Source organism: Chamaea fasciata, unplaced genomic scaffold, assembly GCF_029207755.1.
Source record: "Chamaea fasciata isolate MVZ Bird 193981 ecotype frontalis unplaced genomic scaffold, bChaFas1.0.hap1 SCAF_2, whole genome shotgun sequence".
In the NCBI taxonomy this organism is placed as follows: Eukaryota; Metazoa; Chordata; class Aves; order Passeriformes; family Sylviidae; genus Chamaea; species Chamaea fasciata.
The window spans coordinates 46,193,709-46,337,887 of NW_027094087.1; the positions used below are offsets into that span (position 1 = coordinate 46,193,709).

General features: G+C 40.4%; 2 protein-coding genes across 7 annotated transcripts; one reads left to right on the forward strand and one right to left on the reverse strand.

The window, feature by feature from the left end:
- Positions 1-2,982: 2,982 nt before the first annotated feature.
- WASF3 (WASP family member 3) lies at positions 2,983-68,798 on the forward strand. Of its 6 annotated transcripts, none has more exons than XM_066175917.1 (13): positions 2,983-3,061; positions 21,964-22,054; positions 22,772-22,840; positions 36,534-36,623; positions 37,925-38,003; positions 45,466-45,608; positions 51,772-51,906; positions 55,266-55,419; positions 55,839-55,956; positions 60,468-60,643; positions 63,250-63,513; positions 65,111-65,466; positions 66,186-68,798. In XM_066175917.1, the coding sequence occupies exons 6-13, from the start codon at positions 45,476-45,478 to the stop codon at positions 66,341-66,343; spliced, it is 1,494 nt and encodes a 497-aa protein (XP_066032014.1). In that variant the 5' UTR covers positions 2,983-3,061; positions 21,964-22,054; positions 22,772-22,840; positions 36,534-36,623; positions 37,925-38,003; positions 45,466-45,475; the 3' UTR covers positions 66,344-68,798. The 6 variants fall into 6 exon arrangements, with proteins under 6 accessions (XP_066032014.1, XP_066032009.1, XP_066032012.1 ...); XM_066175912.1 differs by lacking the exon at positions 60,468-60,643 and adding an exon at positions 62,414-62,580; XM_066175914.1 differs by lacking the exons at positions 2,983-3,061; positions 60,468-60,643 and adding exons at positions 19,937-20,012; positions 62,414-62,580.
- A 27,642-nt stretch (positions 68,799-96,440) lies between these two features.
- Positions 96,441-101,241, reverse strand: GPR12 (G protein-coupled receptor 12). Its single transcript, XM_066175918.1, has 2 exons — positions 101,217-101,241; positions 96,441-100,636 (listed from the first exon to the last, which is right to left on the reverse strand). Exon 2 carries the CDS (start codon positions 100,622-100,624, stop codon positions 99,620-99,622), a length of 1,005 nt encoding a protein of 334 aa, XP_066032015.1. The 5' UTR covers positions 100,625-100,636; positions 101,217-101,241; the 3' UTR covers positions 96,441-99,619.
- Positions 101,242-144,179: the final 42,938 nt, after the last annotated feature.

The following is a 144,179-nucleotide window of genomic DNA, read 5'->3' on the forward strand; positions in this document are numbered from 1 at the left end:
GCAATTTATTTCAAAAGCTGATTCAGCAAGAAACTCTGCAGGGGCCTATCAATGTACCATTAATAATCAGAGATGTTGTAATGATTATTGGTGGCGTTGTAAATCATTTGCGCAACACTATTTATTTTAACATTATTCAGCAATTTTGTGTTTCCTGAAAGACAAAAATGTTTTCATATCATGAAACGTGCTCTCCAGCAGGAAGCAAAAAGCTGTATAACAGGCTTTCAAAATATTGTTTCTTCTTATGCTGTATCTTTTTTTTGTGTGTGTGTGAAATTAACTATTCAAGAAAAGGAGGTCCTTATAAATTTGATCTAAACAAGTGATATTATAAGCAGACATTAAGAAAATGTCCTGCTTACTTCCACTAACTCATCTTGGTGACAGTCTCCAATAACCATCCCTTTTCATTACCCTCTGAAGTCTGGTTCTTCCTTCAAGTGAAATTAATAGAAGATCAATCCTGGATATCTCTTGGTGTGCCAGTCTAAACCTCTATTTACTGCATTCAGAGGGCTTTTCTGAAGCATCATTTAACTTAAAAATAACATTGGTTCATACAAATGCTGATTCAATTATTCCTTTCATTTAATTTAACCACCTTTCTTTTTCTCTTAATGAAAACTCAATACCAATTCAACACAAATTGTTTGGCAGATTTGCCTTATTTGCAAATTCAAAGACAAGGTCAAAGCAGCAGTAATAAAGCTGTGCCTGAGTTCCTCTCTTACAAGATCTAGATGTTATTAAAAATGGCATTAAAAATGTCATGAATACAGGGGAGAAAAATGAAAGCCAAGAAGTAATCCAGGAGACTGGGAAGCAGCCGGAATGAAATAAATGTTAATTAATACCTTGCATCACACAGGCTACTTACTTGTATTGATGGAGCAGAAAAACTGGGAGACATCGGTCTGTTTCAAATTAATATTTTGAAAAACTCAAGATCCCATTTTCAGCATAAAAAAGGACCACTGAACAAGCATGAATGCAGCTGTATTTTAACAACAGCAAGTCATTTTCCCTCTGTTTTATTTTACAGTCTTTGAAGAGTTTCCACTTGCTGTGCATATGTGTTTTAGGAAAAATACTCTTTTTTTTTTGGATAGAGAACGGTTTTTTTCTGAAAACCTTGAGACTATTTTGCTCTTAGGATTTTTGTCCCACTAAGCCCTTATGCTGAGTAAAAAGCCTGCTGCTTCCTTCTTTTAGGGTTATGTTACTTAAAGACTTCTTTTCTGTTTACTTTGTTAGCGATCATAAAACTGTCACCATTAGCAGTTCAAAGCTGGCTTGGCTGCTTTTTGGTGTGTAATCTGGAGTGATTACAGCAGTGGTTCTCAGCTGTCGCTTCTTACCGTGACTGATACAAGTACCTCAAATACAAATAATTTTTCTGAAAATTATAGCAACCTTAATTATTTATTTATTTATTTATTTATTTATTTATTTAATTTTTTTTTTTGTGAAAAGGAGGTGCTTGTGAGCCTGCAACTTTGCTGTGAGGCAAGATGTGGGTAACTGAAGTGGTACAACTGCGTTTGAGTTCAGTAAGCTTTCGGTTGCCAATTGACTGGAGATGGTGTTTGAAAAACTCTCTGTTCAGCTGTGATTATTTTTATTGACTAAATAGTATTTATTCAATATGACTCCAGAGACACTGGCTGCCCCTTCAGCTATCCACAGCCTGAGACACCACAGCCTCACCGCTCCTCGGGGTCCAAGTGTCTGTAGCGGAGTAGTCTGAGCCTCCACGGATGAGGGGGCTGCGGAGCTGGTTAGATCTGCTGCCCATCACCCCGGTTGGTCCTGCCTGCTCCTCTTCTGGAGAGCATTATTCCGAGGCATCACCGCGGGGGTGCTCCTGACCTCTCTGTCCCATATGAAGGCCAAGCAGAGACTCTATCGATCTGGACAGCTTGCTGAACCGGGCAGAGCAGCTGGTCGTCGTCTTCATGAGCTTGCTGGTTTTGGGTGTCCTGTGTTAGTTGTCATTAGTTACTAAAATTCATTTAGCAGTTCTTCTAGCCACCCTGCCCCTCCAAAATCTGATTCACGTGATACATTCCCGCCTACTTTTTTCCTAAAGGCTTTGCGGCGTGCAACAAAAGCCCCCGCTGCAGGGATAACCACAGAGGACGGCAACTCAGGCAGAGCTGCAAGGGGCACATCGCTGGGGCCGGGTCGGCAGCTGCAGCCCTCGCCATGCACCTGCCCAGCGGGGAGAGAGCCTGTCTGGACAAACATGGATCTCTTGGGGGCCCGGATGCCCAGGAGCTGGATTCAGCAGGAATTGGGTCGCAAGGGCAAGGAAAGGGCAGCGGGGGTGGGTGTGCTTGTGGCAGTCGGGAATGAGGGCAGAAGCGCCGCAGAGGCCTCTTGCGGGCAGGGAAGGGGCCGGGGCGGTGGGTGGGTGACAGCACCGACCCCGCCAGCGGCGTGGGGGAGGCGCCAGATGGCCCCGGGGACTGCGAGGGATTGGGCACCGCTGTCCCGCAGCCGGGGCCGGGCGGGGAAGGGGCGGCTCGGGCACTGAGGGAAGAGGCGGCTGCTCCCGAGGGGCACGTGGGTCTCGGGGGCCGTCTGGCGGCCCCCGGGCAGCCGCCACACCCTGGGCTCTTGGGCGGCCTCACGGGGCCGGGCGGGACCCAGGCCGGGGCTGGCAGCAGTCGAAGGGGCGAGGAGGGGAAAGCCGGCCGGGACAGAGACGAAAAGATGAAGGGAGGGATGGATAAGGGATGGAGGAGGGACAAAATTGCCATCCCCAGCGCCTGGCCGCTCGTCAGCCTCAGGTAGGGGCCCCTGATTGACAGATGTCCCCGCCCCCCGGTGCTCTCATTGGTCGCTCCCCACGCCGATCAGCGCTCGACGCCGCAGGACCCTGCTTCCCATTGGTAGGCTCCGCCCCGCCCCTCGCGCACGAGCCATAAGGGCGGTGAGGGGGCGGAGCCCGCGGCTGAGGGGGCGGGGCGGCGGCGGCTTAGCCCGCGAAGGCGGCGGCGGCTGGAGCGCTGGAACGGCGGCGGCTGGAGCGGGATGGAACGGAACGCGGCGCCAGGTGGGTGCGGGGCTCTGCTCGAGCCCCCCGCAGCCACCGTGCAGCGAGGGCAAGGAGGGCGGGTGACGGCCCTCAGAGGCGCCTAGAGGGTCCTTTCCCCGCCTGTGAGGAGCGCGGAGGGGGAGCAGCCGGTTTTTAGCGGTCTCCAGCCCGCGGGGATAATCCCGGCGCTGCCCTGCGGGAACCCCCTTTCTCCTCCTGGCCGCGGCGGGGGCGCCGGTGGGTCGCTCCGGAGCTGCTGGCTGCGCTCCGCTGGCCCGGGCTGAGCTGCCCGTCCTCGGGCCCTCTCGCCTTAGCTTTGTTCCGAGTCCTCCCGCCGGCCTCGGCCCCTCGCCGGTCCCCGGAGCGGCGGGGCGCGTTCCCCTTCCCCCGCCGCTCTGGCGGGGAGGCTCCGGAGCCCTCCGTGCGTGGTGTCGGGCACGGGGCCCCGAACTGCTCCCCGGGGCGCTCCGGCCGGGCAGCGGGAACTCGGCGCCCGTGCCCGGGAGCCGCCCTCCCCGGGGCTCGTTCCCCGCTGGTGTTCGCCCCCCGAGAGCGGCCCCGCGGCGTGGCACCGGCCGGGCTTTCCGATGTCTCCCGCTCTTCAAGTACTTAGAAATAATCGTCTTTGGCTTTGAAGGGCGCTGGGAGTCCTTGACAGCTTGGGAACTTTTAGACCCTTCCCCGCCCCACGTTTTGGCTTTTTTTTTTTTTTTTGGTTTGTTTGTTTGGTTTTTTTTTCTTTGGTTTTGTGTGGTTTTTTTTTTTTTTAAATTGTTTTTTCCTACTTGGCTCTTGAGTAAATGTGTCGCTGGGAAGAAGTCTGGAGTCTGAGTGAGTGCAGGCATGTGAAGACAGGGATTTATCTCAACTGCTCAATGTCTAACACTGACCTAAAAGCAGTAAAGAAATGCTTTGTTTATTCTCTTCCTTTCTGATATAGTTCAGTAATCGCTGCAGATAACAGGAGAAGGGCTGATAGTTTTAGGTTGAGCAGTAGTCTGTGAAGTGGGGCCAGTACTTGAGAGTGATGGGTTATTGGATGCAGTTGTGAGATTCCTTGATACAAAACACTTCAAAGCACAGATGGAGTAGTGTGTATGCTGTTTGTGCAGTAGGAAGAAGCTGTAGTTCTTTGTGCCTCTTTTGTAAAATGCAGGGAATGAGGGGACAGTATTCCTTCCTGTAAGAGAAAGGTGGGGGCAAATTATGAAAGCAGTCAGGAACTTTGAGAAACTTTGAATCTAGGAATGAGGAGGTTGTTTTGTCTTGCTTGTCATGCAAGACTGGTCTTCTTTTTAAAACTTTGCATAGGGAATCAGAAAATATTACATTTAGAGGAGACAGACTGTTGTTTGGACTTTGGCTGATACAGTGTTTTCCATAAACTAATAGTGAGTGTACTTGAAGAGAGGGATGAAGTAATGGAACAAGACTGCAGTTCTTATCCTCCAGCATGCTGCCCCACACTACGGTGATCTGTAGTTCAGATCCAAAGTTGTGTGGTCTCTAATATATGGAGGCTGACATGATACAAAATCATTATGCTAGAGTAGTGCTCAGGCTGGAAATCTGTGAAATTTTCTGGTTAGAGTGCTGGCAAACTTGAAGGATTGAAGATGAAACCCTGTATTCGAGCTGTAGAACTGAGCTTTGTTAGTTGTTATGCTCCAGCTTTTTCCCTTTTAAGTTCTCATCAGAAGAAGATATGCTAAGATGGTAGGACAGTTATCTGCCCACAGGCCCCAAGTCATTCTTAGTAAGAATGAAGATGTTTTCTCTGCAGCTATTCATTTGAGACTAGGACCATAATATGTTTCCCTTAAATGATGTGGAAACTTGATTTGTTTCCAGCTGAATTCTGAGGATGAGTTGTGCAAAGCAAACTTTTTCTGTCCCTTGCTGGAAGATTACTTTTGTGTTTATATAGCTAGCGGCAGTATGAATGGAGTTTTTGGGCAGTGAACACAGAGGTTTTGTTGTACATGAAATAATGTATAATTGAGCCAGTCCTCTTCTCGTTTTCCATGGCTATTTTCCTCAAATAAAGAGAAAATAGAAAACATTTTTTTAATCAGATACTGAAACAATAGTCTTGATTATACTCAATAGTTACAGGAATTGAATAGTCTTTGTTAATCTTCCTATTTGTCCATGGAAGTATTAAAAATGACTTTACATGCCAGAAATAGAATTGCTTGTGCTTTAAAAAGGTATTTTCATAGCAGGAATAAGTTACTGTGGCTTTTTGTTTGATTTATATGGTATAACACGTGGCATTTCATGGTTAATAACAGCATAAACCTGTTTTGGTTTTCAGTATATGCCTTGTCTGTAAAACATGCTTCAAGGGATGATGATTTTAGGAGCAGCAATATAAACTCTTTGTACATCAGCTACTCTTTGGTGTGCCTACTTTAGCTCAGTGAGAAGGAACATGCCATTTACTTTTCTGAAACAAGAATAACATTGTCTGAGGGCAGTATTGCTGTATGGAGGAAAGAGAAAGAAAAGTCATCATCTGACACATGATAGAGTGTTTTGAAGTATCTTATACAGTGATGAGAAGGACAGGGTTTCTGAAAAGCTAACCAAACCAGAGCAGATACTTTAGTGAAGGATTCCAGAGGAGCTGATGGTGGCTGAGTGTTTCCATCACTGTATTGGTGTCGTCTGGACAGTTAATTAGCTTTCGTGCCTCTGCAAGTCTTTGTTTTTTGATTAAACTTCCCTACATGAGCAGTCACATCTTAGTGTACGCTTTTGTTCTTTTGAGCAGTCCCAGAGCACTGTCTTCCAGAATTCTCTTGACTGCTTTGCGTGAGGAAGGAGCAAAAAATACTGTTGGAGGTAATTTCAGTCTGCTCTTGCAGGCCTGTCTTTGGCTGATGCGTACTTAATGTTGTCTTGTAACTGCACTGGTATCTAATACAGGTTGGATAATACAACTCTTCTTGGACTTTTCAGTTCAGATGGGATGTGTTATTACTTCCTGGTTCATGTGTGGCTCCAGTTAAAATTATTAGACAAGTTGTGGTCATTACTTTTGACTTGTTTTTATTTTATTTTTGCTTGTTTAGGATCCTGAGCTACAGGCAGTGTGTCCCATGAATTGCACTACTTGTGTAAGTTACTGACCAGGCTGTGAGTGCTCAGTGGGTTATGATACTAAGTTTTGTTAATTATCTCAATAGCAGAAATAGATTAGTGTACAGTGCTGATTGGTTTTGTCAGGCTAATTTCTTAGTTCTCTAACCTTAAATGGCATTCAGTGCACGGAGATCATTGATAGGATCAGATTACAAATGTCTTCCAGTGTAGGATGTAACTGTGCTTTGCCTTTGGAAGCTTCCCTTAACAAGGAGTATGATGAGTTGCAGGCTGTCACTGCTTATTCTCTTAAAAGAAAAGGTGGAGGTAGAAGGTGACTATTAACTTCTCCATGTGGAAGTCTCACATACAGAATACCTGTAATCTAGGAAAAATCAGTGTCTCAACCAAGAATTAAATTAAAGCACCTCGAGCCTTAGCTCTGTAGCAGAACTGCCATAGCACTTACATTCTCTCCTGAGAACTTAGTCTGCCTTCAGAGGTGATAGTGACAATAACCTCGTTACACCAGACTTATTTGTTAAATTTTAACCAAATGTTTTCCTTCACATTTAACTATTGTTTATATCTAAGGCAACTTTTGATAAAAGCTGTTGAAATGCTGCATTGGGTTGTTTTCTTAACTGGTAAAGCACAGCTGGTTTTCACCCCTCTTTTGAAAATTGAAATGGTTGAAATATTTTTAACTACTGATGGATGTAATTTCTTCTGCCAAAAGAAGAACCAAAATGTTTGGGAAGAAGTTAAGAAATTTGTACAAGCAGCTGGAGATCAAAATGGCAGCCTTTGTGCTGATTTTAGCTGCAGACTTGGAGCTTATCTTTGATTTCTTTATTTTCAGCAGGTGAGGTAGCTGGAGAATTATTTTGAAGGTCTCTAAGTACGGTAAATATTTGTTGAATTTGCTGGTTTTTATTTATGTTAAGGATTTGCAGGTGTCTGGAATTTCAACATGTTGTGAATTAGTTTTTCCTTTCACATACGGAAATATTCTACCACTGAACTGATGGTGTTTTCTGGGTCTAGAAATGACCCAGAATATATGGGGATTTTTTTTTTTTGGTTGAACCTCTCAGTTCAGCAGAATTTTAGTAACTCTTTGAAGATTCTCGGAGTCCTTCCTATCTAACAAATAAACTCTTTATTCTAACAGAGATTTGGTAGCCAAATTCAGTGACAAGGGACAGCATATGTTTCTGTTGAATGTAAAGCTTCGTATGCCAGATCTTATTAAATATTTTGGTTTTGAGTATTCGTTATAGTCATACCACTTGCATGCTTGAACTGACTTACTCTTGCATTTTCAAGGATATGTTTTAGAAGCAGAAGAGTTGAGTGTTATTCAGTACTTCAGTGACGAATCCCAGGTTTCTTGGGCATATTCACAGTGGCAAACCATTTTGCTCGAAACAAATAATAGTTGAAGAGCTTGTGTGCGTAATGGGTGATGCATAATACATCAAAGCATGTTAATAGTATCCATTGAGTATTGGAATGGATTTCTTGATGTTGGTTTTGAAATCCCATAGTTGAAAAGGTGAGTATGAAGTGATGCTGAGGAAAACCATTCATCTGCTGTGGACTTGGTGTTGTCCTAACAGAGCAACAGGCAGCTGTGGGGACTAATGTGCCAGAAGACAAGGCCTGAAAAGCTTGTTTTATTTTGAAACTTCAAACAGCCTTTGGAAACTTCTTTGAGAAGTTCTTCTGCCTCATTACATGTGAATGGATAAATGAAGTTTGAGCTTGTGAATTAGAAGGGGGGGATTTAGTGACAATGTGGCTTTTTAGTTTGTTTTTTCTACAGCAGTTAGTCTTGCTGATGAGTTTTCTATAGAATGTTGAAATTCTCCTGAACTTATATCAGGACAGGTTTACTACAGAGGTATTTTCTGGGAAAGTAGTATTTTTCTTTTTAAAGCTTGGCTGCTGCTTTGAATGCTTGAACAGCTGCAAACATGGACAAGAACACATCACTTCAAATGAAGCCTTTGATTTCATGCTGACTTTGAAGACTCTGTTGTATCAATGTTTTCTGCACATGGAATATTGAAGTTTCTTTTCACCTCTGGATGCCAACTGGAGTGCTGGAGTGGAGCTGCAGTTAAATCTTAAGTCATATTTAAAGAGGATGTTTTGGTACCGTTACACAAGTGGTTTGGTTACAGTTTGAGGTTGTTTAACTGAGTAGTAGGAGAAAGGTATTTGCATTGCTAGACAAGCAGCTGTGCATGCTATGTGCTTTCTATCCACCCTTTTGGCAGAAGGAACCAGGAACTAGCGTTTCAGCAGCTTCTTTTTTTTTTCCCCTAGAGGGAAGAGATCCTGTCTCCTTCTGCTCAGCCAGCTTGCTTCTCTTGAAACTTTCCCTTCCAATTCTACAGGTTTTGTGCATGTTCACTGTAGCAATCACTGTATGTTTATAGCAAGTAAAGAAAGGGTTGCAAAGCTTGGGCATGGTGTGATATACCTGGAGGTTGAAAGGAAGAGCTACAGATGCCTTCCAGAGGAGTGCCTGAGAATGTACTGAGGTATAATCTTGGAGCCCTCACATGAAGTGTAGCTATGATAACATATGCATCTGTCATCAAGCACTGCTCATGCTCTTGCAGACTATGCTGAAATTTCAGGTATCTCTTGATTCAGGGTGGGTAGCTCCACACAAGCACACACTGAATATTAGGAGCTACACCTAGTTATATAGCTCAAGGTATTTATGCTATTCATAAAGACAGACCTTCATGTCTAGTTGCTGAATTTCTGAACTGGATTTGCACTGATAATGACAAGAGAAGCTTCCATGTTGGTGGACTAATAAGTGGTTAAGTTTTTAGCCTTAAGGATTTTTATTATCCTGAAATAACTGCATCTGAAACACTAGTGTAACATCACTGGGATTCTGATCATTTTTCTAGAATACTTGCCATCTTACTGGAGAAGGTGTGTACTTTGTGGAATGTTGTTCTGGTTGCTGTACTGACAGTTCTGAGGGCCTTGAAGCGTGCTTGGATCTGCAGCTTGGTGTCATGCTTGGTCACTCAGCTGGCTGAAGCATTGTCTGACTAGTTGGCTTGATGCTGGAGCAGGTTTAGCAGTCTTCAGTAGTTTTTGTATCTTGGAGGGTGGTGGGACGGTTCTGTTCAATGGGATTTAGAACTCTGCAAAAACTGGTGAGAGGCAGGTAAGACACCACAGCTGGGGAAAATTTCAGAAATTCTGTTGTCTTAGCTCCTTGGAATGGACTAAATATTTTACATTATTTAGTAAATTGGCCCAGTTAGTACTTCTGTGAGTTATTAATGAAGGACAGAGTCAAGTACTGTAGCAGACTGAACCCTCATCTTAAACCCTTGGCTTTCTGAAATGTACAGAAATAAACCTTATGTAGTATATAGTCCAATCTGCTCATTTCTGTTAGCCACTTTGTCTCTTAATCTGAAACTATTGAGAGAGCAGTGAAATAACTACCTTTACTGGGTGTGTAGTATTACTGCTGCCTGTGACAATGGCTGCTGAAACCCCAAATCCATTGCTTTCTCTCCCTGTTCCATGCTTTAAAATGAAGCTGTTAATGTTTTGTGTGCCACTTCCTCATTTGAATTTTCTGTTCCACTTCCTCTTGCTGCAGACTCTCGCTGATGCGTTTTTTTTCTGAAGTCTTTTACTTCCCTTCGAAACTCTCTTCTATATCCTAGTATTCCCCATAAAAAAAGATGAACATTATGATGAACTTCTGCGTTGTGTCATTTCTAGTAAAACCCACAGATGCCTTATTTTTAGAGAGTAAAGTACTTGGAGATGTAAAAAAACCAAACCGCAGCAAAAACCCTTCCCAGTTGCCACATGCATCCCCGAAGAAATTTAAAATGGAGGGAAGTAGATGCAAGACATGAAGTGTAAATCTTTGCCAAATGTAAATCCTTCTTCCCTTAGCTGAGTGAACTGCTTACTATCAAATTTCTTGAAGCCACAGAATGTTGTTTTTGGCAGGAACATCAGAAAGAGTTTTCTTTCTTTTAAACAGTTGTTGTTTGGAAAACAAGCATATGTTTGGCATCATCATAGATTTCTGAAAGAGGAAAAAGTGATTTTATTTTCAAAACATATAGTAGAACTGTATTTTCAGCAGAATCAAATGTTAAATGCTTCTGGAAGCTTAAATATAATAGTGTGTCCATGCAGTTGGTTGTCAAGGTCGGAGCAACAAGCAGAGTTAGCCCCAAAGCTGCTAAATGCTAATGCAAGCTTGGCAAGTGTTTTTCTCAGTGAAGTGAGCTGAGGAAGTTAGAGAAGCACATAGGCAGCCTGTAAACTTAAATGTTGAGGTTCAGGTTTAAAAAATGCAGCCTCATTTTATACTTTGGGTAATGGTGATGTTAAGTGTAAGACCTGTGTCTCTAAATGCATAGTTTGAGTATTCCCACTATTATTCATCTTGGTGGATTTATTGCAGTTAATGCTTTTGAATATGAAGCATTAGAAAGTACACTGAATTAGGTTTTGTGAACTTAAGGGATGACAGTCTAAATAGTGAACAGCTTTGATTTGTTGGTCAAAGATAACTTTCTTCATGCCTCATCACAGAACAATAAACTCAGCATAGAGCAGTCCGGGTTACTCAAAGCAGCTTGTCTGGGTTCATTCAGCTATAGGGATAGGCTAAGAAAGGAGAAGAATGACATGCTGTAGCACTGGCTGGGAAACATCAGGGAGATTGAACTGTGAAGGTCAGAAGTATGGGTGTTGAATCTAGAGGAATAAAACTACTGAATTTAATTGAGGGTTATTGAGAGTTGTTATATTCCCTTTAGGATGTTTAACCTGTTATTTGAGAGCTGAAATATGGAGGAAACCTTCAAACAAAAGCTTGTCTGAAATACGAAGCTTGAAGGACAAGCATTCTTTTGTTAGAAGTGTATTTTTGAGGCTTCTAAATCCACTTTGAACAAAATACTAAAATGTAACTGTAGGAAGATAAGATTGTAGAAATAATTGAATTCACTGTCGATTAGTTAATTTGCATAATATTAGTAGTGTTCCCTAAAATATGCCTTCCATGCTTTTTTTTGCTCATTTCTGCATAAAGAAGTGTTCTTCCTCTTTTATTGTTCACAGCATATAGGACTTAGTGATTTAAATCAGATGCTTATTGGGTGTTAAAAGAAGAACGAACTTGGCCAAAGTGGGAACCTTATGCAGTATGTTTTTTTGTAGGCTTGAAACAACTTTTGGTGATTCTGGTTATAAGAGAACATGACCTATGGAACAGCTGGCCCATAAGTAGTAGTTTTGTTGCAGAACAGTTTAATTTACATGTTAACTTGGTAATAGGCCACTCTTAAATAAATAACTGTCTTTCTGAAGGGCAAAATATCTCTGTACTGTTGTTATACTTGAAAATGAGGTAGTTGTGAAAACACAGGATCTTTGAAGTGTTGGGGGCAATCACCTCTTAAAAAAAAAGTGTGATTCCCATGGTAATCCATGGCAAGGTTTTCTAAAATAACAAAGCCAGCATGCATCTGCACGGAAGGGAACAGTGTATTGTTTGGGATCAGATGATAGTTTTAAGTGGTACTTCGTAAAGGAGGCTTTGAAAAAAACAACAAACCCCAAACATCAACAAAAACCTTCAAACAAACAAGGTTCCATGTCTTCTTGGGTGGTCTGTTAGTTCATTGTAGTTGTTGCAGAATTTGCTAGGGGTTTCATAAACCTGTAATTATGTGAATGTCCGGCTCAAATGACTGTGGTGCTTACACCTCCTCAGCACTTGTTGTTCATAGAGGTCATGTCTGAAGAGCTGCATGAGCATTTCAAACCGAGGTCAGGTGTGGTAGAAGAGTAAAGGCACCAAGTTCTCCATCTGGTGTGGCTTTACTTGCAACCTTCCACCCATCTGCAGTGCATGTGCTGGTGCTCTTTGAACAAAGTCTTAGTGCACTGCATATCAGTAGTTTTAATTGAGCTCCCCTTGTTTGGTTGCCTTTTTTTTCTCTGCTGCTCTCTTGCCAGCACCAAGCAGCTGTTAAAATGAAGAGGGAAAGAGGAAGGCATGTGTCACAGCTGTGCAGCTCTGGCCATGCTCTCTGGCAACTGGAGTTGTTACTCTTCAAAGCATTGTGTGGTTTCTGCTTTTTTATAGGGAGGTGGGTTTGAAGCTGGGCAAGGTTTCCTGCTGTCTTTTCTCTCTTCTCATCCCAGAATGAAGTGGTCAGTAATAACCAGAATATGTGGTTGCTTCCATTTCCAAATGTAAGCCATACATTGCTTTGGAGCTGTCAGCTGCTGCCTGGGCAGTCATGGCCTCGCCCTGGGACATGGCATGCCTTCCTTCCTGTGACACATCCTGTGCCTCCACTTCTGCCCACACAGAGTTAAACAGAATAGCTGCTCTTCAGATGAAAAAAAAAAAAAAATTTCTTGCATGTTTATTGGCAGCCCATGCCTTTCAGCAACCAGTTGCCACATTAAATGTTTATTTTTTCCCTAAAAGTCAAGATATTTTGCATCTTACATGATGTAAATCTGTATTTAATTATTGGAAATCTAAATTATTTATAGTTTTCAAAATGTTAATAGAGGAAGGCAAAATTGAAATGGGTATTTTCTGGTTGTTGGAAGACTGAGGAAGGGATGCAGACAAGAAACCAATCCACAATAGGATAATTTACCTGCAATCACATTATTATGGAGAAATCTCTTATTGGAAATTACTTTGTAAGATGCTCCATTTGTGGCAGCTGACTGCCTCTTCTTCCTCCCTCCCCAGTAGAAAATACTAAACGTGGCTGTGGATGTCACTGTGAAGTAATCTGAAGGATAGGATTTACTGAATTTATGGGAATATGTAGTGGGAACAGGTAAAACTAGTCTCTTTAGTTGGTATCAGCTGTGTGGTGTGGAATCTGATGGTAAGGCAGTAGATGACCTGGATGGTATATGTGATTAGGATAATGAGGTTGGTATGTTTCATTACCCATATTAAAAAACTATTTTAAAATTCCTTTTTATGAAATCAAGTCTTAATTAAAACCATAAAAATCTCATGGTAACAGCAGGCATGATGGTTTTAAGCTACTTCAGCCTTCTTTTCAAAAGAAAAGGTGGACTTTATTTCACATACTTCTAGATTTCTGGTGATTTGTTTGATCTTCCTAAACTGCTAAGCTCTTCTACATTGAGTGAGATTTGAGGTCACAGGTCCATGCAAAACTGCTTTAGTTTAACTAGCTTATAAATAAAAATGTTTATAAAGAAAGACCCAAAAGAAACAAACAAAACTGCCTGTTGCATCTGGCCCTTCAAAAACAAGGGGAGGGAGGGAAAAAAACCCTAGAGAAACTGGGATAGAACTGAACTGTGTAGCCAATGTTTAAGTATGCCAGTCTCTTTCAAGAACAGCTTTCCAGCTGGGATGTAAAATGGAATAATTCAATACATAGGTTTCACCTGTTAAAATGCTTTAATTTCTGTCCCTCTCTTCTCACCCATCTTATTTCTTTACATAATAATGTCCTTGACTGAACCCCATAGGTCAGCTGTAAGGAATCATTAACTGTTTAATTGCATTGAATTTTAATTTTATAAATGGTGGCTCTTTAGTGATTAATCTGTATGATACTTACGTCTGTTTGAAAACAAATTGTATGCTTTTTGAGACTTTAAAATTGGGGGAAAACCTCACACTTTTTACAAATATCTTCCTAGTGGTAAAACATACTGGTTTTATGTATGTAGAGAGATCTTTATCTGTAGATACACAAGGCTTTATAAATAGTGAGAACTACCTACATTATTAGCTGCATGCATACCTAAGTATGTGCATATGAGAGAGCTGTTGATGAGAGTATTTCAGCTGGAAGGCACTGACAGCCGTTGTCCTGTCCAACTGCCTGACTGCTTCAGGGCTGACCAAAAGTTAAAGCATGTCATTAAGGATATTGTTCAAATGCCTCTTAAACAATATCAAGGCTTGAGGCATCAACCACCTCTCTAGGAAGCCTGTTTTAGTGTTTGACCCCTCCCTTGGTGATGGACACTTCCTACTGTCCAGCCTGAAGCTCCCCTGGCATAGCTTTGAACCATTCCCAGGTATCCTGTCACTGGGTCCCAAGGAGCAGAGCTCAATAGTTCCCTTTTCACATCCCTTCCTCGGGAAGCTATGGAGAGCAGTAAGGTCACTGCTCAGCTTCTGTTTCTCCAAACAAGACAAACCCTAAGTCCTCAGCCACTTGTTACAGGACTTTTCCTCCCAGCCCCATCTCCAGCTTTGTTGAGCCCTTCTGGACACATTCAAGCACCTTCACAACTTTCATAAATTGAGCAGCCAGGAACAGCAGTCAGTCCTTGAGATGAGGCCACACCAACACTGAATGCACCAGGATAATCTCCCCTTTGGCCTGGCTGGTGATGCTGTTTGATGCATCCTGGGATGGGCTTTGCCCTCCTGTCTGCCAGGGCTCACTGCTGACTCAGACTGACCTTCTGCCCACCATGTACTCCAGATCCCTCTCCCAGTTCATACTTGTGTCTGGCATTACTTCATCCCTGGTGCAAAATTTGACATTTGGACTTGTTAAATTTCATGCTGTAAATCATAGCCCAGTGTTCCAATCTGCGTAGATCCCTCTGTAAACCTCCCTGCTCCTCACAAAAGCACCTCCCAGTTTGGTATCACCAGCAAACTCAGTAATGGTGCACTACACTCCTGCATCCAGATCGTTGGGAAGTACAGGAACAGGACTGGCCCTAGAACTGACCCCTGAGGAGCATTCCTGGGGCCTGGTCACCAGCTGGATGTAGCCCCCTTCACTTTACAACCCTCTGAGCTCTGCCCTTCAGCTAGTCCTTCACCCAACACAGCATGAACCTGCTCATCCTGCAGCTGGACAACTTGTCCAGAAGGATGCTGTGAGAGACAGTACCAAAAGCTTTCCTAAAAATCCAGAAAAACTGTATCTACTGTCTTCCTTTTGTCCACTAGATGTATGACTTCTTTTTTATCAGAAAAGGTTATGAAATTTATTAGTTAGGACTTTCCTTTTGTGGACCCATATTGACTGTGCCTGATAATTGCATTGTTCTTTAAATGCCTTTCAGTATTACCCAGTATAATCTTTTCCTCCATAATTTTTCCAAGAACTGAGGCTACATGAATAGAAAGGTAGTTTCTTGGGTCTTCCTTCTTACCCATCTTGTAAATTTGAGTAAAACTCGATCTGGATCATCAGGGACCTCACTCAACTCTGAAGACCTTTGGTAGATGATGGACAGGGCTGCTGCTGAAGCATCAGAACTCTGGGATGAATCTCATCATGTCCCATGCATTTGCAAATATTCAGCCAAGACTGCTGGTCCCGTAGAATTTCAGTGTCCACAAATGGAAGGTCACTGTTCTATACTCATGGTCTTCCAACTTGGGACTGGGCAGCCCCCAGGTCCATCAGTATTGTGACTGAGGCAACCGGAGCAGCAGGTTGAGGGAAGTGATTTTGCACTTCTGCTTTGCTCTTGTGAGATCCCACCTGCAGTGCTGAATCCAGCTCTGAGGCCCCCAGCCTAAGAAGGATGTGGACATGTTGGAGCAAGTCCAGAGGAAGGCCATGAAAATAATCAGAGGGCTGCACCACGCCTCCTGTGAAGACAGGCTCGGAGAGCTGGGGCTGTTCAGCCTGGGGAAGAGAAGGCTGCTTGACAAGAAAAGAGGTACCGGCTTTATCTACTCTCTTTGAAAGAAGGTAGATTGGACGAAGCTCTTTACTCAGAGTGTGGTGAGGCACTGGAGCAAGTTGCCCAGAGGTGTTGTGGATTCCCCATCCCTGGAAGTGTTCAAGGCTAGGTGGCTCTGAGCAACCTGAAATAATGGAAGGTGTCTCTGCCCATGGCAGGGGGGTTGGAACAAGATGATCATAAAAGTCACTTTTAACCTAAGCCATTCTGTAATTCTGTGGGAAAAAAAAAACAAACAACACTGAATCCCATTGTTTTTAATTTACCTAGCAGTCACTTAATCATCTCTCACAAGTCCAACAGTTTTTTTTTAGACCTCTTGCTATTTATATATTTTAAAAAGTCATTTAAGGGATCGTAAAGCAGTTCCCAATGGAAGCAAGCTTCATACTGAGTTGTGTTTTTTTAACAAAGAATGTGGCCTTTTAGGAGGACATAATAACAGGGAAGGTGAAAATTTTTCTATAGGCACAGCTCTATATCACAAAGCATCATTCTGTCTGCTAGGATGAAGGATGTGCCTTCTGTTCTCCAAACATTAAATTTGAGTGCTCTTACGTTTTTTCATTTCTCTTTTATCATCAAACTGTGGGGGAATTAGGCATGGAATGATGTGAGTGGTTGCTTTCAGCTAGATCTAGATGTGAAAAATAAGTCTTGGCCCTGAATGGGGTGTGCAAGAGAGAGCAGCTGCTTGTTTGATCCAGGCTGTGACCATCTGCATAATTCTGATTCCATGGAATTGAAGTTAGCTGTCAGCCATGGCAATGCTGAGTCGTTTAGTAGGAACTTGGTGCTGCCTCCTTTGCTGTTGCAGTTCCCTATTGGTGTGGTATTTTTCCCCGTTTTTAAAAACCACATCAGTTTTGTTTAATTTCCCTTTTTGTCCTGGACATTCTGAAGCCTACTAGATTTCATTTTTCGATCTTGAGGTGTCTCATTTGTGGTTTATGTGTGTGTATATATGGTATTTTTGACTAATGCTTTTCAGTGGGGTTCTGTGGCCTGTGCTGATTCATGCTTCCCTTGCTCTGCTACTCTTCTCTGACATGAAACTGTAGGGTACAACCTGCATGACCCTCTACTATTTCTGGAGAAGTATGAGTGAAGAAAATATTAAGTTTTGTCCAGCGGAAGGTGAAATCTGGTATTTGATTTGAATGTTGGCTGTTAATGACCTGACAATGTTTCTTGATTGATTTTGTCACCAACTTCAGGTGTTTTAATGAAGCATTTAACTTGAAAGTCACATCACCTAGCCTTGCACTAATCCCCTTAATGAACCAATAGGTTTTCTGTCTGGAGTACTTACACAAAGCATCCGTCTAGATGTTCATGCTTTTTAATAGTGTCTGCTAAGAACAAGAAGTGAGGTTGAATGCTCCAGAAAGTAGAATTCAAGGGACCTATTTTAAAAAAACATATTCTTAAATACTCGTAATTGAAAAACTGTGCTATGTAATGCTGGGTGGGTAACAACTGAAATTACAGAGATGCTTTCTGTCAAGGTGATCCATTTTTACTGTTGTTACATGAGAGTGGGGATTCACTTGAGTAAAGCCATCAGTAAAGCCTAATGCTTTTGTGAAGCATTAGGGAGACATGTCTACAGGCTAGGAGTGGAGCTAGGAGGGAGCTCTTTGCTTTTCTTTAAAGATCTGTACTCTGACCTTCTGGAGAAGGAGCAGACTGATGGTACAAAAGACCTGTACTGTGATATTATGATTGTTATCTGTGAAGAATTTAGGGATGGTGAATGCTGCCAGCAAAGCTTTTCAAGTGTTTGAAAACATTTTGATATTGATACCTCATCTGAAATCTCTTCCTTCTCAGAGGTATTGTCTTTCCTTTCGTCTTTCTTGGTAGTGGAAGAACCCTTTATCTTTGGATCAAAGATAAGAGCTACTTCCTGTCTCCTGTGGTTGGTACTAGTAATTTGTGGTATAATCTTTGTTTGGCTTCATTTGCAGTAAAGAGTCAGTGTTGACCATAAGAAGAGGGTGTACTGCAGGACAAGCCTCTTGTTGAGACACCAAAGAGGTGATAGATGTAGGGATGGTCATACTTCTCACCTGCAAAGAATGTCTGACAAACCACTGTGTTACTGGCTGGCTCCTGGGCTTGATGGGCTGGCTTTTGTAGATTGCAGAAATCTCTGAAGATCAAGTGTTTAACCTCAGATAAGTTCCACAGGATGTTTAGGGTTTTGCAAGCCTGCTGTTTAGATGGATTTCCTCTGTCCAGTACTGAAGGACTGCTATACGCAGTCAAGTAGTGAATACTTGTACAATAATCCAGCGAGTGAAATGGCATAAAGGAGACACGAGGTATTCCACACAGGTTGGATATTTTTAATTTATCTGCCTGTGCTCTGAAGAAAAACTTTAAGAGCTTGAACTTGTTCCTTCTTCGGAAGGAATTGGTGGCAAAGGACACCACTGGGTGCTGTGACAAAGTCTGACTGTCAGAGTGGTTCTCAGGAAGATGCAGAGGGACATTGTCCCTTGAGGGCTTGTCAAAGGGCAGCTTGCTCTCTGCACTCCAAGTACAGTGTTTATCCCAACTAATTTTGCATTTCTTGATGTTGTAGAGACTCAGTGTTTGGACTAGACAACAGCGAGTCAATCTTTAATTAAAGACCACCTGGAAAACATGAGCTGCCATGTCTTTATGCTGCTCCTGTTCTGTGCCCGAATTGAAGTCTGGGATATGGAACAAGTCTAGTTTAAAGATAAGAAACTTTTGAGTTGTCTTGATCAATTTCATAAATGCTGCTTAGGAGGCCCCTTACTTTTAAGTAATTGATTGTATGGCTCTTTTACAGAAAAGTCCCCATCTGACTGTAGAAGTACTTAAGATCAAGGGGGGCCTAGCCACCAACTGATGTTTGGTTCTACTCTTTGAAGACTTCAGAACCTGTCAGAGTTACAATAATTTGTAAGATTGAGTTTCATGCTTTTAAGATTGAATACATGCACAAATTTAACAAGGCAAACCAGTATTGAGGTTTTAAACCACTTCCTTTTTTGTGTGTATGCATTGGTAATGCAGTTACTTGAATTCAAACTATAGTGGGTAAGCTTTGGGTCTCCATATATGAGAACATTTTTTAAAAACCCTCCCCCCACCCCAGAAAGCAGACTTCAAAATAAAATCCTTTTTTCACCATTTTCATGATGACCTGCCATTTGGATACTTTTAATCCTCAATCTGTGTAAAAGTTATGTCTTGCATTAAATCCTTTAGTTTTTTTTTCCTGTGGATTTCTAAAGTAATCCTCTGTGTGCCATATAGCTTGTTTTTCAAATTGTTTGCCTATCATATCCTCATTTCTAGGAGTTTTGTTTAGAAAGCTTTAAAACATCAATTTTAAACAAAATTCAGCTGGATATAAATTTCATACTAGAATTCAGACACATTCTGTGTGTCTAAATTCGTATCCTGTAAAATCGTTTAGTACTTTCTGTAAGTCATTGAATGTCAGTCATTAGTAAATGAATGCATCGAATGGGGCACTTGGCAGAGGAGTCAGTGATGTACTTGATAATGAGTAAGAATCTTTTTATAATGGCTTTTGTTGTGGGTTCTTGTTTTTTTTTGTTTTTTTTGTTTTTTTTTTCCTTGGGGATTTCATGGGAAAGAAAGAAAGAATCCATTCAAAAGGGAACGTGTGTGTTTTTACATTTGGGCAGTAGATAGGTATTGCTGGACTGTTAGTGGTGTACCAAAACATATTTTCCTTTCTGTATCTTTTGTTTTCATTTCAGCTATGTATCTTAAATGCAGAACACAGAGAGAGTCCAACATTTTGTCTCTGGGTCTTTTTCAGTGTTCTACTTAAAAGAAACCATCAAAAATCTGATTACAGAAAAAAGATCTAAAACTGCCTGACATTAACCACATCTTGATGTTTTTATTTAACCAGGTCAGGATTTATATTAAAATATATGTCGAGATCGTTGATTTGATTTTATTTCACTGTGAAAGCTGAGGCTTGTCCTCATGGTGTGGTAATTCTCAGCTTTCTTTCCATCCCTGTATAGGTCCTATATTGTTGATCTGAGTGAAGAGTTCTTTCATCACAGGATGGATTCAGGGATCCTATTTATGTTGTGCAGCGCTGCAGATGGTGCGTAGATGTAAATGATGGAAGTGGTAAACTGCAGCATGTGGACAAAAACATGCAGCTCATGTGGGGAACTGAGCACTTCATAAGGTGCCTTTGCTGCTGAGGATAATGTAATGTGTAAATACATTCTTAGTCATCCTAGTAGTAGTAGAGGGTTTAAGATGTGTATAAAGTTCCAGTCACCTTGTACTGCATGTGCCCTATGATGTCTCTTCTGTAGTGTTTTTAATGTAGTGCTGTTTGCTCTAAAGCAGATTTACTGTTTTTTGAGCCACAGGCATACTTAAATCCCTGCTGGTTGAAGTCACTCACAGAATCACAGCATAGCCTGGGTTGGAAGGAATCTTAAAGACCATCTAGTTCCAGTGCATTGCTATGGGCAGAACACTTTCCACTAGGCCAGGCTGCTCAAAGCCCCATCCAAGCTGGCCTTGAACATTTCCTAACTTCTCTGGGCAAGCCATTCCAGTGTCTCACCACCCTCACAGTGAAGAATATCTTTCCAATATATAGCTTAATACACCCTTCTTCAGTTTAAAGCCATTCCCCGTTGTGTTTGTTACATGTCCTTGTGAAAACTCCATCTCCAGCTCTCATGTTGGTCCCCTCTTGGTACTGGAAGTTGCTGTATAGTCTCCCTGAAGCCTTCTCTTCTCCAGGATTCTGACTTCAAAGGACAAGTTGCTCTAGCCCCTCTAGTAATCATTGTGGCCTTCCTGGAATCTCCTCAGCAGGTCCATGTCCATCTTGTGTAGAGTTAGGCTAATAGGATCCTGCCTGACATAATTTAACTGGGATTGTGAAGCCGTGTTTGGAAGGCACTTTCTCCATATGGTACACCTGTCCTGGTAATGAGAATATGAATGAATTCTATGCATATGAGCCATTATAATGTGTCTCCTTAAGACGTTTTCTTCTCTAAGCACAGGAACACTTAAGTGAGGGCCAAGACCTTGACAAAGTGGTAGATTTTGTGAGCAAGTTAACTAGAGGACAATATTTTATTTGGAATAGGTGATTACTGCACCAGTGCTTAGTGGAATCAAGGTCTGGGCACTTTAAAGCTGTGATATTCTGAGGGAAGATGAAGGAAAGTAAGCAGGGCAGGTGGTGACAGTGAGGAAGCAGGACACTGCTGTCTTGCCTTTGAGAAATCTGTGTGGTGACTTTAACAGTGTCTTGCTCTTCTAGATGCTTTGTCTTTCTTAAAAATCACAGTTTATAACTGTATCCTTGAGATAAGGAAGTTTTTTTCCTCTTGTAAATTTTAATTGTCTAAAATATTTAGGCAAAAAAAAGCATAGTAGCACCCTTTAAAATATGGTAATAGTGTCAGCCACCTCTAAGCTAGTGGTCTCTTTTAGAGATCATTTTTATACAGTTCTTGCAGAACGGGCATTTATATCTTAACTGCAAAAAACCTGAGTTTATAAAAATTTAGTGTACGATTAAATGCTAATCTAAAAGTCACAATGTTCTCTTGATGCTAGGAACTGTAATATTTTCATGGAAACATCTCACTACTTAATTTTTGCAAGAGATTTTCATTGCTTTTTTTAGTCCGTTTTAGTGGATTTCTGTTCAGTAATATTTAATTTGCTGTGAAGAATCTCAGAGGGATTTAAGCCTGCTGTTTTATTGTGCATTACTGTAGGCCATTACATCATTTTTCCATCCCCACAGTCTTCAAGTGGGTAAATGTTGCTTTCTCTGCTCATATTTCTATTTAAAAATTGATTATAAAATAACACAAGCTATTTTGTTACCTTGGAAAAAAAATTAAGCTGTATCATGAAATATTTAGCACAAAACAGTTAAAACTGTCTGGATTCTACTCAAGCGTATTTTACTAAGTTTTTTTTTTTAGCTGATCACTGCACCGAACCCCATTTTTAATGCATATTTTTAATCTGTCTGTTACTGAAAGACTTAAATTTGTCTTTGTTTGCAGAAAAAACCACCTGAGTGTGCTAGGAAGTTAGAGAACAGCTGTCTTCTCAAACGCATAAACAGTACGGATATTCTGCACTCCTTTTTAAATGGTAAGTTGTTCAAGAGAGCTCTTACTGAACATTCCTTGTCACTTTGCATTTGTGCGAATCTGTTACAAATAGCTTTGAAGACTGTGATAAGTCCCTCAAACTGAAGACCAGTGATGAATTTTGGAAACTTGTCCCAAAGGTTTTGAGTTAGCCTTGGGACAGAGGTTTATATTTTTGTGACGTTGAAGATGTGCTGTATTAGGCCCTGAAACAAATGTCGAAGGCATTGTTCACCCAGGAGACTCTAATATTTAAATACTAATCTTATTGTGTAGAAAACCAAAATAAATTTACTTTATTTGTGGTTGTTCATGAGATACTGGATTTATAAATTTGCATCTGTTAATTACTTTTACTCTGTATAATCTGTACTTTGTTGATGTATTGTCTAAGAGATTTAAACTAAATCTGCCGAGGTTGAATGTTTGTTTGCATCAAAGTGCAACGGATAATAAAAGATTTGTATTTATTGATATTAAACTAGCTGTGTGGGGAAATAGTTCCCTGCTCCCAATCTATCTCTGCTGCCACACACAACACCAGGCACCTTTCGATGAGGACTGTCTGTTGCGTTGCTGGAAGAGTAGCGCTTCCCTCACTGTGTGACATAAGAGATGAGACACACCTGGGGGTGCTAGTGAAGGACTGCTGCCAAAATGCAGACAATTATGTTACAGTAAGTAAAGCTGATAAGTGTGTGCATATGTGTATTTACAGGGAGCTGCCGATTGGTGTCTGCAGTGGGAGAGAGAAAGCTTTTGAGCAGGGGAGGAAGCTGAAGAGCAGGTTTGTTGTTCTTTCTTCTGAGAGGGTGAGGTTAAAAGTGGTATTAGCTACTTGTAGGGAGAGACTGTTTTCTTCCTGCATTGCACACCACAGTGCTGCCTTTGGCAGAAATCACTGCCAGCCTTGCTGCAACGTCTCTGAGAAACACTAAAGTATGCAGCAGTGCTTTAGGAGACTGTTGTTTAGGATACTGTTCTCCTGTGTCCTAGAGCTGACTCTGTCTATAACCCTGGCTATGATCCTTTGCCACACTTTTTCTTTCCCTCATGCTTATGCTTATTTCAGTTTTGAGTTCTGAGGATTTGCTTGGTAATACTCTAGATGCTCTTCAGCATATATGTTCTGAAAGAGATTGCACTGTAAGTTAGGAAAAAGAATAATTCTGGAAAAATGTGTGCATTCACAATTTCAAGTAGGAAACTGTTTCAAGGAATGAAGGAATAAGGAAGCAATATGGTGCACACAGGAGTGGGAGAGTTATGGTAACAGATTTTGAAGGAGAAGGGTGAAAGAAAATGAACTCTTTCCCTCTTTACCATTTTTGCATTACCCATTAAATGTAAGGGTAAATCTGTGGTTATATACTGAAATCATTTGGAAAAAAGACCTCTTGCTGGAAGTGTCAAAAGTGGAGGAAGTGTGTCAGGGAAAGTCTGCAAAAAAACCCAAATGCACATATCCAACGCTGAAAATCACTACCAGATTATTTCAGTTGCATTTCATTCTGAATGGAAACATCATTGCTTTTATTTGTGGGAAGCTATCAAAATTAGTTACTAAGGAATAAGAACCTTGGTTTTGGAATATTTTACATAGGTTATATTTATTCATAAAACTTCAGAAATTATTTTGAGATACTTGCTGTTCATTGAGTGTAATTTTATCAAATATTTTCTGTTTCTTTGTGCAGTTTAAGTCCAACTTCCATGTAGAGTTTAATTGTAGTGTCTAGTGTTTAACTAGTCTGGAGTTTAATGTAACTCATAAGTGTGTAAAGACAATGCTGAGCATACTTGAAAATATCAACCTTTAAGGTTTTTTTTAAAAATATTGAAACCTAATTCTAGTAAACAAATTCTAATTTCTGGTTGAACATTGATTATTCCTGTATCACAGCCATTCTGATTGGACATAAAATTTGGAAACTACCTGATCAAAAAAAGAGAAACTTGGACTTAAAATAAAAGGCATTTGAATTTGAAATTAAGTCACTCATTTTGCCACTTGGATTACAGTTTTGCCTCATCTTGCTTCTCTGGATTTCCTTCTGTGTTTCGCTCGTATAAATTCCCCCAAAAGGTTGATAAAAACACTATTAAATATTTGAAAATTTTCTGATTGCTTAAAATGCCATCCTGTGTGAGTAGCATGCACTGGCTTTTCTAAACGTCCCTTATAAACCTACCACACTACAGTACAGAAGTGTCTTCCACAAAGAAAGTTAGAGAGCATGTAGTGAGGAATGGAATACCAGATGCGGGGCTTGAAAACAGCCTCTGATGCTTACCAGCCCCAGCTGTCAATTCAGTAGATTACCAGAAGAATTCTTTTGTCATCACACACAAGCAATTCTAAGAAACACACCTTTATACTTAGTTTGGCAGATAATAATACTGTGTACTTAGTTACATGTTTTGAAAAAAAAAAAGGTTAAAATTATGTTTGTGATTGCTGGGTGGATAATATTCTTCCAGTCTTTAGAAATACTTTCATTGGGAAAGTAACTTGGGTATTTTTAGTTGGAGTTAAACCAAATTTATGTGCCGAGACTTTTGCCTGTACTGTGGGGCTCTTCAGTCGTGTAACCTGTATCCTTTAACCTTCATGGCTGCTAAATTACAGAATTAATTAGTAACTTAAATGTTTGATTTAGAACAAACCATTAAGAATAGTCCCCTGAAAGAAAGAAACTTTTCATAATGGGGCAGACTGAGTGTGAAAAGTAGGCTGGGCAGGAGAGAAATAGTCTGTGGATTATAGTGGAAGGTTTTTGGACTACTTGACCAGCCTAAAGCTGCAGGACGCTAATTGCGCAGCAGTGAATGGGGGGAGTAGCAGGAAAATGTTTTCCCAATGGTCTCCCGGGGGTGGAAAACTTCTATGAGAGAGGTGAAAGTATTGCAGAATTCTTGCATTACAAGTGGTAAGGCCAGGATGAGGTGGAATTGATTTTGGGAGAGACTAACTTAAAACATAATAGAGAAGTGAGCACAGATTTCGATCTTGAGGTACATGCATTTTTGATGAGCTTTTTCTTGTTTTCTGTCTGATTTTGATGTTAGCAGAGGCTGAATATTTGGGCTTAGCTCTTGCCTGTCTGGGGTTAAAATCTCTTTTCAGTATGCATTTATTTACGTTTTGGACTTGACTGCATGGAGTTGAATTAAATTGCAGCCTGGCAAAATGGGTTTGATGTTAGCAAATTTCTTGTCTTTATGTATTGAAATGGTGTCTGCCTTAGCATGTTCATTACATACAGAAATATTCTTCGTTATCACTGTCTGAGACTGGGAAATTTTCATTTCTGCAAATAAATGCAGTCATTGGCCTCTTCTCTGAACTTTTCTGTGATTGGCATCATAATAACTTCCCTCTGAATTATGCAGCTAGTGCACAGGGATCTGCTTGAAGATGAGGTTTAAATCTTGGTTGCCTGTGCTATGATTAAATAAATCAGCTTCTAAATTTAACTGATGTAGTTAAATTACTTCTTGAACTGTGTGTAGATTAGTCTCTAATGGCTTGATTTTTTCCATATGTGCTTGTAGTCTATGTAGATTACATTGATTATTTTAAAGTGTAGTTAAGAGCAATGTAAGTATTGATAGGTTTGTTACATAATTTGGTGGCGTGTATGGAAGATCCATGTAATCATAGATCACTTTAAATTATAGTCTTTGAGAGTTGGAGTCAATGTGTTTGTGCCTACAGTCACCCTGTCAGTCCATAAAAAACAAGCTGGTCTCCAGTCACAATGGGTTTTTGCTCGGTTTGATGTGATTTTCAACCTCAGGAAGGGTGCCAACAACCACATCATTGCCCACTGGAGCCTCATCACAGAGATGGCAGTAGCAGTCCTTTTTCTGTTTAGCAGCCAGCTGGTCGCAGCTGTAGTTAAGAAATCTATTCCTCTTGGATTGGGGGATCTCATCAGCTCAGTGGGTTTTAAACTAATAATTGCATTTCACAGGAGAAGATTTTATCACCAGTGTAACAGCAGCAGCACTGCTGTGAGGGAGGCAAGTTTAGAATAGGTTCAGTTCAGAATTCAGCATCTTTCTTTGTTTCTGTTTTTGTTAAAGAGGAACAAAAGCATCCTAAACATTAACATTCCAGGATTTAATCCCCCCCACCCCCCATTGTTTTCACTTCAACGTGTTTAGGTTCAGAATCTACTTATTAGTGTTAAGAATGAACATCTAGGAAATCTTTCTGTTCAAAGCAATTTAATTATAGGAAATATTGAAAGTGTTTTGGTCCAGTACGCAAAGTACTTTGAAGCAAACTCCTGACAAAGTTCACTGCTAACCATTGTGGAATTGGAGGGGTGAAAATAATCAGTTGAGTTTTTCTTTAGAAATAGGTGCCCTAATTGATTTCAAACAGCTTTCTTTAAGTTTACAAGAGACTGCCATGATCATCAGCATCTAGATGTCTGCCCTTTCTTTTCTAAATTCAGGAATAAAATTAAAGTATACTTCATCCATACTCATTGCAGGGTTATACTTTTCCTTGTAAATAAAACATTAACATTTAAAGCTTCCTCATGTATTATTCGGTTTGTGTATTCCATGGAATGGATAAAGCTGGAAGGGACAACAGTTGGGGCATCTGATCCAACCTCCCTGCTCAAGCAGGGTCATCCTAGAGCACATGGCACAGGATTGTATCCAGATGGTTCTTGAATATCTCCAGTGAGGGAGACTCCACACCCTCTCTGAGCAGCCTGTTCCAGTGTGTGGTCACTGCACACTGAAGAAGTTATTCCTTATGTTCAGGTGGAACTTCCTGTGCATCTGTTTCTGCCCATTGCCTCTTGTCTTCTTGTTTGGCACTGCTGAGAAGAGCCTTCAAGGAAAAAGAGGCTGCCCTTAAATTACCTGGTTGCAGCTACAAGGTAGCCTCAGCTATGCATTAAAACGTATTTAATTTAAAATGAGGCATTAATGGCTCCTTAAAAAATAGAGCACTGAGTCTTTGTAGGTAGCTACCTGGTCTGTAAACTGTCAGCATTTCATAAGCTAGGTGCATTTTCCTTATTTTTTTGGGGAGAAGCAGTGTTTACTTCTGTGGAAAGAGTTGACTGTGCTGTGGGCTGTGTTGGAAGAGTTTTCATATTCAGATAAGAACACAGCCTTTGAATAGGATGTTTTACACTGACATTGGAGGGGAGTTTGGAATGTTTCTGGGGAGTGGATAGAAAAGGGAAGGAGCAACTACCCTGTCCCATTCTTTTGGTTACTAGACTCTTTCTTCTGAGAGTAAGAAACAGTCTTTAAAATCTTTGAATAGTAAAGAGGTTCAGTTATTAAAAAAAGAAAGATAAATGTTTTGTGCCAAATAGGGCTTGTTGGGGAACACTGGATTGTACAACTGCAGGGGTGAAAGGGTAGTTGAAAGGATTAGTTTATATCTCTCCTCTTAGTTACCAATGCCTCCAACTCTTGTTGGGCCAGCTGGCAACTTCCAAAGACAGGGTGAGACATGGCATTGCAGAAGTGAGGTGTGGAGAGCAGAGTCCAGGTTAGTAAAGTGGCTGTAGGGCATGCGAAGGACGCAAATCTTGGTTGCTGTGCTGGCAGCTGGACTGGTGAATATGCATGGAGCAGTGGTGCTGGATGTGAGGGAGGAGATAAAGCACTAGCAGCAGGACTCCAGTAAAGGAGGAGAAGGTTGGACTGTGGCTCTAAAATATGACCAGGGCGTCTTATCAGTATGAAACTGAGTGGCTTTAGGTGTTTGGCTGTGGAATGCTGATAGATGCAGTTGCGGAATATGAATCTGATCAGTTCAATGTGCAGTCTTCTTGTTTACCTTTTATGACTGGTGGTTAAGGGTAACAGGTAAAGAAATGTTCTGTTCTCTATGAATTACAAGATCAATTTGGATTAAATTTAGATTTTAGATTGAAAATATAGAGAGAATGGTTCCTTAATTTTTTTAATGGTTTGCCCTTGATTCTGTGTTAGTCTTTTGGAAAAGAAAAAAGGATCTTCACAATTTACCAGGAGCTAAGGAAAAGTGCTTTTCTTGAGATGTGATGGTTTCTTTCATAAGATAAGTGACTTCCTGTTCCTGAGAAGGGGATACTAATTTTTGTTGCTATTCATGCTTCTGTTTCAGAGTACTGTGTATTTATTAGAAAAAGTACATGTTTAATATTTCATTCTTTAAAAATAAATTTGGTCTTAAATATTTATGAGTATATGCTGCTTGTTTCTTTTTGTAAACAAACCACAGAAATCAATGGATACCCGGTTAGCATTCACTAAAAGCATGTTTTTCACAAAGAGATGGAAAGGATACAGACATAAACCACTTATGTGGGTAAAAAGATAAGCAGAATTTGTAATGCACACATGGGGATATCTATTTTCTTCTGTTCAGTAATTTTTTTGTTGACGTACTCAGAGTTTGCTGGGATGCCTGTGTGATTTTGAGAAATGTGTCAGCAGAAAGTTCCCAAAAATTTTAAGAGTTGTGAGCTCTTTAGTGTCATTGATTTGTGTTCCTACCAGTGGGGTCGACTGGGACTAGAGGGAATGACTTCTGAGGAGCAGCTGAAGGTCCTACGTGTGATTATGGGGAAGAGAGTACCATATTGCTGTCTACAACTTCAAGTGAGGGGCTGGACAGGGAGGTGCTGATCGAGCCTGTGTCAGGTGTCCAGTGACAAGACACAAGGGAATGACATAAAGCTGCATCAGGGAAGTTTAGGTTGGATGTAAGGGAAAAGTTGTTCACTGAGAGTTGTGGTCAGGCACTGGAACAGGCTCTGCAAGAAAGTGGTCATGACCCCAAACCTGTCAGAGTTTTAGAAGTGTTCGGACAACACCCTTAAGTACCTGGATTAACTTCTGGGCTGCCCTGTGTGGCCAGGAGCTGGACTGGACTACGCTCACAGGTTCTTTCCAACTCAGCATATTCTGTGACTCAAGTAAAATCCTATTAATATGACAATATTGGTGCCATTTCTTGTAGGAAGCAGCTGCTAGTCTTTTAGGTCTTGTTATCTCGTTGCTTGTGCTTAGCTTGCTGTTCACCTACACAGCTAAACACTGTAACTGGGTATGAAATGGGAGTTCATCTTGAATTGCTTTGTTTTTTGGTTTTTGTTTTCTTTTGTCCTGAAGCAGATTTGAATGCTTTCACTCTCACTTCCATGCTCTCAGATATAAGAGTAATTCCATAAACTGCTTTGATTTCTTTCTCCTGGATTAGATTTTTGCTGACTTCCAATCTGATTCCAGCGTGAGAAGCAGCTTAGCCAGGAGCATCAGCTATAATAGCACAAATATTGAAACAGGAATGGGAAAAGGAATCCATTTAATTAAATCAAGGAATGGTTGGTTTACAACTGTCTTAAAAAGCACAGCTTTAAGTGGAGCAGATCTTAAGGCAATGTCTGGGTTTTTCTTCTGAGAAGGAAACATAACTCATCTTGTGGTTGAAACATTTGTTGCTAAGTATTGATGTGATCCAGGTCCAATTTCTGATCTTTCTACAGGCCTTGATGATGCTGACCAGCACACAAGTGGCTCTTGTGCCTCTCAGCAGTGTAATTGAGATGCTGCTTCTTGCCTTTCTCATGTTTGGAGAGTAAATTTAATGTCAGGTGTACAGATGTTGTAGGAATGCAGGTATTGGGTAACCTTACTGTAAAAGGCTTGGTGATGCTCCTTGGCAGTTGCAGCCTTGCTAGGTTTAGGTAGTCTGTTCCTTTTTCAGTGGATTTTAGTTGGCTCTGTTGCCAGGATTTTGCTGTGTGTCTGACTGCCAGTTGGTAAGGAAGACGAGATCCTTCCCAAAGGATTGGGAGGCCAAATGCATTATAGGGAGTGAGGAAACTCTGACTCCTGTACATTTTTTTTTAATTCCTTCCTTTTCCATGGAACCTTCATTTGTAAGTATTGGAGGGAAACATAATTAAAAAATACTGTGACATATTTTCAGCTTAAGATGATTCTTTTTCTTTTTACCTGCATATTTACCTTTCTTCTTTCATGTTGTCCTGACAAAATTAAAACAAAATACAACTGCTCTTTTTCAACCTTTATATAGCACATTAAAGCATGCTGAAACAACATTGTAGGATGTATTATGCTGTAGGTTTGGCTTGGATCTGGGATTATATTTATGATGCAAATTCCCCACATGTAAAGTATATGAACTCCTCCAGATAAGTGTAAAACCGAAGCATTGTTTGTAGGGTGATATGTGACAGTGTCACCATCTGATGGTCCATAGACTGGAAGAGCACTAGCTTGGGACAAATATTTCTGTTTCCATACAAAAAAGAGTGTATGCAAGATGGACTCAGGATCATCACTAGCAGCTATTCTGCTCTGAAGGTGCTTATGCTCCTATTGTACCACACAACTTGCTAAGGCAGTCTCTGAAGTCTTTAAACACCCCCAGAGGCTCACAGGTGAAAAACCTGATGGCTCATGCAGTTCTTTATTGTGGACTCCATGCATTTTGATGGTTTGTGCTTTTAATATTCCACGTAAGACTATTTTCCTCCCAGCTCACACTTAGCATTCACCCACACTCAGCATTGACTAAAAGAGAATTACAGACATAGCTATAAATCAGTGCGATGCTTTCAAATACTCACTATTAGGTTCTGAAATTTCATAGTGCCTTATAAAGCTAAGTTTACATTTTCAAGATGTATTTATTTATATATATATATATATATATATATATATATATATATATATATATATATATATGTCTTGAAGAAAGACAGACAGTAGGTTCCACAAGGGGTATTTTAATGCACTGATTTGAAATACAGGAATAAAGCAGATTTAAAAAATTTAGTGTTATCATTGATAACCTCTACATCCCTAGTAATCTTAGCTGTGATTTGATGTGTTTTAGCTAGGAGGAAAAGTTGCTTAAGCCTCTTCTTAGTGATTATTTGTACATGGTAGGAATGCTTTTTTTGCTTGAAGCTGGTTTCTGGAGCACTTCTATCCTTCCAGCTCCATGGAGATGTGTTGATACAATGCCAGATTTCATGGAACACAAGTTTCTTTCCAGCCTTCAAGTGTTGAAAGGGGATTTTTACAGAAGACTAACTGCTGAATTCTGTCTGAGACTCACTATGGTTTTATAGTAGCTTATTTGTCTCACAATGGGAGTTACTGTATGTGTAATGAGGAAATCTCTTTAATGCTGAAAATGAGGTTTTGTATGCCAGCGTTCCTGTATCAAAGCATGTTACTTGTAGTACTGCCTGACACTGATTTTAACTTTAACACCCCCCCCAAGAAAACTCCTAACAACAACAAAAAAATAAACCCAAAACAAAAAAAAAACAAAACAAAACCAAACAAAACCCCCACGGAACTTCAACCCAAAATGCTACTAAAACCTCAAAACAGCATAAAAAAAAAATCTGAGACCAACATTATATGTTGAATTATTAAGAAGGTAATGGTGGACAGGACTTTGACATCTGACTTTGTGATCCTAGCAAGAGAGAGGATCGGTCACAGAAGAGCCAGAAACACCAAGAGAGGATGTAATGTTTTATATCTGGAGAGATGTAGCTGCTTACAGTCTTAGTGTGCCTTACATATCAATAACAAATATATCAAGTGTGTTTAGACTTCACTTTTTTTTACTGCCATTTCATTTCTCTTTGTATTCTGTTTCTGATGAGAGGTACAAATGGATATCTGCCCATGTTAATTAGTTTTGAAAAGACACCTTCAGTATTGATAAGGGCAGAAAAAGGAGGTGGATCCATCTTGATTTCTGCTGGACCCCATGTTACTGGCTTGTGAGTCAGTTGTTGGGATACAGGGAGCTCCTGTACTTCTAGTAACTGGATGTTCTGCTGTCATCTGTAACTGTTACTATTTCATATTATGAACTAAAAAATTACACATTGCTGATTTCTCATGTGTCAGACAGGAATGGTTTCTGTGATTACCTTGAAGATCATAACTGTGTTGGAAGAGAGTGAGGAAGATGAGCTTTATGAGGGAAATAGCATCCTTAGTGCTCAGGTTACTGTGTACAGACAGATAACGTGTAGGAAAGACATAAAATCATGGCATCCCCACCAGGGAAAGTACCTGGCCAGAGCTCAGCCTTCCTTAAGCACCAGAGTTAAATAACCACAACACAAAAAGCTGTATTAACAGGGGGCCTTGATAAGCCTCCTTGTCTTTGCGGTGATTTTTTTGTGTGGTGGTTGTTTTTGTTTTGTTTTGTTTTGTTTTGTTTTTAACACAACTGTCTTGAGTATTGCTTTCTGTCACTCATAGTATCTTTCTTGATTTATACACCAGTCCTTGATTGCTGTAGTACGGTAGCTACCAGGAGATGGACTTCATGGGAACAGATGGCACACTTGGCTTCAGGATAAAAATAGTTGGGAATTTTCAGTTCACTTAGACTCAGCTGTTGGATCCAGACACAAAATATTTAGTTCAGTTTTTCCATGAAAGCACCCAAAATAAATCTGGTTTTCCCCCCCACACAGACTAGTTGCCATTTCCAGGTTTTTGATATATAGGTGAAGTCAGGTGTTGGTAGGAGTGTCAAAATCAGGAAAATTTGTGGTGTGGATATAAAGCTTCACCTTGAGGAACTCCAGGGATGTTGCTTTATTTTTGTCATAGTTGAAATCTTCATGGGCTGTCTTGTGTTTCCAGGAAGTTTCTGCTGCTGTTGTGTGGCTGTTCAGATGGATATTGAAGTTGCTTTGACTTCAATTTTAAGGATTGTGATATATAGTGTGGTAGCCTGAAAAAAAGTCATTGCAATTGTTTCCTACTGATAGTGTCTTTCCTGCCTGGTGAGAACTGGGAGTGGAGGAGGTTTGTGGGGAGTAGAGGTGGAGAATGTATCATGGCAATTCAACATTAATCTGAAGTGCTGTTTCGTTTGCTGTTTGACCTACATTATTGGTCTCTTCCATCATCTCTGTGTGTCATATGTATAATAAATGTGTATATATAGAGCATAAATGTACATGAAGTGCACTTGTGTGTGTATTCATATATGACATCCAGAGGGTTTCTTTTATGGAAAAGAACTGTAAGAAAACTTGACACTTCCCTGTGACATTTTAAATTTGGATTAACTGAATTATGTGAAAATGTAACACTTCCATGTGACATTTTAGATCAACTGCTGGGGGTAAAAGAGTTTAAGAACAGAATTTTTTTTTCCCCCCAGAAAAATCCTGTTTTAAAAGATTTTTCATGGTGAATATTAGATATGGGAAACAGGGAACACTGTGTATTGCCATAAAATGGATATTATTTGACAAAAAATGGAATCCTTGATCCATTTTTTACTTTCGCTTCCCATTTAAGGTTAATTGGAGTTTTGAGAAACAAATTACTGAATTTGCTTTTGGTTTAGCTTGAGGTCATTGGAGGATATGAATGGCATGTTGTCCCTGCAGGAGGGCTCCCAAGGCCTCACCAGGTGGCCTTTATCACGTGGACTATGACCCAGACAGTTATTTCGAGCACTTTAAATCCAGTAAGGCTCTGTTAAATGGGATCAGTGTAAGTCAGCAAGCCTAGCTGCAACTTAGGTTTTCTTTATATAATGAAGGCATTTGCTTCTGATAAACCCTTGCTGTTTGTGAAGGAGGAAGGCTGGGACAAATGTACTTTAAATGGTCTGCGGGAGTTATTTGTACATTATCGTAGTCTAAAACACTAAGAAAAAGCTTGTTTACAGTTGCAATCTTTCAATATTCTATTGCGAGTTATTCCAGCATCAAATTGTCTGAAGTAGTGTAAAGAAATTATATGATAATGGTTCTTGTCACAGAATTTTTCCGTTTCTGTAGTGTAGATAGAATGCTACTGTATGTAACTCTAAACTCTCCAAAGAATGCGCATCAGATAACCAAAACAGGCTTAAAGTAAGCACTGCAAGGTGTTTAATGCCATCATTCAAGAGACTATTGAAAGAATCGTACTTACAGTAGTTTCTCAGTGGTGTATCATAAATTGGGACATGAAAAGCCAGTCTTTGTCTTATTATTTTAATTGTCAGATAGCTGAAGAAGGAGTTTGTTTGTAATGATGCTTTTTGGACTGCAGTAGGTGAGTAGGGAGCAAAGACATTTTCGTCAGGTGGGGAATATCCTGGTATGGTTAATTTTTAATTAAGTACCAGTGTTTATTAAATAGCACTTCTCCTGGTTTTGTCATATTTAAATTTTTTTTAATTATTATTTGTTGCTTTGTGGTATTACTATGCTTGAAAAATTAACAGGTACTAAACAGGTGGGAATCACTAGTGTTGCAGCACACAGCAAATTACTTGAACCGTGATTTACTTCTAAGGCTTAATTCATCCTAGCCAATTCTTGGGAATACTTCTGGGGCTTGAGACAGTGGCCTGTAGACATTTTCTCAACTGTCTGGGCTGCTGAGTTTTGCTGTGGAAAGTGAGAACTGCGTGGCTCTGTCTGCATAACAAACTGTGCTTGCATCTGATTAAGATCTAAGCCTGTTTCCAGATGACATCTGGAAACATTTCGACCTGCTAGTGGAGGGCTGTTCCTGACCTAATTAGCTTGGTGTTACAGCTAGCCCTCCTGCTTTGTGATTCTGTTCCTTTTGACTTCATCTGGTTTATACTTCTCACTGAATGTTACCATGTAGGGTACTAAAGGTCAAAACAAAATTAGATTTTACAATCTGCTGCTCTTCCAGGCAGTGTTTCAGTACTTCTAAATTTTCTTACATGAAATCATTGGGTATTCCAAGTACAAAGAGCTGAATAATTCAGCAGCCGTATGGCTCACACATGTCAAGATGATACAAAAGAGGGGGGGATGATCAATCTAAGTCTTCTTTCCTGTGCTGTAGGACAAAGCACTGCTTCTTTCTCTTTCTGTTCTGAGTTTCTCCTAGTTCTGGCTGGGTGCTTCTTTTCAAGAAAGAGGTGGTATTTTTAAAGGGTAAATGTCATTTGAGAGTTGGACAGTATAGTCTTGTAAGGTATTTATTCAACTCTGCTTAAAAAACAAAAGGCTACCACTAGTTCTTTATGTGCACAAGCAAAGTATTTTTTAGCTGCTGTGCCAAACTGGACAAATGAAATTTAAACAAGCTCCAGCAAACGTAAAGACAAATAATAAAACCAAAGGGAAACAAATGGTGACTCAGTTCAATTCTGTTTGCTTGAATAGGAGAAGGGATGATAATAAGTTCTTGGGGTATTATACAGAAAGGTGATATGAAAGAAAACCATGTTTTCAGTGCAGCTTAAGTACCTCGTGATTGAAACAAGTCCGTTCTTAAAAAACAAAACAAATGCTCTTACATGATTTGAAAAGACATTTTTTCCTTTCTCATGTGCATGCAAAACATTTACACTGTATTTGGTGTTAGTCTAGCAATATTAGGTTGAAACAGTAAAAATTGATAGTGGCAGTAAGGTTTTTTTTGTTTGTTTGTTTTTTTGTTTTTTTTTTTTTTTTTTTAAATGTATGAATGCAGTGGAACAGATGTTCAGAACAGCATGGAATATTCCTTGTTCCCCATCCCACCATCCCTTTCACATGGAGCCATCTGGAAGGGACTAGGAGCAGGATGAGCAGCCATCACGCTAAGAACAAGATTAACGTGTCGGCATCTTTTGTTGATACTTTAAGCTGGTCACTGTTTGTTCAGCGGAAGGAAACAATGCGAGGTCTCGTGACTCCCTGTGTGCCAAGATCATTCATGTGGCTACAGAGAGAAAGCAGAAGAGAAAATGTGATTTATATAGAAGAATTAATATATTTAATGGTAGTCAGGCTGGACTTCGACCCATACAGGCAGAAACCAACTTTTTCCCCATTCAGCTGTATTGATGTGACTGGCCACCTTTTACCGTTAAGCACAGTGTCAGGTAATAGCATTCTGTTAAAACAGATTCAAATTTACTTACTTGTGAAAAAACTTCTGAACATGTTTTCCAGGATTTTTCAGTTCATGCTCTTCATGGACTTTTGTTTTGTTGCTCTGAATTTTTTCTTTTTTACAGCAACAAGTATACCATGTATGTTCAGTTTACTTGGTTGGATTTCTTTAGTACCCTTTAGCCTTACATCTTCTGAGATAAAGTGTAATTAGTGTTTTGGCTTAATGGATTGTTTAGAGAAAGGACAGCTTGTGGTCTAGAAGCGAGAGACTCTAGTCATGTGTGAAGGTGCCCTGGATCATCTGTATTCTGATACAGAATGAGTAGAAAAGGGTGGGTGGATCCGATGCTGGCAGAGTGATTGGATTCAGTACAGCAAGCTATTGTATTGTGCACTCTGTGAACTTCTGTTAGATTTCAGGTAAGCAAGTCTGTTTCTGAATAGATTCCTGAATAACACCGGGCATCAGGGAAGACTAAAATGTGTTAGTGAAGGAGAAATTGGATTTCAAAGCTTAACACACAGGTTCAACGGTACCACAGTGTATTTCTTGCATCGTTTTGTGTTTCTTTCAAGAGAATTTGAAGGAATGGAAATCTGAAATCGGACTCAGGAAGGCTATTTGAATATGAGATGTTTAAAATCTGAAGCTACATCTCTAGTGCGGTAAGCTGTTCTAAGGGAGCGGGTAATCAGAAGAAAGTGACACAATCCAAGATAACAGCTTTCAGATCACAGTTTTCAGAGTAAAGATAAACATGTGAAAAATAAGAGAGGGTAAAACTAGGTAAGGGGTATGCATAGATGCTTTGGGGAAAGCTTATTCTATGAAGAAATGGGGTGATGGAATTAAGTAAATATTAGTGTTTAAAAAATGTACTTCAGCATGAAAAATAGATTGTCTATATGCTTTTCCTGCATTTTTATGAAAATGATAAGCCATGTTTAAAAAGTATAAAGATTTAAGTGACAAGGGTAAAAAAAATTCAATGTAATTTACTGGCAAAGATTTTTGCATATTGGGCAGTGGAAAAAATGCTGTGAGTATTAATGGCAAAGTCCATTAATTTGAACAGGGAGAACTTAATACAGGAAATACATTCCATATTCCATAGGTATGTTGGAGTTGGGCCTGAAAAGTTGCATACTTGGAAATTGAAATAAACTGCTGTTAACCTTCAGTTAAGTGGCTTCATAAGCAGAGAGTGAGAAATACCTTTATTTCCTCCTTGAACAATGCTGAAGCCATTTAATTGGGTGACATGTATGTGATCCCTTATTTTGGAGCAGGAGATGAAACTTCATCATAATCTATCTGTAGTTCCTGATGATAAGCTTTTTATTTCCTTAGAAACTGCTGTGAAAAGTATTGTGAATGGGAAAAATTATTCTTGGGATTGTGGCAGTTCTGTTGAGAGGAAAATGTTAATGTAATAACTTTGAAGTTGTCCCCCAGTATTATTTTCTTCACTGGGGGACTCTTACATGGCAGTGAACTGTAGACACGAGTATTTAAGCAGAAGTTGACGAGTCCTTTGACACTATTAAAGAACGGCAGGTGCCCAAAGATCATCTTGAGCTACAGTAGACAGGTAATGCAAACATGGGGTTGTAGAACAAAGGGGGAAAGTACCCAAAATACTCATCCTGGAAGCTGTAGAGAAAATAAGTGAATTGACTTCATAGTTGTTCATAATATTCTAAAGCCTTTTATATTACAGTCTATAGTGTAAAAGAAAGAATAACTACTTAATTTTATGTTAAATCATCCTCAGGGCCTCTTTTCCTGCATTTGTGGGTGTTAACTTTTCTATGCATGTTTATAATTAATCTGAAATACTGAGAGCTAAATTTAAAAGTACCTGTAAATGTTCACTGCTGTGATCATCTGTTCACTTTTTTCTCTCCCAACATTTTAATTAGCGGAAATTCCTAAAATAATGGTTCTGTAAACTTTTGTGTTGCAGGCCCACTGTGTTAACAGAGGTAGCTATTGTTCTGCTTCATACACATTTTTTGGAGCTAGGAAGGATTGAGTAGGAAAAGGTACGTCCATAAAATTTTAGATTGCAGATAAGCAAAACTATTTCCCATCCCTTCCTTTGTTGTCCTTTCTCTTGTCATTGCTTAATGTCTTGATTTCCTTCATAATATCACTGGACCATAAAATCTGCCCTGAAGATCTCAGCACAGACAAAAACTCTGCCAAATAAAGAAAAGAAAACAAAACAACCGTCCAAGTTGGTGAACCTTCAGAAACAGCTCATTGCAACAGACATTAAAGAGCTCTATTAAAGAAACAAAATAGCTTTAGGAATTTCTGTGCCCTTTTCATCATTGTTAATGCTTAGATTGGTATGATGCGAGAGGAAGATCAGAAGTGGTGGTGTGATACTGAGAGGAAAAAACCTGCTTTTATTCCAGCCTTGATTGTTATTCCTTTCACACAGACCTGGCAATCAGGAGGAAGATCTGTGAAAATGAAGGTGATACAATTGGCTATATATTAAATTGTAGTGAGAAGGACATTTTCTAGGCATTTCACTTTACATGTATTGTTGAAAGATGTGGTTTCTTGTGGATAAGAAATGTTCTTGATTTTTAGTTATCCTTAGCAAATAGAATTCTATTAGACTTTGTGCATATTTGTATCAAAAGCCTGCCCTTGCACCACCAAACTCCTATCAAAATCAAGAGAATTGCATTAAAAATTATGTAAAACATGAAAAAAACCCTGTATATTAACTAGAAAATGCAATGTCCCTTAGATTGGGATAGCTCTAATAAAAGTAAAGTTCTTGGTACTTAAAGCATGATTGTGGTTTAGTAAAACAATATTTTGTTTTGATATTCATTACATAGTAATGTGGATGAGAGAGGAATTGCATACTTGATAGAACTCAAATAACTAGAAGAGACTATTAAGAAGTAGTCTTGTTTGGATGCCTTTTGATAAAAAATAATTCTGGGGCATTAGAGAGCACTGTGAGACAATAACTGATGACAATATATTCTATATTGTTTTGGAGTATGCAAAATGTGGATTCAGATTCTTACTAGAATTAAGCCAGTTAAAAAACTAAAAACAGCCACAAAACTTTTAAAAGTACAGATGAATGACATTAGATGAATCTTGAATTCAATAATTCCCGGAATAGATGCTAGTTACAGTTTATTTGTTTTTAATTTGTCATTACTGGTCAGGTAGTAAATGACATTCAGAGATGACAAGTAGGAAAGATTCACAAACATCAGGTTCTCAGTCATTTAGGATAAGGAAAAACCAGAAAGGAGCATGCATTAAAGGCATATTTATTCTTTTCCTTCCATTAGGATAGGAGGGATAGCATTGTTTACTCTCCACGTAGCCCTTTTCTTTCATCTTGTGAAGAATGAAGAGCCTTTGGAGGACATGGGAGATCTGTGATAATGGCACCTCCATGAGGGAAAAAATTGGGGATGGGAGAGCATCTTCAAAGCTGGTGCTTGGGGTCTTTCACCTTTCTGCTTTCCCTTTTAATCCAATTTAGGACATACATGAATCTTGAAGGTGGCTGATGGCAGGCTATCTAGAATTACAAACTTGAACAGGGAAATGGGCAGTATTATCAAATTGTGTGCAATTCAGAGATGGAAATTGTGTTTTGAATTGGCTGTTAGAACATTAGGTATGGGAAAACTCAACTGTCTGTAAAGGTTTTTAAGTGTTGAAATGCCCTAGACATGGAGGCTGTGATTAGGAGGTAGTGTGACTTGATTGTGTGGCTTGATGTGAGCAAACCAGTGGTACTTCTCTGGTTTTGATGAGGTAAAATGCAGTTCTAGATTCACACACTGAAATTTAGGTGAATGCCTGCCAGAGCTTACACATGAGGTATTTGAACTCACTGTGTCATTCTTGTATCTATCAAGAGATGCAGAGATTTGGTTGCTCTCTGGGCTTCTGCTGAGCTCATATATATGTAGTGATACAAATTTAGGTGCTTAATCCTGAATGGAATCCCATCTGGTACATTACTCATGGCAAGCTGTGTGTTCAGTCTGTCTCTTCTTCTCCATAGAAGGAGAATTATGATATGTTCTCTTTTTGTAGAGATCTGGGAGATTCATCAATGGAAATCTCTAAAGCTCTCTGAAAAGAATAGACTATATTCAGGGAGAATTTAGAATTGATGTACAGTAAGCTCTTTTTCATGGTAAAATGTTCAGCTTTGTCATATTTTACTAGATGATACAAGAAGAAATCTCTGAAGAGCTTAAAAAAGGGATTGAATGGTGTCTTTGAGAAAATGTAATAAGTAAACATTCACAAGTAGAGAGACTGTTTAACGAATTGGAATTTGTTTTGCGGTATTAGTGAATATGTAAAGAACTTAAAATAAAGAACCATGAAGTTCGGGCACCTATTTTTAGCACTTGTGTAAATTGCAGTGCTGTTTTGGGGATGTGAAAGGACAAAAGGCAGGTTTGGGAAAGGACAAAAGGAAGGTTTGGGGAACAGCTGGTACTTCAACTTTTTGCCAGTAGTTCAAATACTTGAAAAACCCAGCTTGTCTCTTGTAATAGCTGTGCTCTGCTGTTGTTTGGGAAGATTGCACATGGTGTTTGTCATTTTCCAAGTTTGTTACTGTACATCTGCTCTCTACATGATTTTTTAAGAATCTGCCTTGCCAAGGCAGTGTCAGACTTTTTGTATGCAGTTTAACAGCTGCTGTCCAGGGGAAGGCGGTCTGAGTTGACCTGCAGTGATACTTCTGTGGCTGCGGGGGAAGCAGGCAAAGAAAAGCAAAAATGCTTTGATTGAGTCTTTCTGTACCACACATGCCTCTACAGCAGTGACTACTGGGATAAGTGCCTTCTAATTTTAAGACAAAAGGCAAGTTGTTATGGAGTTGTTATGCAAGTTTTTATGGGAGAGGGAGAGAGAAAGAAGAGAAAGGGAGGTGAGAACACTGAGGAAGCGTGCAAAATCTGAATATCAATGGATTGGTCTAAGCTAATTCAAGCTTTTGATGTCCTGTCCTTTCAAAATGTGTGTGGAAATTGAGTTTGCTGAGGCTTTGAGGGTTTGGAGAGCAGTGTCCATTTGTACTCCGGTCAGAGTTCAGTCTAGCGAGATGTCAAATCTGATCCGTGTCCAGTGAGGCACACATGGGTTTAGTGAGATGTTAAGCAACATCTCACCCTCTTAGTTTTTCTTCTCTCCCCTTTTGACTCCTCTGATTTTTCTGGTCTGACACTAATGTCTCATACATTTCCACTTCAGCCAGTTGTATATGTGCAATATAGCATCTTTCTAGATTCTTCATCTCTTGTACTAGATGCAGCTGATGGTTTAAAGGCAGCTGTCAAGCATAGGTAGCCTCACAGTGGAGATGAGCCCCTTTATCCAAATTATAAGTCTTTGGTTTCATTATGTACTTAGCTGGGGTAAAATGAGTAAAAAAATTACCAACTTAAGATTGGGACCAATCTATTGCACTGACATAATTTTTGAAAATAATAATTTATTTTCATATATAATTTTCATCTTTTCATATATAATTTATTTTCAAAAAGATTTTTCAATTTTTTGTGGGTGGAAGGTGTTGGGGTAGAGTTATTTTTTTTTCACAGGGGCTAGTAGGGAGCAGGGCTGATAAATTAGAGAGGTTATTGCTGAGCAGGGCTTGCACAGAACCATAGCCTTTTCTGCTTATTGTACTTTGACACTGTTAAGGAGAATACTGGGGGTGCTTGGGAGATTTGGGAGGAGACAGCTGGGACAGGCAACCCAAAATAACCAGGGGGGTATTCCAGACCGTGTGACATCATGCTCAGTGTATAAAGTGAGGAGAAGGAGGAAGAAGGGGGGATGTTTAGGGTGGTGGTGCAATGCTTTTGGTTTCCCAAGTCACCGTTATGTGTGATGGAGCCCTGCTCTTCTGGAGATGGCTGAACACCTGCCTGCCCGTGGGAAGCGGTGAATTAATTCCTTGGTGTGCTTTTCTTGCGTGGGCAGCTTTTGCTTTCCCTATCAAACTGTCTTCATCTCAACCCATGAGTTTTCTATCTTTTACTCTTTTGATTCTCTCCCTGATCCAGCTGTTGGGGGACAGAGAGAGAAACTGCGTGGGGCTTGGCTTGGTGGCTGGGGTTAAACCATGGCAGAAGGGAAGTTATTAAATATCTATATTGCAAAATTGAATATGATTTCTAAATGCCAGTGTATTTAATCTATTGACATCACAGTGAATATCTTGTCTAGGAAGAAGCTGGGACTGAGCGTGACTCAAAACAGGTGGAAGATGAATGTGGAAGGCAGTGGAATTGCCATTGCAACTTCTGGTTTTCTGCTCCTAGTTACATACTCCCTTCAGTCTGGTTGTGTCTCATGAAGACCTTGTAATTCAGAGACCTGTTTTGTCTTTATTTCTTGTCTAACTTCTTGCTACATGAATTTTGAAATAAAATTAGCCTCACTTCTCATGCATTTTCTTTAGAAAGGATTAAGTGCATCTGAGTTGTGTGTGGTGAAGAAAAAGGTGGCTGTGCTTTAGTAGTAAGAACACAAGCTTTTTACTTCGTAATGGGTTAATACCTGAATAGGTTTGTAAGTGTTTAATTCAGTTAGGTAAAGGTTTTAAATTAGAAGAAACTTACTGCAGTTGCAGAGTTATTTTTTTCTTTTTCTCTGATAAGGAGCAGGTAGTGGATGGCTTAATTTGTTGCATGTATTTACTCATCTGTGTGCAGTTTACCTTTTGGAATTAAACTTCAAACTGAAATGAGGTTGCTACATAATAATCTAAATCATGCATTCAATATGAAAGTTGTTTATTTTCCCCTACCCTCAGCCCTGGTGTGTGCTTAGCCTGCTCTTTAGAGAAATGGGATTTCTTGTGTTGGTTTGTCACTACCCCCGGTAGGTCTTGAACACACTGGACGATTTAATCAGAAAGTGACAAAAAAACGAAAAGCTCAAACCGCAGTAGTATGTGTTCTTCCAATTAGCTTTTACAGGCAAAAAAGAACGTTATGTGGAGAAGGGACTTAAGTAAGAGCTCCTGGTGGAAGGCATTCTGGTTGCACTCAGTGTGGTAGGTGTTTTGAGAGGTAGCAGACAATTAGCTGGGCAGTGCGCAGCCAGCTCCCGACTGGGCCCAGTGTGTTGTGTGGGCTAGTGAGGAAGTTGGATAAACTGCTAAAGGTAATGGTAGGGGGCAGCTCTGAGAATGCTAGATAGAAAGCCATGGGAAAAAACAGCTTTATTCCGGTGGCCTTGTCATATAAAAGTTTGGTTTAGCACTAATTTGTGTTTAATAATTTTTAATTTATTTCTTACAAGTTATGTTTATGTGAAATGCATTTTCACTGTAACATTTACATTACAGTGAAAGAATTCCTCATAATGACTCCTATTTTGTAACTCCAATGCGCTAGTCTGTCTGCAGAGTATTGGTGTTAGATGTTGCTCTTCAGTAATAGTGAATTTCTAGTTTTGACTTATTTTTGATCAAGTTCAGAAAAGTGTCTGCAATGGATATGAAGTAGTATTTTGAAATATATATGTTTGTAGAGGAATACAAAAACACAGAACCGAAACAGGAAGGTTTTTTTATCAAATACAGAAATTGCTCCTCTGTTACCTCTGATGTGTTGGGTAAAATTTAGCAAACTCAGCTGACCTTAAACTGTGACACACTCAAATAGTCTCGTATTAAGAAAGATGTACAATGCAATTCAAGACTACTGCGTAGGAGTCATGAGCTTATTCCTTCCTGACCTGTTATGAAATCATCTTACCGTTAAATAGTTTGTTTTTTGTTCATTAAGGTTGTTAAGTTTTTAGAAATGTTCTTGAGAATAAAATATTTTAAATCTTCAGGCGGAAGTCATTACATAAATTACTGTGCAACATTTGAAAGACAAAAGCATTTTTAATTTACAAATGTGATTTTAATTAGAGAAATTGAAAGGCGACTTTAATTGCTTTAGTACAGTAAAAAAGAAATTTTCAGCTAAGTCTTTCCCAAATTAACTATGTCCTTGGTAATAATGTATCTTCTAGTTCCAGAAAATTTCCATGCCATATGGTTTTAAACAGAATAATATTCATGAGTAGTACATGGGCATTGAATTGTTGGTGCTAAAAATGTAATCAAGTTGACTATTGTGTTAATGCCATTTGAAAGAAAACTGCTTTAAATGTTTTTGTTTTGTATTGCTTCCCTATTGGGGGAATTCTGTCTCACTTGGACATCCTTGCTCTCTGCAGGACAGTGTTTTCTATGCCATTGTGCCCTTTTGTGATGCTTTGAGATCTCTTTTTGTACTTGTTTTCCCCATCTGTCGTGATTTAGGAATGGTACTTCACAATTTAGTTCTCCCCCCAAGACTTTCCAAACCATGCTGTCACTCACTTGCTCCCCTTCTCCCCCTCCTCTGCCCCCTGCCACCCCAGGGGGCCAGAGAGGAGAACTGGATGCACAAAAGCAAACATCACAGCTTGAGATAAGAACACTTTACTGGAAACACCAATGAGATAAGAAAAAAAAAGTTGCAGCAACAGCATTAATAAGAAAAGTATATAAAAAGAGAGAATGATTCATGTGCAAAAATGCTCATTGCAGAGTCTGACTTGACAAAAGCCAAGTTGTTCCTGACTGTAGAGGCATTCCTCTGCCTCTTGGAAATGAGTGAGGAATCCCTTTTCGCTGCCCCTGACAATGATGTGAGATGGTATCAAATAACACGATGTCTTGGCCCCTCCCCTTGGTCTGGGCTGGAACCAAGACACCATCCTCATTTATTTCATTTTTCCAAGAAAACCAGTTCTGACAACCTTGGTTTTCTCAGCTAAATGTCTTCCTGCGTCTTGCGTGTTCCCAAAAGCTGTTCAATGCATGCAGTTACCCCATTCAGAATGCCATACTGCACCACCTGTGGAAAACTATCTTCTTCCTCATACAGCCTAATTCTGAGAGGCACTTGCCCTTATGCGTCAGATGAGTTTGTCATTTTCACTGAAAACTGTCCAAGCTGGGGTAGGTTGGTATCTGTTGCAATCAGGGGCTGTAGTGCTTGGTCAGTCTGTTGGTGCCCGGCTTGCCAAGGCTGGATGCCAGCCTGCTCCAGACAGTGACCTTTCCTGCCACTCCTGTGGGGACTGCCAGTTTTTTATAAATGCAAATGTGCACTGAAGTCCGCTGATTCTGGAACTGCAGCACAAGTCTGTGCATACAGTAAATCTTACATCAAATCCAAGGCAAAAAGCCTGCATTAGATATATTGCCTGTATTCTCTGCTGCTCTGCAGTGCTCTTTTCATATTCTGGCATGAATGCACAACTCCAGTGCCCTGGTAGGAATTGTACAGAATCTTACAGTGGGAAGGCTGAAGCAAGGCTATAAAAGAAGAAAGGTGAAGTACTTTTTTGGAGAAATAAAGCCTGAATGTGTTCTACTCTGATTCAGAGCTCTTAATTTCATTTTTGTAACTGTCATTCGTGTTTGTTTGTAAATTACAGATTGTGAGCCATGCCTTTGGTGAAAAGGAACATTGAACCACGGCATCTCTGCCGAGGAGCTCTGCCAGAGGGAATTACAAGTGAACTGGAATGTGTAACCAATAGCACCCTTGCTGCTATCATACGCCAGCTAAGCAGCTTAAGTAAGTATCTGCAACTTCCTGCGCGTATTTGATTCATGGTGAAAAACTGAAGAGATGAAAAGCTTTAAGATGGATCATTTCTCCATGTTTTAAATGGATTGTTTTAAATGGCAGAAGTATGGTATGGGACATTACCACTTACGTATTGTAATAATTTGCTATTTCATTGGCTTTTATGCTCTTTTTTTGAAGTTTATTAAAAGCCCAACCCCTCTGCCACCCCAAACCCCACTTCAAAAAACAAATTAACAAACAAAAAGCAGCAGAAAAAAACCCCCCACCACCAAGAAAAGCCCCAACCAAAAAACCAGAGCATAGAAAACCAGAAAATTTTCTAAGGTGAGAGAAATTAGGCAAGCAACAAGACCAGCATTTGAGTTCTTGCCTTTCAGTTCTACAGGACTGAGCCAGAAAACTCTTCTGCCTCTTGGCGTCAAATGACACATTTGACTGAAATTCTAGTTTTTTGTAGTGTGCTAGTATTTCTTAAGTCTTGTCTTTTATATATATGTGTGCTGAATTCATATGAATGAAATTAAGCACACTGAAAAGATGCCATTTGCTGAGCAAGCCTGCAGGCTACTGTTGAGACAGGCTAACATCAGCTCTGTACAGAGCAGCCTACACCCCACACCTGTCAGGTGACACTGCCACTAGCAATTCTAGAAGCATGACTGGAGTGTTTGCAAGATGAGCAATATTTTTGATGAAAGGGATAAGAGATGTTTTTCAGACAGTCTTTAACAATCAGCAGCTGTTGTTTGTGCTGATAACGCTGGTCCTAGAAAAGAAATTACTGCTTCATCAGTTGCTTCACTTTGTAAATGGACGTGGATTTAAAACTGAGAGTTTGTGTGGAGCTCAGACTATGGGGCCCACTGGTGTACAGTTCATGGTAATAGGAAAAAGCCTCTGCTTAGGGAAAAGAGGACAAGGAGCTCAGCATTTACCCTTTGCAGTAGTCAGTGATTTAGGGATTTTTCTGAACTGGAGGTCTTTCTGGAATCATCCTGTGTAATGAGCATTTGTAAAACTATCATCTGCGGTATTATGTAGCTCTGTTGAAATAGAGATTACACCTTTTTCTTGACCAATGACCTGTGACAGAAGGTCCCACGAGGGAAGTTGACCTGTTTCTTCCTTTTGATACTTTCTCATTCTGGTATGATGAAAAATAATGAAAGGTGCTTTCATCTTGTGCATGTCCATAATAATTTTTGATTTTATTAAGTCTTTATCCTGTTCTCTTGGTAATATCTTTTCCAGCTTGAAGCATCCTGATCTGTAAGTGATCTTTTTTGAATAGAAATGGTTTTGAATTTCTTTTCACTGTTATTTCTGCTTTGGATGTGCAAGTTAGGGTATGTTGTGGGTTTTTTAAGGTGAAGTGTTGAGGAGTTCAGATGATACTCAAAACAGACTTCTTTTTTATCATTATTGCCCTAAGAATTTGTGGAATTTTGGTTGTTGCTAAGCATTGAATTATTATTTTCAGAGAAGCTTGCAAGTGATCCTCTGATCTTTCTTGAACAGCAGCTGACGATCTAGTGCCTAATGTTATTTAGAGTTAATGTGTGTTTGCATTGTCACTGAGTTTCATTTACTGTTTTCTTAGATGGCTGCTTAGTAGTGACATCTTTAAGTTTCAGAAAAATGAGAAGAATGGCTGTTTGAATTTACTGAAGGAGACGTGATAAGATCTCATTTTGGTATTGTGCAATGATTGTCCAAGTGTGGACAATACGCTTTTTACTTGTCTGACTTGCTAGGAATGTGTACAGCTTTCATTTATCCAGATTTGGTCTTGGAGCTAATCTGTTATACTGTGTATTTAGATCCTCTTATGATTGTTGCTGAGGAACTGAGTACTTATATTCATATCCTGCAGTTTTCCCTTAGCGGATTTCTATGGTCGTCTGAAGTCTTTGTAGACAGCCCCTCAAGTTCTGTTAGTGTCAAGTTAAAGATCTGTGCAAATAAATGATGCGTCCTTAGTCTTAACAGATGAATACGTGGTATTTAACAAGTGAAATGTATTACCATTCTCATCCACAGTCTGAAGTATGTCATGTTTGCAGAGGGTTTTTTCTGCAGGCAGCATTTGCTTTGCCTGTCTTTTGAGCCAACTGGGAGCAAGGAAACGATCACAGAAAAATGCTGTGCTGGAGCTGAAGTAGTGGGTCCTGCTGGCAGCATCAGAGCTGGTTGGTGTTCCCACAGCTTGAGGCAGAGTGAGCAAGTTCAGGTCTATCTTGCAGTCACGCTGGTTTTTTAGTGTTGCACTGTGAGTTCAGTGGGGATTTTAAAAACTGGCATTTCTGTACTGTTGCGTACAAATTTGGCTTGCTTCTGCCTCTACTCTTTTTGGGAGATGTGAACAAGTTCCTATCGAAAGGGAATGTGCTCTCAGGAGAGCTTTTTCTGTTTTATGTTTTCAGATTTGGGTTCATTTCGAGCCAGCTGGCTCAGAGCACAGGCAGAGTGAGCAGCATTCTGTATGTAACTGTGCACTTTTCATGTAAGGCAGAATCTTGTTTTGGGGATTCGCCTCCACTTGGGAGGAGAGAATCTACTGGATGGGAAGGACAGGGAGCGTTTGCAGCCTGTACCTGTAAGTAGCATGAAGGAAGTGTGATCTGTGGAGAACTGGAAGACTTTTTTTTTCATGCAGAGAACAACATCCACCAACTTGCCTCCTAGTATTTTCTTAGGTAGATTGGCCATTGGCTCAGTTTCACTAGTTTCTGTGCAGGCCTGAGCACACTGCATCCATCTGCATCACTCTCATCTGTAGTACTTCTGAAGCAGGCTGGGTTGGAAAGGTTGGGTTTTGCCATTAAGTATCTTGCTGACAGAGAAAGGAGAACAGAATCAAGACCTAGTCAGTAACAGCCTACCACTTTTGCATCTTTAAAAAAAGAGGAGGGGTAAAGCATGATTCTAATGTTTCTAGTTAATCCAGTTACAAATGGGTGGGTGGAATCGCTGTCTTCTGCAACTGGAGGGAACCTTAGAAGGAAAGACTGCATAATTTCTTTGATGGGTTTTTAAATTAATGTATAGGTTGCCCACATGTTGGGCAGCACCTGTTGTTTTTAAATTATTGTGTTGCAGTACCAAAATCTTAAATTTGGTAAATTTACCAGTACTTAAATTGAAAGACACGTGCTTGTTTCAGTTTTGTTGAAGATCTGATTTAAACAAAGGCAACATAGAGAACACTTGAAATATCGTTTTAGAAATAAAAATTGCAGCATCATGTTAATCACAACAGCATGTCCAATACTGCTTTACTGTGTCACTGTTTCCACAGACAGGAGATTGACAGTCTGCCTTTCATGTGTTCTGGGCTAGCAAGTGTTGAAAAAAAATCAAATATTAAAAGAAGTATGCTCCCACTTTGCCTTCTGAAAGATACCTGACAAACATCCATCTCCTTGACTTCTCTAGGGGTGATGTGTTTAATCCTAGGATGTGGCAGTCCTCTCTCAGCAGGCTGATTTCAATATATTAACATAAACTAACATCTATTGAAATTGATTGAGCTCTGACTACTGGTAGCTGAAGAATGTAATAACTGCTTTATTTAGCTGAAGAGTTGAAATGCCTGTTTTTTCCATAGCTTGGAATAACATCTTCATTTGGAGCAACTAAATCAACTGGGAATTATAAGTGAATTTCAACTAATTGCTTGGGAGCACTTAGAGAACACTCTTAGTGTGAAGGTAGTTGAACACTGGCATGGGTAGCCCAGAGGAATTGTGGAGCCTTCATCCTTGCAAGTGTTTAAAACCCAGCTGGTCACAGAGTACTGGGCAATCTGCTCTGTCTCATTATGCTTGGAGCAGGGAATTGGTCCGGGTGATTTTGAACTTCAGCTGTTCTGTGGTTGTGTGTGACCTTTGTTTTGGAGGGGGAGGAGATTAGGAGCAGGTAGATAAACATACCTTACTTATCCACCTTCCACATATATATATGAAACAGAGCTTGCATGCACTGACATATCTTCAACATTTTGAGTTAGTTATTGGCTCATCCAGCATGTAGTAATGAAAGCTATTATTGGTAAAGTCCTTTATTCAACAGCAACCACTTCTTTTTTTCTTGTGATTCGCAAGCAGTGTTTTCTGATAATATTTTAGCCTGGTTGTTTTCTTCCCTTCCCAGGTAAATGACCAAGAAAAGGCCAGGTTGTCCTGTTGACCTCCTAAGTATAGCCATTTTTTTACATTGAATTATTATCTCCAGATGTTCACAGGATGGGATCTTAACTGAAATTTTCATTGTATTTTTACTCTTTTTTTGGTGAAATATTAAGGCTGGTTATTGCACCCAACTTAGAACATCAATAATGGCTGCTTTGGAAGTCATTTAGGTGGTTAATGCATGTTCCATATTCTTCCAACAATTAGATAGTTTTACTTCCCCCCCATTCTTTCCATTTCTGTTCTTCAGACTCTTCTTGATACAGGTCTTAACAAGATGAGCTTAATTCAGAAGCAGGATTTTAAAATTTGTTTTTGTTTAAAAAGCATTTAAAAAGCATGGTTAAGTGCAGGAGGCAGGACTTTTCTTTCTGCAAGGGTTTCTTGAGGGGGTTTAGCTGCAGAAATTGTGGAGGGAGACTTCTTGAACGAAGTAGCAGTATCTGGGTAGGAGGGACCATCAGTTCAGTGAGTGGCAGCAATGAGTTTGGGTGGAATCTGAAATGTGTAGGGAAAGTTCTGGGGCAGTCGAACTATTAAACTGGGGATCTGAAACCACTGATCTGGAGTGGATGAGAGTTGTGAACTGGGGCATGAAGAGAGTCAAACTGTGGATCAGTATGCCTAGTTCTGTTGGAGGGCTGGAAAAGGAATGTTCATACACAATGATCAGTGCATCAAGGAGGGATTTGGTTTATCATGTAGCACCTTCTGTCCATGGTAGCCCTTTCAGGAAGGGCCTGAGGCTGCAAATCTGTACTAGGCACTGGTGGGGCCACACTTTGAGTACTGTGTCCAGTTCTTGGCCCCTCAGTTCAGGAAAGACATTGAGGTGCTGGAGTGGATTCAGAGAAGGGCAGCAAAGCCAGTTAAAAGTCTGGAGCACGTGTCTGAGGAGCAGCTGAAGGAGCTTGGGGGTGTTTTGCCTGGCTCGGGGGACCTTCTTGCTCTCTGTGAGTGCCTGAAAGGAGGGTGTAGGCAGGTGGGGGTCAGTCTCTTCTCCCAGGCAAAAAGTGGGAGGACAAAGTCCTAAACTGCTTCAGGAGAGATTTAGGTTGGACATGAGGAGGAATTTCTTCACAGAAAGTGTAATTAGACATTAGAATGGGCTGCCCAGGAGATTGTGAAGATTTAACATCATCCCTTGGAGGTGTCAAAGGAAAGACTGGATGTTGCACTTGATGTCATGGTCTAGTTGTTGTGATAATTTAGAACATAGGTTGGACTCAGTGATCTCAGAGGTCTTTTCCAACCTAATTGATTCAGTGATTTGGTGATCTGGACTGCACTGTCCACTCCACAGTGATTGAGAACATACAGCAGTGAAAGGGATGCTGAAAAGGTTGTGCACCAAGTCCTGTGTGTCCGTGGGTACATGTGGTCAGTGGCCTCTGACCCTCTCTCAAATGGCTCCAGGGACACCAACATGTGCAGTCGGCATTTGTAGAGGTAAGCGGGCTGCTTTGCAGGAGAGCCCTGGTTTTTATCTGTTTTTATCTGTTTCATGCTGCTTTAATTTTGGTGTTGGCCTGTGCTTATGCTTAAAATTAAATCTTAGTCACTATGGATTGCAAGATTTTAATTTCAAAATGTACTTCAGAAGCTTTTATGGACTGCAGTAACTTTAGGCCTTTTCATCACAGAGGCAGGTTTTGATGTTCAGTTGTCTGTCAGTTGGCACTAGTTCAGCTACATAAAGATTAGAATTTGTAAGTCTCTCTGTGTTTATAAGAAGACTGCTAACCAGGATGTCCAGAAGAATAGACTTCAGACAGAATATATGGTATATTTTGACATTTTTGTACAAATCTGTTGCCCCTAATTTTGCTGGAGGACAAACTGCGCTGTTCTGATCCTACAGCTACTGTGTTTTATTATACTGCATGATATTGAAGCCACTTGTCTTGTGTTTCGTAAGCCACTAGCAAAGGGATTTCCTTGTCTATTTTCTTACACAGGCAAACATGCTGAAGACATATTTGGTGAATTGTTTAATGAGGCCAACAGCTTCTACATCAGAGCAAATTCCCTCCAAGACAGAATTGATCGTCTTGCTGTCAAAGTCACCCAGCTGGATTCAACAGTGGAAGAGGGTAGGTAATTGCATGAAAGCACTGAGCCAGAAGTGATATTGACAAGACCACAGTGTTTAATTGCACAATAACCTCTGTCTTTTCAAAGTAATCCTGTGCTGATATTTCATCTTGTCGTCTCAGTAAGGCAAGCTGGGAATAATCATTTTAGCAGAACAAGTAAAAGAATTCTTGAGTCAAGAATACTTGTAGTAATGTAGTAATGGAGCTATTTAGCTGACTTTTTCAAGAGGAAAACTTTGTGAGTGTAGTAAATCATAAATTAATAAATACAGACTTTACTGGAAGTAAGTCAGAATATTGGAAAAAGTTTCAGACACTGGGTGTCCCTATTAATTCCAGGGTAGGGTATCCACAAACTACATTAGTATGTTGCTCTGTTCTGTGGTCATCAAAGATGGTATAATACTCTGTATCTAAACAAGGCACTGTGTTTGGATCAACTAGGTGAAATTTTTTAGGGGTTCTACTCACTAGAAACTGTATTTCCTTTAAAAATATTTCCTGCTTACGAACATGGTCATTCACTTCATAAATACACAGTAAAAACACAGGATTTCAGTAAAATAATTATATTGTTTGAAAGCACTTACTTGGGTAGGCAAAACATTTCTGTGTCTAGCTTTAAAAGCTGCTAACCTGCATCTTGGCCTCCATGCTACATGTCTGAGCCAGCCAATGCCTATACTTCCTGTTTTGATGATTCCTGACATTTACTAAAATGTAAAAGCTTTTTATATCAGTACAGTAGTGTAATATCGACTCATAGTAGTTAATGCTACTTGTGATAGATTTAATAGTGCTATTTATATGGGTTGTATATTTTACTTGCCATTCAGATTTCTGTAGTTTATTTATAGTGCCAATAATTAGTGCCAATATAAATTTTACTGTTGATATTTAATAGTGTAATGGTGTAATATTTAGCCTTCCTTTTTTAGCTCGTTACTGTCTGGATATTGTTACATGTCATTGTTTTATGGTTTTGGAACATATTAACTGTTAGGCTATCACACTTGCCCAGAGAAGCTGTGGATGCCCTGTCTCTGAAGAAACCTACTTAAATGAAAGTTGTCTTTGTCCATGGTAGGGGGATTGGAATGAGATAATATTTAAGGTCCCCTCCAAACCAAACCGCTCTGATTTTTTGGTACAAGCACCTGCATTTTGCTGTCTTAGGAGTCAAGAGCTATATGGGAACATAAACTAAGCTCCTGTGGGATCACTGTTCTGCTGAGTTTTTGAGGCATATTGTGTTGGTAGTATGGGCAAACTAGATGATATTAGTACACTGTACTTTTGGAAATGCAGTTGGTTTTGCTGCTGGGTTTTGGTGGTGTGTGTTTTTTTTTTTTTTTTTTTTTTTTTTTTTTTTTTTTTTTAATGCCTCATTAAAGTCTCATTAGTGTTATGCAGTACCACCCATCTAGTTTTCAGAGTTTGGAGAATAATTAAAAGCAATTTTTAGGAAACTAGTGTATGGACTGAGAATTTAATCAGTGTTTATTTTAAATTGACAGCAGTTGTTACTCTTGCATTGCTAATCATGCTTCATATTAATAAGCTATATATACAAACTGCTGTCACCTTAGTGTCAGTAGTAAATTTTATTAGCTATTTCCCTGTAGAAGTTGAAGTCTTTATAATAATTCATTGTACTGTCAGAAATAGCATGTTTCTGGATAGCTTTGGCATTTCAGCAAAATGTCAAAATTGCATGGTTGTTTTAAAAAGCCCTTCAGATTTGATTGCATCAGTGATTTCTTGTATTTCTAGCTATAACTAATACAGTGTGTATAAAAAACTATAGTTGAAAAAAAATTAAATAATTGAGGTAAGTTTTCAAAAATATATAAATAACTTATTCTAAAAATCTCCAGATTTTTTTTTTATTCTTTTGAATCTCCTCAAAATGTCATCAAAGAAGAATGAAACATTTTGTTTGAGATATATATGTCTAAAAAATCTGCCTGAAATACCTTATACTTACAGACAGGTTTAAATAGCAAGTACTTTGAAAAATGATATTTTGATACTTCAGATGATGTGAATGGGGGAACACCTATTAGACATTAAATATTCTATTTTTAGTTTCTGCTATTGTAAAAGTTACAGAAGAAGTGAAGTAGTTCTTGGAGTGAGAAGCAAGACCTCAGCAGCACAAGATAACAAAACTAGTTGGGCAGAGACGTCTGAGTGTCCATCATGACAAACAGTAGCAGTGTAAAATTTCATCCCTTTTTCTTTTTTCAGGTCATCAGTGTACTACATTTTTGGCCATTACTCTTCATTTACCTTAGGGAGTTTCTCACAGTTTGTCCTTGAGACCAAATAAATTAGATGAATGGGTGAGAAGTGTTAGATGAAATGCCAATGGGAATAAAAAGAGACTAAGCCAGTGCATTTTGTTTGCACAAGTCCTACAGTTTACACTCGTAAAAAACACTTGGATCGAATCCAGAAGTGGTCAGTGTCATTGTAGGCAACCCAGTGAAGACTTCAACATCCTCTTCAGCTGCAGTCTAAAAACCTGTATTTCAGGGTGCTTAGGGGTAGAAGATATCAAGAGCTTACTGCCACTTTTAAATTGTGATTGGCCTTTAACTGGATCTTCTTTAACAGTGATTGCTGCAACTTGTGAAAACTTGTCTTAAGAGGGAAATAAACTCTTGGTAAAAAAGTGACAGGAACAATTAAAACCAACTTAAATCTTCCATTTGAAAGGAAAGAATGAAAAGCTTGGTGTCATTTCCCCCAGAGCTGTGTATGTGAAAAGATAAAATGAAAGTACGAGAGTGCAAGTATTTCTCTCTGTAGAGACATGAGCAGAACTTAGGAGGAAGTAGTGTTCAATTATATGGGAAGGCTTAGGAGTTGAAACAGAGGAAAATAAGTGGAACTGTCACAGGAGGTTGTTGCAGCTGTAATTTAATTATACTTTGAATGGGGTGGAATGTGTAGGGATACCATGTGTAATTATAAAACACACTGTGTCAGAGGAATACCAGACCTTGTCTTTCAGTCTTGAAGCCAGTCTTTCTGCTGTTAGAACTCTAGGATAAACCTTATAAAACGGGGAAATGGTTGGACATCTGCATGTGACAGCATTCTTGCATCATCTTCCAAGATACAGTCGATGGTCACATTATTTTAAGTGAGGTTCTGGACCAAGTGAGACTTAAATCTGTTTTTGTATGGTAATTCTTACATGCCTTTGTGCTTAAATATCAGGATTGTCCACTAAGGAACGTGTCTTTCTGTTAACTTGCTGAAAATATTTCAAATAATTAGCGGAAAATGGATGTTGTGTATCCACTTTCATTTGAGACCTATGGTAAATGTATTTCTATTTCTAACAGTATCCTTACAGGATATCAACATGAAAAAAGCATTCAAGAGCTCAACAGTTCAAGACCAGCAGGTAGTTTCAAAGAACAGCATTCCAAACCCGGTGGCTGATATTTATAATCAAAGTGACAAACCACCGCCTCTGAATATTCTATCACCTTATAGGTAAAGAAATATTGATTGTTTACCTTTTTGTACTTTTCCCTTTATTTCCAAATTGTATGCAGAGATTAATTAGAGCAGAAGGGAAAAGCTATATCGATTATTGAGATTTGATTTTTTAAGATGGAGAAAACTCAATCTGCAATAAACAATTTGTTTCTTTTTTAAGAATGGTATAGCACAGCATTTGCTGTGTATTTGATTTTTAAGAATTTTTAATTGAAAGGTAAATGTGTAGGATTTATGACCAAAGGATGTGTTTTTCTGCTGCTACAGGCAATGGTGGTATTTGTTTATGGACATCCATAAGTAAGGGTTGTTACTGATCAGCTTAAGGCTTGGATGATCATCAAAAGTAAGTTTTCTGGATTTAAGGCATACTAGTTCATGTGTTTTTAGCTTTTCTTCTGCTGTTTTTCCAGGGATGATAAGAAAGACGGATTGAAGTTTTATACCGATCCTTCCTATTTTTTTGATCTTTGGAAAGAAAAAATGTTACAAGATACTGAAGATAAGCGAAAAGAAAAGAGGAGACAAAAGGTAAAAGCAGAAACGTAATAGTACATTTGTGCATTACAATTTTATGTGCAGTTGTCCAGGCATAAAAATTGCCAGGTCATTCTTAGTTTGTGTGCATGGAAGGATTGTTCCTCTTTGTATGGCTGTAGATTCAGTGCATTCCATTTTTATAGCTTATCCTTTCTACATTAAGAAGGCAGCAAATTGAATTTTAGGAGTGCTGTTGTTACCTTCCAAGGTGCTTACTTAAATCCTTTGCCAGTATCTGCTTATTGGTACCCAGAAAAATGGCCCTGCTGTGCTCCAGAAAAAGACACTGTAATGGGAGAGGAAAGGAATTGGAATTAGAAGTTTTTCCATTCCAGTTCCCCATTCTGATTTTAAAGGAAAAAATACAGATGCTTTTATAAGAAGTTATAAAATCAGTTGAACATTTCTTTATTCCTTTTGAACGATTTCTACAAAACTACTTTATATATATAAAGTTACTTTTAGACTTTAACTTAGGCAACACATCCCACTTATTTCTCTCCATGGTATATTTTTTGTAGATTTTACTTGTCTTATTACAGTCTACAAATGCAAATATGCTCAATTCCAATCAGGTGGGATTATAGCCATACATCACAGAAGTAGCCCTTGATAAATTTTGGCTGAAGTGCTATTTGATTTGATTAAATATGTGCCAAGTCCAACTAAGAAGAAAGCAGCATAGACTTGAGTTTGGGTGGATAAAGTTCCCTTTGTGAGGGAAAGAAATTTCAGGTTTAAGTTTCCAGAAGATGGTTTTCAAATGTTGCATGTTCTGGGTCCTTTAGAGAGCAGGATGGTTTAGGTGAGATATCTGCCAGGCACACTTTGTTCTACAGATTGCTGAACCAATTGGTCTTTTTCTTTTATTTTTGTCCTTATGGTAGCAGTAACCAGGAATGAATCCAGAGCATTTATTAACAATTTGATAGCTGAACTTAGATTTTCAGTCTATTAAATGAGAATTCTTTACTCAATTTGTACTCTACAGAAGCCCAAAACTTCCATCATTGTTGAGAAACTGTGCGGGTGAAATAATTGTGCATTGTTTAGCAAAGTACAAGCTAGACATCCAAATGCCATCCTACTCAGCTGACCAAATAAAGCTAGTTTTTAGCCTCATTTTTTCAGGTGCTTAGTAAAATCTAAGAGTAGTCCCCGCACCAGAGAATCAGTTTTCCAGCATTATTTTGGTAATTTGCCCTAAGTGTTTGAGCTGTTGCAGCAGGAGGTTTGTGAGAAGTTTAATTGCCTTGCCCCAAATATAATGTTTTTTGTTTCTGGATACAGTTTAGTTGAAAATATCTAACAGGCTTCCTCTGATTTGGCTCTTTCAGGTGAACATTTTTCTGAAGAAAACTGTAATTTTAATTCTTTATGTTTAAAATCTGTGTAGTCTATTTTTTTTTATTTCCCGTAGATCAGGGTCTGAGAATTCAGTGTAGTTTTGTCTTGGTATATATCAGTAGTACTCTAAATTGAATGACTGTAGATAGGGCAGTTCTGATTACACAAAGGAAGGTTGTTCAGATTTGCTCTTTATTGTTCTGGCTTTTTATCTGAGAAGAATTAGCTATTCAAGCAAGTAAAATTTTTGAGATTTGGGAAGCTTGTATTTCAGAAACCATTCTTGATGTCTTGTGTTTTGGTAGGATTTTGTAAATTTGTGGTCAGGAAAATACTCTAGGCTCAAAGTGCTTCCAGTTTTTTGAAAGTACTGCAAATACTTGCTGAACTACTTTTTATTACTAGCTCTTAATTCTTTATTAAGATGCTTGAAATATCATTTGCTAATTCTTGGTGCAAATACCAAACTTACAATTAACTCAATCCTGTTTGAAGGCTCTAATACATTTTGTGTTTGCTGAAATAATTTCCTGCCAACATGAATTATGTACCTGTTTTCTGGCTTAATCTACAGCACCCACTTGTCTGCCACAGCTTCTATTACAGTTAGTTAAAAAAGAATAAGTAACTCCTCTTAATATTACTTTAATTTTCTGAGAACTGTTTTCCAGCTGTAATTATCTGGAAAGGCTTCAGCTCCCCTACAGCTCTGTCATCTTTGCCTTGGGTAGTAAAGCTAGGGCTGTCACCATTGTCAAAGGAATGAAACTGCTACTGGAACAATTAAAACTACTCTTAGAGCTATATGTAGCTTTGTCAGCTGCTAGTAATAGGGCTGCCCCACTGTTTTGGAAGACATTTGATGTTTTAGAGATGTATTGATATAATATTTAATCAAAATATCACTACCAGTAGGGTTTAGTACTGCTTGAGTAAAAAGGATTCAAGTGTATTTATTCATTAGCATGCTTACAGAGGCTGGTCTGGAACCACCTGTCCAGCTGAAATCTGATCCAATTAAAGCCAGCTAAGCTTTGTGTTTATTTTTTGTTGTTTATGCATCCATATGTATTTACCTTTTCATTAAAAAAAACCTCTTTAAAACTAAACTTCTAAATAGTAAGCAGTAACTGTAAGCAGTCATGTAAGCACTCATGATTGTACAGGAATTGTAGCAAAATTATTGTCTTCCCACCAGTGTCATATATTGGTCAAAAGGTGGATATTTATTTTATGTAGAATCTTTCAAGAATTATATTATTGTGACCCCTAGATGACAAAATTTTTGTTCTGAGAGAAGACAAAACTGTTTTCAGTGATAAGGCTCACTTGAGCTTTCTTCTGAAATATAATACGACTCCGGTAACAAAATCCTAAAAAATTAATCGGGATAAAAGTCAAAAATTAACCCAAAACATCTGCAGCAAATAATTGCAAAAGGCAGATGAAAAGCTTTTAACAAGCATATTTTCAACCATGGCAATTCCCAAAACTCTATATATTTAAAATAAAGCATGACTGAATCTGTGTCCCCTTCTCCTCCAAATCCTGTGTTGGCAGAATTTGATGTGAAAAAGTGGTTATCAGACATAAAAAGAGGGTGATTCTAAAAAGTTTGTGGAGGAAAAATATTTTGGGGGAACTGATTAAGAACCAAGATGATCATTGTTATTTAACATAATTCAGACCAAAGATTTGTTTACTGTAGAAATGAGCAAGAGTTGTCAAAACATTGGGGTGTGGAACTTCAGAAAGTCTTTTCTGTCATTCTGAATGTTAGTAGGGTCAGCAGGTCCCTCACGCAAACATGCATGAATGAGCAAGAGATCTGAAACAAGGGCAAGTTAGCTATTTGGTAGTTTTTTGTTAGTTACGTTATGCCAAACACATTATTTCAGAATTATTTACTCAGTGCTCTTTGACAGTTGGAGTAAAAAACCTGTCTTCATCTGTGATGAACTTTTTGTTGAGCTGACTTTCCAACTATTATCTCTTATTTTGTGGGTCTGGATTCCTCAGTAAAAGGCTTGCCTGCCAGAATTTGACCAAGCTCTTCTCTCAGTACAATTCATTGACTGCATTCTCAGAATAACAATATAATTCTTTCATGAGAAACTATTTCTCTAACAGCCAAAAGCCTAATACCAACCTACAAATAGATAAAACATGTATTCTAAGGTGTGGTATCTAGAGCTGATTGCAACAAAACCCCTATGCTCTCAAGAATACTGAGAAAAGGAGTAGCAGACCCTTCTCAGTCTGAATTGAGCATTCTTGTTTATTTTTTGTGCTGAAGCACCACTATGATTTTTACATTCATACTGAGTAGTCAGAAGTAGGTGAGTACAACATTTCCACGGTGTGAATGAAAGCATTGGGTCCCAATATTAGGAGATCTTGCTATCAGTGAGGTAATTAGGTATGATAAACACTGACATTGGTTGAGCCTGATGATATAGTGAAAGATAAAAGCAGCCAAGTTTGTCATGAACCTCTCAAGCTGTAATATACTGCTGGCCTGGGTATTACTGTCTCACTGCAGAGAGAATTAGTGTAATTCATTTTTATATCGGATAATGGGAGACGATAATGAGGAGAAACTAGGAGGAATAACGGTAGTTAATTAGATCTAAGAAGGGAGAGGAAGTTAAAACAAACAAAAATAATTTCACATAGACTATGGAATAGGAAAGTGTGTCCAATTTCTCCATACTTCCCCAGGCCCTGTTGATTGTGACCATAATGAATAATCAGAATAGCCCTGAGCTTATTTAACATTCTCAGAAGTTTGATTTTCAGGAGATGAAAATTACAAGTGCTTCAGGGTGGTCTGAATAAAAGACATGATGTCAGAAGAAGTTCAATTTTGTGACTTTTAAAATTGGTCACATTTCTGTTTTAGGAAAACCAGGAGATTGGCATCACAGTAGCACATGCATCCTACAGAACAAAGGCAAATCAAAAGTCCTGCTGCTAGTGAGGTTCACAGTGTAAGGAGGTCTACTTATTTTCAGTGCAGAGAAATTTGATGAAGACCTGACTTCATCTGTAAATCTGGTCTTATTTTCATGCACTCTAACTGCATTTTAACCAGCTTTCTTCCTTTCCTTTTTTCTCTCTCTTTGCATGCTTTATTTCTTTTGTTTGGACATTAGGAGCAAAAGCGTATAGATGGCACCACCCGTGAGGTGAAAAAGGTTAGAAAAGCCAGGAACAGACGCCAGGAGTGGAATATGATGGCATATGACAAAGAGCTTAGACCTGACAACAGGTTGTCTCAAAGTGTGTACCATGGAGCATCTTCCGAGGGATCACTGTCCCCAGATACTAGGTCTGTTTACAGCAAAGCTGTTTCTTATACCACACTTGTATGTTCAGCAATCCTGAGTAGAATTAGGTGTTTTTACAGGATGGGAATAGTTAGACAAAACGTACAGTGCATGTTTAAAACACTCTTTTCAAATTTATTTTAAAGCATAAATGGCATAATGGATTCTGTAATGATTTTTTTCTTCCTCAGCTTTGCATGAGCATTTTGACATCATAATGTTGTGTATTGCAGAGAAAGAAGTGTTTGCTGCATGCTTTATATTTGATCTTCAGTAGCTGTAGTTACAAAACATTTAAGCCTCTGCTAGATAATGTCAGTAGCTCTTCCTTAGTGTCTAGTTTGTTGTTTGGTGCTCTGCTGGTAGCTTAATAAATATTTTTCTGTGATCTACTCAGTCAAGAATACATTTGCCTGTAAAGATTGCTTCGGTGGGAGAAGAGTTTAGCTTTTTGATGTTACATTAGCCTAAAAAACAAGCTACACAATCAGATGAGATGTTACTGCTTGAAATAACAAAAATCTCTGCTTAGAGGTATGCAGCAGAATTCATCTTCATTGACTGAGATTCTCTTTGAGCTCTGTGGGAGTCACCTGATGTGCATTGAAGTCTTCATTTTTACACTATTCTGGCCTCACCAGAGAATTTTCCCACTCATTTTATTTCCTGTGTCTGTTGTGATTAACTGCTAGCAATAAACATAGAAATAAATAGAGTCCACTGCGAAAAGTGGTTAAATTGTTGAATGGCTAGGTTGAGGAGGCAGCTACCACTGCAGGAGTGTGGACTGATACCTTTAGTACACTGTCCAGTGGAGATCGATTTAAAAGAAAAAAAATCTGCTCAGAACTTTGTAATGTTGTGGTCTTTGTGAAAAGTAATGAACTTGTAATTAAAACGTAGTATTCGATCTTCCTATTGGTCTTTCAGTAATGTATTCAGACTCCCTCCCTGTCTAAAAACCTTTGGTTGGTTGGTTTTATTTTACAGTTTCTAATGGAAAACTTTGTCTCCTGTTAGTCTTAATGAAACACTGCAGACTGACCAAGCTTTACATAGGTTGATCAGTAAAAGGTGTGGGTTTTTTCATCAGGAGTTCTGTTTCACACTTCTTATTTTTTTTTTTTTTCAGATTTAACAGCTTGCTTCCAGGATTCCTTAGTTTAAATTGTCATATTGAAATAATTTGTTTTTATCTCCCAGGAGTGTCAACATGTATTTAGCTGTTTCCAGATATCTGTGGTATTTGCAGTCTGTGGGATTTTTTTTTTAAGCAGAAATTGTAGGATGTGACTGTGTTGGATTTTGATGTTGTTTGTGTGACAGATATCTTGTACTTACGTGAGCCTTTTATACTTTATAAATTATGGAGTACTTTATATTTCAGTGAATCAAGTATCTGAGATTGAATCCTGAAATCTGTTTTACATCCATGAAGGGTTAATTCTGAGAATGGTATTGAAATGGAGGGAGAGCTTTCTATTTTTTACCTTGGAGTAGTCTTCAGCTATGAAAAGCCTGTACATACAGTATGTACTGGTTTGAGAGAGATTTTCATGCTGCCAGCTACTGCATGAGCAGTATTTTGTAAGTCAGGTCCCAAAGCAGTGTATTTGATTATACTGTGGGGTTTTTTTCTACTGCTAAAGTTAAAAAAAACAGTCATATTTCTTCTGGTTTGCTAATTGTAAGACTAAAACATTAAATGTTGACATGCCGGTGTTTGGACTGTGGCAATTTACAATGTATTTGTTATACTTATTGTACTTTAGAGAGAGAAACACAAGCTGAATCCAAACAGAAACCAGCAAATTAATGTGAGAAAAGTAAGAACAAGAAAAGAAGAGTGGGAGAGAAGGAAAATGGGCATTGAGTTCATGAGTGACGCAAAGAAAATGGAACAGGCAGGAAGCATGAAAGAGGACAAAATGCCCAAAGGGTTTGTTGTTTTGTTTTGCTCAAAGCCCTGGCTTTTGTTGCTTACCTTGCTTCCAGTCTCACAGATAAGTGCATCGGTTCACTGTGTTTACTAAAAGCCAGGCTGCACCACTGTTCATTACTAAAACAAGTCTTCACAGTAATGGGATGAAAAGATCCTTTTGCTCCCTCTCTTGGGCTTATTTGACAGAGCATCCTAAACTTTGTATCTTTATGAACTCTCTGCTCAACTAATGCTTACATTTCCCAGTTTCTTTAAGCCTTTCCAACAAAATTAATTGTACAAACAAAATAAAAAGCATTTTCTAACTTTGAAATTGGTTTTCTCCGCATTGGTAAAGTATGTTCTTCTGCATAATTGCAAGCGCTTGTAGTATTGCTTTTCTTTTTCTGCTGCCATTGTTAACTTGTGGCAGGCTGGTAAGTATTATCATTTCAAACAGTGGACTGTCGAAATCATTGGCAAAAACCATGAGCTTCCTTATGGCTACTAAAATTCTTGTGCTTTCTATGGACTTAAAAGGGAGTGGTGCTTGATAAATTGGGGAATCCTCTTGCAAGAAAAGTAATGCTGATTGTATTCTTTTCAGCGTATTTTGTCAGTTGTTTAGATAATGCCCTGTTACACTTACACAATCTGTCCTTCTGTATCAATTTACTTTAATTTTAGGTCCCATGCATCTGATGTTACAGATTATTCTTATCCTGCTACTCCGAACCATTCCCTCCATCAGCAGATAGCAATGCCTTCCTATGGAGCAGGAGATGGTCCACAGTACATGGCAGCACCCCAAAGCCATGAACATGAATACAGACCACCCTCCACCACTGTACGACACGCCACTCTAAACAGACCTCAGCAACCACCTCCACCTCCACCCCAGCCTTCAGATGGCCAGCACAGCTCAGTACCTGTGGTACCAGCAGAATATGGGTAAATCTGATTTATTCTAGTGGATTCTTGGCAAAACCAGAGGAATGCATGTTTTTCATAACGATCATAATGTGTAATACATCAAAGAAAAAGACCCCAAATACATTAGTTACCTCCTTGGGGAGGACAGAAGAAAATTGGTATAATTTCTATGTATGAACTGAATTTAAGTAAAGAAATAGTGAAAGCAGAAATAATCAAGTTTGTATTGAATGAAGTGTGTATTGGTGACATCACTATGATTGTAAAATATTAAGGGTGCCTAATACAATTTAGAAGAAGGGATAATTTTCCTTTAAAGTGGAAAGTAGTTACAGGGTAATTTGGATAATATTTTAAACTTCAGGAAATGTGCAGAAAGAGTATTGTTGATTGTGATTAATCTGGCAGTCTTTGTTGCATCCCTGAAATGCCTTTTTAGAGAAGCTTGTGACAGAATTGGAAGGGGTGTCCTCAGACACACATTCTGTACTGGCACAGGAGGAATGCCACTTTTTAATTCAAGACAGAGATTTATCAAATGCCTGTGTAGATATTTTGCCTGAATGCATTCAAGCCTGGATGCTCACTCCGGAGTTCTGGTTCTCCTGTAGCAAGAAGACATCTGTTTTGTAATGAGTCTATCTGTTCTTTTGTGTAAAAAGCTTAAACTTTGAAGTTGTAACCCCAGGAAAGTTATAGTCATTCTTCCCTGTGTTGTTTTTCACTATGCAAGCCAAGGTTTGTCACCCTTGCTTGATGCATCCTAGGATAGCATTTGCCTGATTCATGGCTGTCAGTGGTGCAGATGACTCAGTTAGGACTGCTCCAGCCTGCCCTTTCTCTGTTGTTCCCAGTGTATAAGACATTACTGTGCTTAGTCTCAGGTCCATGGCCGTTGTCAGGGGGTTGCAGTTGTCATACACTGACATGTGCCACTCAGTGTCATCGGTTACTTTGCTTCAACTCCTGTCTCCTGTATCTAGTTCTTTACCCATTTCATAACTCTTACCAATTCTGATTTTCTGATTAAGATTTCTTTCAATGACATTTTAACCAAGAAATGAGCTCTTCCCTGTGCCTCCTATTTAAGGAATCAGCCAAATGTATCAATTTAATTAAATGGTATTTAAACTGATGAATTTGACCAAAGAAGCATGTGAGATACTTTGGGTAAATCTTTCCTTTCATCCTTTCCATTGTTCTCCATGTCTGTGTCCTCTATTACCTCTTGACCTTCTATGGAATTGAAGGGTGTAGTCTGCAGTTTTCTTGGTCCCTCGTTCATCGAAGACTTTGTACTCAACAGTCCCACAGAGTAGATGTTTAATAAGAAATGCAGCTTTATACTTAACTAGGCAGGAGAGTTAAGATAAAAAGCTCACTTTGTAGTGTGCTGAAAGGACATAGCTTTTAACTTCAACATTTGTCTTAAATCTTAATATATCAGCAATATTTGACAATTCTTACATGTACAATCACTTGCATATTTAAGTCATCAGTTTAAATTGCTTTTGATTTTTGTTTTACCTGAGGTTGGATAAGTGCAGTTTAGGGGCGATAATTTTGTAAGTCCTAACTTTGAATGCATTAAATGTTTTGGTTCTGTTTTATATAGGATGCTCCCAGCTCAGATGGTGGATTATTACAATCCTACAGGTCCTCCTCCTCCTCCTCCCCCACCCATGATTCCTTCAGCACAAACGGCATTTGTTAGTCCCCTTCAGCTTCCTGTGCCACCTTCCCATTCTGGACTGGTGACTGGCTCTACATATGCAGCTACTCATCCTCCTCCTTCTGGTGGGCTTGTTGTCACTGCTCCTCCTCCTCCTGGCCCACCTCCTCCCCCTCCAGGCCCTCCTGCTGCGGGTGCATCCCTCTCTTCCTCCCCCATGCATGCTCCTCCAGCATCGGAGGCAAAGCAGGCACCGATGAGCGATGCACGGAGCGATCTTCTGGCTGCCATCAGGATGGGTAAGTGCACACTGAGTTGTAGGTATTCGTTTTTTCCAGTGAGAGCACAGTGTTTTCCACTGAAATGAGTTTATGGCTGCTTTTCCCAGTTGGGAGATTTCATTAAGCACGGGTACCACACACCTGTTCTGACATTAGTCAACCAGAGGTTGGATCTTTTTCTAACACCTGAAGATGCACAGCTTTGTCAAGCATGTTCTAGAGTTTGTGTGGACATAATCTAAAGAACACAGCACTTGTGTTCATTATGTAAAGTGCCAGTAGATGTGCATGGATTTTTGCTTCTTTTCAGAAGAACTGAATTACCCAACACCAGGCTTCAGCCCACTGATTTTTTTGACCAGTGACTTACAGCTCTTCCTGACCTTGCTTACAATATGGAGCTGTAGGTCTAATACTATTTCCCAATGCAGCTTTGAAAACTTTCATCTTCAGATGAAAATGGCCTGTACAGTCTTGAATATTTAGCTTCAACACTTGTTGACAGTTTTAGAAGTCCAAAAGGATTCAGTCTCTGAGAATTATTTCCCATCTGCCTTTTTTGTCTTTCGCTCTTCCTTGCTCAAGGAGGCTCTCTTATCTCAATGCATGCTTTCTGTTTTCCCCCTCCTTCTTCCTGAGTATTTTGTTAGGATACAACAAACTGACCAATAACAGGGTCAAACACGAACTCTCTTGCCTGGACAGCTTTGTCTGAGAGTAACTAACTGTGTGTGCAGGAATTCAGCTGAAGAAGGTGCAGGAGCAGCGTGAGCAGGAGGCGAAGCGTGAGCCGGTGGGCAATGACGTGGCCACCATCCTGTCGAGGCGCATTGCCGTGGAGTACAGCGACTCTGACGACGACTCTGAGTTCGACGAGAACGACTGGTCAGATTGACCGCGGCCCAGGCCCGCTGGCAGCTGCATTAAATACTTGGCTTCAGTGATTGCTTTGTTAGCGAGATGTAAAGCAGGACGTTGACATGTATTAAGGCTAGTGAGGGAAGTGCTAAAATTGAATTGGTATTATTCAGAATGCTGTAGCTTAGCAACTCTGGTAAAAATGATGTGATTATGCTTATGCAGATCAGAAACTTGTCTTACTTTCAGTATTTACTGCATAATACTTAAGTGCCACTAAATGTAGCAACTCTTGTGCTGCGTGCAAAATATGCTGCAGTTGTTGCACTGTTACAGAACCAGCATTTTGTTTTACTTTCCTGTTCTTGAAGGGATAAAATATATTTTTTTGACGTTACATCTTATTCTTTAATTATGTAAGCGACTTAGATACTTGTGAATTGGTCTGCTTGTTGGTCTTCGAGGGCAGCTAACTATGGCTGAGTGAAGTGTTGAGTTACATAAATGTAACTTTTAGCTTTTTTTATTAGGTACTAATTATGCCCACCTTAGTCTATTTTTAACCACTTCTGGGCTTAAGTTTTTATGCATACAGAGTTGATTTTATACTATCTTCCTTTTTATCTTAAAAATGTAGCAGATGATGAAATACATACTTTGAAGAATGAACCCACATTATCCAAAAAGAACATTTGGTGAGCAGACAGGATATGTCTGTAACAGTACCAGCTCTAAGTTGCTGGCTGCTTGTTGAGAAGAGTGTTGGGAGTCTATGCTGGGTAGCAGATGCGTGTCCATGTTATAGATGAAAATGAAAACACCTGTAGAGCTTTTCAGTCTTAAGATGAGATCAACTGGATGCAGGATAGACCTGGTGGAAACCCTGTGGCTATTGGCAGTGCAGAAATGCTACTGCTGTTACTAAAGATTGGAACAGTTTGGATCTAGCAATCAGATACATTTCACAAGTATTAAACTTGGTCTTTATGCCTGTAGGTATAAATGTGTGTAAATAAGTTCTGTTGTTGTTGATTTGTACATGTGTAGTCATGTAGCACATTGACTCTGAACTCTCATTTTGAATGTATTTCTTTCCCAGTACATCCCATGGATAAAACATGGGCAGTTAAAGCAGTTTTGATGGCTGTTGACGTACTATGCCGTGTATATATATATATATATATACATATACATATATACACACACACTCATTTTCTTGGTCCTTTCCTAGGCGTAGTTGCAGCCATAAAGTCTGCTTTGAGGTCTCTGTTTTCCTTGTTTTCCTTTTTTTAAAATCAGCAGTACAGTATTAAAATGGTTTGTTTTATTTTGTTTTTCTTTGCTGGACCAAGAGTCAGGCTGCTGCTTTGCCTAATGAGGCTTCTAAATTTTATTCATAGCAGGGGAAGAGTTCTTTCTTTACCAGATTACAGTTTTAATCTTTGTAACAGAAGTCTGTGTAATTCCAACTCTAGCATTTGATAAACCTCCTTTGTTCTGTGAGCCCGCCCCCCATCTGTTCTTAAAAGAAGTATGTAAAATAAGAAGAGAAATGAAAGGTGATTATCTAACCTGTGTTTACACCATTAACAGTTTTAGTCCTGAGAATGTAACAGTCTAACACGATGTTTGCATGCAAACTGTTGGCTACTGCATTGCTCTTTAATCTGCATATGATTATTCAATCCGTGCTGGCTGCCTTTATGGTAGAGGGATAACATGCTGCCTCAGGGCTGGTGTTAAAATTTATCACACAAGGTATGACCAATCTCTGCATAGTGGTGAGCAACCACAGCTCTTGGTAACCAGGGGCAGCTGAAGGTACTTGCTGATCTCTGTCCCAGTTGGAGCTGGTTTTGTCTTTGGCTTAAAAAGCAGAGCTGAAGCATGCTTTATTTTGTGTCCTGGAGTCTGAGGTCTGTGTGTCCACCAGGGAGGACAGAATTTAGGCTGTAGTATGATGGTGGCTTTCATCACCATGTGGGAGATGGCTTGTCCTTGGCATCATGGTGTGTTTGCACAGTGGCCTCCAAAATGATTCTTCAGAGAAGGAGCTGAAGGTGCAACTGGGACCTCAGTGTTACTTCACTGCATAGGTGGTGAGAGCACTCTCGATGTTCTTTTGATACATGCTGAAATGAAATGTTTCAGCAGAAATATCTTTCCAGTCTACTAAAATTTGATATGACAGAAGATATATTTTATGAGCACAGAAGTTGGGTGTGTCTGAAATTTTGTAATTTGTGCTTATTTTAAATAATAAGCATTAAACAAGCAATCAGTTGTCACCAGTGAAGATAGTGTAAATTTTTCAGTCATAGTAGCCAACCTGTTTTACTGAACCTGCAATGTTGTCATTTTCCTTTTGTTATTTTATGGAGGAAATGTGAATTGAATTTAGTGATGTAAACACTATTCTAGGCTGTTTTTATTGGTTTTATCATACTTCGGGTTGTGCATAATAACAAATATGAATAAAATCTCACTTTTGAGCCTGTGTTTCTTTCCTTAGATTAGTAAGATTTTGCTGTTCATCTTTATTTTAACTTACCAATAACACAAGTGAAAATGTAAGGCTTCCAAGTGCTAGCTCTGATCCAAAGGCATGATGTTCTTGGGATGAAGGATGGAGTCTACAAAAACCAGATTTCCTTGAAGTACTGCTGCTCCTGCTAACATCCCTACTCGCTTCTTTTGCAGCCTTTATTGAAGCTCCAAGTTCGTGGCTGGTCTAAGCAGGTATCAATTTCCCTACAGGTAACTTTAGGGATTTTTTTTCCAGTGAAATGCATTAAATGCCAGCTTTGCTTCCAGAAAGAACAAGGCAGAAAATACAAGTTACATGAGCAGGTCTTCATGCCCACTTTTTTAATAGTAAGTTGTCTTTGTAGATTAGTGACACCCAGCACAATACTGTGAAGTACAAACCCATGTAGGCCCAGTAGAAAAATACTTTAATCTTTTAATTATAATCAGATTAAAACCAGGAAAAGCTTTTCATTCTACTGGGAAGAACTTATATAAACCAATTGTGTAATATAGCTGCTTAATTGTAAATTAAACAATTTGTTTATGCATCTTAGACTCAGTTATTCCTTGGGAAAATAAATAAATCTTTATTCTGTTCAACTGAAAACCCCAGTCCCTCTGGCACTCAGTTCTTGTCTCAAATTTCCCACTTTTTGATTTGAACTCTTAATTCAAATAATTTAGAGCACAATTCTTAGACACCATTTCTACATAGAAACTGAATATGCAAGCTTGCAATTTTTTGGTTCAAAGGTTCTCTTAGTAAAGCATTTATAACTGCTTGTTGTAGCTCGGTTGGAATTAGGACTAATGGTCACTCAGCATGCTGCTTCTACAGCTTTTGTGGTTGTCCTCTGAATTTTGAAGAATTTTCATGGAACTAAACTGAACTGGATTTTTGGATATTTGAGGTTTCTCTTTACCAAGATAAATGGAGAAGAAAAACACCTTTATTGTAAGAGGGGGGATACATGGTGTTGAGAACAAGCTCTAAATTGAGCTCGTTTGTAGTATGCAGATGCAGTTGGGAGGAAGGGAAGTGTCTCCTTGGGAAATTCGTTCTTGATGTGTATTTCAGCTATGTTCTCTCTCCTGTACTGGGCACTGTTTTAATAATGAAGAGATGTTCTTTTCCCCTTGAAACAACATACCTAAGGGTATAGCAAAGATGTAATTTCTAAAAATGTTTGAAATCTCACTGTAAACTGAACTGAGTGTAAACCTGATAATAATGAAGACTTCATTAGAATCTTATGGCTGGCAGCTGAGGCTGTACAAATTAAATTTTGAGCTGAGATTTTAGTTCCTAGCCAAGAAGTAAAATAAGTATTAGAACAGCTTATCCAGAGATAGTTTTTTTTACACTGAATTTTCTTAAAGGTGATATTACACATTTTTTCCTTCTGAAAAAACCAAACAGAAATTCAGTCTGCTGAATTCTGCTTTGGGAAAAAGTGCTTGCCCTGTGAGGGTGTGGATTTTTACTTCTGAGTCTGAAGCATTCGTGGTAATAGTGAGTCCATACATACATGAACTCAAGTCCAAGGATTTTTAGCATATTGAGGCAGATCTTCATTCAGGTATTAAAACAGTGAGGGTGATATATAGGGAATAAAGATAAATTATGACACCTGCTGGAATCCCTCAGGCCCTGGTGTCTGCTGCAGAATGGTCATGAGAGACTTGAGTTTATCACTGAACACCCTTCCCAGTTTCCTTGGACTTTAAAAGGAAGTGTGGCTACTCCAGAAGGACTGCAGGCTCCCAATCGACGATCTTTCATTAAAAATAAGAGAACAAGAACACTGAGAAAAAAATAAGTCCTTTAGGTACAAATAGGGAAAAGGAATTTCCTATCCTGCTTTCTTTACTAACAGGCAAAGAATCTCTTCATGTGATGTCAAGTCTCTAGGTTTCTCTGGAGAAATGTGTTCTCATCTGTGGGTGACACAAATGTGCACACCTACAAGTGGAAAGCACTTCCAGGTTTGTGCTGGCCTGGGCTTTTCAGCTACATAAGAAGACAAGTTGCCCCTAAGATTCTTAGCTAAATATAGTAGTCTCTTGGAGATTACTCTTACTGCTGCAGATAAATAGAGGACTTCTTATCTGATTAGCCAGAGCAGGGTGGAGTTCTGTGCTTTTCTCTTGTCAGGAGGTTATGTGCAGAGTGATTTGGAGATTAGAGCTGAGGGCAACTGTTCGGAGATATCTCTGCAGCTTGTCTTAAAGGTGTTCTCTTTCTGAGTCACTCGGCATTTTCCGTCGCTCTGTGCTGTCGTGCCACGTGAAAACTGCTTTGTTCAGCAGTCACTCCTTGCCAGTCAAGTGTAGTGTAGAGGAGGGAAGAGAGGCCTGGCAATCTGCCTGGGTTACCGTAATGCCAGTTAATACTGGACAGCCTGTCCTCTCTGTCTGGGGCGGCAACTCTAAACAGAAGCCCTCCCAACTACACTGAAGGAGATGGCAGAACGCATCTCTTTCCTCTGTTCCTGGAAATCAGGTGCTCTCTTAGTATTTGCCAGTGCTGATGAATTTTTTAGTCAAGTTTTCCTGAGTCATCCTGCTGTTAATGTTTGATTTCACTAGTGAGTTTAGCTTTATAGTCCCTTACCAGTCACCTTCTGTACTTCCTGAATGGCCCATGCCCACTGCCTTTCACCCTTCACAAACTGGATGCCATCACCAGCCATGGTGGCAGTGCCCTTGCTCTCCTGAACTCCACTCCTGCTGTCACCTGCAGCCTGTCCCTCTGCCTCCTCCTCTCATGAGTCTCATCGTTCTGGTTTTCAGTGGATGGTTTGCACGTTACCAGCCTGGGATATTTCCCTTCCCTGTTCCAGTAGGACCTGTGGTTTGGTAGGATAACCGTGGTGTCTCCCTTGGGTAGATCCTTGTTCTGTGAGTGTGCTGGTACCAGTGGGTGTTAAAAGGGGTGCTGCTTCAGGGCACAGGGCTTTTCCTCTCCGTGGAGGAGGATGATGGTAGTAGGATTGTTTATCATAGAGTCACGCTTCATCACTAAGCTAAGCCTTTCTAAAGTTGCTGCTTATCCCAACCGTGTGAGGCCTCACCTTAGCCTCACTTGAGATACTCTTTCACATTTGTTTGTGTTTTCTCTAGTCTGGTTTTGGGGTGTTTTCAGCTATACCTGCAGTGGTTTGTTTTTCTGTTTTGTTTGTGTTTCCTTCCAAATTTAGTATGCTTGTAAAACTCTTGCTAGGTTGCCTTCACACAGCTGGATACACTGCTTATGGTTGCCATTGTGTTGTAATCATTATTTGTGTCTTTGAGGAAGAAGGATTTTTGTTTGCTTCGTATGCTCAGAATGACAATCAAAGTAACGCTTTCAAGGATGGCCGTTAAAGTTTCCCCATAAATTTATTTCTAGATAATTTGTATTTATGTCTCATTTTGCTGTAAAAAAGGTTTAGAAGTTTTGCTTACAGCAGATGGTAAAGTTTTTGTGTTGCAGTGAAGAACTTTTGTATAGGTTCATCAGAATACTTAATCTGACTGTGTTGAGGCTGTTAAGATGTCTAATGTGTGCAGTGCCATGTTCGATGTGATCTTGATTAGTTACAAACATCTGCAGCTCCTTGGGGCATTTGGGGTTTACCTTAAAATACCTGGATCCTACTGGCTCACTGCTCCTCCCAGTACCAGCCACTGATTTGCCATAGGTGATGCAAAGCACCACTGTGACATTTCACAAATGTTTTAGGAAAGATAAACAAGATTGCTGCCTTGTACCCAACCAACTGCCATCAGCCAAAGTGCTTACCTGAAAGAGTATCCCATTTTTGACCATCCCCTGTACTCTCTTCAAAGCCCCCAGTGACTATCATGACAACCCGTTTTTTAAGAGCCGTCTTTATTCTATAAGTTGACATGGTCTGCTTAGAAAACTGAATGTAGGTCTACCACAGGCTTTTAAGTAAAGGATGCTCCATCCCTCTCCTGTGGTGCCCCTCCTGCCCTATATTATTTGCCATGTTTCTAGAATTTATGTGAATAATTTATATGGCTTGATAGATTTACTTTGTGCTTTGCTGAAAGAGATAGTAAATCCTTACTTTAGGGATTTTCAAACCTAGTTAAAATGTACCAAATGGTGAGGCAGCTGCCAACAGCTAGAATTATTTGAGAGGAGATGTGGGAGTTGTCTATAAAATTGCTGCTTATTTACTGTTTTAGCCAAGTAAAAGTATTTAAGCATGGATGCCTCACTTACATGGGGAGAATAACAGCACAGATCTGTGACATTCTTCTGTCTCTTAAATGGGAGGTAGAAAATAAAGATTTTTACAACAGAGATGGGGAAGAATAGAATGGTCTGGATTTTTTTTTCTGTTCTAAACAATAGGAGAAAGTGCTTTGGTGAAATCGATGATACTTCTCTTTGTATGTGTTTTATTCTCCATACAGAAGCCTCCAAATGGTGAGGCTATGTTTTAACCTTTTCCCTGAAGATCACCTTCCCTATTTTATTTTCTTCACCTTATCAGCTGCAGTATGCAATGACCTTTCTCTTTGATTCAGCCATCTGCCTGCTTCAGCTTTTATTTCCTTCACTGATCAGATGAGACATGAGGGTACAAATGGCACTGGCAGCACTGCTGGCCTCGATACCTGATTAGGATAAATAGACTTAAGCTGACATTTTAAATAGTAAATAGGTCTTTTTTAAAATTCATGAATACAAAAATTGCTGAAGGAGTCTAGTGAACTGGTAATATGTTCTGCTCAGAAAGCAAAACATAGTATACTCAGGGTGGTAGGATATATAAAAAGAATGTGTGGATAAAGAACACCTCTAAAGTGCTGCTCTGTTTTAAGACCTCCAGATGTGAGCTTTGCACAATTGCTGCAATTATGAGCCTGCTGCAGGTATTGCTTCTCTCTGGGTTTCGGCTGCAACCGTTTATTTTCACCCAACTGCTTGAAGGCTAACAGGGGTATTAGTGCTATAAGAAAGGATGCAGAAAAATTTGTTGCCTCAGGAGGCATTTATGGAATGAAATGGAGAGGTATTGGGATGGAAAGAACAAAATTTATCTCTGACAACATCAGTGATCTTGGCAGGACAGAACTGAAGACACAGGAGGCACCATTAGTTTCTTAGCATGGTGGTTAAAGAAAATAAAGTAGAACTTGAAAATGCAAGGTCTTGAGATCCCCAGCATGGGGACTGTCTCATCTCATCAGTCTTAATGCCTGAAACTGCAGCCTCGAGAGCCGTGATGTCAGCTGGCCGGTGAGATCATGTCCAAGCTCAAAGGGAGCCAGTCTGTAGATCAGGGCACGGCGGGTGCTGGGCTTCAGTTCTGCTTCATGCAAAATAAACACCTGGAGCTGTAGCGAGAGCAGGTCTTGTGCCTCTCTGCATCTGGCAGGAATCAAATTCATGTGCTGCTCCATGATGGGAATTACAGCATGGAGAGATGGAGTGAGCAGATTTGCTTCCGAAGTGCTTCTGATCCAAACTAAAGTACTGGTATGGACTCCAGTGCCTGTGCTCTGTGTGTGACTGCCAAACAGCCCCCTTGTCATGGCTGTTCACCCTTCCTTGCCACACTCCCTCGCTCCTGGTTGCTGCTGTTGCCATCCTTCAGCATCATCTGTTGCTCAGGCTGGGAGAGGCAAACACCCGTAGCTTTGTGCTGAGTGTCTGGCAAAGTGTTGGCAGTAGCTGAGGAAGCCTTGCTAATGAGCGGGTGTTGCTGAAAGCAGCGTGGTGCAGCACCTCTCCTACGCAGCCTGAGCAGCAGCCGAAACAGCCGCCTTCTCTGGAGTTCATCCTGGCACACGAGCCAAGTAGGATTAACTAGAGAGTAAAAATCTTTTGACTTCTAATTACACTTTAGTATTTTATTTACATACAAAGCCAGATAATGCAGGAAGCGTGAAAATGTTTCAAAATGCTCGTTCGTCAGTTACAAGTTCCCTGCCCAACGAAGTGCTTTTTTACCCAAGAGAGGACTCTGGCACTTGGCTGCTGCAACGCTGCAGTGGTGGCAGGAGAGCTGCAGGAGGGCACATGCAGCTTTTGGATCGAACCTACTCAATGGCTGGGAAAACACTCCATTTGAGCTTCCTGCAATTCTTTGTGTCACTTTGACTGGAAAAGGACATGCCAGGAGCAACCTTCTATTATGGACTGCTCCGGGCTTCTGTCCTCGTCTTGTACCCGAAGCCTTAAAATCCTGTGACGGGTAAATGAGGTGCTGCTGTAAGATTTCTGTCCCCTGCAGACCCACCAGGTAAGAGGGATAGTCTCTGTAGCAAGAGACTGACCTCCAGTGGACAAACGGGGCAGTCATAAGAGCTTGTTCTAATTAAAATTCAGCTGTATGAGGACAGAGAGGAGATGAAGAAGTTTGAGTTAGAGGTTTCTCTCTCAGTTATCGAGTGGTAGTGTAGTAAAAGTGGATGTACAGCAAAATCTCTGTGCATGTGCAACTGTGCTGACTGCTGGAGGCTCAGAGTCTCGGTCCTTGACAACTTGGAACTAAGTGAAATGTAAAACTGCCATGGAGCTAAAAGCACTGGAGCAACAAGGTCTGACAGCTGAGGAACTTACTGCACCTTGGCTGAGCTCCCACCTGTAAATGTCCTCACAAGTCCCCTGAGCCTGCCCTGGTTGTGAGGTGATGTGTCTTTGCACAAATGAAGAGGAAGCCTCCAAGGAAGTTGGGAGAGGGATATGAATTGCAGCAGCCTAATGTTGGATGTTTTAAACTTTTCATTCCCAGAATCACAGGGGGCTTGAGGTGAGAAGGAATCTCTGGAGGTCATGTGATTCAGCCCCCTGCTTAAGGCAGGATGACCTAGAGCTGTTTGCCCAGGACCATGTCCAGATGGCTTTTGTTTCTCTGAGGAGTGAGACTCCACAGCATCTCTGGGTAACCTGTGCAAGTGTCCAGTCAGGGTCATAGCGAAAGAGCATTTCCTGATGTTCAGAGGGAAGGAACTTCTTGTGTGTCATTTTGTGCCCATTGCTTTCAGTTGTGTGCTTGAGCTCTACAGATGCTGCCCATCAATGCTTAATAACTCTGTTGCTGTAAATGCAATGCTTGAGTTAAAACTCTTGAGTCTCCCTTTTTACAGGGAAGGTGATGTATGACTAGAAGTGGATGCGCTGTTCAACTTCTGAGGGACATGGTAATAAAAATCACTAAAGAAAGAAGTTAGTTGCACAGCAAGTTTCATCATCAGACTTCCAATGGCTGGAGCTGAGCCTAATAACAAACTAGAAAACCTTGATTGTTCTTCTCCAGCCTTGCTTCGGTGATGTGCTTTGAATTTCATCCCCCAGCGAGGTTTTCTAAAGCCTATCAGCAGCCTAATGAGAAATAATCTGAGGGTCTTGTTGGTTTTGGTAAGGCTGTTTTTCAAGGAGCTGAGAGGTTTGTGGCTGCCTTTTGGAAAAGGACTGGAGAGGTCAGAATGGGGTTTTGGCAGACTTAAGTTTTCCCACATTCTGTTGTGTGCAAGCACAGGTTTGGATGAGGAGGTGGTTTGAAACCCATCTCCTGGTCAGGAAGAAGGGAACTATGTTCAGCAACAAGAGCTAATGCTGTTTCCTTAGACTCCATTGCTGCTCCTTTGTGTGGTGGAAGCCAGTCTTAGTAGAAAGCCTTTCCACAGCTCTTTCATAGGATCACAGGGCAGTCAGGCAGGAGGATGCCTCAGGAGTTCTCTTGTCCAGCATCCTGCTCACAGCAGGGTCAAACTAAGCTGCTCCAGGCTTGATGTGGCCCCAGATCCTTACAGTAACATTTGTTTTTTTTCTCCAGAGTGTGTGACAAGGACATTCATGGTGGGGTTAAGCTTTCCCCTGTCAAATATTTAAGACCACTCTCTTCATTGCTCTGAGGAGGAGATAAATGCTTCCTGGTCACTAAGGGAAGAGGACCATAGGAAACACCTCACTGCAATATGGGGAGAGCTGTTGGCAGTGCCCACATTCCCTGCTCCCCACATGTGTGTTAAGGGAGAAGCTGGCGGGGGTGCTGTGTGGGAGACCTTTCCATGTTGATGGTGCTGCTTTACTTTTCCTCTTCTGGAAGTTCTCCAAATATTTGAAGGATTTGAGTAGTTGGTAGGTGAAAGATATTGCTGTCTTCTGCTGTCCTCCTCAGGTGAATAGAAAGGGGGTAATTATTCCCCTGGGACAATGACGGTGAGTGATGCTTTTTGCAGCCCTGCTGCATACACCACTCCTCACAAGAAATACATCCCAAATTTTCCTTAAGGTGGTGGATGATGTGCTTGTAGATGGGACTGTTAATGGGCAAAGGCCTAACCAGATTTCACAAGGTGTGTTACTGCCTGGAACTTGCCTGTTGGTATGAGAATAGATCAACGCTTGAATGACAACTAATCTATATTGTGAAATATATTATACAATCTTTAATTTACATAGAGATGAAGTCTGCTTATAGGGAGTGGAAATCAATAATGGCTTTTATATCATCCTCTGGGTAGAATATTAAGTCTGAAGTTCCATAATATCTGAACTGCATCAAGAGATTACAAGTCAATAGTACTAATAGCATAAAAAGGATCATTTTATCCTCTCTTAATAAATTTGATATATCTGCAGTTTCTAGTTGTTTTTTTGTTTTTTTTTCTTTCAAAATGAGAAATGTGTTGCAGTGCAGGCTTTGTCATTTTATTACTATTTGAGGGTATGGCCAGAAGCTTGCAATGCAGGTGGTGTACAAACACAGAAAGAAAAGGTGGTCTGCAGTCTAATCTGAATTTGAGGGGTAGTTGGTGGGCAGCCACATTACCTGAACAGGAACCTCGACTTTTTCCTGATTCAAAGCCCACCCATGAGCAGAGAGATTTGCTAGGGACCAAACTGTACTCAATTTAATGCTGTACTGATACCAAGCAGGGAGTGGATTCAGATTAAACCCAGCCTTCTCCGTGCATTCCTACAGGCAACGGTGTGATTCCCAGTCCAGCATCCATCTCTGCTCTGTCTTGGAAAGGTATTGCTGCCACTTGATATTTTTTTGTTCTTTCCTTTGAGCTAACTGGAGCCATATGACAATCTGCTTCGCCCATTCTGAAGGCTCTATTTTTCTATAATTTGCTCTGACTCTGAATAGATGGGAAAAGTGAGAGTGAAAGAAAACATTTCAGTCAGAACAAAAAGGCATGTCACAACAGGAAATACAATTAAAATTGACTGAATGCCCATGGTTGGTACATAAAACCTTGTGCTGTGATTCACAGTAGCAGAGCACAGTGAACATGATGTGCTGGAGTATTGACACTCCCCACTGTTTCTCTATACTTTCTCCAAATTGTGCTGTTTTCTTTCACCCCCTTCAGCCCCCCCACAAATACTCTCTCTTCTTCTGTGTTATGAATACAGCCATTAATCCAAGATTAACTTTATTCAGGTTCTTTACATCACCTCTTCTCCTCTGGTTTTAATCAGCTTTGCACAACCAAGTTAGGTCTGTCTTAAATTTTCTGTGCTTACAAAGGTGCAAGCAGGTTGCAAGAGGACTGAAGGGGGGGGGGGGGGGAAGGAGGATGACAAAATTGTGGGAGTGGGAGGAAAATAGATGGCTTTTTGGATGGGCTGTTTTAATAGCTTGAAAAATTGCCTTTTTCAGAGAACACATAATGACTTCCAAGTAATTTACTCAAAACTGTGACTTCTTTAGAATAAGGTTTTCTCAGAATTTCTTGGGGATTAGAAATTAAAGCGCTGAGAGCCTATTTGATTAATAACCTTCTGTAATGCAGCTGCATCTCTACTGCAGCACTTAAAGCTTCTATCTACCATGCATTCCTTATTTCCCATGCTGTCATGAGGAATTAATTTGATTTCCTTGGTTGTGCCCTATCTAGGCAAGAAAAAAAAAAAAGGGAAGAAAACTTTAGATACTGCAAATTTTATTAAACATATTGATGTTTTCTAGGAAAGAAAGCAGATTCTGAATTATTTCTTTCAAGGTAATTAACTTGGCTTATATAGAATTCTATTGAAATGCCTAGAGTTTGTGAATTGTACAATTATCATATTTTCCTATCTCTGTAGATCTCTAGCTAAAACAAATTCCAGGGCTGGCATTTTGATTTGTGTTTGCATTTCAGCTCTGCCAGATGACTGTGGTTTCTTTAAGTGAACCAGACTAAAAAAGCCTCATGTGAACAGGTGGCAAGAAATAGAGCAGACAGGATTCTTTTCATCATTCTGTTCCTAGATTGCCTTCTCAGCAATGAATCTCTTTTAGGATTTGATGTAGCAACAGACATATTTTTCCTGGCCCACTAGTATTTTTAATAATTCCAAGTTAGTTTAAGAGTGGACCTGACTCAAAGCTTATGCACGTCCAAAGTTTCAAATTTCACTTGTAAGTATTGAAGGCTGGAAGTTTCAGACATGGAAGCACAGCTTAAAGATAGGTATGGACAAAAGAAAAATCAAGAGCAATCTGAAATGGTTCAATGTAGTCTGTACTATTATAGCAGAGATCTGAAAAGCTTTTAGCACTCAGCATCCACTGAGAAGGTGACTGTTCCTCAAAGATCAGATTTATTTCATACATTATGGAAGTGTTTGTGATTATCTTCATCTGGGCACCCGTGACAGTTGCTGTATTACTGACCTATGGTATGGGGTATGGTGTTGCTGAAGTGTCTGGTCTCTGAAAGCAGATGGTTTGTTATGATACTGCTGATGCAAATTATGCAATGAAGCCAAAAAGGTGACTCAGCATTGGATCTGGTATGACTTACTGCTCTTGGTAACAACACTGGCACAGCCTGACGATGAAGGGACCTGGAAACTGAACTGCTGCCTCACTGTGGCACCATTCAGAGAGGAGAGGGGAATCCCAGAACTATATTTGCTGTCAGGATATTCCAGGCACATGCAAAGGGGGTAGATCATACAACTGCTATGAATTTCTTCTCACGCTGTGTTAGAGAGGTGCTTAGGGCTTGATTTGTTCTCAGTGTGCCACCTAGTTGTGATGCTCTCTGTGTCTGCACTGACCTTAGACAGCCCAGGCCTACTGCATGTTCAGCATTTTCCCCTATTCATTAATTTTTAACCAGTCCTGTAGACTTCCCAGGTGTTCTTTCAGCTGTCGACTCTGACTGTGTCACAGCTGCTGCTGCTAAGCCACTCAGTGTGACCCTCTGTGCTGCTCACTTCAGGCAGAGGAAGAACAAGACTCAAGAATTTGCATTTTTGAAATGCAAATTACTCTGCCAGGTAGGAGAGCAAAAGCAAAGCAAATGAGGGTGTCTTCTAATTAAATGTAATGACAAGGAGGCCAAAGAGCATCCCCTGTTAATTCCTGAACTACTTTGGCAGGAGGCAGAGAGGAAGCAGAAAGGGAGAAGAGAATACCTGCTGGAATAGGCAGGGGAAAAAAAACAACCAAAACAAAACAGGACAAAAAGAGGAGGCACTGCAGCTTGTCCTGCATGTCCCCCTGTCCTCTGCTGCTCACACCAGGGCTGCCTTGCAGCAGCTTCGGGATCCTTCAGCTGCTGGTGCTTGGCTTCTCGAGAGAGCATTACACAAGTAGTCTCTCATTGGTAGGCAAATCTTTCGGATGAGATAGCACTGTTACTAGCTGCTCTGGTTTTAATCTGTTCCTAATACTTTCAAAATATGCATGGTCCTAAGGTAATTTTAGTAATGTGGTTTCTGTAATTCCTTTTTATTGGTAATATAGAGCTGAGGGAAAGCCCTGCTGTCCTGGGAGTTGTACTCATAAAAACAAAACTTCCTTTGTTTATTTCAGTTTCTTTGTCTTTCAAGTGAGAATGTACTCTGGTGCACCTCAGATCAGCCTCTTGGCAGGACTCACACACGATTTTGTGCTGTAGCAGAGGTGGGTGGCAGGAACCCTGCACAGCTGGTGTGCAGCTCTGCTGGGCTCTGTAAGCTCTACTTCATTTTGTTGCTCAGACTCCCCTTGGGAAAACACCAGAGCCAAGCAGGTTCCCCCAGGCACTCTCCTCAGCTGCTCCTCCTGTCAGGGAGCAGAGTGGTGATGGACAGGCTTTACCTTACGGATGGGTGTAAATGTGTATGTGATACTAATGGTTTTGGTACACCTGGAACTTCATGATTTCAGTGTTGTTGGTCTCCATTGTGGAATACGCTCCATGTGGAAGGGATTCTCCACACACCTTCCTTTCCACAAGTGTTCAGGGAATGATGTGAGCATGTGTTCCCCAAGTTTCTCACTTTCTACTCCTGAGAACTTCCCTCCTACCCAAAGCAAAGAGCTTTGTTGGCCTTTGGTGGTCAGTAGAGTAACCCAGGTTAGAGAGCCCAAGTTTCAAGAGAGACATTTTTTTTGACCCCCCTGTTCTCTGTGGGTGTTTTTTCCCCCCCTTACATGAAAAGTTAGGAAATAATGTTTTTCTTTTAAGGTGAAACCTGGCACAGTTTGTAACCTACATTCTCCTAAAGACAGGCTTTCCCCCAGGCTTGTCTTCTCCTCCCTCATCTCCAGGCTAAGTGATGACTCTCCCAGGCAGCCTCACACCCTCCAAGGCTGAGTTGCTGAGGATTTGTAGGGCACCTTCTGCTCTGTTGTTCAGGGTGGGCTCCCTGAATGTCACTCAGGAGTTAGTACTTGGGGTTTTTAGTGACCAGCTACAGATGAACTGGGGATGTGTTTCTCTCTCTGGCTGATGGAGATGGAAGCTGCCAGGTGAGCAGGTTTTGGCTGGGCAGGATGGTGGTGGGCCCATTGTAATTGGTCCAGATTGCTGATACAGAGACTTCCATCAGTTATTTTTGAGTGTGAACGTTTCTTAAACATGCAGGCAATATAAGTCAGAAAAAAGTTCCTGTTGCAGATTCAAGACTTTCAATGAATCTTTTCAACAGGACAAAAGCCTAAAAGCAGTTTGACCAGGATTCCTAGCAAGGAATTTTTACAAGTGGCTGGGACACTGACAAATGAATTGTTACTTCACTTACTCAGGTGGTCTGGTCCATTGTAAAGACAGAGCAGGGAACAGGAATTTCTATAAACTGTGGACGTGTAGTATTTTATTCTGTTATAGCAGCAAAATTGTATTATTTTATTATCATTACTAGAGAGATAATGCCAGACATTGTAATATGGAAAATAGCATTAAGGAATATATATTAGTTTAGCAATGCACAAGCTGCCACAGAAAATGTTCATGTCATAACCATTAGTACTTGATTAGTAATGCTGGCAGGGGCAGGACGTTTTTCCTCCCTTTTTTTCTCTCCTGTGACTTCAGCATTGGTAGTCCTGGTGACTGGAAGACTTACTCCCTCCAGAAATTGTGCAAGCTTTTCCTTGTAGCTCAGTCCTATGGAGGACAGGGCATCTTTAAATTACTTTTGTGCTCTTGCTTCTTCTCCAGTCTGTGAATAAAAGTTAAACAACAAAGGAATAATTGATCAGTCACCACCAACTTGACTGATACCCTCAAATTATTTCAAGTAGATAAGTAAATCATGGTGAACTCACAACTGTGATTGATAGTTGTATTTTTGTATTTGTATTAAATACAGATTATCTATGATTCTAAGGTATGTTGTGCCAGGTACCCTGCAGACACAAGGTTCTGCTTTAACTCTTCCAGGTGGTATGGCCCTGCAGACTTGAAATCAGCCTACAACTTGGACTGGAGTTGAATGACTGTGAGCTGTTCAGTTTGACAAAGACATGCTTTTAATGGTATTAGGAATTTTTTCCCACTCAGAATCCCAATGGTAATGCTGCCTCATGCTGTAACTCTGATTTTTTTGCTGCTCTGGTTTATCTGTTGAGTAGACTGGCACATAAGTGTTAACTTTTTCTTATAAATACTGCCTCTGGTATGACATAAACCCACTGGACCAATGAAGACCTTGGTAGAATTTTAATTAAATTTATTTCCAATGCTCATGCCCCAAGGCAGATATCTTTATAATATCTGAAATTTTAAAATGTGTTACCTTCTGTGAGTACCCAATGTTATGAATAATAGGAAAAATCCTTAAAATTATGAAGGGCATAGTGTAAAAAGTAGAAAAAATGCCTGGGGGCACATTCTTCCTGTGCCCTTCCCCTCTGGTAGGCACCAGAGTCGTTTGTTACTGTTCAAGGCAGCAGATACCAAGAGGTATAGGAGGAAGATCCAATATGTAACTTGTGGAGGCTGTGTCAATGCCTTTGCTGTGACCGCGGTCATTGGTTACTATTGTTTAATACCAGAAATGTCCACTAGATCTTTGAGCCAGACCACCAGTATTTTATAGGCTCTTTTAATTTGTCAGTCATTTTTTCTTCATTTATTCTGGATTACTAAATCCAGTATCTTGTGCTTGGCTCAAGCCATTCCAGCAGATGATCTACATGTCAGGAGATGGGGATATCCCCCATTTCCTAGGGAACATCTTCCAAGGCTTGATCTCTATCTATCTTCTTGTTGTGAACTAAAAATGAGGAGTAATAGGTACAAATTGAAAGATGGGAAATTTAGGTTAGATACTAGGGAGAAATTTTTCACTGTCAGGGTGGTGAGACACTGGCATAGCTTGCCCAGAGAAGCTGTGAATGTCCGAATCCTGGCAGTGTTCAAGGCAAGGCTGAATAAGCAGCTTGGTCTGGTGGGAGGTGTTCCTGCCCATGGCAGGGGCACCGAGACTGGATCATCCTAAAGGTCTCTTCCAACCCTTCCGTTCTATGATTCTATGATAATGCTCTGTCAAGGTCTAAGCCTTCCAGATCATGGTATGGATGCCCACAGGTGTGTCTCACTGTCCATGAGAAACACAGGATAGTTCAGATTGGCAGGGACCTCAGGAGGTCTCTGGTCCAACCTCTGTCTCAAAGCAGGGTCAGACCAGGTTGCTCAAGGTTTTATCCAGTGGAGTCTTGAAAACCTCCAAGAGAGATTGCACAACCTCCCTGGCCAGCCTGTGCCACTGCCTGGCTGTCCTGATGGGGAAATAGTTTCTCCCTATATCCAGCCTCCTCCTCACTGTTTCACTTGGGCCTGTAGGCTCTCAGCATGCACCATGTGAAGATCCTGGATCTGTTGTCTTGATAACACCCCCACAAGCTTTGTTGGGTCCTTGTGAAGCTAGATCTTCTCCAGGTTGAACAAACCAAGCTCCCCCAGCATCTCCTCACAGGCTGTTGTGCAACCTTTGACTTACCTGTAGGGGTGTATATTTATAAAATAAACCCCTTAACACCCAAATGCAGCACAAGATTATGTCAATTTGTTGAGCAGTCTGACCTCTGTTATCTTGAAGACAATTTAGGTATTATAAAGCCTTTGTAGGTTAAAAGACAGATGTCTGTATGTTTTACATAAATGTCAGAGCTTCCCATCAGATCCTCTCTAGTAATTTCATCTGCTAAATTTGATTTTATATCAAAACTCAGGCATCAGCATTAAAATCCTTTCCTCCAGGCTGGTCTGTTGGAACCCAACTGAGTCCCTCTGAGCTGCCCTGCTGGCTTCCAAGCCTTTTTTGTCTCACAGTGTTCTGAAATACCATCTCTATACCTCCCCAGCTACCCAGACCTCTCTTTCTCCTGATGCTGAAACAGAGGGAAAGCAGAGCTAGCAAACAGTTTCCGCATTGCTTCTTGAATTCTTTTACAATGCTCACTACAGATAAGATGAGCTCTCGTGTAACACAGGCACCAGCTCATTACCCCACTTATTTCTGGAACACTGTATCCCAGCCGTGATGCTGTGCACTCAAAAGCAGCATCCTGCTCTTGCACTTACACATTTGGTCTGCTTTTACCATCAGTAACAAACCCGTAATCTCTCCTGGGCAGGATTTTGTTTCGAGTTCTGGTTCTCACAGTCAGCTGCTACAACACAGGGGCAATTACAGTGCTTGACAACTGTTGCCAGGTGGTTTTTAGAGGGAGTTTTAAGGATTGCTTTTGACTCGGAAAGCTGCAAATGGCCTGTGACCTTTCTGCAGGAAATTGCACCTCTGCTGCAGTTGAACCAATGGATGCTCGTTGCAAAATACCTCTTGGGCTCCAGCTTCACCAGGAAAGAAAAGCATGTTAAAACCCTCTTGGAAGCGAAGCTTTAAGGAACTTTTAATGGGTCAAATAAACCTTAGGCCTCATAGGTTTTAACCTGATACACTGCCCGGAAACTCTCAGTTGCTGTCTCTCCCCTTGGGTTTTCCCTGGCAAAGACCGGAGACATGTCTGCAGGGTGCAAGGGGAGGCACAGTGCCCAAAGCTCTACAGAATCTGTGGGGTGAAGTACCCCTATCTCTACCTGCCCCATTTCGGGAAGCCTTTCAAATTGCCATCTCTTTTTTTACACTTTTATTTGCTTCTGTACCAGCAGAAGGCTGATGCCAGCCTGTTTTACACTCTAAGCCTGAAACAAGGCAATATTATGTTAAGCTTTACAACTGCTATGTGGTGGTGCACTCTTCCAGATGATACAAGGTACTAAGAGGTAGACATACGGATGATGTAATGTCATGTAGCCTAGTTCAGGAGTGGAAATTGTTCAGAACTTTTAAGTAAATGTTAAATTCACTGTAATAATTTTAGACATTAGTCCCACAAATGCAGTGACAGAGAGAGCCCATGACCTTATCTACCACATTCTCACAGCAAACACTTAGGGAAGCAAGAAGGAAGAGCAGCAGATATTTTTGCCACATGCTTGATATGACCTCTTTGTGCTCAAGCAGCCATCTGTTGTGACGCACTTTACGGGTGTTTGTCAAGCTTTCTGTATCTTTCAAAACAATATTGCTACTTTATCATAAAAGGTCTGAATTATTCTATACATGGCCCCACCTTTCCAGGAACACTGTCATCTTTACAGGGACTTAGCTGCTGCTCAGGATTTTTGCTGCTGATTTCCACGGTGGGGGCTGGAGCCCTGTTGACTTTTGTCTCTGAACAGCTTTCCAACAGGAAGTGCTCTCCACAGCGATATAATACCATGCAAGCTATTCACAGGGGAAACTTCACCTGCGGCTGCAACGCAGCTGCGTCTGATGTTAAATATGGAATCCACTGGTATTTTGACACAAGGGGAAGACCTGTGCTCAGGGAAGTCCTTTTATCATATCATTAAGCTGTCATTTAAATGGTGTAAAAAAAAAAGAAAAAACCAAAACAACAAACAAACCTTCTAAGCAGAGAGAAAAGGAACAGATTTTTGCAAATGACTGCTGAAGGTGAGGTGATTGAAAGGGACAGAGAGCAGCATTTTTTTCTGTTTTTAACTTGTATTTAATGAAACACTGTATCGTTTTGTGAAGCAGCGGAAATTATGGAGACTGTGCTGTTTAGATCTCTGGAGACAGACGCGTGTGATCAACGACTGCTCACTAAAACAGCCTCTAATAGAATCAATGAGAAGCAGAAAAAACACTGAAGAGAATAAGGGAGACTACCGAGCTCCGAGGAAAGCTTTATCTCATCTCTGAAGAAGAATACAACATTCCTTGGTAAGGCAAGGAAAGACACTGAATTGACTCGAGCTGGAAGCCAACAAGCTGTGTGTCTGCAGTGCACACATTCCTACAGCCAGCCTCGCTGCATGTCCACAGGGCCGGGCTGGTGTCTAGCAGCACCCAGGCAGCCAGGTGAATCTTAGAGGGAAGATGCACCACGGATGGCTGAGCAGCAAACATATCCTGGACAGGTACATGTCCATTCCTACACCTGCTCGCAACCTGGGATCACAAGGGAAGGAAATCAGCCTCCCTGAACACTGCCTGTTGCTGCCTGTCCCTCGCACCAGGAGTGTGGTGACCACAGCAGGAGCAAACAGCACACCAAGGAACGCTCTCTTGGCTGCCCCTTCTGCCAGCAGAAACACCCGATTTCAACAAAGGCAGGTCGCTGCTGCTGCTCCTGGGGAAGGGGGCGGCTTCTGAGCGCGATTCCACAGCTGACACGCAGCTGCTGAATGGGAGCCAGCCTGAACCACCCTGTGATGGCAGACACGGGTTTGCAGATCCAACACCAGACACATCTATTGGCAAGGCTGACTGTGTTTTTGTAAAGGATGTGCACAAGCTGTAGCTGGGTGGAAGGTAGACAAACACTTCCCAGAAAAAGTGTGATGAATGAAATGGACTGAACATTAAGAAACCACACCATTTTTCTGTGACATCTTCCTAGGAGAGGGTAAAAACCCAAACCAAAACCAACCTCAGCACAGAGAGTTCCAGGGACACTAATATAGGCTAGTTAATTAAACAACGAAAACCAGATCTGGTGTGTCTGGGTTTGGTTGGTTGGTTGGTTTTCTTAATATTTTTATTAGTTCTCACAAAAAGCTGTGGAGGGATTGGGAATCCAGCATTGACAATACATCTTGGGGCCCATCTGAGCAAGGGACAAGGCTGCAGAAGGATCCAGAGCATCAAGGGAGAGATGAGCTGCTGCTGTGTGGCCCTAGCTCAGTCTAACATATACTATTTTGCCAGGCAGGGAACTCAACCCTATCTGCAGAGCAACAGAGCCAAGGGAGTGTCTGCAGGCTGGGCAGGGACCAGCCCCTCCACTCCAACAGTCTCTAGGCCAGGGCCAGCGGACGGGGAGCTTGCCCTTGCTTCCCTCTGAAAGCAGTGAGGCTATCCGACCTGCTTGGACGTCAGGGAGTGTTTTTTTGGTTGGGTTAAACTGGCAAATAGCGGATGCTTCCTTCTCCAGCCTGATGCCCTTGAAGATTCATGGTTTGCCACGTTAACAGTAAGTTCCATATATGTCCTTGCACTGCACCACCAGTGGCACCACTGAGGAATTCTGGCTCTTGGAAAAAACAAAAATGGAGCTGGGGGCTGCAGCAACTGATACCATGGGGAGGGGAACAAGAACCAGCCCCCTCTTTGTCACCCTTCATGCAAAGGTGAAAGAGTAGGAATAGCCAGGGGAGTAAAGGAAATCCTGAGGTTAGTTTGAGATTTTGGAATCTTCTGTCCCCATTTAGACCTATCGAATGCCCGAAACTGAAGTTGTGAGGGCTCTCTCTCACTGTAGTTTGCCATATCCTCTTGTAAGCTGAATGATTTGGAATGTGTTGATCCTTGTTCTGGAAATTGTGTAGTTTTGAGCTTGACAGCTCAAAATGATGATGATGACAAACTAAATGTATCTTAGAAAATGTGTTTATATAGGCTTTCTGTCAAGCACCATTTAAATGCCATACATCATGATAAAAATGAAGGTGAAAGCAACTCTGCTAGGCCACTGGTGGAAAGGCAGTGTCCTGGTTACATTAAAATATCTTTTGCTGTCAGATAAAAAATGCCTGCATTGAAAGGCAAGATACAGGGATGAAAGGCTTTTGCAGATATGAAAGAAAATCCCAATAAAATTCACAAGCAGAATATGCTCAGGTAAGAGCTGATCTGCATGAAGTAACCAAGTGTTGGTTGTAATGTGCTGTACAGCAGTGGGGTTACTCAGCTCACATCCACATTAGAGGAATGCAAAGTAGTACCAACCCCCAACCCCACCCATGCAGCATTTTTGTTATGAGGATGACATTTCAATTAAAAAAAAAAAAAAACAACAACAAACTAAAAAGGGAAATTAGCTGCTAATTTTAAAAGCAATTTTAGAGAAAAAAATACCTGGATGTGCATGATTATAGATAATTTCAAAATAACTTTCAAATGGAGGATTTTTTAAATATCTGAAAATGAAGTTGTCTTTGTCATAACTTCCAGATTGATGATTTATTTTTCCTATAACATTTTCAGCAATGAATGAAAAATCTCCATTACCTGCACAGGCCTCACACTTTGAATGGACGTGAAAGATTCATGGTATAGGACAGTGGTGAGGTAGTAGACACTCTCTGACATCCTGCTACAACTAAGACAATTCATAAGAATTTAGTAAGAAGGTAAGATGCTGCACCGTGTCCAAAAGTCCATCCAACTCAGCAGCTCATCTCTGACGTGACTTACAGACACTTAAATGAACCTGAGAACAGGCATGCACACTTGGAATGATGCAGTCAAGCATCCTTGAACTACAGAACACTGAAACTACAGTTTTTAATTTCCACTTGTGGGTCTCATACAACAAAACTTTGTTTTGCTTACTGTAGCATGGAAATTATTTCATGTCCTGACAGCTTTCAACTGTTTTATCCTTCTCAGTACAGTGGCCATTTGTTATTGGCCACATAAGTGTTCTGTTGCTTACCCATTATTCATAATTCTGTTACCTTTATCAAATACATCCTGGTCACCACTGTGCTGCAGTTTAACCTCAAAGAAACAAAGACCAACTGGGTCTCTACTCTTGCACCTTGATAGCAGTTTCTTCTCCTCTAGACAAAACAGGTGGTGCCTAATGCTGATGTGAGAGGTGGAGAGGACAGCTATATCTGGTAGAAGTAAACATCCCCAAGATCTCCTCCAGGATTGTAGTCCTGCATAGTATAAAGGAAGCAGCCTCACTCTTGATCGTTTACCTGGATATCTGGCAGTTACTGCCCCATTTCTTTCAGAAGCCACATTTCAATGGCTATGGTGCATGACAGTCAGTCCTACGGTTAGAGATGTAACTCATTCCATCAATTCATATGCCTGGAAAAAAAGATGGGTGTGCAAGAAAACCATTCAGAGGAATTAAGACATACATTTTATAAAAAAATTTAATTTGGAAAATGAGACAGTCCACCGTTTTCTTTTAGCCTGTCTAAAACAGTCAAATTGGAAATACAGAACTGTGATCATGCATCTGATTTTTCAGTTACTTAATTCAACGATTAGGACCAAACTTCCAAAAAAAATCGAAGTTAACACAGTTTTTTACATTCATAGTAACTTGTACCTCTCCCAGGTAATGACTGCTAACACAAATATTAATTTTTTAGATCCCCTTAGCCCAACCAAATGCAGAATGTCTTATAATCCATACTGCATTTTGTTCCCCAAAACTGAGTGTATACAATGATAATAAAAGGCAGTGTGTCAGAAGAGAGTTTAGTATAGATAAATTAACTTGAATAAGAAAGGTAGACATGGAAGGTTACTCTGGCTTTCACTTGCAACTCTATGTTCAGGAACTCCTGTTAGCTCTTCTTTCAGAGTTTTTGTCTGTAGTGCCTGGTATTTCCTTCTGCAGTGTTAGAAGATGCTGGGGATCTACAGATGGTCAACTTAAGTTTGCACATCTGAATTTAATCCCCCAAGTTTGGTCAGTGTCATCTGTCATCTCTTTGCACTGGAACACACTTAAATCTTATATTTGTAGAAAGGATACCATTTTGTTATTTGAAACAGAATGAGGAATTCAATGAAATGAAACAACAAACCACTCTTTTTTTTAAAAAGAAAAATTTATTTATGGCTACATACACCACATATAAAATTAACATTTAACTGAAACATGTAATTGTTTTAATCGTTTATGACCAAACACTTACAATGTTGACTACAAAACTGTACAGTTTATATTTAGTAACCATTTCTTACAGTATAGTGCAATTGTAACATTTTATAAAGAAAATAATTTGTGCCTTTTTTAAATAAAGTGCATTAAATGACTATCTTGTATACAACAAGAAGCTCTGTAGTTGCAATTCAAAGCTTTAAGCTTAAGGGAAACTGAGGCAAAGATGTTTCACTTCTTTTAAAATCACTTCATACATTGGCAAGCAATGGTTCAAACTTCAACCACAGTTAAATTAAAAAAAAAAACAAACAACCAAAAACCATCAGACCAAAACCCTAAATTAGTATAAGAAATAACCACAGGCCTTTATGTATGAAAACAGTAACTGGTTCTCATATGAAAAGCACAACATGCAGGATTTGAATGCACCTGGCTCCTAGTGAGATGTACAGCATGAGAACTATCCTCCATGCAGATGCTTTTGCTAAAGCTTTTAGAATTCAGCATGGAATTACACTGCAGTCAGTAGTATTAGGTGTCTACCTGAAATGTACAATATTTCCTAGGAAAAGTTCTCTCTGAGGATTTGATGACAGAAACATGGTAAACTACAGGTTATTTTTAATTGCATTTGGCAACAAAAACCTTGGGGGTCTAGTTAGTAAGTCTAGAAAATCACAAGTGGTTCTACTAGCCCAGGTATTCCAAATTTCACGGTCTGAAATTAAAGACAGAGTTTACAGCTTTATTTCAGAGGCACACTTATCCTATGAAATTCCATTTGTAAACACATTTACAATCAACTTTTGTAGATGTTGGCTGTGACAGTAAAGCTCAGACCAAACAAAGGAGAACTTTAGCCCTAAAGAGTAAAAAGCTGTAGACATCAAAATGGAGAGAGGTGTAATGTGTCTCTCTCCAGAAACAATGACAAAACCAAGAATGCCCATGCCTTTGGTTGGCTCTGGCTGAGGCCCAGCAGGAGAGCCCATATTCTTCTCCTTCTCCATACATATATGGGACTGCTATCAGCTCCAACAAAAAATATGTCTGAGCACATGCAAGTAATCCTAGAGACTCCCTGACTATTTTGCTATATGTCTAATCCAGGCAATTTACCTGCCTCTTCAGCTGCAATACTCATTCCAAGCTTTTGGCACAAATCACACACACTGTTCCTGCATTCTGGAAAAGTGCATTTTCTTCCTAGAGGGACCAGCCTGAGTTCAGGAGCAGATGACTGCACCTTCAGCTGCTCAGCTCTGGGATAGCTGCCGTGTAAAAAGCTGAGTACTGGAGCGTGCTAACTCCCAGCAACCACTCATCCTCCTCCTCCAGGACTAAGGGAAGCCTCTGCTTACACTGAGAGGGTGACACAAAAGAAAAGAGCTACAGTTTGGCTGGAATGTGATTGAAGAAGGCTCCCTGTTTTCTATCACGTCTCAGAAAGCTCTGTGCTGAGAGCAGAGCTCCCTTCCAAACCCATCATGTTGTGACCGGCGACCAACATAGCAGGAAAACCTCACCTCTGTGCTCTTTTCTCCTGAGCCCTCTGGGACAGAGGCACCACAAGGTGGACTGAGTGTTGATCATATACTGAGGGACTACATTGTCAGAGGGCAACTGAAGAGTGGCAACACAAAAACTCCACGGATGGGGCACAACTTCCCACACTCCATGGGGATACAACTTTTTTGTCCTTTTCTGGATGTGGGTATTTCAATTTTCAAAGGACCAGGTCATGCTGCTTTTATTTGTATACTATAAAATACCTCTCCCCTGAAAGCAGGGGAAACCAAATTCCTCATTATTTTGATGGGTTTAACCTTAGTGAACACTGAAGTAAGAAGAAAATTCTATGGTGACCATAAATATTAGAGCTCTATACCTTGGCCCTAAATCTTAGAGTCCTGGGCCCTTTTCCCAGAAAACTCCTGAAGCATATATGTATTTTGTGTGCCCTTTAAAAATGAATGCATAAATTTTTTAAGTACTCTAACATTTCCCAGGTTAGCATCAGCCAGTGCAAAAAAAGTTCACCTGTGCCCCACAACTGTGTGGAATCGTGATCTGTGCAGTCCTGTTACCAAAGCACCTATGAAAGACAGAAAAAGCGCAAGAGAGAAATGGGAACAGTGTGTGGAGAAAGTTATAACTGCTTTAGAGGCCCATGCTTGTGACAAGAACCCTTCCTGCATTCTGTATCACCTGTAGGGGCGGAAAACATTCCTGTAATCTCAAAGCTGGGAGTGGGATTTGTCCAAATTAAAGACATGAGAATTTGCTTCCCTTCCGAAACCCCTTGCCTGTCTTTGTTTGTTGAAATACCAATTACTGCTGAATCTTTCAGTGTTTGCAAGACTCATGTAAGTTGGGCAATACTTTTCTTTGATCATAAGAAACTGCCCAGCAAAGAGGTTACACTTTAACCACATCCACAATGAAGTTATAGAGCATGATATATGGCATGTCATACATATAAAAACTAAATTAAATAATCGTAATACTTATGTATGTGTATATATATTATATTTAAGTATGTAATTATGCTATTTGAAAGTGATAGCTCATCATACTTAATCAAGTTAATGGCATACTAAAATACTGTAAGAAACTGTTTCTCTATTCTGCATGAAATATAACTAATATGTTAAACATGGACATAGGTATTTCCTTTTAAGAATGAGTTTATACTTAGAAGAAAAAAACAAAAAAAAATCGATTTTGTTGGCATCTATTTCTTAAAAGTGAAAGGTCCCTCCATTTTCTAAGGTAAATCATTGCAGGATGCAGTCTTTCTCAAGGAAATCGGGACTAGGCCTGAGCTTGGGCATCATGGTAGATTGTATGCTGGGGATCAAGTGGTTAGAGGAAAAAGAATATTACCAATGTAAAGAAAACAGTAGCAATACACTTGCTTTCCCTCCCCACAGGTGTATCAGACGTTTCCTGTGTAGGAGAAACACTCACTAAAGTTGTTCAATGAGAAAGGGCTGCTAATATGTTTGAGAGGGTTATAACAAACTATTAAAAACTTTGTAAATCAGCTTTTACCTAGAAATGCACCTCTGGACTTATGAGAGGTAGATACTTAGAATAACAGAATCATTTAGGTTGAAAAAAACCTTTAGGATCATTGAGTCCAACTGCAAACCAATGTTTGCCTTGAAACAAAAAGGACTGTACATCTGGGGGCTGGGGTGGTGGGGAGGTGAAGGAGAAAAAGAAAAATAACCCAACCTGTAATCCTATGGCCATCAGTTAAAATCCTAATACTCTACACTTGCCCCTAAATGTGCAATGAAGAACTCTGCTTTTTAGAAAGTTCTGTGCTACTTACAGGTATCAGATAACTAAATCAGTTAATTAGTTCTGGGACATAACACACTTCCCCCTCCCTGGGAGGGGGAGACACTATCTTTTCCAATTAAAGATATGGCATGTCAGCAAGTATGTAAAAATTGTGTTGGCATATGTAAAGTGCAAAACAAAGGTTTGGGAAGATGAGAACAATTTCCTTAAAAGCCAATTGAAGGAGTCTGTGACAGCAACTGTAACTAAACATTGTTTTAAAATTAGTTTTACTCTCTCGATTATTTGCAAAGAATCTCTACTGTAAAAATCTCCCCCTATCCTTTCCATGGGGCACTGGATTAGTCTGCATCACAGCAGTGACACACTAATTAACTGCAATATGGTTTCATCTAACCTACATTCAGGCTTGGATTTTTCCCTTCTCTTCTGTAAGAAGTTTGTATAACGGTGAAATGTGTGACTCTTTCTTCTTGTGGGGCTTACAAGATCACAACAATTTTTGTGAAAAAACCACAGCATGGACTTTTTTAGTGCAAAGGCATACTGTTTCCAAAGAAACATTTACTACAAAGTTACAGGCTTAGCTGCTCCCCAAAAGGAACAGAAATACATAATGACTTAATGTAAAATAACCTTCTGGTGGTCCTATTTTGAATTTTCAGTATTTTGCCACTAAAACCCTCTTCTGATTTCAAGTGGGGCCACGCAGGACTGTGGTAACAAGACAAGTAATGACCTGAATAAAATATGGGGCAACAGTTTCAAGGAAGGTGGACCACACTTCTGATCATATCTCTTCCTCTCTGCTCTCTGAACAGACTCAAGAGGGGCAGCTACACTACCAGCCCCAGGGACATGGGACTGCTGCACCACACCCCGGAACAGGGGCAGCCCCAGGGACCCTCTTGGGGGCTCTGTGTACCTCGGGTAAAGTTCCAAATGGACAGTTCTAAACACCCTTCTTGCAGAGGGGGCATTTATTTCAGCATCCTTCCCAGCCAAGCTCAAGTGCGGAGCGATTGAATCTGGCTGATGCACCGAGCTATAGAGACTTCCATCTCTCATCTTTCATCATCCACTTAATATGAAAGTAGATATCCTTGCAGTTCATTCAGATTTCTGATCCATTAAAGGAACTGCATATTCTGGAAGAAGACAGCAGCACCCAGTTTTAAGGGGTAATTTCCTCTTGTACCAAATAAGTAGTTCCAGACAGGAGACCTTTCAAGTTTATTGGGAGTACCACAATTCTTTTACTGACAGATGAGGGAGATACACATGCCTAATTTATCTTGCCTGACCTATTGCTTATTCATGAGATATAAATTATACCACTCCCTTACAGTTCCTTCCTTTCACTTCTCTAAAAGCAGAGATAGAGATCTCTTATTTTTTCTCCATGGAACATCTCTGGACTGCCACTAAGCCAATCTAGAACCATTCAGTATCTCAGAAAAAGTGACAGAATGGCTAGTGGGTTTTTAAATAGCAACTACTCTGACCAATTCTTATTTTTATTTATTTTTTGTACACGGAAAAACCAGACCCTACATACTTTTTCTTCACAAAAGTCAGGGCCAACATTTTGAAAACATTGTTCAGAATGCTACAGAATCACTCTTTCTTTCTTTCTTTCTTTCTTTCTTTCTTTCTTTCTTTCTTTCTTTCTTTCTTTCTTTTTTAAAGTAATGAGTGTGTAGTTATGCTTCAGGGGCTTGTTTTGTAGCAACGTTATTTTATCCCAACTTCCAGTCACACATCAGGTTGCTTATCACCTTGGGGAAATGAAGTCTTGAATGGATTTTATTTTTAAAAGGTAAATAATTTTTAAATTATTTAAATGAATGTATTTTATTTTTAAAAGCTAAAAAATCCCTAAGAAAATGAGGCAAGAGAATAATAGCTCTTTGGGGACAGCATGACCGGTGGTCTATGCCAAAGTTCACTGCTGTCCATGGAGGAGTTTTAGTGACTCCAAGATGCCTCAAGGCTGGTCCCTGAACACTAAAGGATGGATGCAACTGCTTATGTCACTGAGTGTCCATGGCAGGAAGATACAGAAGCAGGATCAGCCCTTTGAGCTTGCTTCCGAAGAGCCTGGGTATTGGTAGGGGTTTTCTTCACTGGTATCATAATCAAGCTGTTTTCAGAACGGGCTAGCACCATTTATCATAGTCACCCTGATGAGCATGACAAACTCGGGTATTCTCGGGATTAAGTTATAACTGGAAGTCCTGAACACGATTAATTATCCACAGAATGCTGTGCAACTAAATGCCATACAATGAAAAGAATAAAACTCCCCAATGCAGTACATAATTCTTTCAGCAAATAGCACAAATTCAGGATCCAAGAATTAAGGTAAAATGTTATTGCTGTGTAATTCTATTCAGGAATTCAATGATTATAAAATATATCAACCAGAAATAATGTCTCACGTTGGTCTGATTGGATCTGCTTAACAAAGGAAGACTTATGCTTACTGAAAATCTTTATGCAAGTTACCTTTTTTTGTCTAAAGTATATATTGCTTCCTCTCTATTGCTCTGAGTTTACTCAGCATGGAGGATTTTATTGCTCTTACGCTAAAATCATATTTCTTCTTATTGCTGAAATACTACTATTGGGGGAAATGGTAAAAAAAAAAAAAAAAAAAAAAAGAGACAATTAAAAAAAATTCCTCTCCTAAGCTTTGAGGATGAACGTATGAAAAAAACTGACCACAGCAATTTTTTCCCATCAGGATACAACATGTTACTAACTTTGGGGCAAGTGTGGTAATAAATAAACATGAACTTCAATTATTTAAACTAAATTACATATTAAGAAAAAAACCCCAACCTTTTGTCATTACAGTGGAAATATGAAAGCTACCCCCCCCCGTCCCCCCCCCCCCCGGTCTTATGCACTGTTGTTTGATGGGACAACAAAATATCAGAAACTGGAAGTTGGCTGGATTTCTGCCAGTTTCAGGAGGACCTTGGATGGATACTGGCACCTCACCATACAGAACAGGGGCCTCCACTGTCATTCTGCGGGGACAGCAGAGAGTTGCTTAATTCTGCAAGGTCTGAAAGGTGGCTGGCTGTCAAGCAATTCTTCTGTGTGAGTGAGGTAGGCAGCTTTGCACCCACAGCTCTGACCCCGTTTCCCAGAGCTCATTCAGAGGTGTGTTATGTAGCACCCATCCCAGTGCTGCAGACTATGGTAAAGTTTGGCCTGACAGCTGCAGGCAAACCTATGTCATTGACTTTCAGTAGGATTTTCTGCCCTATGCTGCACAGCCTCAATTTTGGAACATATTTCTGGAAGAGGCAAAATCCTCACTAGAGGTCACAGCAGTATCTTTGGAGGCAGAATCATATTTCTCATCTGTTTGTGGTGGAAGGTAACCATGCACAACTCCTCAAACAAGGGCAAATCACATCCCTACGAGCCAGCTTTGTGGGATTGCTATAATTAATCTGTCTTTCCTCTGTTTGACTTGCTCCGCTCCTCAGGAGAGAAGCTTCCAATTACAAATCTCTCTGCTCTGGCACAAGGAAGAGGTCGGATCCCCCGGCACACTGGAGAGCCTCTGCGGAATCGCGCAGCCTGTGGAGTGAGGAAGATGACAAGGACACGAGGTGAAACAGCATGAGAAGAGGGGATGACATTATCTCCCTCTGTGGTGTCTTTCTCTGGCTTCCCTACCACACAGGTGTTGCCTAGAGAAAAACACTAATGCCTGCGAGGTTATCCAAGAGGATGAGAACATGTCTGTATAAGGAAAACAACAGTTGCCCTCAGGACTGAATTTTGGTCACAGTTGTAGCTGCTCATCTTCATCATACTTTTAGCAATTTGATACAGAAGAACAAATAAGGGAAAAAGCAGGGGGAGCAAAGTTGGCATGACTTTAACTTATTTCTTCTTTAAAAGTGCCATCCTACATTATTAAGCCTCTCTACATTATTCATCTCATGACTTTTACTGCCATTATTTCCCAATAGTTTGCATACTGGCAAAACTGCACACATACATAGCATGGATATTTATGAAGTGAGTATTTCTTATACAAAAAATTGTAAGAATATTCAATGACTAGAGTTTTAGCATCATTCGTAAGTAGATAAAGAACACCAACACCCTACACTGAGCAGAGGTCATAGTCTAACTTGCTGAGCATCTGTAAATCACAGGGAAGCCAGGGGAGCTTCAAATTCACAGCTCTACTGGGTCATGCCATGCAATTATTATTAAACTAATCAGATTACCAAGTAAGAACCAAATATCATGAAGGTTGAACCAAATAAATAATAGAATTTAAACCCAGCATTGCAACTAAAATTAATTATTGCTCATAAAAATCTCTACAGAGCCTTGTTTACAGACAACTCACATTTGAGATTCAGCTTTGTGTATAGCATATGATTCTTAACGTCACAGAAACTTTGCCACAAAAAGCTACAGTCATCCAAACGTCCACATGAAAAGGACAGATTCCATTTGGAAAAATCCAGAGCAGCAGCGCAGTTGTCTCTACTATCTCTACTACACAGGTATATTTTTTCATTGAACTGTAAATATTGCTGTTTTTACACTTGAGTTTTGGATTTTAATTTTTTTTTTAATGGAAGGTACTGAAGCAACAAACAATATGCTGACTTTGACATTCAAGGGAGTATAACCTCCTGCTGATGCCAGGGCACGAACACACTGAGCTCCCATCAACATTAATGGAAGCGGTACTCTAAACTCCCATGCGCTGACATGAGGGTACGCTGTAAGTTTCATGAAGACAAGTGCCAGGAAGATCTTCTCTCTGACAATCAAGTAGTCTTCAAATCAGAAAACAATGCTTTATTTCTAGAGCATTTTTAATGTGGCTTCAGTGAAAGGTTAGAAGCAGTTTGAAATTTAACCATTCAGGAGAGGAAGCTCTGCTTTCTAGACCAGAACTATAATGAAGTCCTATAATGAAGTGAACTGACATGTATACAGTACAAAGACTGAAACTGCCAAAAAAGCAGAAAACACTGTTTCATTCTGCAGTTCTGGTTGCATATAATTATGAACCAGATATGCTTTGAGAATTTTTAAGTGTCGGTATTTAAAATTACATAGGAGAACAGTGAAAACAAATGGTAATAGTATTAACTTGGTAACAAATGTAGGGGAACCATTTCATGTTGTGCTAAATACGTGCTGCAAGCAAGCAGTAGGTTGTTTTATGAAACATTTCTTATACTCTTCTGAAAAGATAAACTTGTCTGAGAAACCTAGTTTTCAATCTATTACAAATGTATAGCCAAAAGAGGCCATGTTGTTTCATCAATTTCAAAGATACCCCCAGTCAGTTTCGAAATCAACAACATAGCTCCAATATCCCACATGCAAGTGAAGACGTATGTCTGACTTTTAAAAAGGAAAGCAACGCTTAACTCTTGCTTTAACATCCAGCCGGAGTACATGAGAGAACAGGTAACTCTTGAAGACCATTGTCAACCTAATTCATGCTGAGATGTAAAATAAAAAAGCTGCACAAGTGCTTTCTCACTTAGAGCAAATTTGTTGCACTGAGATTATTACAATAAATTCCATATAAATCAGTACAATTGGCCATTATTTTGAAGACTATTCTGATGGTATACAGATGGGGTAACAGGACTTGGTTTGGGGATTTTTTTTCTGTTTAAAAAAGAATTAAAGAGGAAAAAATACCCAAAAAACTGATTGTAACATGCAGTATGACTAAACTCAATCACATAAACAATTTTAAAGAAGTATGCTGTTTCAATCTAATTTTAATTAGAAAACTTAATGTAAAATCATGGCAAACATGGCAAAGTCTGGGTAATATGACAAAAATACCCTGAGCAACATTATAAATCTGTTAAGAACACTGATTATTTTGATTTTGGAAATCTTCCTTAAACCACTTGATTGATTTTGGTCACTGGGGTTTTCTGTTTACAAAAAGGTCAGTCCATCCTGTGGTTTTTATGTGAGCCCATCACACACCATTTAATGAATGCATCTAAACCAAAGACAGAATGTCTGGGAAGTAACATGTTAAGGAGCGTCCTCGTGGCTGCCAATCAGACATCACTGGGTGATCTTGCCCTCTGAGACAGGTTAGAAGGAATACAGCCACAACAAACGAGCCAAAGTGCTTTCTGTATCTCCTGGTTTCTAAAAGCATATATTACAGGATTGATGATGGAATTGTAGGTAGCTGGCAGGAGGGTGGCATAGGTGTATATAGAAGGATAGGTGTAATCTGCTATTAAGGAATAGAGCGTAAAAGGCATCCAGCAAGCAGCAAAAGTCCCCAAAATAATGGCCAAAGTAGACACTCCTTTTCGGGTGGTCACATAGTGGGAAGTGGCCAGGAAATGGTGTTGCAAGGCAATCTGATGGGCATGGCGCATCACGATTTTACAGATCTGAATGTAGAGCTGCAGCATGAGGGCAAACATAAGCAAGAAAGAGACCGAAAGGACAGCTGCATTATTTTTAGTGAGTGGTCTGATAACACTGCAGGTGGATTCATCTCTGAGGCAGTTCCAGCCCATTACAGGCAGCAGTCCAATACAGATAGATGCTCCCCAGAGCAATATGAGCATGACATAGGTAAAAGTGACAGTCCTCTCTGAATTGTAAGTCAGGGCATAATAAAGGGAGAGGTAACGATCAACAGTGATAGCCAGCAAGCTGCCAACAGATGCTGAGAAAGAGGCAACAATCAGTCCAATCGTAACCAGTTTCGTAGCTTCTGACTGCAGAAGGTAGGCAAAAACAAAATTGATGATCAATCCAATGCCTGCTAAGAGATCTGCCAGCGCCAGGCTGCCTATCAGGAGGAACATGGGGGCGCGAAGACTGGGATTATGGAAAATGATCAGAACCACAATGGCATTTTCGCAGGAGATAAGGGTCCCTGAAGTACACAAGACAATGTCCCAGGGGTTTACCAAAAGCTCTGGCTCAGGGTCTACGGCAGGAACCAGGGAGGAGCCTGCAGCTGAGGCATTCTCTGTAGAGCTGGCTTCTACATGATCCTGAGGCAGCCAGCTCAAATTAACCTTCAGATCTTCATTCATTTTAACCCCTGTCTTCTTCAACAGAAAGACATTTTTTTAATGTTCAGCCACAGCACTGGACACATCACACACACACACCCCCCCCTCCCCGGAGCATGCAACGCCCTAGACAGCAACACCAGCCTGATGTGCAGGCAGGCACTTGTTACATAAATGTGACAATAGAAAATAAAAACAAAAACGGGGGAGGGGGGAGGATATTTAAAACTGCCTCCAAGGGACCGATGCACGGAGGCTGAGTGATCCTTAGGATAACCTGCACGGGGAGGGAGGCACGGGCACGGGAGGCAACCCATAAAGCAGCTAAACCCCCCTCTAAGCGCCGCAATTTGGGGTGGGGGCCGGCTGCGGGGCGGCGAAAACCCCGCTATCCTGCAGCCGGGATTATACTGGTCACGGAGGGAGCGGACAGGATGGGGAAGGAGAAGGGGAGGCGGAGTATCATCCATCGACCCCCAGTGAGGAAACCCCGCCCGGCCTGGGGGGAGAGTAGGGCGATATCCTCTGAGAACTTACAAACTCGACGCGGACACCACACACACACATACACACACACACAGAGATCCCCCACGCACCCCCAGCGGCGGATCACCTGGGCTGTCCCCCGGCGGCTCGGAGGAAGGATGGATGAAGGCAGGAGGAGGAGGAGGAGGCACGGAGGGGTCGCCGCGGTCCCTTCCAGGCGCCAGCGGGGCCGGCGCCGCGCGCGGGGCGGGGGGCCGAGGGCGCAGCGCAGGTGCGCGCCCCCCGCGCGGGCGCGCGCAGGGCGTGTGCGTGCGCCCGGCTGCGAGCGAGGGAGCGAGGGAGTGAGGGGGCGGGGGCGCGCCTCGTGCCCGCGCGCCTGCGCAGGTGCGCGCGTGGGAGGCGGTGAGGGGGGAAAAGGGGGCGGCCGCCCCCGCCCCGCTCCTCCGCCCTGAGGGATCGCCGCGCCCGGCCCTGCCAAAGCTGCCGCTCCTTTGTGGCCCGCCGACCTCCCGCTGCTCCACGGCCAGCGGCCGGCGCTTCCCTTGCTGCCAGAGCCTCCTGGAATTATTGAAATGAAAATTATCCTCGTACTCCGGGGGTAGTCAAGTACTAGCAGCACGAGTTTGCCCGGAGAGGTTGTGGTGTCTCTGCCTCTGGAGGTAGCTCAAAAGCTGATGGCATCGCCGTCCCTGGTAGTGTTCGAGGCAGGTTGGGTGGGGTCCTGAGCGACCTGCTCCCTGCCCATGGCAGGGCATTTGGAACTAGATGATCTTTAAAGGTCCTTCCAACCCAAACCATTCTACAGTTCTGTGATTCTGTGGTCCTGAATGACCTGTTCTAATTGGCAGTGCTTTGAGAATTGGGGCTGAACCAGACCATCAGCGGAGGCACCCTGGAGCCTAACCTTTCCGTGATCCTGTGGTGTACAACCATATGAGAGTCATAGAATGCTAGAATCAATTAAGTTGGAAAAAACCTCTGAGATCATTGAGTTCAACCCATGACTGAATGCCAGCATGTCAACCAGACCATGGCACTGAGTGCCACAACCAGTCTTTCCTTAAACACCTCCAGGGATGGTGGCTCCACCACCTCCCTGGGCAGCCTATTCCAATGTTAATTCACCCTTTCTCTGAAGAAATTCCTCCTCATGTCCAAGCTAAGCCTCCCCTGGCACAGCTTAAGACTATGTCCTCTCATCCTGTCACTTGTCAGCTGGGAGAAGAGGCCTACCCCCATCTGGCTACAACCTCCTTTCCAGTAGGTCCTGAATGACCTCTTCTAGCTGACACTACTTGGAGACGTGGGGCTGGACCAGACCACCCCCAGAGGCACCCTGGAGCCTCAACCGTTCTGTCATTCTGTGGTCTGCAACCGCATGAAAATGAAAATATGGTATAAAAATTTAAAAGAGTGATGCCCAGTGTCAGGTCTAGAGCAGGTAGATTCTGCCTTTGCAGGGAGCCTGCTGGGGTAGCATGGGTGTGGGGATGCCTGCCGTTAGGGGATGGTGACATTAGAGACCCATGGGCGTTTTTACGAAGGTGTTAGATATTGAGTAGTGCAGGCGGGCCAGTGGGACTTGGAGTGAGCTGGAACTAAACTCAGATATAGGCCACTGGGTCAGAGGATCCACACCAAACAGCTTTAAACGCCAGATACAGATGGTTTCTGCACAGAAAATTGTCTCCCAAGGTCCTCTGTACAGTCAGTGGAGAGAAGTGTGTCCTCCAAGGCATGTCAAAACAGTGGGATGAGTTGTTCTACGGAGGAGCCAGGGAAATTTTAGGAAAACATGCTTTGTGCTCATTTACACCACTATATACCTAAAACCCTCTGGAAAATCATGCCCTGGGGAATGATTGGAATCTGGAGGAAAGATTTCCTTCTCCCTTGTTGAGTTATGGACTCAGCAAATCTGTGTGGTGCCATCCTTCATTCAGATCAACCTCAGTCACTGTGCTAAGCCTTGTGAAACTTTGCTGGATGACTCAAGATGATTCATTCATATTTCTGGTGCCCCTCCTGCTTTATAACAAGGATTAAAAATGGATAGCACCTTTCTGCTATTGTCTTGCAGTTTTATCCAGTGATTTCTTATGTGACAGTGTGACAAATACTTTCCTGTGATCTGGACTGAATATGTTTGGTGTGTTTCATCATCTGTCACTCTTCCATTTAGAACAGTTGTAATAAAAATGCAAAAGCTCTTCTTCAAATGTTTTAACATTTGTTTCACAAATGGCAAAGACAAGCATTTCAATTGAATATTTTAATTTAGGACTTTGGAGAGCTGTGTTTATTCACTTATTTAATTTGTGAATGATTTCCATTCCAATTATAACACATTATAAACAAGCTAATGTTTGTATCCTGTATTGCCAGTTTGTCACTTTTTCCTGAGATGGTGGATTGTTGTCATTAGGGCGAATGGCACTGGCATAGATTTCACCCAGTGAAACAGAACACTTGTCATTTAGAGGAAAATCTCTGTTTGTTAAAATCTCTGGCAATATGAAGATTACCAGGTGCAAAAATTAGTGATAGGTCATAGCTAAAAAGCTTTTGTACCACTGCCTTGCTATTTATTTCTGTGTCTCATGAAGCTGCTGCTAGAGATGTTTGCTGACCCTCAAGCTAGCACAGTACAGCCTAGTGCTGGAACAGGAAGCAGAGGTCGGGCTGTGCTGGCTTTGGACCCAAGATCTCAGGATCTCTGTCTGACGCTGTGACTGCCATGGTGACGTACAGAGATACTCTGGCCCAGCTCAGGTAACACACCGTGGCTTTGCATAATAATGGCATATCCTGAGGAATATATATGCCTGTGAGGAATAAAATACATGTGGAATCTAGTGCTGTTATCTGTCTTGGTCATAGTCTGGAAGACTCTTCAGGCAGTCTGTGACCTGCTGTGTCCAGGTGGTTTGGGTGAATTCAGGGACATGCACTTCTTTCCTTCAGGTATCTGTGACTGGCAATATACGGCAATCTCCTCTCCAGGGTCATGCCCCAGCCATGTCCTGAGGGGCAGGTCTGCTTCCAGGACCTCATGTGCCATGGATGGGGAGCCTTTTCATACAGTTAAGGGATGAAAAATGTCATCTGCTCCATTGCCTTCCTGGTCTGAACAGTAGAAGCATCAGGCTTTGGGATGCGTCCTGACTTACCAGCCAGTAAATTATAGAGCTATCCACAGAAACGAAACAGTCCCATTCAAACAGAAGAAATTATCCTGAAATAACACATTGACATATTTTTCATCTGAGTCCCTACCATCTAGCAGGCTTCCCTTCAGGAAATCCAACAAGGTCCCATGCCTCTCTTATTGCTTCCTAAGCACCCTCTCTCTATTCATAATCTCTGTGTTTTGACTCCTATTCTTTCAGCCATATAATCAAAACTACCCTGAAGGAGTGCCTAGTCAAGTGTGAGTCCTCATTACCTGGAATTGTTTTTCCTTTGGATTTTATTTTTCCCTTGAATTTTATTTTTACCCATATCTAGTCTTATAGTAATTTAAATAAAATTAAGAAAAGAAAGTTCATATTCGGGTAACAACCATAGTGATGGTTTGCTGTACAAAAGAGGTGTGAAAACCCTAAATATATGACAGCAGCCTGTGTGCATTGTAGAAATGGCTTTTGTTAGAATTTTCTTTCAGGAGATTTCATCTTCACATTGATTTAATCTTCAGTGTTACATGAATGTCATTTAGACACTCAGACCATGTAATGAACCAAATTCTTCCCATGCACAGAACTGTGCAGTTATTACTGATCTTTCAGAATCTTTGAACCAGCATACCCTGGGCACTGCACAGCCCATTTAACCTTTGTTTTTATTTTAACTTCTCTTTTTTCCCCCTTCCATTGGTGAATCAAGTATTGAAATTCTCACTTATTTTTTCTGAATTGCTAGGCAAACTGGAAACAATTAGGAGCATAACTGAAGTAGGGGTTATATATAAAGAATATTTTGGGTTTATTCTTAATCAGTCTTCGTCCATTTCCAAAGGAAAGAAAGAGAATGGAGCATAAAAGAATACTTGCCAATTTATATCAATTTAATAGAAAATAAATCTTGTCAGACTGATATTATTACAATGGGAAGACATATTTTGTTCCTCCACGGATGCAACAGATTTTTGAAAGGCACTTGTCTTATCATATGCCATTATAACAGAAGTGCCAATTTTCATTAAAATTCTTGTGAAGGGGATTAGTACCTGTTTTCTTACAACCTCTTAAAACACCAGCTTCTGACAGAGCCTGTGCCAGACTTGCAGTTATTCCATGACCCACAGAATAAGCAAAGAATGGGCGTGTTATAAAGAGGTGGACATCATGGTAAACAAAGAATACAGCAGAGTGTTTGAGTGGGGAGCTTTTGTCACACAGCTTGTTCAGGCTTTTTTTTAAAAAATACATATATATACAGCTATAAACATAACTATATTTCTAAAAAAAAAATGTATACAGTAATTCCTACATTATAGGGTACCAAGTACGGGACAACACTGACTGCATGGGAAGTAGCTGGTTGTATATGAGTTCCCTATGCAGTGACAGAGGGCTGCTGTGATAAAAGGAGAATCATGAACAGAAGCAGGGAAATAATTATTAGTTCTAGTCAGGGAACTGATGAGTTCAATATTTGAAAGCTTTGTACAGTCCAGGCCAGTGCATTTTCAAAAGTACTGAGAAATGAGAGCGAATGCAGGAAAGAGTCACAAAAGTATTCTGAAGAACTGGGGAAATTTCTCCTGGTGAAGGATTTATAGAAATTACTCTTTTCAATCAGTCTAAGAGAAGATCAAGAAATGCATGGATTACAGCATACTTTCACCAAAATTTTGAATGGCTCTTGAATCTATCAGAAAAAGGTGTAATGTCCGGAAGCTGAAGTTAGAGAAATTTCGATTCAAAATTAAGCTCAAAATTTTAATACCTAGATAATTATGCTCTGGACCAACACATCCAGGGCAAGTAATGATTCCATTTCCCCTTGACACCTTTTTGGAAGACACCCTTATCAAAAACAAATTCTATGCAGGCACATGCCAAAATAAAAACCTTACCCAAAATTAGTAGTAATGTCATTTTTTTCCTTTATGTGGGCCACTATAACAAGGAGAAGTTTCTTACAACTCACAGTTTATTCTCTTCAGGTGAAAGAATATGGTACTCTGATGGTCTGAGATGTTCGAAAACAATTAATTTTCTCTTGGGTTTTCAGTCGTCTGGACTGCTCTGAGTTGTCCTTTCCTGATGGGCTCCTTGCCCATGTCTGATAAAATGGCTGAGCATTCACAGTCTTCAAAATTGTCTGTCTTGGGAGCATGTTTCCCTGCAAATTTATCTCACGTTTTTCTTGGTAGCTATTGTCTCTTTCCTGCTCCCTTTAACACAACAGATTCTTTTACTTCTTCTCACAGGTACAGCTTCTTTAGAGCCCCACAAAGTACTTGGAGTTCTTCAAAAGACCACAAAGGACATCAGGGAAGAGAAAACAAAGCAATCATATTAAAAATATTAAAAAGTGCATGTTGTCCTGGGAAAAAGTTAGTGCTACAAACCCCTATATTGACCATGCTTAAGTAGAAAGGCTGGCTTCCAGCTATATTTGGTTGCTCTGTTGGCCAACAAAGTAGTATCCTAAAGTGGAAAACCATTTGAGGCACATTGATTATTCAGCTTATTTTATAAGGAGTTAATGGGTATCATGGCTCTTAAAAGCATGTAGAATATTTCTGCAAGTAGTCTGAAAAGCATGTCCAGTTATAATAGATAGTTCTCCGAAGGGTAAGTGACCATATTGTTGAGACATATAAATGATGATTTAAATGTTCATGCTTGCACCTTGCATGGAAATTGTGGTAATAATGCTTAAAGATACATTTTCAAGCTCACAAATGTCATTAAAAATTATTGAAGTCAGATGTGTTACAGTGCATGACATGGGAAATGTTAGCTGTTTGAGGAGGTTGGATGGAAGGGTTGTCCAGCAGCATGCACTCCTCCTGCAGAAACATCAGCTATATTGTCTGATAATTGCTTTGTACTGTCTTGGTTTAGGAAGACAGGTATCTGCTAGGTAAAATTACAATCAGAGGCTCTTTGGCAAAGATTTGGGAAATAGGAATAGCAGTTCTTTACTAGTATGTAATACAAAGCAAACAAACACAAAAAAAACTCCCCCCCCCACCAAACAACTACAGCATTAATGACAAACGACAACAGTACCAAGAACCTTGAGGGCTTTGTTTCACAAAACCCAGGGCAGTTTGGTTTCGGTGTCCCTGCAGGATCCTCAGAGCACCAAGCTGGAACAGTGGAAAAGTCCCGGGCTGGTAGCTGGGATGGCAGGGTGTCCCGGCAGGCAGGGGCAGGATGTCCCGGCAGTGCAGGGGGTGCAGGGTCACGCTGCAGCAAGAGGAGCAGCGCCGAAGAAACTCGAAGGCGAGGCAGAATAGCGGCGGCCCAGCTTCTGCTCCGCGTGCTTTGCGGCGGCTGAGATCCTCGAGGAGCGGCCGACACGCGTCTCCCGAACGCCGGAAGCAGAAAAGCACGCAGCTGCCTCAAGCTGTGTCTTTTACCTGCGTTATCTCCCCCTTCCACCTTTTGTCCATCTCTTTGTTTCAGCCAAGCACTCTCAAGTATCCAACACCCGGTCCCCTTGGCAACCCGTGGGGAAAAAATTCCCCAGAGAAAGAAGGAACAAACCCAACCCCCAACAGTTGTCCAGCAGCATGCACTCCTCCTGCAGAAACATCAGCTATATTGTCTGATAATTGCTTTGTATCACATGGGATGTTCAGTGAGAGGGGTTTGGCTGTGAGCTTGGTTGGTGGAAATCCACTGAATGGAAGAGTTTGACTTCCTCTTCTGTGTCAAAGCAGAAAATGTCAGAAATTCTTTGCGGATCCAACATATCTTTCACTGAATTAGCACCTCCATAGGAGTGATGCTTCACTCTAATTCATGTAATCAATTGAAAGTTAGGTAGGTTTTTTGTTTTGGTTTTTTTTTTTCTGGGAAAAGTTCACTGAAAGAAAAAGCTTGCAGTTCCACTCTGAATGACAGCACTTATCTGAATTGCTTATTTGTAAATACCAGTATCAGAAATCTGGGGAATCCAAGTGTGTAACAACACAAGTGTAACTCAGGACAGGTCACACAGAAACTTAATTATCTATGATCATAGTTAATGATGTGGAAAAGTGGAGAGCTGGAAACCATCACTGTTAGTTTTTACTTGAAAGGAATATTCTTTTAGTTACTATAAAATTCTTAGCCAGACATCTCAAATCTTAAATATTAACAATGGGTACCACATATGACCATGTCTATAGAGCAGCAGTAGCAGAACTGCTTTTAACTTTTATTTCAAGACATCACAACAAAGACAAATTAAAAATTGCTTTTTTTGCTTTTTTTTCATCCAGTCATCTTCAGAAGAAGGAAATATGTGTGTGTGTGTGGGTGGGTGTGTGGTGTGGATGAGTGTGTGGGGGGGGGGTGTGTGTGTGTATGTATTCCTTAGAAAATGCATGAGTGAAAGAAAGCATTCCTGGCAGGAGCAGAAGCTATTCACCCCACTTTATTAAAAGGGAACACATTTAGTCATGTTATGAAACTTCCCCTAGATATGGCATGGCTAGTCTCACCTCTTTACCTGACTTTCCCATATATTTCCTGCCTTAGTCAGTGGTCACCACCCTACTTATTTTTCATAGGTTATTCTCCAACTCAGCCAAGTCTCTTTGCATTCCGACTCAAGCTATGTCCTTTAGATTATGATACTGCCTTTCTCGACCCCATGGTGATAAGTCTGGTCCAATCCCTCATCACTGAAGCACAATTTTATCCAAGCTCAACAAATGGAGCCTTCTCCAGCTGATATTCATCCAAAATGCTGCTTGCAGAGGAGTGCTGAGCAGTGCTTTTAACAATTTAATCTTCTCCTAACAACATTCCATTGACTGTGGCCTCTCAAGCTTCAAATATGAGAAGCTCATTTTCTCTTTCAACACCCTTCAGGAAACATTAAATTTGGTATTGAGATGTGTTCACCACCTGTAATGAGCTTCTGGAGCCATCCTTTGCTACCCATTGATCACTTCCTTTGACACTTGGCATGTGTGTCCTGTAAAACATCCTTGTCACCACCTCATTGTCCCCTTTCAAATGACTGTTTAAGCTGTTGAGTGATTAATTCAAATATAAGAATTATTAGACGAGGTCTTACAGAGGTCAGACTTGTTGATTCAAAGATACACCTTGGTTCTAAATTTTGGGAATCTCAATGGGAATCTCAATGATTTCTGAGTTTTATTTGATCTTTGTGCTGTGTGTGCTCTTTGACATATATGTAGCTGGATATACTTGTTGCATTTTACTTCTGTATATCATATTTCTAAAAGTGTTCTTATTTTGTGTAAAACAGAGGTGTTAATGAGCCTTTTCTGCCTTTTTCAATTAATGTATGTGATATCTAAAGAAATAACCTCTTCAGAATACTCCTGCTCTTCTGACTGCTTTTGCTACTGAGCTGTCTAGGCAGCATCTTCCCATTTGGCTAATACAGACCAAATTAATACACAGAAAAATCCTATTATTACTGTTATTGGTGGTGCTGGACATTAGGCAGCAGACCATGATCCCAGTGACAGATAATGAAACATCAACACATGGGTTTCTTTTTGATTGCTTTCAGAATTCCCTTTTGAAGGCAAAGGTTTGGTAAAAATTGGAACTTGTGTTTCCTATTGGCTCATCTTACATTCACTCCCATTCTTCTGTTAAACAAATAGTGATAGAATAAAGTTAGTATTGTACTTTCTGGGCAATACAGCAATACTGAAATTTTAAGAACTAGGTTTGTTTTCTTTTGGGATGCCCATCTCAAATACTAAAAAACGATTTCTTCAAAAATTTTGTAGTTTACAGACATATATTAACAAAATCATTTGACTTAGTGATTAAACTTTGAAAGCTGTAGAGGTCTCTAGAGCAGCTTCTGTTTCAGGAGAAGAAAGGGTTTTTTAATATCTGTAGGGCTAACTATAGCCTATCATGAATTATAAACTAGATCACAGGCTTCTAATATTTTACTATCTGGACGGTGACCCAGAACCACCTCTTTCTGTGGCCATAAAAGTGATTGATTTTCTTGGCTCATTCATCCATAGAAGTATTTTCAGCTAAGATGACCAGTTTCTGTAATGAGAATGATTTTGAGTTACAGATTTCTGAAGTTCACAGAGAACATATCTATTCACAAATCAATTATTTGTAACCACTAGCAGCTCTTACTATGGCATTTATATGCTGGCATGCTAATTATAACTCACTCCTATTTTTGGTTCAGTGATCATGCTTATAATTAATTTTTTTATATTAGCAATTGTTCTCATTTAAATTTTAAAATTGGTGATTTTAAAATATGTGTACTAGGGTTGAAATTAAGTCTTGAAAATTACATTCTTACTAGCATGTATTGTCTGAAAATTAGTGTATTGTCATATTTGTTATAATGGTGGTATTTCCCTAAATGTCAAATACTTTATACATCTGACATTTAGAAGCTGTGAAGGAAAGAGGAATGGTAAAATACGTGACCATAGAGCTGATAATTGAAATGTGGCCTTGTAAATCCAGGTCTATAGGGCTGCTAGCCTGGTCATAGATGCAGGAGTGTGCGATTAAGTATCTGAACCTGTGAAGATTTATAAGAGCCATCATTTTCCACAGCAGTCATATGAAATAAAAAATGTTGCTTGAAAGACAGGTTGAGGACCAGGAGGGAAAGTGTGATGAGCAGAGCTGGTGGTTCATCTTGATTTTATTTACATGATTGTAAATCTGTAACTGCTCCATGTCACCTGTACATATTTGGGTTCAGTGCCTGACTGGTATTTAATAATCCCACAGTCCTGGTAGGGAACCCAGGGCTGGTGCAGCGATGGTGCAAACAGTGCAATTGTGCAGCTGCTGCACATTGGGAACACTGGGCTGCCTTGGCTTACCCTGATGGAACAGCAAAAACAGGCCCAGTAAATACAGCCAGTAAATTGTTTCTATTGCAATAAATTGTAGGAGAAACTCCTGAATATAGCATCTATTCAGAGACCTCTGGCCCCTTGCCTTTAAGAGGGATGAATATGCAAGGAATTCCTGAGATGAAACGGTTGCAAGAATGATGCCTGATTATGATGAAGATTCTATCCTTCAATCTGATGGTTTGCAGTGTAATTTTATCTGCTCATTCTGCTAAAAATTGCTCACTGGGGAAATTACAACCACTAAAAGCATTTGGGGATTTCATGCATGGTAGAATGATTTTTCTCTCATTTTTCTCTCTCCGGCAGGGGTGGAAATACAGCACTTCTTCACAGGGTTGAGAGGAAAGGGGGGTGGGACAAAAACCATTGGAAGTGGTTCTCCTGGGAGCCTTCCCTGGGGAAAGCACCACTTCTGAATCTAAAGTAATGCTCTTCCAATGCCCTCGTGTAAAATTAGTTCCTACTCATAGCTTGACACTGTAGCAAACTCATTCCCAGCACCGAAGAATCTAGCCTTGCTTTTTTGTATCTTTATCTCTTTGTTTAGCTCTGGTTTTAACAGTCTTACCACAAAGGCTGCTACAATCCTTCAGGTTTCAGCTGTTTCCAGGAGAACTAATGTATGTGCCAATAACCACTGCAGAAATGACCTGACCAGAAGCTATAACAATACTCTGTCCTCATTTATGGATGCAGTGACTGGTACATTTCTTCTTTCCATCTTTCTTCCTAAAGCTCTGTGGCACAGGGATGGTTTCTAGCACACAGAACAGGACAGAAGCTAGCTAAGTGGCCAGAGGGAGTACAGTGCTGACCAACTGTAACATGAGGAGTTTCTGAATTCTTGTGTGGTGGCTATTGTATAGAAAAAGTAAATATACCTGTGCTTACATCCTTGCAACTGTAAATTTCCTGTGACAGAAGTGTTCCAAGCCATGAAATGTAAGCATTCTAGCTTAAATATTTCTTCTTCTTCTTAGATGTTTTTGATTAATTCTATGGCTATTCGTTGTCAGCTTGAGATTAGCCTGTTGTTACATTACTTGTGTGCTGAAAAGGACGAGCTGGGAGTACAAAAGCTGTGAAACTCTGAGCTGCAGATGTGTTAGGTCCTGAGTGGTAAATTCAGTGACAGGATCTTGAAGTTGTCATTGCCCTTAATTGTCATAGCACTCCTAAAATTTAGATAGGCACGTTGCAGAAGATCACACCTTTTGGGGGTTAGAATCTTTATAATATTTGGTCTAAAGACTTTTAGTATCAGAGCAGCTCTTGGGGAAATGCAGTATGAAATAGATTACGCAGAACTAACTCCTATTGATGTAGGCCAAGTCAGTTCTCAGTGACATACTGATGCAACATTGATCTAAAACAGGTTTCCAAAACGTTGGACTGTGGTTTTATCTGTTTGCTGAGTACACACAAGACAGAGAGATCTGGATCCACCATCTGGCAAACAGGAGGCATGTATGCTGGTCTGAAAGTGCCCCAATTAAGACTATAATTAGCTGCTTAAAATGGGTGCTTGGAAATGTGACAAGTGTAGTAAGTGAGACAAGATATAGCAAGTGCATTATTAAGCAAAGCAGTGAGTTAGAGAGCACAAGGTCATCCCTGATAGTAGCTGGCTGATAATGAATAGGAAAATGTGTGGTATGATGTAAAGAAAAAATAAATACGTATTACAATAGAAGCTGGAATGCACTGTTGTTGGTCTCAGACTGTGGAAGATTTTACCTGTCTGCATTTTGATTCCTAATTTGCAATGCTTTTGTGTACCCTTCTATAAGTAATTAATCTTATATTCTTAATTTTAGTCTTTATTTCATAATTCAGGTCTGTGGCGAGTGAAAGAGGAAAATTCTGGGCTACTCAGTAGCTAAACAAGAGTAGGTAAGAGCCCTATTTATGACAGAAAGAGATCTAGCAATCACTAACTGACCTATTATATTTTCTTTTATGCCTGGGATGTGTTTCCTTGATTTTTATTTTCCTGTTGTTGGTTGGTTTTTTTTTTTTTTTTTTTTTTTTTTTTTTTTTTTTTTTTGCTAAGTGCATCCTTTTGAATATGGATATTAAAAAAAAAAAAAAAAAAAGAGAGAGAGAGAGAGAAATAGGAACATTATAAAAATCACCAGTACTCTTACTCTTGTGTTGTTGTTTAACCCCAGCTGGCAACTAAGCACCACACAGCTGGTCCCTCACTCCTCACCCTTGCCAGAAGGATGGTGGGGAAGATAATTGGAAGGGTAAAAGTGAGAACACTTGTGGACTGAGATAAAAATGGTTTAATAGCTGAAATAAAATAATATTAATCTTGATAACTTGAAAGGAAAAAGAAAGTAATTAAAAAAGGGGATTAATAAAACCCTAGAAAGACAAGTGATGCAAATAAAACAATGACCAATGCCCAGCCAGTCCCTGAGCAGCGGCCTCCAGCCAAATTTCCCCCTAGTTTGTATGCTGAGTATGCCACCTCATGGTTTGGGATATCCCTTTGGTCAGCTGGGGTCAGCTGTCCCTGCTCTGTCCCCTCCCAGCTCCATGTGCACCCCCAGGCTGGTGGGGTGGGGTGAGAGGCAGGAAAGGCCTTGACCCTGTGTAAGCCCTGCTCAGCAGTAACCAAAACATCCCCATGTTATTACTGCTTCCAGCACAAATCCAAAACACAGCCCCAGCACCAGCTAGTGTGAAGAAAATTAACTTTATCCCAGCCCGCACCAGCACATCTTGATACAAATGGTTAAAACACACTTGCATCTGTTCTCAAGATACAAATGTTGTCTGCTAAAGGGCAACCTCCAAGGACACACCCACTGGGTTGTCCTGTTCATGAGATATGCATTATTTATTTGACCTAAATATTCCTGTGTGCCTTTCCATCACGTAAAAAAAGCGCAAGAGATTGTACTACCAGTGTATTGACAAGCTGCCTGGAACCACTTGTCTAAACCATAGGAACACTCTACTATGCCTTTTTTTTTTTTTTTAAATTGTTTTGATTCTGTAGCTGCTGTGGTGTAGTTGTGTATCAGTTCTACACACTGAATTCTTTGGTCTTTTATTTCAGTGCTTGGATATTTCCTTGCTGGTGCACTATGTAAATTCTAGTTACCAGAGTAAGCAAGGTTTGGAATGCATTTATTTTAAAGCATTTTGGTTCCTCTTTAAAATTGTAGACATAGGAGTGGGCTCATTAGAAGTAAGTCAATCTGAATTGATCTCAGAATAAATACAAATGTTGAAAACCAGCCAGGTTTGGTAAAGAAAAAGAAGGAATATTCCTCTTATGTTTCTCAGCTGTACCACAGCATACAAAAACAAGTCCAGCAGAGACCAGAACTTTGCCTGAAATTCATAATTGATTACCTTGGTTACTATCAAATCATTGTAAAAGTGAAATAAATAAAATCACTCACTATGTAAAACCCAAAATACTTTGGTTGTGACTCAACTTCCAAAATGTGGAATACATTTAATACTAGTTTGAATAGACCTGTGGTTTGGCCACCCTTTTTGTGTCTGTTCTAAACACCTGTTTTCATTTAGCTGCACAAGATGGAACACAGTTCTGCACTTAGCTTTACACTATGAACAACTCTACTGAAATCAGCCATAGCAGTTGACTTTAAACGCAACCCACAGTATCACACTTCATTTCTTCTGGAAAAGAAATCTGGGGGAAAACTACAGTGTAACTAGCCAAACTGATGTGAATTTTATAAGATGACTGTAACACACTTAAAACTCAACTATGCTCTTGTGGCTTTGTTCTCTCCTTTCTCTTTGTATGCTAGCTCATTTCTCCTGCCCTTATGTTGAAAGCTGACATTTTTCTTGCCAAAGCTCCAGGAAAGGTTTGTGAAAGGGGGTATTTCAAGGAAATAGAAACAAAGTAAAGGAAAACAAATAAAATTATGTTTGACAAACGAACAAGATGGCTCCTTAAATCTGCATTATTAGTTAATTAGTTGGTACATTTTACATTGCATTGGTTGGTACATTTTCTGCAGCTCAACAGAAATCCAGGCTGGTTTTTGAGCTTACTTCCTAATTTTCTGTTCTAGTGGATTCAAAAGAAAAAACAACTGCATGATCCACCTATATGTTTGATGACTTGCTGCATGCAGTTTTGAGTTGTTTGTAGTATTCAACCGTGTCACCATTCTCAAATGTAATAATTTTTTCATACATCATTGTACCTATCAAGCATTTTCAAACAAGCTACTTTGGTCTGCATCTGTAATAGCTGTGTTATAGAATTATTGATAGATTAAACTAATCTTATAATTTCCTTATTACATCAAATCCATCAAAGGAGATTTTTAGCAAATGCTTATTTTAGTGTCTTCCCCACTATTTTATCTTACTCAGTAGTTCAGAAGTGGGTTTGAATTTTGAGAAATATGAGGTCAAAATCATGTTTTGCTGCATACTTTCATTGTTAACTAAATCCCTGTGCACAAGAACAAAATTAATGTCTTGTATCCTCTAGCCCTCCAGTTTCTCTGTGTATCTTGTTTGGGGTTAGGTAATGTCTGAGTGCAATTTCAACTGGCTTAGTTTAGAAGGGACCAATCACTCTGAAAGTGATTGCTTCTCTTTCGCTTTGTGATGAGGGGAACCCAGGTAAATAATTCAGATGAAGAACCTAAAAATTCTATGAGGTGAACCTCAGTCTTTCAGTGTTTCAGCTCCTCTTCTCTGAAGTAGACATGGCAGCATTTCCATGCCTCATGAAGCTGCCACAAGGATGCTAATAATTCTGAGATATTTATGAATCATAATAGAGGCTTATATGAATATAAATATTTATCTCATGAGAAAAGGAGAGCTTCTGTCTCCATCCAATTGAGACCTCCTTGTAGTTTTGCACTTACCAAATATATTTTTGCTACCATTTGGTATTAGAGAGATTTTGCATATAAAATGTGGGAAATCTGAATTTTTACATATTTTTATGGGCTTATTTAAAAGCAAAAATGTAATGGTATGTATATTATCATGACTTCTAAAGAATGGACAGACCCTTAAACTGTCTTATTGCACCTTAAAAAATAAGCAGCAATCCATCTTACAGACATCCCTGGGAAAAGTTCCTCTATGAAAGACCACAGCGAAGAGAGATTTGAGACTTTCTAAATATGGTGTGGAAGTTTTTCCTTTGACTGTGGAATTTGAAGGGCATCTGCATTCTGGAGTGCCATTTCCAGCAGCGAATGTAGTAAAACATGGACAGCTTGAATGAATCATGATGATCTTATGTCACCTCAAAAAAAGATAGGAAGCTGCATGATCAAAAAGTGTGTTAAGCTGGAAAGCTGGAGAGAAGCACTTCAGAAAACTTTCCAAAGTTTATCTAACCTTTTTTTTTTTTTTTTTTTTTTTTTTTTTTTTTTTTTTTGTAACAGGCTGCACGGAAGATGACTCAATGAGATGTCCCAGTATGAGTCACAATAGCCAAAGAAAGAAAATAAGGCATGAAGAGGCAAATTGGATGGTGACCTCCCGAGTCTCTCTGATGGGCTGTGTTGAAAGTTTCGTGTAACTTTCTCTCTGTGTATGTAGGAGTGGTTCTCTGGAAAAGCTGGGCTGTCTGAAGCTGCTTCCTCCTCCACAGTACAGTACATAGGATATAGTACGCAGGATAGTACAGGCTGTGTGTAGGGGGTGAATATTGGTGTAGTGGGCTTCACGGGTGAGTGCACTCCTGCGTTTGCTACAGCATTCCTGGTGCTATGTCTCTTAGTATTTTGTCACTCATCACTCTTTTTTTTTTTTTTTTTTTTTTTGTCTTATTGCAGCTCAACTACTGCTAAGTTCAGAATTAATGTGCAGCAGTAGTTCCCCACAGAGCAGATATTTAAGGCCAGTATTTCAGTATCAGAATTCCATAGGCACAAATTAAAACCACTCTCCTTGCAAGATTTACAGCTCTCTTTCTGATTAGCAAGAGCCAGACATTGTTTCCTGAAATGTCAGTTTTGCTGCAGCTCAGTGATAGATGTGACACTAATTAAGCAAAGCAGAGCAGACAAAAGCATTGCTGCTGTAACTCTGGCAAAGCTGCAGGCAGATACGTATTTGACTCTAGTGTTGCATTTTGGATACCTGCACAGAGTAATACTTGCATCTGTGCCAGTAGTTTGTAGAGCAGGTTACTTCTCTTTTGTGCACTTTCTTTTGTATTAGGCACCTATTGGCAATGCAGAGGCATTTAGCTTCTTTCTCCATAGAGCAGGCTGTGTGGTTCAGAGAAAGCACATTTTATTTCATGTGCATTTTCCTGTGGAGCAATCTGCTCTTCTGTCTTTACAATGAGAATGAAAGAAGTCTGAAAAGCTTAAGTGAGAGCCATGCAAAAAGTAACGGAAATCTCTGATACAGACAGGATGGAATACGTGTGAAAGAAAGTATCAGAAGTCTATATGTCCTCACTATAGACTTTTTCAAATAACCAAGACTTTGAGAGATGGCCCTGACCCTCTCAGCTTCTCTTGGTCTGTAGCACTGACCTGACAGCTGGAGCTGTCAAAATGTAAACTGAACTTCAAAAAGCGCCAGTAGCTCTATATGAAAAATGTAAACATGGATCACAAAATTGCTGTAAGGGAGAATTCAGACAGTCCTTGGAGCCTGGAGGCCCCTTGTTTTATTCCTTCTGTTTATTTAATTTTGAGCAGGTCCCTGATGAAGTGCTGCCTTAGACATCAAACCCAGAAATTAATAAGTATTTTTTAACTTTAAGGTTATTAGGATTCAGTGCCTTGGACAGACATGTACAGAGTGCCTGCATAGGGAGATTAAATGTAGCAGTTTGTTATTTTCCTGATTATGCATCTTTTGTTGGATACATTCTTGAGCTGGTAAGGGAGTTGGTAACTGGGATTTACTTGGCTGTGACAACAGTCAGTGCTGAGTGAAATGCTTGGATGGACACAGGTTCTAGGAAGCTGCAGTGTTCTCCTCATTAGCTGTTTTCAACCCCTGTTCAAACAGTCAGATTGCTTTAGAATTAATGTCAACGTTAAGAGAAATGGTTAGTTCCTCCATAAATCAAAGATGTCCAAACACAGGGAAGGAGAAATTCCTCCCTGCAAATATAGCATCGAAGTATAAAAGAAAGAAAATATGCATAGCTTAAGCTCTTTTAGGTAAAAGGGGAAGGTTACAAATACTCCACTTGCTTACTTGGAACCTTGGCTGTGTGATGAGTCCTCTTGACTGGGAGAGATGGAGAAAGGCAGGTCATTTTATGCAGACATATTTTAATACATGTCTGTGCAAACATAGATGATGTGTGGCATGCCAGGGACAGTCTTCTGCTTTCTAGAGAAGGAACCAAAATCTCCAGTCTTTACACACAATTCTTTGCACACCATGGTGGTCACTGTTCAAGTCCAGCCCTGTGCAGCTGCACAGGGTCCTGCTTTCAGCAAGCAGCCAACTTGGGTTCAATGCCAGGTACTCTTTAAAGAAATTGCAGAGTTAAATATTTAGTTCACTTCAACATTACTGCAGTGTTTTTCAGATGTCTTCTGGCTGGTGTCATTACTGGTTGTCAGAGCATGCTTATTACAGCATTGCAGGGAGCTGTTGCCACTACAGAGCAAAAGCAAGCCTGTCTGCTGTTCCCTACCAAGAGGTCAGTGCTTTACTGCTCAGTGCAGGAAAGACAGACTGCTGTTCAAATAAAACTGTCCAGCACTGTCTGAAATGGTAGAAATGGTTAATTGTGCCATGAATAAAAACCGTGAATACAATAAAATGCTGGAATAGCAGCCTTTGTTTCCTTTAGGCAAATGTGTTCAGCTGGTTCAGATGAAAATTATACTGAGCCAGGGTCCTGCTATTATCCCACTACAGCTAACTTAATTAACAGCTCAGTGCTGGCAGGTATAATTTTGTGCTGCTTACTATACAACAGTGCATCACAGGGCTTACCAGTGAAGACAGTGGAAGGTATAACAGATGGATGGGGGGAAAAAAAAACACCCTAAACCAGATGAGCTGGAAAACAGGTGATATGTGTGAGAAGGGAGGAGATGACAGTGCAGCAGGTTTTTAGAAACCTGATCATTAGTTTGTCTCATGTACCTGTTTACTAGGTATGACCAGCTAGAATACATAATACAGCTCAGTCTGGAGGCATCTAAGGCCACAGTGGCTTGCTGAGGGAGGACCCAGTTCACACATGAAAGGCAGAATCTGAGAAAGTTCTGACAGGAGGGAGAATTAAGCTTTCAGGCAAATTTTATCCTGCAAATTCTTGAGATGTATTAGGGTAGCAGTAAAAGTAATCTCTGGTTTAGCTGATCAGGGAAGCTGTCCTCACTCACTGAGTTGGGGAGTTGGCCTCTTGGATCTTTCTTATTGTTTTATTGGTTTTTTATTGTTACTTGATGACCCAGCTGGCAGCTTTTAGCCTTCTCTTTTGATGTTTAATTAATTACAAATACGTTTCCTATGGAGATTCATTACACAACTTGACTCTTGAGTTGCCTTTTTTCAGTCCTCTCTTCCACACAGTTAGTGTTTATTTGGCTTTTCCTCATAGTGATGTGTTCTGGAGCAAAGTACATTATCTTCTCTTAACTACATAGCAGCCCACAAGACAGAGGGCTACACAGAAAAGACAAAAAGGAAAAAGTGATGAGAAAAGGGGTTTATAAAAAAAAAAAGATTCTTTTCCTGTATCCGGAAGAATTCTTCCTCTTTTGTTGTAGCAACAAGTGAAGCTTTCTGAGGGATAAGAAACAAACGATTTCCACCATAAATGAACTGTGAATTATTTTTGCAAATAAGTTTTTGACTATACCATATCTGATCCTCCCTCTGGTGGGAGCAGAATGTAAGAGCCTGTAAACCAGAAACCAACCAGTTCAACTGAGTGTTTATTGTCCGTTTTTTCAGATTACACTTGTAGTTTGTTTAGCCATTCTCTAACAGTAAAAGAAAAAGGTGAGAATTTTGCTGATTCATAGTTTCAAATCTACAGATTTTAAGGATGCAGCTCTTGACATATTGCAGAATAACATAAAGATGTGTGTTAATGATGAGACTGCTGTTCTACTCACAGTCAGCAGTAAAAAATGCAACAGCTTGCAACCTCAGGTGTTTCAAACCATTACTTGTACATCTGAAGTTTGTGAGAACAGCCTTCATAATATAAGGTGCTTTCTAGTTTATTCAGTAATAAATTGTGGTTGTCTTATTTTCCCCCTGTCTTTCAGTCATTAGGATTCCCATGAACATGCAGCCCACATTTGTAACTAATGTGCTGTGTTTTCCACATACAACAGAGAAGCTAGAAGTGCTGAAATTACATCTCCATTGAAGTCTGTAAAAATGTCTAGCTACTTAAATGTTTTATTATCACTTTTTTCTATGATATACACATGACCAAGAATTCTGAGCACAAATGCCATTCTTTTAAAGGTGGTGAACTGAGGCACAGAGATCGAGACCATCCTGCTCTTCTTCTTAGTTACAGTTATCTCTGTAAGCTGTGTGATGCAGAAGACTGTCTTCATCTATATTGCACTGTGTATAATACAATGCCATTGGGATAGAAATAGAAAACGGTGATAATCAAATTCAGATAACTAAGTAGCTACCTCTACCTTTGCTGCTTTGAGAATCTGAGATCTTGTCTTTAGTCGGGGAATAAGGCAGACATATACAAAGTGAGGCCTTTTTTTTTTATATATATGAAGCTTTGTACCTTATGTTTGAAAGATATTGTGGTTATTAAGACCCCAAGAGAAATTAAATTGTGCATGGCTTAATTTGAAAAGTTGCTTCTTTATGCATCCAGAGTGCTAGTGCCAATTCCAGAAATTTTGTTGGTGTTTGGGGAGGGAAGGCAAACAAGCAGAAATGTCCAATATACATTTTAAGAAACCAAGGAGATAAAATGAAAAAAAAAAAAAAAAAAAAGGAAACAATGTGAATCTCAGGTATACAGAGGATCCATGAGCTGCTATAGAAACCACTTATTTAAAGTCATCATATTTTATAAATAATCTAGCAAATTCTGGAGTGTGTGTGTTTCCCCGTCTATTGTTCCTGTGGGACTTTGGTTGGTTTGATCTATTCTGTTTTATGTAGTCAGCTTGAGTAAGAAGAGAGTGCCAGTTTTTCTGTTGAAATAAATGTGATCTACCAGCCATCAACACCCAGCATTTTAAAGAAAAAAAGACATTTTAATTTGTGAAAGGCATGTCCCAATTACTCAAAGCATGACAGTGAAAAAACTCCAAAGCTTTAATCAAAAAAGCTAAATAATAAAAACAAAATGCTGGACCTTAAGCTGGATGTCATTTGGTGCAGATTTGTTGAACCCTCATGCTGGTTGCCAGGATAAAGATGTGATGCATGTTTCTGTTTATGTCTCTGGTTTTATTTGGATGTCTTTATTTTTTTCCCTCTGGGAAAGTTGTTCTTTGACCCAAACATTTTTACAATTCAAGCAAATGTCTGCAGTAGCTATTTTCTGTCTGAAAAAAAATATTTTCTTACTGTTGCAAACATTAACTAAGCTCAAATGGGAACTGCAACAAGGTAATACTGTAAGCTTTGAAATAAGCTGATTTGAAACACTGAGTAGTTGTAGGAAGCCTTTGGTGTAAAAACAGGTATAGCAGTAAAATATTTTGAACTTCAGTCTTGAAGTTAGTTCACAGGTTGTTCTCAAAGAAGGCACTTCACTGAAATATCTTTTCAGTGTGCTTCTAAATTTCCTATTGTCCTGTACCAGCCTGCAGAGAAAAAGGAGAAAACAAAAAGAGAACAAGCAGGTTTTGTGTCCCTCTCTATTCCCAATATCTTTATGCTTTTATAGGTAGTGAGCTGAGGGTCCTGCTTGACATGACAGCTTTTTTCTTTGTTTTGAGTCAATGCCCTCAGAATCACAATCACACTATCAGCTATTGTTTTCCAACCTCTATGAACCCTCATTGTCCTCACTCCACCGCAAAGCATCTGCATAAATTTTCTCTCTCTGCCCTCTTCTTTCCTACCCCTGCCCAACCACTAAATCATAGCCAATGTTTTCTTCCCACTCCATGGGTGCTTCCATGGGCTCTCTGCCAACCAGTGCCTGCCAGACCCACGTCTGTGTATACACAGAGCCAGGCTGTCCTTCAAACAGAACAAAGTGGGAAATTATAGAAACAAGCTTCCAGCCATCCACAGCCTGTGTCTGCGCAGGGCCTGTCAAATCAGCCAGCAAAATACTACAGGCAAGCAAAGGCAGGATGAAAGTGGGAAAGAAATGACCTCCTATCAGCTGATGTGCTGGAACTGTGCACACAGTCTGTGGCTGAAGCAAGTCACAGCCACAAGTCTTTCCTTGCAGACATTTAACAGCATCAGTGCAGGTAGCTGATACACAGTTACTTGTCACTGCCTGGTAACTTGTCTGTATGCCTGAGGCTTCTCATTTTTGGCCACATTGCTAAGGTACATTCAAGTTAGATGTGGTAGGAGAGTGATGTTTGGTAGGGGAGTGATGATGAGTGATGTTTGTATCTGAATACGTGTCCTGAAAATACAGTATCCCAGAGAACTGCAGCTAGAAACCCACTGCATAAATGTACTGGTCTGATCCTGCTGCATGGGGAGCATTTGGGGTATTGGTTCTGGTACAGGAAACTGTACCGGACAAGGCAGACAAGAGGGACTGATGTGCTACTGCCTCGCGTGTAACTTGCTCTGTATTTTTCACTCTATGTACCATTTGTTTGGACATGGACTAGTCTTTGCAAAGCCAGGAAAATCATTCTTAGAAGCAATCAAATGACAAAACCCCAAAATGTTTATAACCCTGTTTGTGTCTAGGTTGTACTTGCACAAAACAATTGTTTGGGGAGGTTGGCATGCTTCAGTGTCAAAATAGAAACTTACAGCAGGAAACAGATGTGGGCCAAGAAGATTGTAGGACCTACTGTTACTAGAGAAATCTCTGTTCTGTATTGCTGATTTCCTTTTTGGAATTCAAAGTCCAAAGCAGGTCATTCATGGTTTTCTGCACATCTAGTCGTCACTGTGTTTCTATCCTTCAGTCAAGGATTTCAGTCCTCCAAGTTCTGCTGAATTTTATAGTGAGAAAGTGAGCCCTTGCAGTGGTTTCCTCAGTTTTCCTAATTTTTTGTGTGCCTATGTTCTTCAGTCTCAAACTCTTGTCTCCATCCTGATTTTTTGAAAATTTTCCCCTCAGATCATTTATGAGACTCTCAGTTTCAATCTCTTGATTTCTTTTGCTAGTTTCAAAGATATTGCTGAAGTCTTTTGTGACTACCTTGGCACTCAGAACTCAACAGCAGCTCACTATAGTAAGACACCTGAAGGCCTGATCTTTCCCTCTGAGTATTGAACTTACATTAGGAATCCCAAAAAGCCTTAGTAAACCTGTTTTCAAGTCCTGCCAGAAGCATTAACTTGCTGCTCAGCTTCTGAACCCAGCAGAGCAGGCTGGTGCCTGCAGGCAATGTGCCAGTGATATTTTGGTGCAAAATAAGAGTGTGCATTAGCATCACTTGCCCCCTTAGCATGCTTTGGTTCACATCAAAAATTGGCCTTGGAGCACACAGATTGAATTCCTTTCAAACATCACTAAACCAAAGATGCCCTTTAGAAGCACCCTGTGCACTGCTGCTGCTTGTGGGGTGTAGGTGACTTGTGCAGGTGGCATGGGACTGTATCACTCAGTGAAGGCATTCCTTTTGCTCCTCAGTATGCCACATATAGTTATCACTTTATTGTCTTCACAGCCACTAACAAACCTTTCTAGAGGTTTAGAACATATTTTTTTTTTCAGGTTACAGCCACAAAAACAAAGGTTTAGGGAAGTACCTTAACTGACATAGCCTTAACTGAGAAGTCTGTTTCACGATTTTTAGTGCAAATGTCTCATTCTCTGCCACCTTAGGAGAGGAGGAAAGCAAAATAGCTCTACTGTTTTTAGAGGAGCTTTGTTCTGAGTACTGCTAGGCTACTGCAGTTTTTTTTCAGACTCTGCTCTGAGGGGAAGATTAATCAGAATCTTATTGGTGTTGTTCAGAGGCTTAATTAATTCAGATCTCATGATAAAAGAATCTTTAGTATCAGAGGTGGGGACATACCTGTGGAACAAATCAAGGAAATAAAGGATGTTTTTCAAGATCTTTAAGACTGGATAATGGTTTACCTGAAGATATCCTGAAATCAGCTCACTGTTGGATGGATTCTACAAAGTTCACAGTTTCATCTTGAAGGCATATTATTCAATCTTGTTAGTATTAGTTAGGTTCCTAGCTCATACATAACTTGCTAGTGAGCTAATTTTTTCTTTTCCTAGTGTCCCAATTAATTTTTTCCAGTCACCTGGATACTCTGCAGTTATTTCTAAAAGCTGGCAATAATGTTTGTTGCACTTCATCTTTCACCTTCTTATTTGTCTATATTGATATTACTCTGACATCTTTTTTGTTGTTCAACTTACTTTTCTTTGATTTGGTTTGACACAATTTTGTGTTTTCCTGAAAGTATCGTATGCTTCCCATGGATTCCAATTATTGTTGTTTTGAAGTTGAGTTTATGACATGACACAGCTGTTGTGACAATGTTGTCTTCTCGAAAGACAGGTAAATGAAGGTGGCTTCAGCTAAACAAACATCCACAGCTGCTGTAGTCACCATTCAAAAGCCTATCTTTGCTCAGTATGTACTACAGGCACCAACTATTTCTTGTCATCTGCTGCAGAAATGAGCATAATTTTGTGATTACTGATAGCAAAATCCAAGATTTTCAACCCTGAGTGTCTTGTACCAGGGTTGCTTTTTTGAAATGGGATATCACCATGCTCACAGACAAGTTGAAATCAGCTGGGTGTGATATACAGGCATCATAATGTTTCCAGACCTGCCTTGAAGGCATTTTGCTGCAGTGCAGCTATTAAGAGTCCGGGGTTTTCGTTCACGCTGAAGCTCATCTGGTGCTGTTTTATAGATGTATTCAGTCAGCTTTTGCAAGAGATATTCTAGGAAGCTCCTACATGCCGGCTCTGTTGGAAGCCCAGGAGTGATCCCACAGAAACCTACAAGGCAATTCATGAGTTTAAAGCTATTCACTCTCAAGTGCCTTTGTGGAGTGAAGCCTGAAATCATTTTAATAACATCTAACATCTATCATTTATTATAAATGTAATCTGCCTTTAACTACTGGTGATTTACATACCGAGGAAATATCCTTTTAGAAGCAATTTTTAGGGCAAAAGATTATTTATCTCATTCATAATTTCCTCTCAAAGATCCCCAACTGGACTAAGTTTGGGAGAATAATTTCTTCTTTGCTAGGAGTCACTGGATAAAATTGTACATCTAATACATGCAGTGGCTACACAAGTGTTAATACAGGCTAGATGATGCCAGAAGCACCTTCAGGCTCTAAAATCTATTAACCTATAGACTAATTTACAAATGGAATAATTTATGGAGTGAGAATCTGACTACTGTGCTTGAGGAATGAAACTGCATCATTCCTTCTGATAGAGCTCCTGTTTACACAGTGTCTGCATGCATATTACAAAGGAGCAAGAATAAATTAGTGAAGACTGATGAGTCTTACACTACTCATCACTATTCACTACTATGAGTCTACTTCATGTAGTATTACACAGGCTATCTGTAATCAAAAGTCTTCTCTAAATTTCATGTTGTTTTTTAATAGATTCCTTCCGCAACAAATGCAGCATTGTAGAATACTCAAATCCAAAGGCAATGATAACAACATATCATGAGTTGGATAGGATGGGGACATTGACAAATGAGAGTAATTTGCAACAGTGGTAAAGATTTAGGTAATTGCAGTAGCCTACAGCACTGTAGGTTGGGTTCTTCATAACAAACCATTCTTACAGCTGTTCTCAAGGTTCTGCTGACAGCAAGATACTTAAAATTTTAGAAAAGGAGGACAAGACACTTTATGAATAGGTATGATTTCATCCCATTAGTTTTAATGAAATCTGATAAAGCTGGAGTCCTTGAACATTTACAGCCAAGCTACTTGCAGGTTCCTTAGGGCACTACCAGGCTCTTTTGGTCTTGCTTGACCTCCTACATGACCTCCTCCCATCCTACCCATGGGCCAGGGCCCCATTCCAGTCCCTGCCCTGGCTGTGCAACAGTAGTGCAGATCTCCAGCTCTCCACAGCCCTGGCCACAGCAGGGCAGTTCTGACCCTGGGTGCCTCTGTGGAGTGTGGTCCTGATCTGCGGCACCTGTCCCTTCGTGACAAACCCACCTGATAACCTGGGTGCTTAGTTGACCCTGCTGCCCTCCAAAGTCTTCCCTGTTTGCCTGCATGAGCAAGTGCCCACATCAACTATTTCCAATCCCACAGAACTAGATGATTAAAAGGAAAAATGATCCCAGTGGTTTCATCTGCTCAGTCTCATGTTACCTGAGCAGCCAGTCCATTTCACAGGATCCATTTCCAGGTCTCCTCTAAATGCAGGTCTGTATAAAGCAAAGTCTGGCCTCCACAGTGAGGGAAGTAGGCAGGTACCTTGTGAGAGAGCTCAACCCAGTCTAGGATGCCTTTGGAGTTCTCTTTCCTTTTCCTTGGACTGTAGGTTTCCAGCCTCCACCTTTAAGTGCCAACAGCTGGATCTGATGAATACATCTCTGGCATTAGCCTCCACAGAGTTCTGCCAGCAGTTTCCATGCACTGATTGGATGTAAAAGGCCTCACTGGCATTTTCTGCCTAGAGATTTGGTCACCTTCCTTAAAAAGGGCAGTTTCTAAATGCCAAATAAACAGCATTAAATACTGCCTTAAGAATCAGTTTTCATGATAAGAGTTGCTGCTGTGGCTACGGAGACAGCTTTTGCTATCCTGAAGAGGGAGAAGGATCCACACAAATGTGAACTGGGAGGGAACTGGGAGAGAGACTTTTCTTTGTATTGCCTATCCTATGAAATATCCTTGCTGCATGGATCTGAACTGTTGTAGTCCAGATTTGGAGGTAAAATAGGTGCCAATGTAAACTATCTGTGAATAAAAGAGATTTGCAAGGAGGGGGTTACAGAGAAGAAACCATGAGAAGTTATCTGTGTATCGTCCTGTAGGAAATTTGTTTTTTCTACTTTACCACTGTTGGCTGGTTGCTCCTTCTGCTAAAATTTTTCCCACCTGCCACAGTCTCTCCCTTCTGTTCATCAGATCTTCATTCATTGGCAATCATTTACTTGGAGTCTTCCACTTAGATTACCTCCATAATTGTCCCACCACAGTGCTGATCCATACTCCATCCGCATCAATGGAAGTGTTGCCACTAACTTGTGGAGGTTTGAGTCAGGCCCAGGTATCTCCCTGTCAGCATGGAACACAGGATGGCTGCTGTGCTGCCCTTGGAGATGGTGCAGTGCTGCAGGTGTGGGCCAGAACCACGGATTTATTCCCACCCAGACCTTACACACAGGCAAACATGGTGAGAAATGAGGTTCCTAGGTGTTGCAAACCTTGCCTATATCTGGACAGCCCTTAAGCAGGTGGTCAAGTCCTGATCTGAAGGGTCAGGAAGAAAAATAAGGAAGAGTTCTGGTGTAATGGCAAGGACTTGCAAGGCCTCTGTTGTTCCGTGGTGGAAAATTATGAGAATGGAATAAAGGGGTAAGGTGAACCATATGAAAAAGTTAGTTTGACCCATTCAAAATTATGTCATGCCATTTTAATTGTGTTGAGAAAAAAAAAGGTGAATTTGGCTCTTTGAATTCTAGACTCATTTTTCTTTTCTCTTCTTGCTTTCTTGCTGTTGCCCCTGGACTGTCACTGTGTCTCCATCAGAGCAGATAGCCAGCAGCTCTAGGTGGCACCTGAGACATGGGAAGTGGCAGTGTAGGGGACTTGCCAAATGCCAGAAGCCCTCTGCACTGTGAATGCCAAACCACATCTCAGGGCTCCCTGTGCGTGGGCCTGTATTGCACTCTAAAGAGCTTCCTAGACTGTTTTATCTCTAGTGAAATGAGTATCTGCCACTCTGACTTCCTTGGGTTGTGCTCAAAAGATTTTGGCATGATTCAAACTGAAATTGGAAAGTAGACAGATCCTGCTTAGCATTCAGCCTAGAAATAAATTTATGTGGGGAAATCTGACGTAAGGGTTCGAGTGGCTTTCATTTGCTAATGCCTTCACCCAGTGCCTACCATGCTAAGCTGCTTCCCCTCCATCTCCCACGCTATTGTAAATTAAATTATGCAGTCCTGGTTTTGCTATCAGATATTGCTACCACAGGCTTTTGAAGCCTGGTGGTTCTTGTGACTTCAGAAGTCTGCCAGTGCTGGATGCACCTAGTCACTGGAGCAATGAGCAGACATAAAAGTGTTCCGTAAAGTGAATGTAAATCAGTGATCCTCACTGGAGGAGCCTCTATCACCGGTGCCATGAGGCTTTGAACAACACTTGGGAGGTTGGCAGAGGGGTGAAAGGTAACCACAAGGAGCCCACATTAGGCAAATACAACTAGGGATCAGCTGGATGTAGCCATGGTGCTGGGGAAGGTGACTCCAAAGTGGTGAGGCCATTCCCCTGCCACTTGGATCCATCTGCCACTTCCCTGATGTCCCTGCCACAATGTTAGTGTTTCTTTGCCTGTTACAGAGGACAGTGATATAAAGTGTTAGAGATACCCAGCATCGAAATTGTTCTCCTGGGCTATTATTAAGAACAATCACTTTTGAAAAGCTGTCTACCACTGAAATGGCTGCTGAGGGAAGAGAAGTGTTTGACGTGAGAGCTGAAAGTTTTTGTGTGTGCCTCTCTCTTGTACCATCAGGTACTGGAAGAGACAGGGAGAGGAACTGTTCCCATGGGAACTGTTCAGATAACATGAAAAGGGAAACTCAAGAGCAGCATTAATTTTTTCTGCTCTATGACAGTCCTGGGTGAGGTGATCTTGCCTTATACAAGTTCATAAAGCATTTTTGTGGATTTTCTGGTACTGTGATTCTTTTACTGGGCAGGTAATTATCTCTGTCCCAGAGAAAGCTATTGAGGACGTAACTGCCCTGAGAACAAGCTATTGCTTCAGGAACCCAGCTGTCCCTGTGGGCTGGTGCCAGCATAGTAACAAAGCTGTGTGTTTAAATTATACAGAGGTGGTTAATGAGTTTTCACCTTGTCAGGAGAGCAGTCCAAGGTTAACAAATGATGTGTCCCAAAAATGAGAGTGAGAAAAGCCGAGTTTTGAAAATATACAACCTGCAGGGTGAGCCACTATTTTAAAACAAAACTATGATGGTATCTTTCTTTTTATGGAAGCAAGGCTCAGCATTACAAAAAGCAGGAGAGAGGCACTCTGATTCTCAGTGCAGTGTGGCAGCTGGAATATGCTTAGCATGTTATTATGCTGTCAGTGGAAGTGTTTAATGAGATTTCCTAGATGTTCCCAAAGCTGTCCTGTCATGTTTATGTATTCAGACAGGGACTCAATGAAGTGGCCTGTGATTTATTTGGCTGGCAAGTCAGGGCAAAGGGGGATTTCAATGTTTCATGCTACATCTCATCAAGCAAATCTGCTTTCATTTTTGCTGAGATTATAAATGTTGCACATGAACAGAACAGAGCACATGCATTTTCTTTAAATTTTGAGAGGCATTTGTATCTGCCACTTGACATTTGGATTGCAAAGGTACCCCTACATTTTGAAGAATGTACACATCTAATGGATTACTATCCAGCTAATTGGTGGAAGCTAAAAAGAATCATATTAAAAAAAAAAAAAAAAGGAAGGGAAAAAGACTTGTAATTATTTATGAGAGAAAGCTTTTGGCTTTGAATACTAGGAGGTCACATCCCTGCTGTCCCATATCCTCAAAGCAGTGCTTCCCACATCACCTGTCCTTTAAAACACTTGGATATGAAGCTCCATCCTCTTCTCTCACCCCATGTTCAGAGACCAGAACCCCAGATCAATTCCACCATCCTCATTGCCCTCTTTTTGTATTCCTGATAGTCTCAGGTTGTCACTCCCTTGTCTCCACAGTCCTAACTGCTTCTGGCTCACATTTGTAATGAGTCCCTGCGGAGCAGAGCATGTGGTGGACTTGGGGACTGGGACCGTCTGTCTCACACTGGCACAAACTTCTGATGTCTGCTAATTGGCGCTCACTGCACTTGTAAAAGCTCTCACTCATTGTCAATGTCACCCATTGACACTTCTGCTCACTCTATTTTGATACATATCAAACCTGGGTCCATTTTTGTTTTGTGACAACCATACTTAAAGCCAAACTCTCCAGCACACATCACTGGATTTCTCATAGAAAGCAAGACATGAGTAGCATATAAGAGATATTTTTGGAGCAATATTCCTAAAAACACCTTAAATTGTCTTGAAATTTGCGTAAGTCTAGAAGCTTGTCGTAGGAAATCATCTCCTGATTAAAGTGTGTCTCATGAGAGTCTTTAAGGCTCCATGCAAATACCAGCACTACTCAATATTTTTGGTACTGAACTCAAAGCCAGAAGAAAGCTTGCAACTCACACTAAGACTGTGGAAAGACCTGTAGAGATAAGGGGGCAGATCTACAGAGAAGTCTGGAGTGCTGGATAAGTTAGCCTTGTTACACTAAGTTGTATTTAAGTGTAACCAAACAGATGCTCTTCATAGGAAAACAGTGATGCTGATAAAAGTCTAAGATTCCCAGTGAGAATGTACTTGAATATGAAATTCTAGTTTGCCGCTACAGCAAAAAATGCTCATAAGATATGTAGCTAAAAGACTGCTGAGTCAAAAGGGAGCAAAACTCTATAGTTAGCATTGATAGGATTGGTAGTCAAAGGCTGCACCCAGTTTATACATTCAAAACAAGAATGATTAGATTTGCAGACATTGCGAAAAGGTCACATACTTTTTCTGAAGACAATGCTTTACAATGAGAAATATAAAGGGCATTTTTAGTCCTGGATGTTCACTTGATGTTGGTCTTCATCACTTTTTTTGTTTATGTTTTGCCTGGTCCAGGACATCCCAGAGCCACAATCTGAAGGGGGCCAGGAGCATAACCAGGGCAGGTGCTGATGGGTGCTTGCCCTTGTCATGAACTGGCCTGGGCACCTGCATTTGGGCCAGACAGAGAATGGGGACAGAACACAGGACTGGATGGACCACTGCTCTGCCATGCATGGCTGTTCTAATGTCCTTGACAGTTTGTCCAGGTCCTAATATTTCCTTAAAACAAAATTAAACTATGGGCTGATTGCAGGGGTAATCATGGCAAAAAAATCCCAGAAATTGTGATGAACAAGGTAGTGCATACCTGAGCCTGAAACAGTTCCTTTTGTCCTAAATATGTTCCCATTTGTAATGTTGAAGTCTTGAGGTAAATTTTTAAGGACAATACTAAATACATGTTTAAAAGCATGAGTCTAGCTGCGTGGTCAAGGGACAGCTTGCTTTAACTCCTTAAAGATCTCTTCTCCTCCTAAAATATGACAATACCACCTTCAAATGACACTCAAGATAACATGCTGACACCACTCTTCCTTTGTAACCAGGTTGGTGGATCTGGTAAAACACAGCTCTCTACAGCTCCCTGAAAGGCTACTTCTCCATCCAGCTTACTATTATGGAGATCTCTTGCTATATCTCTTCAGGTTGTATCCATCATCACCTTCAGGGAAGCTTGGGGGTGCCTCTCTGCTGCCATAGAAGGAAGGCAGGATTAGAACTAGGTGGGTATTCCTTGCCCTCTGCAGTTCCCTGCTGCCTTGGGTGTCCCCAAGCATGAGGTATCCATGTGATCAGACCGTCAGAGGCCCATACTCTATCAGGAGGATAAGGATGCTGAAATCTGGGCATTGCAATGGCACATAATAGTAAATTATTCTCAGTGTCCTTTTTCCAGGATCTAAGCATTAGCCTAGCTGTGCTATAATTCCTCATATGCATAATATTCTGTGAAACAGCGGGGGTAGTATGAGGTTAAATATGTTCAAATTGTTAAAAGATGTTAATTCATGAGCCATTTAGATAATCCCATTTAGTGATGGGGACCTTGCCAGTGCCTTGGACAAACAAATCCTCAGATTTGTGTGGTGCCTTCAGCTGTGAGTCAGTTTGGAGAGATCAACCAAGTGCCAGTGGAAAAAAATCCTATTGGATCACACTGACAGCTTTGCATTTCTCTTTGGAAAATCTTCTAAAAGGTTCCCTGAATCCAGTAGCGTCACAAAGGTTTGTTGAAGCATTTGGTAGTGATAAAGCTTAGATGTAAAACTTCTGGTGGAGGGCGTGGATAGTCCTGGTGTCTCCTCCCTGAAATCATAATTAGTGTACCTGAGTTCCTGTGAGTAAGATTCATGGTCAGACATATGGGAGAAATTGTGTATGTCACTACTTCTTCCTTTAATTATATCAGATACACATTTACTGGCAGCATCTTGACACTTGTGTACTCCAGGACAGTATTAAATACAAATCAGTGAGAAAGAAAACTGCTGCTAAAACACAGACTTTCCTCTCTTGATTCATCTCTGTATTCAGATCCTGTATTTTAGTGTATGTTCCGTTTTTCAAAAGTAGCTGTTTTCTGACATCTTTAATGCATAGTGTTTTATGGTGTTGTCTTAAGAAATAGTTGTCAGTGACTGCAGAGCTGTTGCAACCATTATTTCTGTCAGCACTGTAATTGTTTAGTAAAGGCATTCATGTATTTCTTTTATAATGATTTTTTACTGCTCAGATCACATTTACAGTAGTTTATTTCATTACTATGCACCTTTTCCAGCAGGGCTTATGGAACTTGACAAGTTATGCTCAGAGATGTAATAATGAACATTCACTTGAGATACAATAATGAATGTTTACTTTAGTGTCTGAAAGGCATGTGAGAGGCATGGTTTCTGCTTAATTTCCATTAATAACATAAGCATGTTGGATTTTCCAGGTAATGCTTTTTCTAATGAGGAAGTTCTGAAAGATTTTTCCTATGTCTTCAGAGAAAACTGTGTGACAGAACGGCATGATTTTCCCAATGTCCATAGGTGGAGAAACACAACTGAAGCATCAGAGATTTCTGAAGCCCGCTGGCACCTTGCTACAATTTTGGCTGGAGACATGACAGTGCAAGTTAGAGTACCACACATAAGAAATCTGATGGTTCTTGAAAATATATCCGGCAATCAGTGAAACTTTTCACATTTTTTAAACATCCATTTGAAATGCAGCAAGCACCAGCAAACCTTTTCCTACATTTTATGTACCTTTGCCATGTTCTTTCTGTCTTGCAGATGCTGGTATGTGATTAGCACATAAAAGTCTTTCTGTATTGTCTGTTTGGAGGATGAGAAGCAACCAAAGGTGTACTAAGCCTCTAAACACAACAGAGATAATAATAAGACATAAATAGTCACAGCTGAACATTTTTATTTGAGTCTTATATTGTGTGCATATTAGTAGGGGTCAAACTGGAGGCTGAGTTTGTATTTTGCAGTATTTCACATTGGGTTGGAATAATAATGTTAGAGTTTTGTGTTTGCCTTGCAGATGGCTCCCCAGCAAAAAGCTTACATGTGTGGCAGCAGTTCAGTCTCCAAATCTCTGGAGTCAAAAGCAATTTGTCATTTGGCATTTATTTCAAATGAAAAAAACCTGGAGGCTCTCTGGTAGATAAATAGTCACAGTACTTGAGCTTGACTAGTAGGTGCAAAGCAAATAACATGTCTAACACACCAAATTCCATGCTTATTTACAGGTGAGACAGGCTGTTTAATCATCTGTTATTTCTAAAGGGTATGCTTTCTATGGCAGTCAGCATAATTTAAACAGATGAAGAGAGATTGGAAAGGGGTTTGCTTTTGAATTTGTAGGGAGGTTTCTATTTTACTTACTATGAAGTTTGGATTAATGAAACAGGAATGAGTTTGAAATATGTTTTATGCTTACTAGTTTGTAATACTAGTGCTTAGAATGCATCCAGGCCTTTCTATTTCAAATTATTTGCATTAGGCATTGAAAACTAAAGCTTAAAGCTCAGTTGGGCCAGAAAACAAGGACTCTATCCCATGAAGAGATGTTGAAGTTCCAAAATCCATTTTCATTTTGTACCAAAATGAAGCTGCAAACTTTTCAAAATACATCCACTAAGGATGACAAGAGGTGTAAGGACAAGGGTACTCTGTTGAGATGCGATGAGTAGAGGTGTCACTGCTTCCCTGATTCAGCAACAAGCAGGGCTGGAACTTGGCCTTTGCACCAACCACAATGAGTACTGGCTATTCTGGGCTGGAAACTGAGTTCTCTCTGGCATGGCATCCACAAGCCATTTCAGTTTTAGCATTCATGATACACAAGCAGCACTCAAATTTGGCAGGTCAGATGAGGTCTTTCTCTCTCTGGCTTTTAGTAAAACAACCCTACTTGGACTTCTTCCAGGTGTCTTGAAATAAATACAACTCTGAAAAATCCCTTGGTCCTGCCAAACTGGAGTTTGATTTTGTTCCATGAATGTCTAACAGCTTGGATAAACCACTCCTGCAAATAACTTTACATTTTCTCCTCTGGCATAAGAGAAGGTGTAAGAGAACTTGTGAACTTACCTATGAAAGTTTACTTACTGAATGTCCCCCTCCTGTGTGGAGGAGCTCCAGATAAATAGTGGCGAAGTTCCCTCACTCCTTGCATTCTGATTCCCCAGTAAAGTCTTCCCTGCTGGGACATTTAAAATAAATCAGTGCTGGTTTGAGAAAGTGGCCTGTGGACAATCCTAGTGCTGGCTTGTTTCACTCCACTCTTCCCTTCTGTCCAGCTATACCTGCCTCTTGTGTCTCACGTGCACATGAAAGGGCTGGGGCTGTATCAATTTTAACAGGCTAGTCCAGGACTTCTGCATGCTCATAATGACTCTCAAAGTAAAATGAAACATATTTGGGAGTCTCAGCTTGGTCACACTGCCAAGTTTCCTTAGTTTAAGCAAATGGAGAACAGCTTTCCTAGGGTAAGATGGAACTACGTGCCTGATTTATATTATGAACAAAATACTTATGCTAAAAAATCCTATTGTGTGGCAGGGCTGAAATGGAGATAGACACAGCCACCTGGATCCAGTCAGAAGGTTTAAGACCAGGAAGGAATTTATCTTCAGGTAAAATTAGCAAGCACTATCAATTTTTTATTTTACAGCTTAGAGTCTTTTTTAGGGTCATCTCAGGTCTGTTACATAATAGACTCTCTGTTCCTACTGAAATATGAGGAAAATTATACTTTTCATTTCTTCTGGGTTTTTGGGTGGGGTGTTCTTTGGTTTTTTGTTTGACTTTTTTATGTGCATGCGCATTGTCATATATGAGGCCTTTAGTCTTTTAGATGAAGGATCTTAAATTAGTTGGAGCATATTATAGCCCTTTTAGGTTTTTTATGGCTTGCAATTGGCAGGTGCACCAGAGTGGATGTTGTTTATAACTTATTGTTATGTTCCTGGAACTTTCCTTTCTAGATTCAAACAAAAAATCCAATCACTTTGTCTGGTCTTTGGTCTTGCAATAGCAACAGGAAAATTTTATTTTAGTACATTGGAAGAGATATTGCAACAGCTCTAAATGTTTTGAGGCAACAGAAGTTGATGGAAACTACAAATAGAGTAATACATAGGACCGTCCATCATTCTGGAGAGAGTGGTGTGATTTATATAATAACCTGAAAAGAAATAATAAAGATATCATTATCTTGTTATATATTTCAAATTAATCCACTGAAAACCTTGCCAAAATGTAGATTTGAGGTCTTAATTATTGCCTCACTGTATATCTTGCTGAAAATCCATGAAAAAGGATAATGGATTTTGTGGGATCTCCTCCCCTACCACATGCCTTAAGAAATGTGGGAAAACATGAGGAATGTCAGCTAGACAAAAAGCCCCAAACCACTTTATTTCATGTGGCGGTATTTATTACCAGCTGTGTATAAATGCAATAGATAAAGAGGCCCTGGAGATGTGAGTAATAGAGGGGGAAAGGTGAGTCCAGAGCTCCTGCCCCTGTTCGTGGTACAACAATATGCTCTGGGGAGTGAGAACCAGGACCTCTTGACACCTCCCTATGTGGGTGCCTTAACTCCTGGGCACAGGCTCATGCTCAGTCTTTATTAGTGGCTGCTCTCCTTTCAGACAGCATTCAATGTTTTGCCACCCTGTGGAGCAGAAAAAAACCAGGTGGGAACATCAATGAGAGCAGCCCTTTTTGTGTGAGGTGAGAAAATCAGAAGGTCAGAAATAGAAGAGAAGGGGCCTGGGCAGCAGTAGGTCATACTGGTGCATAGTCCCTGATCCCCCAGTGACCCAGGGGCACTTTGATGGCAATACCTGATCACCTCAGCGGTGTGGGGGCCTCAGGAGAGAGGATCAGGGCTTGGGCTGGGGCAGTGCCCTTCTTGCTGTCAGCCCTGAGCTGTGCAACTGCTTTCAGACTTGCTTGCTGCAGCTAGAGCTGAGCCAGGGATAAAAATGCTGCTATTGGTAGCTTGTAAATAAGAATTCACGCGTGGTGCTAAGCCAATTTGGTGGTGTTATTTCCTTGTTCCTGTTGTTGCTGAAACTGCACTCATAGCAAAAAGCTAAAGGGGTTGGAAGTGTCAAAGGTGTAAGAAAGCTTTAGACTTTGAAGTGGGCATTTGAAGGGCTTTCTTCTTATGTTTTGGTCATAAAACAGCTTTCATTTCTACACAAACACTTATGGACTCAGGATTTATTTTATGGCTGGTGAAATGAGTTAGAATTATCCTGCTCAGTGGCTGCTTCTGCATCCTATGTGTGCAGAACAGTCCTATTGTCTTTGACAAGGATATTACCGGAGAAGGGTAATGGTCATTGACACGCTGTCTTGCTGCTTGCCAGCTACTTGCAGTGCCTTTTTCTTAACAGATTCCTGTATGCTTATATACAGCTTTTCTGGGCAAATTCATCATGTCAAGAAACTAAACATCATCATTCAAACTTTGCAAAGGCATTTTCTTGCTTCTGTATTCTAGGTTTTTTTGTTTTGCTTTGTCTCTCCTGGAAGGAAACAGCCAGGACTGGAAGTTGATGATATGAGATTTGACAGGACAACATTAACTCTACTGGCCTGCTGCTGCTTTTGCTAGCTGCCCAGTTATCAGAGAGTCAGGGAGGAGGTGAACAGCTAGGGGAGATGCAGGGGAAGTGCCTGGACCATAAGCAGGACAATAAAGATGCAGTAATCATTAGCAGAGGGGGTGATGTGTAAGGGAAAGGTTTTCTCCAGGGGAGTCCTGCTCTGGAGCAATGACCTTATGCATAGCTGAGAGGAACAGTTGGAGAGCATGAAAGAAGGGCTGATGGATCGGAAATGGAGGGAGGCATGAGCCAGACCCTGATGTCAGAGCTGCTTTGGTAACTGCTGTGATGGTAACCTCCTGCCCAAGGCCTGATAGCTCCCACAGTGTGGGCTGTGGGTGGGTAAGGTGGGCCATGAAGAAAGAGAGCTGGAGGAGCAACAAGAAGATTAGGAACATGATTTTACGACCAATTTATCTTTGGAAAGATCTATCCCATCACAGTCTTCCCCTGCTCACAATGTCAGTTTCCACAGCACTGCACGAAGAATTTAGAACTTCAAAAATACAACCATTTCTACTTATTTCCTCAGGAGCAATCAAAATTCTCAGTTGAATGTTCAGTAAACAGGCTAAAGCTGAAATAAACAGGCCTCTACCCTCCAGACATGGTCACTCCCTCTCACACCCTCAATGGCTCTGCTGACCCATCCCTCTCCCTTTTCTAGTTTGACAGCAGCTTCAGGAGACCTCTGACATCTAAGGATTTGTTGAAGCTGTGGTAATTGGTGAAATGATATAATTGACAAACTGACAACAACATTTTAACCTTCTTAAAATACTCATACACTTTCAAGGTACTCAAGGTTGGCATGTCACAGAAAGTGTGCTCAGTGAAAGCTTTGGATATATAGCCAGGTTGTTTGCCTGCCAAGATGTGTGGTCTGAACTGCTGCCAATATTGAGTTATTCAGATGGTTGAAGGGCATTCTTATAAGACAACATCGTATTGACACATTTATGCTTGTAAAGTAGCTGAAAGTTATTTTCAAAAAACTTTCAAAACCAGAAGTAGGTTTAAAACATGGTATTTTAGCTAAAATAAGATATTACATGGTACTTCAAATTTGTTAAAAAAATACATCTTATGCAGTAACAAAAAAGTTATTCGAGCAAAAAATAGGTTATTTTCTCTTTTCAAATCATCTGCTAAACATCGTTACTTCAATTTCATATAATTTGCTCTGAAAAGTTATATGAATTTATGGATCTTGGATTTTTTGCTTTTATTACAGATGTTTGTATAGGTGGGCAAAGTGCAACTCCTTGTTTGGAGATGGCTTTTTGTATTCAAACCTGTGGATGTACTCTTTTTGCACTTGAGCTGGTTCTCCACTCCCCACTTCAAGCAAAGAAGGCAGCAACCTCAAATTGTAGTTCACCTTGTCTTGAGGTAGATAAAACCCACTAGGTAAACTAATGGTTCTCTGAAGTGATGCTGCTGCTCTTGGTTTTGAAGTTTTGAAAGAGCATCCCATTGGCTTGGACTGGCTCCAAAGGGTCTCCTCCTGCACAGCTTCACCCTTGGGGGCTCTCAGCCACCAGTCAGACCTTCACCCTTGGATGCCAGGTGAATTCAGACACCCTTGGAGTAAGTCACTGAGTGCTTTGATGATACAAACCTCCTTGTGAGCCCTTCTAGAGTGCAAAGTGCAGTTTGGGCACTCCTACCTTAGCACACAGTGGTACTGTGGGATGCCCTTGAGGTGTTGAGCCCAGGCATAATTTAATGCTGACAGCCCCACAGGAGGTGATGAGTTACATTTAGCTTAGACCATATTGCTGCCTGCTAGTGTGGGACACAGCCTCTTAACAACTCAGGCAGTGAAGGAGAGCAGTCTTATCAAACTTTGCTATGTACTGAAATAGCTCTTCTGGAAATCAATGCTATTCATGCTCTGCTTGCCCTTTGAATGGTATCATTTACTCTGAATATAACATTGCACCTAGTGCTGCATCTTGCTGTCATTGAAACATTCCCCCCTTGTATTTCTCAGTGCAAAGCTAATAGCTTCTAAAGAAAAGGAATCTGAGACCTAAAAGCAGAAGGAAAAAAGTAAAAGGTGACAGTCTTAGAAAACCTGCTGGTTCAAAGGTATATTTAAAATGTATTGTAATAAAAGAACTGTTGAACTGAAAAAAAAAGAGGCTTTGCTTTTTTCCTTTTCATGGCCATGGTTCTTGGAAGTGAGAATACAGCAGGACATTTTGGCTTCATCCATGCTCCAAAATTAAACAGGTTGAAGATGTCCTCTGGAATTTAGGTCAGCTTGGAAATCATCCAATGAATTCTTTCAGCCTCCAAAACAGGATGGTTACATGAAAACTGTCTATGGGGGATTGCTTCTGGCATGAAGAAAACTAGTCCTTTAAAGCTTGCCCTTTAGATCTCTGAGTCAGGTCCCTGAGGTTATTGTTGAACAATGGTGAGCTGAAAACCTTTCTGTGCCTAATTCCAGTTACAGGTCAACCACTGAGAGGATTTCTTCCTTTGCACAATTCCCAGTACTGGGACTGAGCTCCACATGTCTGTCAGGGATGTGTGGATCAGGCTTAGCTGAGCTGGGATTGTGAGCTGGGCTGGAGTGGGTATTGCCCAGTCTTGGCTAGACTGCATCTTTCCCATCTTCTCCATATGATGTTAAACAGGCAATAAGCAAACCCTCCTTGTCAAGTACTGACACCTCTGTGCACTCTGCAACCACAGTTCTGATCTTTGGCAAGCTCAGGAGAAACTACTGCAGTGGGCATAGTGAAGGGACTTATATATATATAAGTGAATATACTTATTCTGGAGGGATGATGAAACAATCTTCTAGGGACAGTCTTGTATCTGAGAGATTGTTGTGGTGGATGAACTCCTTTTTGCTTCACTGCTATCTAATCTCTCAGTGTCATCCCTTCCTTCTGCCACTAATAACAATTACTATTATTTCTATTGGCATAATAGTTGTTTTTTTCAAAAACCCATAAATGGAGCCCTGTCATAAGTACTGTAAAAAACAGAACCTAAGTAACCATTCATGATATGCAAAACCTTCTTGAGATTGTGTGTCATTGATTATAAATGACATTATTATAAATGAATAACCAGACATTTCAGGTGACTGGGAAGATTTACCTAGGCTGCACACCTGCTCTTCCTTGCAGTATTCTCAACCGCTGAAAAATACATATACAGTGCACCTTTTCTCATCTGTTTTTGAGGTCCTCCTCCATCTGGCAAGGCTTGAGAGCAGGCAGTAGTTTCTTTTTACAGTAAACACTCTGTCACCAAAAGTAAATTAATTGCCAAATGATAAAATTAGAAATATTGAAATGGTCTAGCTTAGTGGATTGTAATTAATTATGGACACCACTGCCATAATCAGAGATTGTTCATTGCATACTGGAGACTCTTGGTTTCAGCTGGATAATCTTTCCCTGTTCTGGTTTCACCCATGCAATTTCAATAGGCTGCACTGTCCTAACATAATTCAGAATCAGGAATAACTTCTTCCCTCAGTTACAACCAAGCTCCCCTTTATGAAATCACATGATGAAAAGTGCTCATTTTGTTCATGCAGCTTGTGTGATTCATCTGTCTCCATGACTCAATTACATATTAGCATGATTTTCCGTGGACTTAATTCCTACAGCGCTTCACCCTGAGAGGAGGTGGACACATGCAAAGATGTGCCATGTCCTGTTGGATGGGATGCATATGTCTGGGACTTACTCACTTGCTGATTGAAGGAACTAGATTTATATTCCACAAAGGAAGCACTGAAATAAAGGGCAGGCAAAACACTTCCTCAGGGATGGAAGGCAGATTTCAAATCCCAGAATATTTCCTGGTTTTTGTCTGTTCTATTTTGTGTGTGCTCATTTAAGGGCAGAATTTAACAAGTAGCATCAAGCAGATTTCCAGAGCCTGAGCATCCAAGTGGCATAGAGAAGCCAAGTTCCACCAAAAATACTGGTGCAAGCCTAGGTCACCTTCCTCATGGCTTCCATGTGTGCTGTTCCACTGTCACAGAAGTTCTGTGATGCAGTTTTGTACCTGAGTGTGTGTACCTTCCCAAATAGTGAAGTTATATTCTAATACAATTAATTTTTTTCTCAAATGTTACAAATATTTGAGTTAAATGCATTTTTACCCAAATCAGTCCTCTGCTCTCTCATCTTGGTTCAGCCTCCCTCTGAATGTCCTGGCTTTGCTTGAGCCTGTGATTGCAGAGTTTCATATGTTCTCCTTTTCTAAGAATATTTTCAGTTCAGCTAAACCCAAGGGGTAGGAAAAATCTGGTCAAAAGCCAAGACTCGTGATGCTTTCAAACCAAAAAAGGTTTTGACAAGTTCACTTCCTGAGTGTAAGGCTGTTCTCCTGCAACCACCCAAAATCAGAGATAACAGTTTTTTGTGAGCGAAAGTGACAGGAGATTCACTACCTTGTAACACTTAAATTTGGCCTGAACTTCTAGTTCATACTCAGCTGATGGGGTTTTGTTCTTATTCCTGCAAAAAGTCTCAGTACTGTGAGGAATGGTAGAGAATTAAAAACCAGTATGTATTTTTCTCTGCACATAGCGGGGTTATCAATGTTATAATAGTAATTCTTACTTACTAATGAAACATGTAATACATTTATGTTTATTTTTCCATATGAAGCTATTTTTTATAAACACAAAATTATAAAATATATAATGTATTTTAAAATATTATAAATAATAATAAACAATAGATTATAAAATCTATAAAATAGTGCCTTTGCCATGGGAAGGTGATGTGCACCCTCTTGACTCTATTGAACTTGGCCTTCCTGTACCTTCTGTAGGAATATGTGGTTAATCTGACTTCCTAGCAGTATGTTGTCAAGGAAATCCTAGAATACTCAGTTAAGTACTGAAATAAAATTTTTCTCTGAAATGTGTAGAAAAACATTCAATTTATATGGACTGGAGACCTGTGGCCATCTTCAAAGTATGTATTTGTTTTTCATTTGTTATGGACAGGCAATTAACTTTACTGATTCAATTTAAATTAAAGTTTTCAATAGCCACTTTGGTTCCCTGCCTTGGAAGGTGCAATTAATTACATTATTGCAAAATTATTGCACAGCCAAGTATTTGAGATATATATCTGATATCAGACACAATTCACAGGGGAGGTCATTACAAATGCAGCATATATAGCAAACCAAACCTTTCAGAAAAATCCTGAGCACTTAATGTTATGCCAGGAGTCAGACTCTTAGGGCAAATTCCAGCCTTTGCAGATAAGGCATCATCTTGGCTCAGCAGAGAACTTTTACAGAGCTTGCCTGGGTGAGGTAAGATGGTCTGTTCTCATCTGTGCTTAACCTGTGTGTGACACAGGGATGTTAACAGCTATGGAAGTGTCTTCACATGGAGACGTTTTTAATTGCATTTCACCATCTAGCAATGAAATTGAAATTGAGGGCAGGAAAGCAAATGGTGCACCCTTCCTTCCCAGCCTCAGGCAACTGAAATACCCAGAGGTCCAGAGGGGAGAGCGTTAAAGCCATTTAAAACCAAATTTCTTCTTTTAAAAATCAGATGAGTTAAAAACAATGAACGATATTTAGTTCCATTTTCTCTTCCAGGCATCTGAAATAGACAGCTCTGTGCAGAGAAATTACCCAGCTCCCCCATGAAGGATCTTTATTTGAAATCTAACAGTGCCACTGCAGCCTTCTGTGCTCAGAGCTGGAGTGATTGACACGGTGTTACAGCAGCTATGCCACGAACTGTGGGGGCTGCCTCAAAGGTTGCCTTCGTATTCACAGCACCAGTGCTCTCAAACCCATCCATTACATAATTAAGAAAAGTAAACCACAGAGATGTAAATTTTAACTGTGTCAAACTGGATTTTCTGGTGTTCTGCAGGCTTCAGGGAGGGGGAAGTTGGGGAGCATCTGTACCACATGTGGAAGGCAAGGACTTGCAAAAGAATTAGGCTCCGGGAGTTTACAGAGCTGTGCAAATGTGCTATGCACACTCAAATGCACACTCAGTCTGGCACCAAGAGCACACATTTCCTGAGTGACAATTGAGCCAGTAACTCATCTCGGGGTGTTATATTTCTCAATCAAATAGCAGGCAGTTCAATAAAAGAGGTTTTCTGCTTTTTTTCCAGCTCTGGTTTTGAGTAACAAAACTGGCAGGTGTGTTCTTGGGCATTAAGGGTCTACAAAACAGTGTGGAAATTACAGCAGTGCAGACCAGACAAGAGTAAAGAGTTGTAATGCAAGGAGGGGGCTGTTCCTCATCACACATCCCTTGGCAGCAGGGTAGTTAGGGGCCTCCTGCACCTGGAGGAATTCCATCTCTCCAGGGTGGGCTGGTTGTCTTGGTTTTTTTGCTTCTGTGGCTTGGAAAGATCCATGAAAGCATGCATTTTTAAGAAAACTGTTTGTTTCTTTTGACGGAAAGAAATTTTGACTTTACAGGTGTTTTGTTCTGCCAGATGGCTTCACAGATCTGGTTTGACCAGCACAGCTGAGTCTGTGGTTCAAGGATACAGTAAATCCTGCTTGAGTGATGCTAGCTCAGACTAAAAATAGGTCATCAGGGTGTCAGGTGCTCCCCAAGCACCCTGCTCCTTCAGAAGTCTGGAACAGGTTAATTTGCACCCACCGGTTTTGTGCCAGCCTGAAGTTTGTTTACCTGTCAGAGGGATGATAGCATGGAGCCAGATGCTTGGACCTGAAAGTCATCTTCTCTGACATCTCTTCTCTCCTTTGGAACCTACAGCTCTGAGGCACAGCCATGACTATGTAATTGTGGCATTCACAGGCCAAGCCACAGGTGTGGTGGTGTGGACACCAGGAAGACAGACCTGTGTTGACTTCTTGAGCCAGGAGCGAGCAACGCCTTTGTATTTATTAATCCATGAAAAAATGTCTGTTTGGC

Bases quoted from the DNA above. Each gene is read 5' to 3' on its own strand.
- WASF3 (XM_066175917.1), top strand. From the start codon at position 45,476: ATGCCTTTGGTGAAAAGGAACATTGAACCACGGCATCTCTGCCGAGGA. The intron at 55,420-55,838 runs GTAAAGAAATAT...CTGTTTTTCCAG, and splicing joins AATATTCTATCACCTTATAG to GGATGATAAGAAAGACGGAT. The intron at 55,957-60,467 runs GTAAAAGCAGAA...TTTGGACATTAG, and splicing joins AAGAAAAGAGGAGACAAAAG to GAGCAAAAGCGTATAGATGG.
- GPR12 (XM_066175918.1), bottom strand. From the start codon at position 100,624: ATGAATGAAGATCTGAAGGTTAATTTGAGCTGGCTGCCTCAGGATCAT.